Source organism: Glycine max, chromosome 11 (genome assembly GCF_000004515.6).
Source record: "Glycine max cultivar Williams 82 chromosome 11, Glycine_max_v4.0, whole genome shotgun sequence".
Classification (NCBI taxonomy): domain Eukaryota; kingdom Viridiplantae; phylum Streptophyta; class Magnoliopsida; order Fabales; family Fabaceae; genus Glycine; species Glycine max.
In genome coordinates, this window is record NC_038247.2 from 4,110,682 (window position 1) to 4,226,240 (window position 115,559).

General features: G+C 31.9%; 11 protein-coding genes and 2 pseudogenes across 14 annotated transcripts in view; 7 read left to right on the forward strand and 6 right to left on the reverse strand.

The window, feature by feature from the left end:
* The window catches only part of LOC100793754 (transcription factor SPATULA), a 3,903-nt gene extending 2,999 nt beyond the window's left edge, over positions 1-904 (forward strand). For both annotated transcript variants that reach the window (XM_006590591.4, XM_003539307.5), the window contains 3 exons: positions 1-61; positions 148-229; positions 325-904. The exon at positions 1-61 is cut by the window's left edge and continues 260 nt beyond it. In XM_006590591.4, coding sequence (XP_006590654.1) covers positions 1-61; positions 148-229; positions 325-485 — 304 coding nt within the window. In that variant the 3' untranslated portion in view covers positions 486-904. The remainder of the gene's footprint in view (positions 62-147; positions 230-324) is intronic.
* A 2,699-nt stretch (positions 905-3,603) lies between these two features.
* On the forward strand, positions 3,604-7,941 carry LOC100811442 (nicotinate phosphoribosyltransferase 2-like; annotated as a pseudogene).
* Positions 7,942-10,440: 2,499 nt separating this feature from the next.
* On the forward strand, positions 10,441-13,420 carry LOC100797440 (probable serine/threonine-protein kinase At1g01540). Its single transcript, XM_003539309.5, has 7 exons — positions 10,441-11,291; positions 11,369-11,473; positions 11,592-11,714; positions 11,818-11,988; positions 12,093-12,222; positions 12,307-12,516; positions 12,960-13,420. Exons 1-7 carry the CDS (start codon positions 10,693-10,695, stop codon positions 13,119-13,121), a joined length of 1,500 nt encoding a protein of 499 aa, XP_003539357.1. The 5' UTR covers positions 10,441-10,692; the 3' UTR covers positions 13,122-13,420.
* Positions 13,421-13,946: 526 nt separating this feature from the next.
* Positions 13,947-18,191, reverse strand: LOC100798507 (PI-PLC X domain-containing protein At5g67130). The gene is made up of 9 exons (XM_003539311.5): positions 18,015-18,191; positions 17,775-17,852; positions 17,570-17,692; positions 17,298-17,435; positions 15,758-15,856; positions 15,352-15,655; positions 14,743-14,966; positions 14,531-14,617; positions 13,947-14,365 (listed from the first exon to the last, which is right to left on the reverse strand). The coding sequence occupies exons 1-9, from the start codon at positions 18,024-18,026 to the stop codon at positions 14,171-14,173; spliced, it is 1,260 nt and encodes a 419-aa protein (XP_003539359.1). The 5' UTR covers positions 18,027-18,191; the 3' UTR covers positions 13,947-14,170.
* A 10,588-nt stretch (positions 18,192-28,779) lies between these two features.
* On the reverse strand, positions 28,780-30,901 carry LOC102663171 (putative B3 domain-containing protein At3g24850). The gene is made up of 3 exons (XM_006591474.1): positions 30,663-30,901; positions 30,058-30,567; positions 28,780-28,906 (listed from the first exon to the last, which is right to left on the reverse strand). Exons 1-3 carry the CDS (start codon positions 30,899-30,901, stop codon positions 28,780-28,782), a joined length of 876 nt encoding a protein of 291 aa, XP_006591537.1.
* Positions 30,902-35,630: 4,729 nt separating this feature from the next.
* On the reverse strand, positions 35,631-37,008 carry LOC100799550 (mitogen-activated protein kinase kinase kinase 20). Its single transcript, XM_003539312.5, has one exon. It carries the CDS (start codon positions 36,899-36,901, stop codon positions 35,861-35,863), a length of 1,041 nt encoding a protein of 346 aa, XP_003539360.1. The 5' UTR covers positions 36,902-37,008; the 3' UTR covers positions 35,631-35,860.
* Positions 37,009-45,221: 8,213 nt separating this feature from the next.
* Positions 45,222-46,103, reverse strand: LOC100305899 (protein RALF-like 34). Its single transcript, XM_003539315.5, has one exon. It carries the CDS (start codon positions 45,886-45,888, stop codon positions 45,523-45,525), a length of 366 nt encoding a protein of 121 aa, XP_003539363.1. The 5' UTR covers positions 45,889-46,103; the 3' UTR covers positions 45,222-45,522.
* Positions 46,104-52,278: 6,175 nt separating this feature from the next.
* Positions 52,279-53,417, forward strand: LOC100805427 (transcription factor HEC1-like). The gene has a single exon (NM_001317467.2). It carries the CDS (start codon positions 52,519-52,521, stop codon positions 53,245-53,247), a length of 729 nt encoding a protein of 242 aa, NP_001304396.2. The 5' UTR covers positions 52,279-52,518; the 3' UTR covers positions 53,248-53,417.
* A 12,523-nt stretch (positions 53,418-65,940) lies between these two features.
* Positions 65,941-72,333, forward strand: LOC100807023 (triacylglycerol lipase OBL1-like; annotated as a pseudogene).
* A 4,099-nt stretch (positions 72,334-76,432) lies between these two features.
* LOC100808084 (heterogeneous nuclear ribonucleoprotein 1) lies at positions 76,433-81,835 on the forward strand. Of its 3 annotated transcripts, none has more exons than XM_041006626.1 (14): positions 76,433-76,706; positions 77,586-77,817; positions 77,949-78,038; positions 78,738-78,803; positions 78,899-78,964; positions 79,070-79,155; positions 79,301-79,346; positions 79,514-79,568; positions 79,823-79,899; positions 80,117-80,276; positions 80,359-80,483; positions 80,554-80,658; positions 81,156-81,296; positions 81,563-81,835. In XM_041006626.1, the coding sequence occupies exons 2-14, from the start codon at positions 77,797-77,799 to the stop codon at positions 81,620-81,622; spliced, it is 1,098 nt and encodes a 365-aa protein (XP_040862560.1). In that variant the 5' UTR covers positions 76,433-76,706; positions 77,586-77,796; the 3' UTR covers positions 81,623-81,835. The 3 variants fall into 3 exon arrangements, with proteins under 3 accessions (XP_040862560.1, XP_006590658.1, XP_014619332.1); XM_006590595.4 differs by lacking the exon at positions 76,433-76,706 and adding an exon at positions 77,132-77,405 and having other exon boundaries at positions 77,568-77,817; XM_014763846.3 differs by lacking the exon at positions 76,433-76,706 and adding an exon at positions 77,132-77,405.
* A 463-nt stretch (positions 81,836-82,298) lies between these two features.
* LOC100816437 (uncharacterized) lies at positions 82,299-85,039 on the reverse strand. Its single transcript, XM_003537255.5, has 4 exons — positions 84,016-85,039; positions 83,272-83,587; positions 82,970-83,051; positions 82,299-82,746 (listed from the first exon to the last, which is right to left on the reverse strand). Exons 1-4 carry the CDS (start codon positions 84,629-84,631, stop codon positions 82,534-82,536), a joined length of 1,227 nt encoding a protein of 408 aa, XP_003537303.1. The 5' UTR covers positions 84,632-85,039; the 3' UTR covers positions 82,299-82,533.
* A 4,999-nt stretch (positions 85,040-90,038) lies between these two features.
* LOC100820171 (zeaxanthin epoxidase, chloroplastic-like) lies at positions 90,039-97,613 on the forward strand. Its single transcript, NM_001254419.1, has 16 exons — positions 90,039-90,517; positions 91,284-91,446; positions 91,609-91,683; positions 91,997-92,097; positions 92,213-92,328; positions 92,826-93,037; positions 93,503-93,594; positions 93,904-94,018; positions 94,107-94,210; positions 94,378-94,423; positions 94,549-94,613; positions 94,715-94,801; positions 95,724-95,778; positions 95,865-95,953; positions 96,042-96,126; positions 97,533-97,613. The coding sequence occupies exons 1-16, from the start codon at positions 90,039-90,041 to the stop codon at positions 97,611-97,613; spliced, it is 1,965 nt and encodes a 654-aa protein (NP_001241348.1).
* A 5,764-nt stretch (positions 97,614-103,377) lies between these two features.
* Positions 103,378-105,117, reverse strand: LOC100776346 (uncharacterized). Its single transcript, XM_003537262.5, has one exon. It carries the CDS (start codon positions 104,825-104,827, stop codon positions 103,589-103,591), a length of 1,239 nt encoding a protein of 412 aa, XP_003537310.1. The 5' UTR covers positions 104,828-105,117; the 3' UTR covers positions 103,378-103,588.
* Positions 105,118-115,559: the final 10,442 nt, after the last annotated feature.

A 115,559-nucleotide genomic window follows, 5' to 3' on the forward strand; every position in this document is an offset into this window, starting at 1 on the left:
TCTGGAACCCCGAATCCAAACGGATATGAAACCTCTTCAACACAAAGGAGGATCTTCTGAGGTACGCTCATCAACCTTGTAGTATATCATAATCATATCACAAAAGGTCTTTGTTACATTACATGTTTCCCTTGTTGAATTGTAAAGCCAATACGAGGGGAAGACATTTTGCAGCACCAGCAATCAAGTGGTATCCATTCAGATGCCAATACATTAGGTGGTTCTCAAGGTACACGTACAATTCAATGTGATTATAAACTAATCTATATTTCCATTACTACTATACAATAATCTCATGCTCCAATCTTTTCTTCCAAACCCCAGTTGTCAAAGAATTCGAATCAGGCACGAGACTATCATTCCCTTTTGACACGCAAGCATGTGAACCCAAAGACAACAGCAACTCTTCGCAACCATGCATTGGCGGAAGAGATCATTCAGGAGTGATCATAAGAAATAGTGAGACCAACATTGTTGGTAGGTAGGTATATGATGCTTATGTGAATGATATGTAGCTAGGTTCGTGCATGCAATGCAACATGTCTTGAAAAGCTTTTCACCAGAGACTGCAGAAGGGAGAAAGTGGTCAGTGGCAACTCGAAGACCGAAAAGTCAGATTTTTGAAGTTTACTGCCAGTAATGCCTTCTGAATTTTGGTTTCGTAAAAGCAGGAATCTCAATATTATCCCTTGAGCATTTTGTAATGTTCTCAAAAAGCCTCTGGCCTACGTGACATGAGAGCAGATTTTTTTTTTTTTCTCTTTCTAGCTTCTCGAGTTGATAAAATTATGTATGTATAATGTATGCAGAGAATATAACTACCCATTGTTATGCGGATTATATAACCACTGTAGAATATCCTATGGTGGTTTTATTTCAGTTCACGATAAAAACAAATTGCCTATTTTTGTGCGTCATTTTCTTAACCGCACACAACGTAGCGAAGGTCGCCATTGGAGACTTCTATTTGTCCCATACGTAATTACAAAAGTGAGGTGAATTGGCTGATTATAAATTCTAAAATAATTTTAAAATGTTATGTAATTTGATTCATTCAAATGTTATATGCAACCGGAATAACTTCATAAAAGATGCAAATTTTGTGCATGATGCAATGAATAACTAGAAATAGAAAATAATAAATGTTGGTCTAATGAATAATAGTGAATGCTAAGCAGCGAATGAACAAAACAAGTGTAGAGAAACTAGAAAATCAAACTCCAAAAGTTATCCTAGTTTGATAATTAACTACTTTTGACTTACCTCCAATTTTAGCCACATATATGACTTTTCTTGCACTGATTGGGTTACCTTACCCTTTTTCAATCTTGAGAAACCTCATCTTTCACTTTTCCAAGGTAGACTTTACCATTTTCATTCGAGAAATGCCTCACCCTCTTCTCTAATCTTTCAAGAAACACTTTGTCCTTACAATTTGAGTGATGTTTCACCTTCACTCAAATCAAGAAAATATAGGAGAATCTCTCAAAAGAGCAAATAAAAAGAACACTTGAAGACTGATAAAAAAACACTTGAAGTGAGTTAATCAGTTAAGAAAAAAAAAACTTAAATAGACCAATTCTATCTGCATAAATAATAAAAAAAAAAGCTCGAGATGAAGTGATTAGGTAAAGCCCACTAATCGATTAGCTAATATCTGCCAACAAATTTTGTGTTACAACAAAATGTACTAATTGATCAGTTGCTTTTTGCTAATTGATTACTTCAATTTTGAAAACCAATTTTCATTTTGATGCACACGGTTATTTTTGCATGAAACCAAAATAGTTGTAGATTTTTCTTAAATTATTAGTTCATAAAAAGAAATATGACCTTATATTTAGAAGTTCTTTTTAATTTGAGAGAAATTACATTTCTAAGCTTGTTATTATGCTCTTGTAAAAAAAGGAGAAGTTTGTTATTATGTTTGCTAAGTTTGTCAGGTGAATTGGCGTTTGATTAACTTTGCCTCTACGCTGGTCATGGGCTTCTTGGGTGGCGACAGGATGGACCAATCCATTGTCGTCTCTAAAAACTCTAATATTGGGTATGGCCGTCAGTTCTTGAATTCGATGTTAACAAGAGTAGATGACGTTGGACATAATTTTAGGGTATGTTTGATTTGTATAAAAGGAATACAAATATAATTGTTCTACATTTAACTTTAAAAAATATTGAAAAATACAAATTAATTGAAAATGTACAAGCCAAAAATTCATTTATTTTTTATTCAATACCTACAAGATAGCTTTTATATATATATATATATATATATATATATATATATATATATATATTATTGTTTTGTTTACTCAATAACGATGAGCCATAAAGCTTGAGAAAAGGCTCTTTCACTGCTGGGACTTTGAAGAGGGGGAAAAATGGTGGAAACTCAATAAATATTGAAACCCATCTTACTTAAAAACTAGTTAAATGAAAATAACATGCGAAATGATTTGAATTCTATACGGTTATAAAAGCATACAAATCCACTACTATGAATATTCGTCTTTGAAGGAGAGTATTTGTTTCAGTTATTTTTAAATGAGAATATTTTCAAGAGTTTTTTAAAATGAAGAAAGTTTTTGGAATTATTTTTTAAATAAGTGCGTTTTAAGAATTATCATCACTGTATGGATTTTTTTTAAATGCAAAGAAATTATATTAAGTAATGACACCAGAGATGCCGCATCACTTACAAATTTAATCACTTGGTCACAAGGTATTTAATACATAAGAATCAGTAAATACCCAATAATCAAGCTCATCTAACAATACACTGTCACTATTCACTAACCAAAAGTATTATCACTGTATCGTTAAGCCACATATTATATCCTAACACGTATATTGAAATTTATTTATTGTTTACTCCTTTTAAACATTTTTAATTTTAAGTTCAAATTTAATTTAACTTGGCAACTAACTCAAGTAAATTCTTTCTCAATTATAAATATTTATAAAAAAAATAAAAAGAAGGAGCGAGCATTATTGGATGCAAGAAGTGTATGCTTGAACTGCGGTGGACTGTAACTACTTCCATATCCCGCGGCGTTGAGTCAATACATCCATTTTTTCTTTGCTTGATTTCGAAACTCTTGAGGCAAAATATTTCTCTGTTTAAAGACATCAAAACTTTACTCTGAAAATGCATGCATCATGCATGACCGATGAATCACACAACTATTCGTTATGATGAACGAACGTGATTAATTCCATTTCTGCAAGTAAATGATAATGACATTCGTATCATGCTCCGGAGCTTGTCATAAAAATGACCAGCACCAAAAATTATCGAAAACGATTATCAATGCAAAACTCTTGTTGAACACAATGTCGATCGATAAAATGCAAAGCCATAACCGAAGTGGAACGTAGAGAAGCTGCCACGTGGTGTGAAAAATAAGCAAAGATCATTGCCTAACCTTACCTGATTTTGTGTTGTTCAACGTAGAGAAGTGGAACCGTAACCATTTTGTATTTGTTTTTGGGACGTACGTCGTGTTTTCAGTTCTCTCCAACTCAACAAACATTCAAATCTCACGTTTCTTCTTCATTCAAACGCTCGCTCTTCACTCACACTGGAGAGTTTTGATTCTTATATATAGGATATTAAAGCTTAATTAGTTAATTTGTAGAACACAACGGCAACAATGGCAGCGAATATGTCCAAGAAGAAAAAAATCGGGTCAGGGCATACGCGGGCCCACGAACCCGATGGTGACTCCTATGCTGGCGGATCAATATCAATTCATCATGGCTTATGCATACTGGAAAGCTGGCAAACATCAAGAACAAGCTGTGTCAGTAATTTAGTTCTATTGAATCCTCATCATGCATGCATGCATGACTTTTTTTTTTTTTTTTTTGGGTTTGGTTGTGGTTGTGTGTGTAATTAAACTTGTTTCAGGTTTGATTTGTATTTTCGGAAGAACCCCTTTGGAGGAATGCGTGAGGTTCGTTACTAATTACAAGCTCACCAAGGAAGACATTGATTATATCAAAAATAATTTGTCTGTTTCATGTGAGGTACATTGTGTTCTCATTTTCATATCATGGTGTGCGCTAGTTTTACTCCAAAATTTCTTCAATAACAAGATATATATAAGATCATCGTAGTAGTTGAATAGTAGATTGAATGGAAAAAAAATAGCAACAGATAGATTACAATTGTCTGGAATGTGCTACCTTGATAAGATAGATAGGTCTGCTAAACAAAATTGCATTTCTTTTTGGAAATGTTAGCAACACTTTCTCTAAGACTTTTCGTTTGACACATTCTGTTTTATTGAGTGAAGCCACTAAATAGTAAATTAGTCTCATTCCACATTTATTGGATACAGAGAATCGAGGAACTGTGTTATTGGACAATTTTATTAGCTGTTTCTTTTATAAATAGCATGGAGCCAAGTTTAAGGCTAAAATAATATAGTTCACGATCTAGTTTACATGCTCTGGCGCAAAGTTTGATGCTGCTGGCTTTTTTCTAGTAGATTCTCTCTTCACAACAAAGTTTCAATTTTGATAATGATTGATTAAATCATAGGATGGCTTTCTGGACTATCTTAGAGGAATTGACTGTTCTGATGTTGAGTTCTATGCTATTCCCAAAGGATCAGTTGTTTTTCTTAAGGTGCCCCTATTGAGAATTGAAGGTCCAATTGCCGTGAGTACTTGCTACCATTAAATACTCTTTTTCAGTTTATGTCGCTTTTGAATCTTGTTTCTTCCAAGGACTATCAACTTCTTGCATTAAATTGAATTTTCTATTGTTCAGGTTGTTCAATTGCTGGAAACACCTTTTGTCTATCTAATTAATTTTGCATCATTAGTTTCTACTAATGCTGCAAGGCATCGTTTTGTTGCTGGAAAACCAAAAACTCTACTTGAGTTTGGACTACGAAGGGCTCAGGTTATAAGTCATACTGGAAAAATAATAGACGAAAAAAATTAGGAATACTTTCCTTTCTCAATGATTCATCAAAAGAATGCTACTTATTTTGAATGTAGGGGCCTGATGGTGGAGTGGGTGCATCAAAGTACAGTTACATTGGGGGATTTGATGCAACAAGGTATTATCGATTTAACAACTTTCATTCTGGTTATGTTTGGTACTATAGTAGGGAGGAAAAGTTCATTGAATTATGTGTATATCTAACAGTTATCATGCCTGGGATTTTTTTGGAGACTAAGTTTTTTCACAATGCCAATATAGTACAGTGTTAGTATTTACTCTGACTATTAATTAAATATATTTCTAACTGAGATTTGTTTTTTTCTTTTTTGGTAGAACTGAGATTTGTTAATAACTGCAAAAAATAAAAGATACTTCATAACTTTAAATTTAAGATGGCAAGCCACGGTTTTGGCAGCATGGCATGTAAACTCTGCTTTTTGTATTATTAGTGGTTCGTGGTTACCCTATGAGTTTGTACATTGTAATTGAGAAAGGGCAAAGTGCCTGGTATATCCTGGTTGTGGTTCCAAAAATTCTGGTAAATCATTGTACTTAGGCAAAGTGTATATCTGTCCTGGAATTGTGGTTCAAAAATTCTGGGAAACCCATGACAGGATAGAACTAAAATCCTTTGAAACAGTTAATATCTCCCACCACGTCCCATTTTCAGCCATATGAATTAATTCATCATGCTGCAAGAAATAACTAAAATCTGGTTTCAACATACTCCTTGATTGTCAAGCGTTGATTGTCAACTTTTCTTGATTATAATATCAGCATTTATATCGTGGCATGATTATCATGTTAACTTGACATTCCTTTTTTGCCGATTTGTTTAGGTTCGTTGCTTTTTTAATACCTTAGGTTGCTATTGTATAACTTCACTTTTTCATATGGCACACCAATAGCAACGTTGCAGCAGGAATGTTATTTGGGATTCCCCTTCGTGACACTCATTCCCATGCATTCGTTAGCTCATTTATGGTATGTGACCATTTCATTGAAATTATTGACATATATATTCAGATGATGCTTGAGAATGAATATAACTCCAATTCATTCTACTTGTAATTTCGTCTGTAATACATAATAACCCTATATAGTGACAAAACAGGGACAAAAATTCTGTTTAATCTATTCTTGCATAATGCTTAAAGGGACAAAACTGTATTTGATTATTTCCAATTACTGTCTGTGAAAAAGAGAGTTACATCTTTATACTGGAAGAAAAAGTTCAGTAACAACTAACAAGTGATGAGGCACTACTGTTTGCTAGGAATATAGGAAAACCTGTTAATAACTAGGGATGCTATCTTTTTCTATAAAAAAATTGTCATATTCTGCAGTTCATGAAAAACAATGCAGTGCAATTAGTTCACACATTTATGAACCTCTTTGGATATTGTAATGGCAAAATTTACAACTGGCAAAGAGCAAATTTCTTATAGGATCAAGATTGGAGAGTGACAAATGCAGTAATAGAATTGAGAGGTAACAAGTAAGCTTACAGAGAGAGTGATATCATAAAATCATAGAACAAAGGAAATCTTGAAATGATGAGGTAGATCCTCTTGTAATTTTTTTAAACCTTTCGTATCCTTATATTAGTTATATATTTCAGTTATCAGTATTGTTATGCTTTCTTATGACTTGAGCCATTTTCTGATATAATTCCTTTGCTTACTTTTCTACATACCTTGACTGTCCTGTGATATGTAGAACCTTGACGAGATTAAAGACAAATCGATTCGTAAAAAAGATGGTTCAAGCACATGTAAAGATTTTGTTAGTTTAGTTCAAAGCTGGCTGAGAAAATTTCAGATCTCATGATTTAAAGCCTTTATATCCTTATTATTTTTTTTATTTTTGGTTTTTAGCTAAATTGTTTTGGGGAAGGGGGATTTGGTTTGGTCAATTCTTGTCATAAATGATTACCGTCTAATCATGGAACATGGAATATATGGGGATATAAAAAATGGATACTAGGATTATTAGGTGTATCAGTGTATGGAATGCTGTGTTAGAAATTTATTCTGATTTTGGAATTCTTAGTATATGGGCCTATTAAAATGTTTTTAATAAATTTATTGTTGTAGCATATATTTATGTTTTTGCTCTTTTACAACAATAATCTGAACTGAGTTATTTATCACTATGCAGCGATCGAATTCACTACGTGGCAATTTTGCTGAGACCAATCAAAGTGAGCTGGCCGCATTCACATATGCATTGGCATTTCCTGATAACTTTCTAGCCCTAGTAGACGCTGATGATGTAAGTGTATAATGTTTTCTTTGGAACTATATTTCTTGCTATTACTATTAGGCATGTATAATCTAAGCACCATTTTGACCAGCAATGTCCAGTGGTTTGGGTAAAAATCTTGTTTATCCTACCCTTATTTTATGCCTTTTTGTAAACTAGTTCTAGTTTAGTTTAACTATTTATGCATATAGTCACATTTGCTTATGTTAACAGGTCATGAGAAGTGGAATCCCTAACTTTTGTGTAGTTGCATTAGCTCTCAGTGATTTAGGGTACGTCAAGAAGTTTTCCATGCATGTTTATCATAATCACTTTATTCTTTTACAAAGAATCATGAAATTGTTATTCATTGCTGAGTTTAGATGATGTCCTGAGCAGATACAAAGCAATTGGCATTAGACTGGATTCTGGTGACCTTGGATATTTGTCTTGTGAGATCAGGAAGTTGTTTTGCTCCATTGAGAAGGAATTTGGATTGCCCGGTTTCGGGAAGATGAATATCACAACTAGTAATGACCTTAATGAGGAAAAATTAGATGCTTTAAACAAACAGGTCAATTCTTTTGGAAATTGTAGCTATTTTGCTGTCAATTCAAGTAATTCAAAATGCAAGAATCACTAGGGACATGAAAATATGAATGCTAGTGGCCAAAATGAATCACTAGGGACACTCGCATTTACTTTTTCTTTTCAACAATGAACAAGGGGTATTTGTTTCACTACTCTCTTATTTGTATCCAACATCTCTTATTTTGAAAAGTTAATTCTAAAATACAAAATTTACATTTTAAAATGAAAATTTCGAAAGGAGATGCAAAATACATATAAGAGAATGTAAGATCCAGATGTTATTAACAAGTGATTGTTTTTTTTTGTTGTTGAAACAAGTTAGTCATTGGTCTTTTGTGATACTCTTTCATTTTTTTTTTAAAAGATTGATTCTTTTCTTCTTTGGTTTTTTGAAGTATTTTGCAGAATAATGATTGTATTACAAATCTACAATGCATATTTTTTAGTGTGAGAATAAATAAGCACTCAAATAACATGTGAACGTATTGCAATTAATTAAAATTAAGTCCTATAAATTTATAAAATTTGAGCATGATTTTTTACTTATTTATTACTCTTAATGAAATCAATCCTAACCAATTGTTAACATAAAATATATATAGTGTCCTTCTCTTCTATTTAGAAACTATCGTGAATATTCTCTCGTAAAATTTATTGTAAGATGATGTAAAAAAATGTAAATGGTCTTTGATATTAAGTCCAAGAAGAATCCATTACAAATTTTAGATTAAGTAAATTTACTGTAGTTGAGTTCTTTATTAATTTTTTTGGATGATAGGATAAGAGGATAAAGTGGACAAAACATATAATTAAGACGGAATTAGGAGTAAAGCTACTAAAGTTTAACTTTAAATTTTATGCCGATTTTTTTTATTTATTAATTTTATGTTGTGAACCACATATTTACCTCTGCAATTAATATAATTTAATTGAAATTGAATTAGAGAGAAAATTATTTGTCTACAGTTGAGTGTCCTTAAAAGTGCACTCTCTTGGATGATACTATATCACACATACCAAAGGCTCAAAAAGCACAGGGGCACCAAATAGGTAATTTTTTTAAGACTCAGATTTAAATTAAAATATTTAAAATACTGAAATTAAGAACCCATATTCTTTATAAAAAAAAAAAAAAAGGCCGTATTTAATAGCACCAAAAGATTATTTAATTGTAGTTTTTTTTCGAGGGAATTATTTATTACTTGTGCACATTTTAGCCTGTTACCTGCACTAAATATATGTAAGTTGAGGACAGGTTATAAGAACTTGTTTAAGGTAGGATAGTCTCACACTCTCACCAAACTCGTATAGCCCATACGTGTGTTTTCTTCATTGTCATTTTTATACCAGGCTTGAATTGTAGCCATCCTAAGCATCCATATATACAAGGCAAACTAATTAATGTCGGTGGGTACGATTAAGAATTATGTCCAACCAACAACGAAGAACTTACCTAATTCAATTATAATTCCCTGATGCATATTAAATGCGTGAACTAATATATACTTTTATTGTTTTTTTTAAACATTTGAACTAATATTTTTTAAGAGAAAAGAACGCCAATTACTTCAAATTAAATATTTTGAAATTAGCAAAAAAATACCAACAGATCATTTGATTTTCTTAAACAAGATATCAGATCAACTAATCATTTAATTGATTCTTATAATTACAAAAAAAAAATATTTTAATTCTCTTAAAAAAAATTCTATCTTAACCTCTTTTAGTTGGTAGGACTCATACTAAAAGAGATTTAAAATAATATATGAAGGGATTAAAAGAAGTTTTTAAGTATAGGAATTAAAAAATTGTAATTATAAAACCATCTTAATAACTAAACTTATTAAAACAACAACGCAGTCAGCATATTTCAAATCAAGGTTGGCTTAGTTAAAAATATTTGTTTAAACTCATTTATTAAAAATATATTTTTAATAAAATAAGTAATTTTTTGTATGTTTAAATTATTTATTTGAAAGTAAACTGTTTTTCTTAAACAAAATATTTTTTAAATTTTTTTAAGAAACAAATCATATATACTTCTTAAAAACCCACCATTCAAAAAATACTAGTTTAAAAAGTATTTTTTAATTTTAAACAAATCGCCCTTAAATTGACCAGGTTCAACTTGGTTGATGGATTAATGAATTAAACACTGTATGAACACTTTGCTATAAATAATTAGTAGTATATTTTTTTGACTAGCAATACATTTGATAAAGAATCAGATTTTTGACTAGCAATCATTATTTGCACCGTTGAAATTAAAGTGCATCTATGTCTATGTGTGTTCCTAAAAAGTTAAAGCGCAGAATTAAAAGCCCCTTTCCTATTGAGTATAGAGTCCACAGACACAAAAATATTCGTTGGTACCCCAAAATGATGAATAGTGCAAATGCAATACGCGTCGCGAGGCAGGTTAGTGTAACCAAACAGAGTCCAAATTTTTCTTTAGAATACAAAAAAAAATTTAACTACTTATTCAATTGTTTAAAAAACAGTAATAGTATCGTATACTCCTATAAAAATTTCCTTTTGAACAATCTGAAAAAATCAGCAAAATAATTTGCAAGAACTAAAATTGGGTGCATAATGGTGAGAATGGAAAAAGCATATAATAGAAATTTGAAATTATTGTAACATGCTACTGGTATTAGTAATTGGTTAAGTTGAGTGAGAGAGAATTCAGAAGTTGAGAGACAAAAACGTAGCATTCTGAGAATAAAGAGCGTAGTTCCCACACAGCACACAAGAGACAGAACAGAGTGACAACACTACAATTGATTGCATCCATACTGCGTTCTCCCCGGGTCCCACCATGCCAGCTGCCACTGCTTCTTCTTCTTCTTCTTCTTGTACATTTTCTCACTCTTCTCTTTTTGTCTTCTGAAGTGGGTGGAATGAATAGCAATACCACCGGCGCTGCAGCAATGAACGACCAGCTCTCCAACACCACCTCCATCTTCGGCCTCCGCCTATGGGTGGTTCTCGGGGTGTGCGTGGGCGCCGCCATCGTCCTCATCCTCTTCCTCATCTCTGTCTGGCTCGCCTTCAAGCGCTCTTCCAAAACCAACCCTGTTTCCATCCCCGACGTCTCCAAAGAGATCCAAGAAATCAGGCTCGACACCAACCCCACTCTCCAACCCGAACCTTACCCCGAACCTGACCCCGTTCCTCCCACCGAAGAGGAAACCAACTCCCTCGGCTACCACAGAATCCAGTTCGAGATTGGGAAGAACCACCGAATCTCGTACCCGGAGCGTGCCTTGCTTCGCTCCAGCTCCAATGACCCCAGCAGCGGCGAGGTTCAGCTTCCCACCGTCATTCCCGAAGTTTCTCACTTGGGTTGGGGCCACTGGTACACTCTAAGAGACTTGGAAGACGCCACTAACGGCTTCGCACCTGAGAATGTTATCGGCGAAGGTGGATACGGAATTGTTTATCACGGTATCTTGAACGACAATACGAATGTTGCTATTAAAAATTTGCTCAATAATAGGTCTCTCACTTACTTCTCTATTTTCTTTCTTCAATATCAACCATGTTTTACCTAATAATAATAATTCATAACGCTAGGGGCCAAGCTGAGAAGGAGTTCAAGGTTGAAGTGGAAGCTATAGGACGTGTTCGCCACAAGAATTTAGTCAGGTTGCTTGGTTATTGTGCTGAAGGAGCTCATAGGTATTCTTACTTTCTTCTTTAATTATCCAAAATTGCTTCTTTTTTTTTTTTTTGTAGTATAGATATGAACTTTTGAACTGATGAGGTTTTTTTTTAATTATTATTATTCACGCTGCAGAATGCTTGTTTATGAGTACGTGGACAATGGTAATTTAGAGCAGTGGCTGCATGGGGATGTTGGGCCTTGCAGTCCTCTAACTTGGGAAATTCGAATGAACATTATTCTGGGAACGGCTAAAGGGTAAACACTTCAACACTAAACAACCAATTAATATAGTTTTTTTATTGTTCCGTTGGGAAATATGCTTTTTTTGGGGTTGTAACTGTTGTTTGCTTTTCAACAGATTAACTTATCTTCACGAGGGGTTAGAACCAAAAGTTGTTCACCGTGATATTAAATCAAGCAACATTTTGCTCAGTAAGAAGTGGAATGCGAAGGTTTCAGACTTTGGCCTCGCAAAACTCCTTGGCTCTGACAGCAGCTATATCACAACCCGTGTCATGGGTACATTTGGGTTTGTATTATCTTCCTTGTCTATTGTTGCTCCATTGCTTGCTCAAAGCATTATTGGTCATGACGGGTTTCCATCAATTCCCTTAATTGTTCTTCTTTTGGCAGATATGTTGCTCCTGAATACGCGAGTACTGGCATGTTGAATGAACGGAGTGATGTTTATAGTTTTGGAATTCTTATTATGGAACTAATTACAGGAAGGAATCCGGTTGATTATAGTCGGCCTCCAGAAGAGGTTAGTTTGATCTATTTCGGTGTTGTGAAACTCCTTTTCATTGCAATTTTTCACTTGTAACTGAAAACTCAACAAAATTTTCAGGTGAATTTGGTAGACTGGCTCAAGAAGATGGTTAGCAACAGAAATCCAGAGGGGGTGCTTGATCCCAAGCTTCCTGAGAAACCAACTTCAAGAGCACTAAAACGAGCTCTTCTTGTAGCTTTACGCTGCACTGATCCTAATGCACAAAAGCGGCCTAAAATGGGGCATGTGATACACATGCTTGAAGCTGAAGATTCCCCTTACAAAGAGGTAACAATAATTTCTGCTGAAGTTAATTTCAACCTCAGAGTAGGGCTAATTAATGCATAGTGAGGTATGCATATCATGTGTTTGTTCTTTAATTAACTGGGAGTATAAATTAAGATGTGAAGTTAAAAGGAAACATATTTAAAGTTCAATAAAGACTAAATAAAAAGCCATCCCTTATTCTTCACTTTAAATTACCATATTATGAAATTTCTATTTGCGGCCTAAAATGGAGTTCTGCATCAAATTTAGTTTCTACTTGTGTATCATAGTTTATATGTGAACTCTTCGTATGAATGCATATTTAAACAAGAACATCATGTTTATAAATATTTTGATTGTGTTGAAGGTATTTATATTCATTTATGCTATAGTAACCTCTGTGTTTGATCTATACCTCAACCGTAGATGTTCTCACTATGGAGCTGCTTGATTTTTACTTACAGGATCGCAGAGCTAAAAGGGATGCAGGACATTCACCTAATGATAGAGTAGGGGATGGGTTGAAAGAGGAGGTAACTGTGTCTGTGTCAGTTGATGATGGTAAGCTTGAAAATGGGATGTGTGCCAATGAGACAAGATCGAACCCTCAAATAGAAAAGCAATAAATTTGGATAGCTGTCTCTTTAATGGCCAAAAAAATTGTGGCTCCCTTTACAACCTGTCATTTCTGAAGGCCAAACAATTTGCATCCATCGGACATAACATACTTGATACTTTGCTCTGCATTGTTTGCGCCTTCTATACATGAGTCTATACTCTCATAAACCCACACATCGAGATTTCCCGTATTCTGTCTGTCCCGTCTAATAAGGGATGATTGCAGCCACAGGTTGCTCATGTAAATTTTAGCCATATTGTTCGATTCACCCAATAAAAGATTATAATGCATCATCGTTGGATATCATGTTTTTATCTGCTTGAACACTGTTTGATCAAAACATACTGCACTGTCAACGTTGCAACGACATGCACCTAGAAAGTGGAGTTGAGGAGTACATCATATTAAAATGCTAATACCACATGCTAGTTTTTGGTTTGGTTTTGTATGGCCATAATACTGCATGCTGCTAGTTAGACACAGTACAAGTAGTTGGCATTAGATTAGATGACAAATAATTTCCCCTTCAACGTACTGGTCCTCCAGTCCCATTTTTTTGTCAAGTGGGGAACTCATGTTGCGATTTGGAGAGGCTCGGATAGTTCCATTAATGTATTCATGCTCTAGGTGGCTGGCCACTATAATTGGACTTTGTCTTGTGTAAAAGAGGAAGCCCCACCATTGCGTATTTTGGATCTCCCAAATCTTCAAACGATCTCAACTTTTATGAATTCAGGCATGAATTGCTCCCCAAATTTGAAAGTTCATTTACTGACTCGAGCAATAATGGAACTGCATTTTTTTAAGAAACAAAGTGCACAACCAACAGCTGTTATAGAAAGGAGTTCTTTCACGAGACAAGAGTTTGATAAGTTCTTTCAATCATTAAACAAACCAATTCACAATACAGCCATAAAGTGCGCCGTGTGATGAAAAATGACTCGGATTCCATACAATACACGGAATCAAATTGGCCCAACCATCTAAACTCTATGTTTACAACATACATGCATACATATTTTCAATGATTATAAACTCCCCCAAACTAATGACACTCTATAACCATGCCAAGAAAGTCGTCGTAGCCAAAATTCCAACAACCGATTGCATCAACTTGGCCGTTCTACCAATATAAGCATTGTTTGTGTGATTGTTATTTTGGGTCTGCTGGTTTCCGGTGGAGGGGGTTTCTGTAGCAGGTGGAGGTGGAGAAATGGGAGGGACATCACATGTGCCAGACTTAGCGTTTTCCTGTATGTACATTGCCACAATTTATTCATTCTACATTTCGTAATATAAGTTCAAATTCTTTACCTTACAGTGGTAAAAACGCAGTAGTAAGTAGTAATCATGGTATTTCTACTCAAAAGAAAAAAGAAAAAGTAGTTACAATGCATAAGGTGGGAGAAACCAAACCTTGCAATAGGCAATGTTGTCACACCCGCAAGTGAGATGACCATTTGCTTCATCAACGGCTAGTGGTGCTCCTCCGCCATCACTCCTCTATAAAACATCATTAATATCATCAATAGTTATAGATTATGAACTTTTTTTTTGGCTAAGTTGAGAGTAATGAATAATTAACACAATGAACGAGTGGTTTGATAAAAGTTTAGACAAGTAACTACCTGGTAATAATCAACAGCAATGAAATTGGCCCAACGGTTGCCGGCTGCTTCGTGACAAGTCTTCATCATGTCAAGTAGTGGAGCCGAATTGTCAGCGCAGGCCTGAGATCGATTTGGAGCAGAATGAAAGTAGTTGACCAGAACCAATGATCTAGACTTTGTGTTCATTGCGGGTGATTCTGCACGGCTTGGACAAGAACCAGCTTTCATGCCATCATCTCCATCTGAAATTACCACTCACAATCATGATTAGTTATCACCATTCTAAAATATAATACTACCATTTGCTCTTCTTTTTTTTTTTGGAAAAAAAAAAAAGAGAGAAAGGTTGTATCACTTTTTCCCCTAAAAAATTCTTTATAACAAAGAAATCATAAAAAATACTTTTTGATAAGCTAATTTTAAGATATTGATGATTTGCACAAAATCTTAACTTTAAACCTTATTGTCATCATTATTGTTCAACTAAATCTTAAACCCAACAAAACAGTAACATTAAGAAACAGTTTTTAACTTCAAATAATAATAAAAAGGAAAAGAAATTATAGAAATATTCAAAAAGTTTGAACTCAAATACAAGTAAAACATTTTTCCAAGGAGGGAACTGACATTGGTTTTCTACTACGTATGTCCACTGATAAGCAATGCCCTCAGAAGCTTCCTTGGCTGATTTGGAAGTGAAGACGACTAGGCGCTGATTCTTCTGAACCATGTCATCGACGGTTGGCCAATCTTCACCATTCTTGGGCATGCGAGACACTGGGAACATGTACTTGCTCAGCCCTGAATCTCTCAAGACCTTTGTTAGGCCCTGAGGAGCTGTGACATAGTCCTCAATGAAGATCGTGATAATTTCTGATGGATTTCCATCTAGAAATGTCCGCATGTCTTTAAGCACGTTTATGGCAGGTTGCTGCAAAATGATATAGACATTTGAAAGTTACACCACAACAAAATATTTGGACCAATTTGTGTCGCATTCAAGAAACTAGAAAGCAGGGCCACACGCACTTACAAATGCAGTGAAGTTGAAACATTTGCTTTGGAAGGAGTGGCACAACCAGATGTCGTTTTGAAAATCATACATATCCAACATAAATCCTCTAACTCCGTTCTGTAATACAAAATAAAGCGTAAAGGGGTCGATCTCAATACACTGAATAAAATTAAAGCACTCATAATCGTATATTAATACTGTCTTTGATCCTATTTATAAGAATACTTCTTATAAATAAAACCGAAATATATATGAATAATATTGTATTACAATTTTATAATTTATAATATAAGGACTTCATTTTTTTAATAATACACCCCCCATTTTAATTTCTTAAAGAAACATGACTAGAGTCAGATTTTGCGAATGACCACCCGGGTGCAAAATTGGGATTCACAGATTGTTTTCTTTAAATCATCAAGATGTTTATCCTTCAAATTAAATGAGTGAATTATTTAAATGGATTATATTATGTTTAAATGTGATTAATTCATTCATCACATCAGCAACTCAACTTAAAATGTAGTAATTGTTTGGTTTAAAAATTGCCAATAAATATTATGCCAAACTTCGCAATAAAAATCCCCCCCACCCCCCCCAAACAAGACTTTTTCTTTATTTAAAAAAAAAGTCAAAAGACAGCTACTTCATGCTTGAATTATTAGGCAGTTAGTATATGATTCACACTGACCATCGATGTTTTCCTAAAGAAAAGGGGAACTTGTTCAAAAGTTATAAAAGTAATTCTCTGACTCTGTTTCTGATGAAAAAAAATATATACGATTTAATAAAATATAACCTATAAAAAATAAAAAAATATACAATTAAGATTAATATAAATACACATTTCAATCACATTTAAAATTTAGTTGCACGCATCTCAACGTCGTTAGAATCTCAATTGAGTGACAGTGATGTAGTAGTATTTCCTAAATGGGGAAACCAAGTTTGACAAGACCAATTCCCAAATAAGCTCTATGTATTAGTAATGGTTATTCCGGTGCAATGCGTGGCTGTAAAACTAGTACTACCTTGTAATTGAATCATCTTTGCAAATTGCAACAACCCCTTTTGAAACCAATTTTGTTTGTTTGATCTTTAAAGGAAGGAAGAAAAAAAAAACAATAGAAAAGTTACAAGTTTTTTTAAAAAAATAGAATCTCTAAAAATGAATTAAAAATATTTTTTGCATGAAACGTCCTACAATTAACTTTTTATAAAAAAATTATTAATATAATTTATTGCTTTTTTAGCAGTGTTTTTAAATAAATATTTTAAATTATTTTCTTAATTAGAATAATTGAATTCGTTTCTTAATCAGTATTGTTAATTTACTATCGATGCCCTTTGAAATTTGCGAGCATAATCTTAGTTGTCCTTGCGATATATTCCTAGTTCCTAATTTACTAGTAATAAATCAATATCAGTTCAGTTCCAACCTTTATGAATTCTTTCTAGCAAACAGCAAATCTCTATTTCCTGTTTCTTTTAATTTAATCCATGGTTAAACATTATTATACCCTATGATAAAAAAAATAAAAAGGGAAGAGAATCTTACTTTGAGTTGTTCATCAACTTTGTCTTCTTGGTTCATAGGGGCCACAATGACAGACCCGGTGGCCGATCTCGCCCCCGCCAGAGCATAAGAGTTATGAGTCGTCAGCCATGAATACCGGTTAAACGCTAAGCCTTTCACCTGATCAACAAAATCCCAAAATCCAAAACAATTCAACATTAATTCGAAATACTAGTATATTTAGACAGAGAAATTCAAGTGATTAATTTATTTTATAAGAAAAAATGAATAAGAAATTGGGATAAGGAACAAACCTTGGAGGTGGGGCTCAAAGGTTGTGTCCGCGAACATCTTGGTCGGGTATTTCCATTGGCAGGACATGTTTGGCAGCTGAGTCCAGCGTCGCATTTGTTGTCTGACCCACAATTTTCTCCGATCTGCTACCTCGGACTCAGTCAGAATTATTTTTTTTTAGAAATTCTAATATTCAAAACTAAAAAAAAATTATTAGAAAATGACCTTGGAAGCGGACGAAGAGGTGAACAGACAAACAGCGATTAGCAGCAGGTGCGTTGGTAAGTTACGGATGCGAATGCTCTGCAGAAAATGAAACATCGATCATATGGATTTTCAAGATGTATAAAAATAAAATTAAAAAAAAAAAAAAGGATTCAGAAAGGCGTGACATGAAGAACAACATTTAATGCGGATATAAATGTAACATAGCTGACTAGCTGGCAAGGAATGGAACTTTGTTACCTTGGGCTTCATTTGCGGTTCCGGTTTGAGAGGGTCTGGTTCTCAGATTCTGTTCTGTATGTGTTTTTGCAGATAAGGGGAAAGTTCTTTCTAACAATAAAAGGACAACAAATTTGGTGAGGATTGGGAACTACACTGACATCACATAACAACTGATTAGGTATCGTACTACTTCTTGTCTTACTATTTCTGTTCTGTGCTACCTTTATGCATTTTTTTTTTAATTTTTTCTTTTACTGTTTTTGGAGATTATTAAAAGTTGAATATTATTTTTCAAAAATTAGATTTGAAAGTTGAAACACGCTTATAAACAATTTCTTTGCTAAATTAAGAGATGTTGAAAATAATAATCAAGACGGTGATCTGACTGTAGTTGTTTTGAAAGATTAATTAGAGAAGGGGTCAACAATTGATTAGCAAATTAGCAAAATTTTAAAAGACTAAGAGTATGTTTGGTTTGACTAATATCAATTTTATAATTTTATTTTCTGTTCTTAAGATCATAGTAACTTCGAAGTAGGTAAGAGAAGTTTTTAATTCAACATAAATTAATTTAAAAATCATAAAATATTATTATTTATATGTTTCTTTATAATACCCTTATATTTTATATGACAGATTATATTATATTTGTTGAACATTCATATTTTTTTAAGATTTCATTTATTTCGGTAGCTAAAAATTTATTTCTTAAGACTTCCTTATTTGTACTTTTTAATTTAGATATATTTGTGTATTTATATTAATTTTAATTTTTTACAATAAATACGAGTTTATATATTTATTTAATTTTAATTTATTTATATGTATATCAAAAAATAATAAATTATAATAACAAATAAGTATTCAAAGACTTAAAGGTCTATTTTAATAATTTTACTTTCAAAATCAATTATGACTAAAAGTATCTAAATATCATTCTTTTTAAAAATTAATTTTTTAATATATATTATCCAAACAAAAATCATCTTATTTCAAAATCAATTATATAAAATCACGTTAATCTAAAATTACTTTAATTTAAAATTAATTTTATGAAGACTCGTCCACGCACTAAACTTTTACAATATTAGGTAGTCTAAATAATTTGATTTCTACATCTAAAATTTTACGAAAAACTACTCAGATCCATTCATAGTAACCAAGTCTTATTCGTACCTTTGATTATCAAATACCATGGGTGACTTATTACATTCTTAATAAAATAATCTCCTACTAACAAAATTGATGATAAGATTAATTCCGCCACATGGTATTTAAAATAGGATTTAATTCTTGTAAAAAAAGAGGATTTAATTTAAATACATTGGCAACAAAAAAAAATTACCCTAGTCATCCAGTTATTAATGTTTGTGTTCGATAAGATTGTTTATTGTTGCAATATTTATTTTAAAAATCATACTTAAAAATAAATTCTAATTGGTTGGTAATGTGATAAATTATACACTAATCATGCATTAAAAAAATCCTTAAATTTTCCCTTCCCCGTCTTTAAAAAAAAAATTTCATCATTATCAAAAAAATAAATCAATAATTTGAATTTTATGAATGGCACATTGATATAATAGTATTTTAGCATGTGTATTGTATTAGATAAACATTTTTTATATAAATTTTTATAATTAAAAATTTAATAAATAAATACCTTTAAGTATATCAATTATGTTTTACATTTATGATATAAAAAATAAATTGAAATATATAATCAATTTTAATTATTGATAACTTCTTAAAAGGCTATTGAGATTCATTTTCAAAAATAGTAATAAAAGAAGTAGATTGAACACAATAGATTATTAAGAAAATCAAATATATAAATAGAGATAAAAAAATGTAGTTTGAGATAATAGGAAGAGAGAGATATAAATTGATATAAAAAATATTAGCATAAAAAGTCAATAATGATTTTATAGGTGAAACTCTGATTTTAATTTGGAGAACAACACAAAATGTTAACATTTAAAAAACTACATCTAAATTTTGTCTGAAAGTATTTTAGACTTAATTAAATCTTTAAATCTTTTAATTTGGATTATGTGATTTTAGTTCTCATATTTTTTTAAAATTAATTAAGTTTTTTTTAAGTTAATCAAGTTTGATCCCCTTTAAACTCTCTTTTAATCAAAATCCTTAAATTTATCCCTTCTACTTAAAATAAATTAAATCAATAATTTTGTTTAAATTCTCGATAAAAAAAAATAAATTTTATTTAAAATAAAAATATTAGATTTTTATTTTCAAATCCTAGTATTACATGTGTAAAATCCTTTAAATATTACCTAAATTTTACAAAATTTCCAATTTTTATTTTTTAAGTAACTTCATATGTTAAATTAATCACAAAATCCAAAATATATAAATAAAAAAATATTTTAAAAGTTTTGAATAAAAATAAGAACGTATCTATTAAACTTACTTGATTTTAAAAATAAATAAATTTAATTGGTTTTAAAAATATTAAGAGAAGAAAATTACACAAGATTAAAACTAAAGAAACTAAAAGTAAATTTAAATAGTTATTTTGCTAGTAATTATTTAAGAAAATAATATCAAATACATTTTATTTTGAGATATTAAATACGGTTAATTATTAATTACTTAATGATTTGATTTTTAATTCATTAATTATTAACGTCAAACTTCAAAGCCACACGTTAACAAAAAAACAAATCTAGTGAATAGGAAGTGTAGTTTGATATAAAATGCATTAACAATTGCGTGTCTCACGGATGAGAGGTCTCTAGAGTTCAACAACTAAATGCACGGACACGGAGTTCCCCATCTCATCGTGTGTTTTTATTTTTTTATTAACAAAACAACCATAGTCACATTTAAGTCTATCATCTTTTTCTAAAAGTCTATTAAAGATCAAATATAAATTCTTTCTCACAAACTGTTATCAATTGAATTATATTTATTAATTTCATGTATTTTTATTTGATTTGATTACATTTATAACTTTTTTTTTATTTTACTGCATAAATAAACATTTTTCAAAGTGAAAGGGCATGATATGTCGATATCTAAAGCAAAGGATAGACAAATAGATATATTATTATTACTATTAAATTGGAAGGGATGTCTCCGTTCAATTTAGGCCACTTCATTTGCTTAATGGAAACGAAAAGGTTATAATTTCAAACTTTGCTCTCGCTATTGTTCAATATTCAAATTTCTGAATAGGCATGTGACTTCATCATCAAGGAGGCAATGGAGAATATTTTAACACTTTTAAGTGAAGCGATAATAGTTCAAAGCATGCTTATCTCATAATGCCTTCCCTTTCAAGTTAATAAAAATAACTAAAAAGAAAGAAAGGATAGAATATGCCTTCAGCTCTAGCCTTTAATTTCAATTTATCAAATACTTTCGACTTTGACACATGTTTGATCAAGTGAATGCCAAAGGTTCTGATAAATTGAATTAGATTACTGGAATTTATATAATACCACGAGTCCAATTATGAAAAAAAGGATGCAAAATTGTTATGAAACAATAATTAATGTTAACATTCGAAGATACTAGGAAGTTCTAATCTCTAATTTATCATGCTACCACTATTAAACAAGTTAAAATACATAGCGTCACAAACATAAAAATCCATTTAAGATAAGTTCTGATACCAAATAAGTGGATTTAAACTTTAAGTCAATCTTATAAAATTGATCTGTAAGGTGAGGATTACTTCCCAATTATATAATTTATTTTGGTATTATCTTTATATCTTTATTTAATATAGGACTTTAACATGATATATTTTTTCTCATAATTATCGGTCATGTGAGATCTGGGTGTGATCACATTTTTATTAAAAAAAAAAATTACAATTCTCTTAGATCAAATATTGGACTATAAATTATCACATTCCGGCGAATTTTGGATTGGAAATGTATTTCATGGCATATCCATCCCTGCCTTGTTAATTTCCGGTGATTTTGGTACGAGATTGGTTGTAAATCTAAAAAAGTCATTAAAAATAAAATAGTATGAAAAATAATGTTATATTTGTATCGATGGTGTTTTTAGTCATTTGATACTCTTGCGTGGGTCTGCCATTTTGTTTGTAGTGACATTGAGGGAATGTCATCGTCACCACCAAAAATTGTAAGTCCTATTTCTATATGATAATACAGTAGAAAGTTAAGAAGAGAAATGGTACAAGAAATGATAAAAAGAATGGTTCAGGTTGAAAATAAATTGGCAAACAAACGAACCTTTCAACAAGAAAGATGATTAACAAAGAATAGTTAAGCTGACAAAAAGTCGATAAAACAATAAACAAAATAGACTGATAAGAAATAACAATTAAATTAAGGGAGCGTTTTCTATTTTTAAATGTTTGTACAGGAAACCAGATTTCTTTTTTCTCCACTTTTTTAAACAAATATTTGAAAACAAAAAATAAATTAAAAATAAGGTCACACTTTTATAATTAAAAAATAAAACATAACATGAAAACAATAAACATAAGTACAAATAAACCCCTGAAAGTGCAAGAATGAAAATTGACAAAGAAGATTAACAAGAAAGTAAAAAATTTGTTAGTAAATTAAGTTTCTTGAAAGATAAATTGTAAGAATTAAATGGACTTCCATTTCTGTCAAAAAAAAAAAGCTGTCAAAAAATGAATTAAATGAACTTTAAAAGAGAAAGAGAAAGAAATTAAATGTGCAAGCAAAGTGAAATCATATAAATATAAGGTTAAAGTTAAACTACACGTAAATCTCAAAACTCAATTTTTAATTCTTAAACTTTTTTTCTATTAAACTTGTATTTATTTTTTAATTTGCCCGCTCGGTTTAGTTGCAGTTATAATAAAGCAATTATCTATAAACACTTAACTAGTTAAAGAGCTAATGCATTTGGAATGTGTTATAAGCATAGTTGTCATAAAACTGGTTTAACCAGAAATTGATGTCATGTCCGATCGGTTTAAACTATCAAAGTTGATGTTCAGAATGGGGCATGAAGCAACAAAACCGCTAAAAACTGGTGGTTTGGCGGTTGGACAAAAATCATATTCTTTAACTTTCTTTTGTTATATGTCATGACTTATATCACTTTTAAGAGAAAGTTTAATTTTTAACATTATAAATTTGTGTATATTATGTTATTTTTAATTTAATTTTTTTAATATATTGTATAATTTTTTTAAAAATATTTTATTAAAATCAATTTGATTTCAGTTGAACCGTTAAATCTTGAATAAATATCTTTACTGGTTTAGTCACTAATTCAATTTTTTTTTGTTAAGAGATAGATTCAGTTATAATAACATTGGTTATAAACATAAATGAGGTAATTATGAGAGTTTTTTTTCAAGGTTACTAATGGGTTAAGTGTGGAAAGACTTATGAAATAATATTTGGATTGAATTGATATCCACATGTTAAAATCTTACAAAAGAATTCTCATAAGTGAGTAAGTTGTACTTACAACACTTTAAAAACACCAATCCCTTAACTACAAAATTAAAGAGCGGGAGTGATACAAGTGTAATAAATGTAATTGAATTTAAATTTAAATTGCATTAAACATAAAAAATAAATTATGGCAAATATAAAAAGCGATAGATGGCGAATTTCAAGTGGGTAGCCTCTTTTAATAAGTGTAATATTTTGAATGGTTTTCTGAGGTGCCCAAAATCACATTGGCCCCTTCTTCTGGTACACCTTTTTTCTATACGTTTAAATTGTGATAAATACCTTGTAAATACATTACTAAACTACGAACCTTGTTTTCTCTGGAAGAAAATACAAGTTCCACTTCTATCCTAAAAATACATTGCAAAAGAAAAAAAAAATGAATAAGGCAAGGAAAGGTTTCCTTACTCACCCTAATAATTATGAAAAAAAGCAGGGAAAAGGACAATTTCCTAAACGGAGGGAAGGGCGAGTGCCTGGCTGCAATGTCTTCGTTCCATCTTCAGCCTTGAGTTATTTCTCTTCCTACTGCGTTTTAGAATTAGGGTATTTTGGGAATAATAATTATAAAGGGGAGTGTATAAGTAATGCAGGGAAGTGTAAATAGTAACTTCCTTGAATTTTTTAAACAAAGCCCGTTAGCCCAGTAAGAGTCCCGTCCCTCACACAATTTTCATTTTGACTTTTTTTTTAATATAAATTTTCATTTTGCTTTAGAACAGATTAAAGTCTCAAAAATAAAAGAAGCAAACCATATTTTAAATATTTTCCCGCATAGATGTTCTTCACTTCTGCGTAATATAAATTTATATTCCCTATCATAATACCATTATATGCAGGCATATTGTTATGTTAAATTAATTTCGCGCATTAAATTTTAAGAGTGGATGATACTTGCTATTTTATTTTTAAATAAATTTACGTGATACAAAATAGTCTTTCTATATACACAACAGTGAAAACTAAAGATATTAACATATATTTAAACAGTTTATATGTTCAAATATATTATGTTCTTCTAGTTTATATAAACATGACTTAATAAAAAAAGATCTATCTCATCCCTTGTGACGGGGATACCTTCTCAATACAGTATAACCAATTAAGTTACATGCTGCTAATTATTAATCTTGATTCTTGTATTTAAGTTTCTCTGCAAAGGGCTAAACATATCTAATGTTGTTGTGGCTGGTGGTATGGAAATCATGTCTAATGTACCCAAGTACCTGGCTGAAGCAAGTTTAATATTGCCTTTAATTTGACACTCTTCTTAAGATTGGTTCTTGTGTTAAAATAAACTAATTCAATACTACAAGTATCAAGTTTAATATTTCCTTTAATTTGACACTCTTCTTAAGATTAGTTATTGTGTTAAAATAAACTAATTCAATACTACAAGTATGTATGAAATTGTTGACTTTCTTTTTCTAATGAATCTGACTTGAAGCATTGAAGTTATGTCTTTGGTTGAACTCTTGGCTACTAGCCTACTACGGAATCCTTGGTATTTTAAAGAATGGTTCTCAGGATGATTTTGTTATGAGCAAAAGATAATGGGTCTTGAATTTGAGGTCAAGGTAACCTTCATAAACTATTAAATTCTATTGATAAGGAAATTTGCAGAGGATAATACTTGCTCATTTTATTGATCCTTCATGTATTTATAGGCTACTACGCCAGTGCAAAGGTAGAAAGGATAATCCTTAGTCACTCACAAAATAACAAAAGCAGGTAAAAAACATAATAGAAATGATAATCCACTAGTAACAGAATTTCACTAATAGTTTCTCTAATAGATTTTGTAGAGCAAGCAGCACTAAGACCTTCAAGCATAATCCTCAAGGTATGTAGGCCTCCTAATTGCCCTCTTGGGCCTGCTGTAGCTTCTTCCTATCATTATTTGGCCCATGAAAACACCTTGTCCTCAAGGTGTTCGGTGCAGTAAAACAAGACCTAGATCCCAAATTAAAGTGGGTGTAGAAATGAGTGAGCGAATATTGTTGCGGGGATAGAGCCATTTGGCAGGGACGAGAATCGTAAAGATGGTGAAGAGGAAGGGGTGGTTGAGCCCTGTGTCCTTGACCACGACGACGTCACTTATCAAACATTCAGTGAAAGTGAAGTAAGACAACGTGGTTCTATTACACTAGTTAGTGGCGATGATTTCGGCACAATGGTGTTGCCACACCCCGACACAGAAGTAGGAGGTACCAGAATCAATTTTGATAGCGGGACCGTCTCCTTTTCTAGCCATGGGCAGCAAATTCAACAAGGGGAGGTTGGTTGCGGTGTTATGTGGCTCCATCGTTAAGCGCTCCACCGGTGGTGACGAATTTGTTTTGGGTTCGGGATGGTGGGAAATTGCCATTGGAAGTAAGGCCAGCATAGAAGCGTCTGTTGGTGGGGACTACGCAAAGGAGGAATATGAGGAGTGTTGGTTGGGTATCATGGTATTCAGTTTCAGGAGGATGACATCGAGCTTGGAGTCCATGGAAGCTTTGGTCGCGGCGAAGCAAAGTTAAGTGGCAACGAGTTTGGTCATGGCGGCCTCGAGGCAATCCAAGCCAGTGGAGGAAGGTTCAACTTTCACCGTTGGAGGACAATAGGTCAAACCAATTGTTATGAGTGAAGGATGATGGGCTTTGAATTCAAGGTCAAGGTAACCTCCATAAACTATTAAATTCTACTAAAAAGTTTTATTTTATATCTTTGTTGCCACTTAAGTAATGACATAACTGCTAAATATTTCAAAAGATGATTTGTGAAGGTTTAAAAAACTGTCAGTATTTATCTAAAGAGTTAAATTACAATGTATAAGGGTTTAAAAACCATCAAAATTAAAGCAATTAAAAAGGCACATGCAAAAGAGGTCACCTTTCCTTGTTGACATGGGGAGCTTTTATTAGACCATTTTGTGTCTTTGGGATTCGTATCAACAACCAACCCATCTCTCTCTTAGGAACCAGCCTCTGAAATTAAAAAAAATATTTTTTAGTCTCAAAAATTTAAAAATACTTTTTTTAGTCCTTAAATTTTGACAAACTATTTTTGTTAGTCCCTAACATAATAAATTGACATTTTATGTCTATTTCTAGCATTTTGTGACACTTTTAAAATGTAAATTCAAAATATATTAGCATTATGATATAATTAGGAAAATCAATCAATTTTTTTGCCAAACCGGTATCAACAATGTATAAAAAAAATGTATAAAAATTGATATTTTGTATCAAAACTAGTTTTAAATAAGACTTAATTATTATTTTAATCTTTAAATTTTGAGTGTATGCTTGTTTTAGTTCCTAAAATTTAATTTTTTTTGTTCTTGGATTTTGATAAATTGTTTTTTTTAGTCTTTAGCTGTCATAAATAAATTTCTATTTTTAATCACTTGAATTTGCATTTTAAAACTGTTATAAAGTGCTAAAAACCATCATGAAGTCCTGAAAATTGGTATAAAATGTCAAGGATTAAAAAATTATTGTCAAAATTAGGAACTAAAAAACATTTTTAAATTTTAGAGACTAAAAAATCATACTTTATAAATTTATGGGCTAAAACACTAATTAAGCCCAAATATATATGTGAGGGATAAATTAAATATAAATATCTAATTTAGTTGGATAAAAAATATATTAATTATTATAAATTTTATGTGTCAAGACGAGTTAAAATTGAAAGACTCAACTTGACTTATTATAAGTTCAAACCAAATTGAGTTAAAAATAAATAATTTCAACAATGCTAGCCCAATTTCAATCATACTCACTCAAATAAGTTAATACAAATAAACTAATACAACTTAACATAAAAAAAGTAAAGAAACATTATTGAATATGAAACTATTCACTAAAGACACAACATCTTTATTCACATCATTTTTGCATAATGAAATGTGAACTATTCACAAAAGAAAAATGTGAGTTTCTCTTAAAAATATATTATTAATTATATATATTTTTATTTTTAAAAATTTAATGAGTCAATGCAGCCCACTTAATCCATCAATTTTTAGTGAAAATTGAATTCTTGATTCACTCGAGTTGGATTGACCCATTTGATCGAAGTTTCCACTTGTGGAGAACCAACCCAATCAATCTCATTGATTCACTTTAACAACTCTAATAAACTCCAGTTTCAATCGGAAAAAAAAAAGTGAACTAAACTAAGAAAGAAAGAAAAATAGTGAATGATGAATTAAATCAAACATATATTTTACAGTTTGATTTATATAACACACTCATTTTCGTTATCGTTCACTGATTTCAAGTTTTCAACGACCTAAACTATGGCGCTCTCCTGGTACCTTTCTTCTTCGCAATCTCGAAGTCGGCGATCTTAATTTTGCCGTTGCCGGAAACAAAAATGTCCAGAGGCTTCACGTTGCAGTGAACGAAGCCGGTGATTAGTGAATGTGATATTAATAATAATAATAATAATTCGATTACTGAAGAAAGCGTTGGCGGTACTAAAATTGGCGGGAAGGGATGAATGCTTGTTATTTCCGGCAACGGTGGATTTCCTCATGATTGCGTTAATTTAGCATACGACTGTCCTCGTCGTTTTTTCGCCATTTTCATCGGAGTTTAATGCGTAAACACAAAAGGCGAGAGATATATAAATGTACAAAATTGACTTATCAATCAATTCAATGCTCTTTCTAAACCAACCAATCCTATTAAAAAAAAACTTATTTCGCGCCAAATCATCAAAAAAAAAATCCTATTCCTACTGAATCAACATATTATAACATGAACCAACGCATGCTTAAATTACTCTGCTTGCATTTTTATTAACGAGAAAACTAAATAAATATATTTTTGAGTTTACAATAACAACAACTGTGTTTGAATCTAAGACTTCCGTACAAACCCTATGAATTGTAGATATGTTAAAGGAAAACTAAAAAAAGAAACAATTTTAATGAAATTCCCTCAACATTCAATAACATAGTCTAACCTTCACAGTTTGTTTAATAGAAGATATAGCTTGTTATCAACCTGAAAGACCAAATTTGGAGTTCTTGGTCTTCAAACTTATTAACAGATACAATACTATTCCAATTTGTTACGAGGTTGTAGGTGTCAGTCCTTTGCATGCTCCACTTCTTCAATGGTAAAGTAAATTCTCTCAGGCATGGGTCCAACACAGTCGTCTCCACACCAACAAGTCGTCCTTTACCATTAGGACCATCTCTTACATCCATTTTAGTAATCTCAGCTTCGGTGAGAAATTCACAATTAATTTCATTTATGGGCATTGACATACGGTTGCTATTCGACTTCACGTCTGAGTAGAAGAGTCTCTTGTGCATGAGAAATTTAAGATCATAACCACTCAACTCAGACTCGATTCTTGAATTCTGCAGGCAAATCTGGTGATGGTCCGTTCTGTACCAAGATTATCCTTCTTGGTTTTTTAATCATTGCTGACGTGACTCTTTCCTCTTTAGGCATCTCATCAATTTGTCTGCAAGTACATATACACAAGAGTCATATATTTAATACATATAGAATAACATTTAAACCACATAAATAGATTGAATTACAATTTAATAAGCAGCTTTTTTCCGGTCACCCTCTGATAATGTAGTTTGCTGAAATTATTTAATTGAATCAATCACAAATTGTGATTTTTTAGGACTATTAAGGATTTAACAAAAAAATATCCATCTTGATTATTTAGGATTTAACAGAAAATATCAATCACAAATTTGACAAAAAAATATTTAGTATTATTTAGGATTCAAATAATTATTTCAACTTGATTGTGATTTTTTAAAACTTTTAATAATATTGATCTCTTAATTTGTAGCGTGGAGGTCTTCTCCCGCGTATGAGTACGGGTGAAACCTTGAAAAAAAATCATTTATCTTTTATTATCTTATTTATTTACGTAAAATCCAATTTAAATCTTTTTATATTTTTAAGCAATTTAAATCCTTTTCTAATAAATACTTAGATAAGATTGAAATTTTAATATATCTTATAATTAATGAATATCAATCCATCATATCTTATGCATGTTGAGATCTAATGGACTATTTAATTAACACTTTATGAATAAAGTATTAAATAAAAGAATAATTCTATTTAATGTTGTGAAAACTTGAACAATATTTAATACTTTACTAATCTAACTAGTAGGACTAATCTAACTTTTTTAATGTTTTTTTTGTTTGTTGAATAACTTCTCTGATGTTTGATATTTCCCGCGACGGCAGGTTTCCTCATGATATTGCACTATTTTAGCGGACACCTGTTCGCGGCCGTTTTCATCGGAGTTTGATCGTAAACACATAATTCAGAGATAATCCTAACTGACTTAATTACACCAATTGATTCACGGCTTAAATTATTAGGAATTCGTTCGCAGCAAATCATTAACGCGTTTAATCAATATATGCTATTCCTATACTAAATTCACATATTGTAATATGAACCAACACATGCTTAAATTAAGCAGCTTGCCTTTTTATAAACCAGAAAACTAAAGATATATATTCTTTTTTTGTGAGTTTACAGTAACCGCAGTTGCGATTGAATCTAAGGCTTCCTACAAACCCTAAACAATGTAAAGGAAAACTAATTAAAAATGGAAAGAAATATAACGAAATTCACAGTTTGTTTAGTAGAAGATAAAGCTTGCTCCCAACCCTAAAAGACCAAATTTGGAGTTCTTGGTCTTCTTCAAACTTATTAGTAGATACGATGCTATTCCAATTTGTTACGAGGTTGTAGGTGTCAGTCCTTTGCATGCTCCACTTCTTCAATAGTAAAGTAAATTCTCTCAAGCATGGGTCCAACACAGTCACCTCCACACCAACAAGTCGTCCTTTACCATTCGGACCATCTCTTTCATCCAATTTAGTAATTTCAGCTTCGGTGAGAAATTCACACTTAATTTCATTTATGGGCATTGACATACGGTTGCTATTCGACTTCACATCTGAGCAGAAGAGTCTCTTGTGCATGAGAAATTTAAGATCATGGCCACTCAACTCAGAGACTCGATCCTTGAATTCTGCAGGCAAATCTGGTGATGGTCCGTTCTGTACCAAGATTATCCTTCTTGGTTTTTTAATCATTGCTGGTGTGACTCTTTCCTCTTTAGGCATCTCTTCAATTTGTCTGCAAGTACATACACAAGAGTCATACATTTAAACTTTAAAACATATAGAATAGCGTATAAAATAAACTAGATAAATTGGACTACAATTACACACCTTTTTCTGGTCATCCTCTGACCAGTATTGTTAGTCTTTGGCTTCGATTCAACACTTGAAAGTAGTTTGCTGAAATTCTTTAATTGAATCAACTCTTCTTCGCGATATAACTGGGGCGCATCTTTTGATATTGCCAAATGCAAAATGGAAGGCTTAAAGGGTTTGCAAGACATCTTCTCAAGCGACTTCCAATCTGTAATGCTTGCCACCAATTCCTTTAAAGTTTTCAAGTCCTTCATGGTGATGAAAGGAATAAAGCTTAAGAGTTGAAAACACGAGTCAAAGAGAAAATAGTAGTGAGACGATTGAACAGATTTTTTACGGTAAAAGTATGGGAGAGTAGTGGGTTTTGAAGAGAAGAAAAATTTACCGGTAAAAATTAAACATAAGAAAAGATGATGATAAATTAATTTCAAGAATAATTTGATTTTCGTATCAGAGATAAATCTCCTATCAAAAAATTTATTATAAAAAGATAAAGCTGTTTCAAAATACCAATCATATATTTGACTTGACAATAATTCATTTTCCGATAGTTTTGGATTCTAATAATTGCTTCAACCTAATTGTGATGCCTTTTTTGAACTTAAAAAAAGGAATTGATCTCTTTATTTGTAATTTGTACGTCGTGTAGAGAGTGGCAAAACTGAAACGGTGAAAAAATTCATTTATCTTGTTTATTTACGTAAAATCCAATTTAAATCTTCTTTTATTAGATAAGCTTGAATTGATCTTATAACTAATCAATAACAATTCAAATCTAATGGACTATTTAATTAACACTTTATTAATAAAAAATAATATGCAATCTTTACTTTTCATAAAAAAATTAAAAATTATTTTTTAAGATAATATTTTTTTAAAAATTATAAAAAGTTATAGAATATATAGTTTCTTAAAGATTAATTTTATGACTTATATTCTAACATTTAATTAATTTATCACACACTAATAAGGGTTGCAGGTTTACAAGGATCGAGGTCTGAGCAGATAAAAAAAATGTTTACAAGAATGTTTCGTTATTTCACCAATTTGCTCAATAGCATTATTCTTAAAGGGTTATTTATAAAATTCGTTGTAGAAGTATAACTAAATTCAATAAAATTATTTTTATAGAATACAGAAAAGTATAATTTAATTTGCAAATATTAGTTGATAATTGTTAATTCTTTAGCAGATGAATCAAATTTGGGACTTTTTTTTATTTTTTTCTTCTTTTATCATCCATCAATCTTAAAATATCATTACATCAATAAAGATATTTTATTTCAGTTTAAAAGTATATGTGGAAAAAAAAATGAAAACAGCACATTATAAAAAGTTATTTAAGATAGAGTAATTAAGTTATAATTAATATACAAAGTATTACAGAGTATAGCTTATTAACTCAATGAATATTGGAACTCAATTGAAAATACACATTAAATTTATAGGAAAAGACTTAAGTTAAATTCTTATAAAATATATCTTCAAGATCCCACCAAAAAATTAAAGATCATAATCACAATAATTAAAAAAATTATAAATTATCGATGGTACATTATAATATTATAATTCTTTAACCAACAAATTATAGAATTATTTATTTAGTAATAATAAATATATGTGTTGATGTTGAAGTGTGGGGGCATGAGTCTAAATCCTTCCTTAAATACTTTATCAAATTCTCCTTCATTTTTTGTGTAAGATATGGTTGTATAATAGAATAAAATTATTTTATTATTTTGTCTACTATTTGACTATCAGAAAATGATAAGACAAGATATAAATTATTATTAAATAACAAATTTTTATTTTATAAAAAATACATTTAATTTTATAAAACAGTAACTTTAAATTTTACAAATTATGAAAATTTACAATTTTAACTAAAATTAAATTATATTTATTTAGTTGCCTTTCCTAAAATTATGAAGAAAAAAATTATTATTCAAAAATTTTCTTTAACAATGTCGTCATGCGGGTGGTGACGCAATGCGGCGGTAAAGGAAGAATTGTGCATTGGAGTGGAGGAGGTACAACGCTGGAGGGGTGCAGCAGTAGTATGCGACTCTGGGTGACACAGTGTTTGCCGTTTGGGACCTAAAATATGTGAATTAGATTTCTCAGGCTTTAAAAAATATGACGAGAGAAAATATTAATTCATTTATTTTTAAAAATATGATATATTGTTAAAGAGAAGATATTAATCCATGTATTTTTTAAAATTTGAGGATGACATATTGATATAAAAATATAGGTACATTGGTCGCATAAATATATATTGAGTAAAAACACGTGTTCGTCTTGTTAATGATTCTAAAAAAATCAAAATACTTCTTGTAATTATGCTATAAAATCATGGATTGAAAAATACATACACATCAACTGTTAATGAAATTAGAGTAAGATAAAAATATTAGATTGTTTAGGTGATTAAGAAAGAAGATAATGAAAGAAAGGTCACGTTCAATTTGTACTGCTAATAATAATTAAATAATTAATAATTAATAAAAAAAATAAAATGAGAGTAAGACAAATATATATAAAGTTACTCTATATTTAAATATTTCTTCATTATACTTTACAGAACTTAACTCATTAAGATGAGTATCTAGTTAACACTATTCACCTCTGACAAAGTTATCTAGAATTTAATCCTTGATAATTGAATTGAGAGAAAATAAACTTACAGTCAAGCAAATGATAAATACTACTTAAGAACAAAAACCAGCTCTTGCCAAATTAATCAGAAATATTTTATGCGGATTAATTCTCTTATTTATTTTTTAGCTTAATTAAGATTTTAGTATTTTAAATTTTTTTGTTTTAGTAACTGAATAAATATTTGACTTTTCAAAGTTCGTAAAAGTTGTAATAAAAGGAAACTTTAGAAACTTTGATCAGTAAAATATTTATTCAAGAATTAAAATCCTGAAATTTAAAAAAGTTTAAGAAGTAAAAACTTAATTAATTTTTTTTTTAGGAATGCGGGCCAAGTTCTCTTGAAAAAAAAGTTTTTTATCCTGTGTTTGAGGTAGAATAAAATTATAGAGAAATTATAACCCTCAAAATTACCCTCCATATTTTGCGCAAATAAGGAATGAAGCCATTAATAATGGTGTTCACACTCTCGAAACTCAGTAGTTGATACTTGACCGGTAAAGAAAGAACTCAAAGAAGTGCGTGTTTAACTTTTTATTAGGAAAATTAATTTATAAAATTAATTGTATTTAAAATTGTTTTTTGAAAATAATTAATTTATGTTTGAATATCCTTCTTTTTTTTACCAATATTAGTAATTTATTGATTTTTTTATTGGTGTTCATGGTCCAGTTTGGATTAGTTTTTGTCAAATTCAATACTCAATCCAATCAAACTTCATCGATTTGGTTTGGTTTGATTTGTTTTTTATTTTAAATTTATTTTTTAAAAATTATTATTTTATATCATGATTTATCCAATACAATCAATACAATATTATTAAATGTTTGAAAGTAGTAAAATTAATTCATTTAATATCATCAATGTAATGTTCTAAAATAGATTCATAGATACAAATTATAACAAAATCATTCTTCAACAATGCTTATTGTAATAGTGTGAATCACAAATATTTTCTAAAAACCAATTTCTTGCAATAAGTTTTATTACAACTAGATTTATTGGAGCAAATGAACAAAATAAGTTTTATTAATATTACAAAAGGACATAACAAATAATTATAAAAACAAGTAAAACAAAAATAACAATGTATCTTAGAGTGTGTTTGAATAGATAAATTTAAACTTCTGAGGAATTTTAAATTATAAGAATTTCAAATACTTTAATTGAAATTCTTTTATTTTCAAAATTTTGTGTTTGGATAAAAAAAAATTAAGAGGATGAAAAAAATGAATAAAAAAAAAAGAGAAAATATGATTGGTGTGCTAGTTATACGTGTTCGTGCTCACACCCGATCGATATTTTAGGAGCTGAAAAGGTGTTTCTTGGAGAAGACTAGAATAAAAGAATTTCAATTTCTCACCTTTTATAAGAAAATTGAAATTCTAGATTTTTAGTTGTTTAAAATTCTGTTTTAAAATTCCAAGATTTTAAATTCTTCATAAAAAACATTCAAACAATGAATTCTAAATTACAAAAATTCAAATTCTCTGATAAATTACTTTCTTCAGTTAAAATTTTTTATCCAAACTCACTCCTAAAGTAATACCTTGAGAAGTTTCAACACTAATAATTCCGACATTTGTAGATCCAACATTTGGACTCTCAATATCAACAACATTTTAAGTCAAACCAAACAACTCTAAATTTTTTGTCGATTCAATTCAGTTTTGATTATATCTATAAATATAAATTTGTGACTCAATCCATATATAAAAGGTTTTGATCGAGTTTGACTCAAATACATAAATAATTCAATCCAAATTATTCATCGGGTTGGACCAATTCATATCCGGTGACATACACTTAAACACCCCTAAATTCGTTAATAATTAATTTCTATGTATAATTATTAAAATTAATTATTAAGATTATATTATATATATTCCTTATAAAATTTGATCATGTAGTCATTATGAAATTTGTTCTTCTCTAAAAGATTGAGATTATTATCTATTTAATTATTATCGTGCTTTGTGAGAAAAAACAATCTTTCAAATTTTGAAATAAATCAAATAATTATTGTCTATTTTCTTTTATAGTCCATTGGATTTTGAAATAAATTATATAATTATTGTTTAGTTTCTTTTATTATCTATTGGACATGTTCGTGACAAACAACTTATTAATTTTAATGTTTTATTAAAAGAAGTTAGTAGTAAAATTTAACATAAAATATAAAACATATTATCTTAAATTAATTTTTAAAAATGACTTAAAATTAATTCTAAATTTAGAATTACTTTTTCAATTAAAACTAAATATATAAAAAAATTATCTAATATTTTTAAAAAATTTCAACATAAAGTGAGGTAAAACCAAATACAGATGAAACCAGTTTCTTGCAAGGGAATAACAACTAAAGAATTAAAGAAACAAAATTGTGATATTAACCAAATGAATCTCTGTACACTTGGCCAAAGGTGGCGGCTAGCAATCCTCCTATCTCTACTTAATTCAGAACTAATGAAATACAAAGAATCAACGAACGTGATCGAATGTGAGCCGTAAGATCTGATGACCATGGAACAATCAACGCTGCACTTCCAAGTACTTCACCTAACGCTTGTCCAGCCATCCGATTCTGACCAATTCGCCGGCGTCTGAACGGTTACAAGCCGCCGGAGTCTATTCTCCGGCGAACACGACGACCCGGATTCCCACATACGCCACTCATCAGAATCCGGGGAAGACGGAAGCAACGCCGTTACGGTGGAAGCCCAGTGAGTTAAATCAAAGTGTGTCCTCGGTGACGGCGACGGTAACGGCAACGGCTCATTAACTTTCTGAAACGAAACGGTTTCACCGTTGACGAAAGGGTGATTCAAAAGCATCTCAGCGCTCCACCTCTTCATTGGATCCTTAACGAAACACTTCAAAAGAAAATCTTTTCCCTCTTCTGATAACTCTTCTGGAATCTTGGGCAATTCTTCTCCCGCTCCAATTCGAATCAACAACGACCAGATATTCGACCCGCGAACATCCCATGCGGGTTTTCCAGTCAGCATCTCCACGACGGCGCAGCCAAGGGCCCATATATCCGCCGGCGATTCATACTCATTGTCGTTCACCGATTCCGGAGACATAAACAGCGGTGTTCCCCGGCACTCCAATTTCCCCTGTTTTTCCCCTTTCTCCTTTGCAAGCCCAAAATCCGCGATTTTAACATCCCCATTCTGGAAAACGAGAATGTTTTGAAGCTTCACATCGCAGTGAACATAACCGTTGTCGTGAATATGTTTTAGACCTTCGACGAGCGACCTCGTACAACGCCGAACGTAAGACTCCGGGAGCCTCCCTCCGTGTTTTTTTACCTGATCAGCGAGAGAACCACCTGCGGCGTATTCAAGGAAAATGTTGTAATACTCTTCTCCGTTTTCAACCGTGTGATCGTCGCCGAAACAGTTAATGACATAAGGGGAAGCTCCAAGGCAATCGAGTATTTCCTTCTCGTTTTTCAGCATAGACGAGGTGTGAACATAGGAGGATTTGACGGCGGTGGAAGAAAGAAACTGAGTGGAAGTGTTTGTCGGTATGGCTATGTTGACGGTGGCGAAACTGCCACTGCCGAGAGGCTCTCCGCGAACCCAATTCATGGTTGTGAACAGTGGTATGTATGTAAGATGATGTGCGTGTTTCTCTGTTTTGGACGAAAAAGAAAACGAGAGTGGTGTCCCCTTATAAAGAAGGAAAGTGTGTGTGTACTCGTGTGCGGTGTTGGTAGATAATTCAATTCAATTCAAGTACCAGCAATAAGCGTGGGCGCGCGACTGAATTTGGCGGCAAGGAATATTTGAAACATGTGATAATTAAGGATATTTTCTGCGAAGGATCGGCGTTTACTCTTTGCGCTGTTTTATAGTACCCCAGTGCCTCAACGTGTTTATTACTTTGTTTTGTTACAGGGATAGGAAAGTTCTCATCTCAGATACAATTCTTTTCGCCTTTTTCAATGGGATTTTATCGTATATGCAACATTTATTAGAGATATATGATCGTAACTAACTTATCAATTTGACCGCGCTTTGAAAAGTCATACCAATCATGTTTAAATTAAGATCATATTTGTTTTTGATTGAATATTCGTTTTTCTTCTTCATGACTATACAATTATGTTCTTAATTTAAACAGGATTGGTATCACAATTTATTAGAGATCAGCATAAAATACTAAATTTCGTTTTTCTTCTTCATGAAGTCTTCTTGTGTTTGAATATTAATTACAACATTATATAATATTTTCTGCAATGTTCTTTTTAATTTTTTTTTATCTTTTTAATCATCTTTAAAATATTGTACTTATCTTTTATCTTAATATGTTTAGAATAATAAGTAGGATTAATTATTTGATAAAATTATCAAATATTAGATAAGATAGACAGTTTTATATGATTTTTTTTACCTGTAAAAAATATGATTCTTTTTTATTTATATATTATTTCTTTATCTTTTTCAATGATTAATTTAAAACATTGTACCTATTTTTTATCTTAAGTTTTTTTCTTAAGAATAATAAGCAGGATTAATAATTCGGTAGTCTTAGCAAATATTAGATAAGAGAGAAAAAAATCCATTTTATAACTGCTTAAAGTTTTGAAAGAATATAGGACTCCCCCGCTCTCCCCCAACAATATAATTATGGGTTGCCTAGATAGGCACTTCCACGAAGAAGAAAAAATACTTTAAACTTATACTTGAATATCGTTAATTTCCTTTAACTTTACAAAAGTTGAGTGTTAGATTTGTTGATAATAGACCTTAAAATTAAAAATAAAGCATATGTTATATTACATGTATTTATCAAAATCTAAAATTGGTCGAGGTCAGGGTGGATGGGGTCAAGGTGAGCTATATTATTTTACACGAAAGATGAATATCTTTTGTTAGGAATACAAGACATGACATGTAAAATAAATACACCAAATTTAATACAAGTAGTAAAATACTCTAAAGTTCTAATGTCGACAAGTATTTTGTTTTTAATTAGATTGATGCAAACTCAATTTACAAGAAAGAAATAAGCAATTTAAGATAATAGATAAAGAAATATATGAGATAAGATAAATATTTAAAAGAAAATATAAAAGATTTAAAGATAAAAATAAAAGATAGAAAAGACAAAAGATTTGAATTAAAAGATGATAAAGATAAAAAAAAAAACAAGATAAGAAAAATAAAAGATTAAGATGAAGATAAAAAAAAAAAGATGATTCAGAATAGGATAATGTTAGGACCTAACTCGTCTTATTGCTTAAGATGTATTATTTTAGATTTTTCTCTATTAATTTGATGAATTTTTTTTCAACCCACATCATCTATTAGAATAATTGCCCCTAACGTCTCAGGATGACAAGTCTAGCAATGGTTTTATTAAGATACCCCTTTATTTTAGTTTTATTATAAATTTCATTTTAGTTCTATTATAAATTATCCTCTGTCGAGCGACTAATCCCTACAACTAATGCATGTAAGAACTTCTTTGTATTTCTATTTAGAAAAGAAAATACATATTTGCATTGATAAATATGAAGCATACAATACATTTTTTGACTTTTTCGGTTTGTCAGACCTTAAATAAGGGTTTAGTCTATCGTAGACATGAGAAAGCTTACACTTGAAAAGGGGTATAGAAATCAATTGTGGAGAAGGGATGGAAAAAAGACATAAAAAAAAGGAATTTTCCCTACTAGAGATACATAGGCTTAGATGTATTCATTAGAGAGCTCTTAGTCTAAGGAGTGATGTTTTTCCTCCTTAGCTTGACTTATTTTTTATAGTTGTTAGAGTGGATTTGAGTCTGATGCCAAAAATCTTCCTTATTCATATTTTTGATATTTTATTGATCTTTTTTATTTTTAATTCCTTCTTTTCATATCTGCAAGCCATAAATAAGAAAATATCAATTCCTAATATTTAAGTCAAAAATAAATACTAAATAAATATTTTTAAAAATATTTTTATTATAAAAAAAATTCATATTTAACGATTATCAATACTAAAAAATGAAAAAGATGAAATAAAATGTGATACTTATAAAATAAAGAAAGAGTTGTGGGTTCTTATTTGTAAGAGTTATTACAAATAATTAATAACTTTTAGATAATAAGTGGTAAATAATTATAATTTATAGATAATGTGTATCATTTATTCTCTAAACCCTGCATAGTACATTACATTTTGCCTCGAGTTTGAATGGGTCAACTAATTTGTTTTAATAATTAAACGGGGGCACAAAACTCAAGAAAACAAAAAAAAAAACTAAAAATCATACTGGCCATGGGCTAGTCATTCCTTAGAGAAGAAAAAACGAACTGATGAGGTGTTACAAATTAATGAAATAACTTTGATGACTCAAGTTTGTTAAGTGGAAGTTGATGGTACCCAATCTATTACTTGTACTCTTCTGCTTATCAAAAAAGTTACTTGTACTCTTATATGGCATGGACAAAATCAGCACAGTGGAGGAAACTTCTTGGAGCAAGCATTCACTTTCAGTTGAAATGCTACCTAAGAATTTGGCGAAGCAAATTTTTACTACGTTTAAAATATACCTTTTTCCATTCTAACAAAAAAATTACTTTTTCTCTTTTCATATTTCATTTTTTCATTTATTTATTTTTTCTCCTCACTCAGACGAAAACTATATAAATTATATGTTTGTTGTAAAATTGTTTTAACATAAAAGTATATTCGGAGTTATTCCATCCAAAATTTTATATTTTACTTATATAATCCTATGACTTAACTAAATGTTGAAATAAATAAACTAAAATAATACTGATATTTTTCAAAATATTTATTATGCGCTCCTTTTTTATCTTTATTACTGGAGAATGTATTGTGAAGTTAAAAATAATTTTAATATAAACATAGATATTAATCACAGTTCTTTTCTTCTAAAAGAAATCATACTTCTTAATATGCTGCAACTATTACATTATAAAATAGGCAGAAAAAGGAACCTAAGTCATATAATTTATAATTAAAAAACCTCAATTGTTATTATAAAAATATTTTTCTTTACTAATATCTCAAAAAATTTAACCCCCCCCCCCCACCCCACCTCACAGGCATGAAAATGGAGGGAAGGAGATCTAAATTTTTTAAAACTAAAGTTTGGATTTTCTTTAAATTAGTTTTGATATTTTTAGGTTATTTATTCTTTATTTTATTCATTTGAATAAATGACTGTTTTATTTAATAATACAGCATTTGTTTTTGTTCTTATTTCTTAATTCCGAAAAAAGAGAGTGCAAAGACAAGTGAAAGGAGACAGAAAAAGAAGTGTTTTCTGCGTGCCGCAACAGCAATGTGCAATCCACACGAAGAACACATTCATTTGGAGTGGGAATTAGGAGGCGGTCAATTCGGTGACATGACAAACCCACTTTTCGGCACCCTATGCTGAACAAATTTGTTTTCGAGCAAATGCTACAGAGTACTTGACACTTGACAGTATACTAAAGAATGATTTTGTCTTTACATTGTGATTTTTTTTTTCTTCATAATCCTCCTATTTAAGGGTGCGTTTGACATTATTGAAGAGAAATGAGAATAAATATTTAAATTAAAATACAGAAAATGAAACATGAGATTTGTATACAATTTTAAATATATTTTTTTTTTCACAATCAATCATACAATAAGGGAAATCAATCATTGATTAATTTAAAATTTGATTAGGTGGTATGAGTAAAATTTGACAAAAAAAATATTATTATCAATGATCAAATTCAAATAGTAATCAACCATTTAATCTTCATTTTAGAAGCAAATTCATCACTTAATTACATATACATTTATGATTGATTAAACAAAGTATAAATTATTATTTTCATTATTTATTTGAGAAAAAAATAAGGAGGAAATAATTTTTATAAAAATACATGTTCCGATCACCACAAAGTCTTACATAACTTAAGAATCAAGATTATGAGTCATTTATAAGTATTATCTTCTTTCGATCCAGTAAAGCATCTTTTACCAGGATAAAACTCTGATGATCATCAAGTACCGAATATCGAAGTGGATAATATTTCAAATTCAAAAATCCTAATGATACCCGCAGATTTGAGGTTGAAACAAAACCTTTTCCACAAAGAGGAATGATTTCTCTCGTCATTTTTCAATAAATTAAAACTTTTTATAACAATTTTTAAAAAATAACACATAATATTATATTAAGAAAAACAATAAACTAAATAACATTCTTGCATTTGTGTTAGTTTTGTGAAAAACATGTCATAAAAAATTATTCTTATATGCATATTTTGAACATTATTCCCGCCAATTTATTCGCATTCGAGAAGTGAATTTTAATTTATTCGAAAGAAATCACCAAGTCTTAAGAAACAAGCAGGGATGTTTATAATGAGTTGTAAGAGAATTTCTTTTTTAAATATATTTATCCTACAATTACATGTTTCTACTAATAAATCTTGAATGATACAAAATACCAAACATATACATAATGTATTTAAAAAAATTGAAAGAGTCTAAATCAATTAATTAGGTACAATATAAGTTGTTGTAAATTTCATGCAATGACAATGAGTGGCATTTACTTCACACTTGTGAGATATTTTTTTTTTTTTTATTGGTAGGAATTTAAGATGACACCAAATAATTTATAATACTCATGTATTGTTGTTCAACTAATTGAATTAGACCCTTTTGATACAATCAATGAAATAATCTATTCTCTTTTTCATTTTTTATTTCACTTTTTTTTAAATTATATTAAGAAAAAATATTAAAATGTACATTTTTAAATAATATAAAAATTATTATATAATTTATCTATTTAGTGTAAATTTTTTTACATATATATACATTATAAGTTTGTTAGCTTTTAAAATAATTATTAAAATAATTTAAATAATAATTTAAGTGCATAGAAATCAAACTTTTTTTTAATTATCTAAATAACTAGAGAGATTTTCTTATACCTTTTTTCTACCCATCTGCGTCCATATAAGCAATATAGTTTCCTGCTTTATTTATCCTTTATTTCTATTCTCCGTATTTTTTTTATTGCACTCTTAATTCAAACAAAAGATTAGTTATGTGTACGTATTTTTTTGGTTCTTAAAATAGTTTGACTTGTTATACATAGTCAAAATGGCAATCAATTCCATAAATAGCTTAGATATACATTATTACAACTATAGTTGGTAAATTATGCTGATTTATGTGATCATGGCTCACGACTAATAGAAGTAAGGGTATATTCTAGATCCAGATGAGTCATTATTATGCACGATGGGGTGAGTAGTTGAGTTCAAATTCAAACACAAATTTAAGTGCATGCACGAGGGAGGTAGGAAAAATCTTGGTTAGTGTCAGAAAGGTCGTTGTTCCATATTCACACTTGAATAATAGATTGGGAAAATCTGGTATTTGATTATTTGAAGAAGAGAAGACTGAATGGCACGTGAGGTGAGGTCGGTCAGATACAGAGAACTGCACAACTATAAATCTACGATATTTAAGTTTGGAGCCGACGGTGTACGACCAGGACCTAGCTTAATATTCAACTTTCGCTTTGACGTCAATTATTACTACTTTTCTTTTAAGGATTTAAAAATTATTAGTCACATGTGAAAAATATATATTTGTACAAAACATCCAGCAAAAATATAAACGTATACATTATTTAGAAATATATTAAAATAAAAGGAGGAGAGAGTTAATAAAAAAGAAAAGAAAACGAAATAAAGTAATAGATGTAATAAATAATGTGAAAAAACAAAAAAATAAAATAATAGGAAGATAATATAAAAGAAAACTATGTGCATGTTTATAAGACTTATAAATTCTATTATATACGCGTCTGTGAACAAGAGAAGATGAAATGAAAGTTGTTATTCTCATTTTATATTTTTATAATATATTTTTACAGTAATGAGAAAAAAAGATAAAAACTATAAAATATGTTATATGATAAAATATAAAATTAAAATATCATTATTCCTGGAAAAAAATATAAATAAGACTACTGAGTTGACATAAGGCTCAAAATGAACGGTTTTTTATATATTACAAATTAAGACATTAAATTTAGAGAATAAAAGCTTCATTTTTCTCATTTTTTTAGAGGACATTAAAAACAAGGCTTATACATTTGTTATAAAGATATTATTGTTCAATTAATATTTGATAACAAACCGAAATGTCACTCATTAGGATGCTAAAGCTCTAAAAAAAACAGCAATTTTCATTCAGTTTGCTTTCGGGTGCAGAATCTCGTATTTTTCAAACTTGATGGGCCAGATAGATTGCTGATTGGGCCCCAGTTCAATGTGTTTAGCGTTTTAGCCCAAGTCCATTGAATTTTGCATCGACACTCCACCGCTTTTTTCACGCTATTTAAACACAATTTAAACACAATTTAATAATATGGAAAACTAGTCAAGTTATAAAACTATATTCGACCTTTTTTAAAATTATTTCAATAATGATTTTTTAAAAATCATTGAAAAGAGGAGTGATATAATTTGTGAGTGTTTCTACATTTGTGTTCTTACTATACTTTCGTTTTTGTTATATTAAAGAAAACTATATCTCTTTTGACTTAAGAATACTCTACCTACGATTTTTTTAAAGCAAAACAAAGTAAAGATAGAATTTTAATTTTCAATTATGATGTTTATATACTATTTATGAAAATAAATAAGATGTTATTTTTCAATATAATTTATTATTATTTTTAAGTTTCTTAAAATATATAATATATTTTTCAAATAAAGGAAATCATCCCAATTGTCTTTTCACTTGTGTGCAACCTGTGCTGTACATGGATCCTTTTTGTCTTTGTTTTTAAAATGTAGAAAATAGTTAAGATGATAATAAATGAAATTAGGTCTCAAATGATCAATTTTTGAACTTATTGTCTCATGGTACGCCATTTTATGAATATGTAGAAAGAGAATATTAAGCAATGTAACTGATATGTGAGTAGAAAAAATGGTGACATATGTTGCTTCGATTATTTGTTTTCGATTAAGGAGGAAATGAAGTAATTAAGTAAAGCTGGTTTTGTGAATACTGAATAAAATGATTTTCCTTATTTTTATATACTTATTTGTTTATTAAGAATATTATATTATCTTGTTCAGATTTGACATAATTGAAAAGAAAGTTATCATATTTTCTTACCAAACAATTTATAAAATTATCTCATTTTCTATATATTTCTCGAGTGAAACATACAATTGGGTGAGATGTTAAATGGAGGGAAAGATGTGGCATTGATGAGACTGGCGGTGTCATAAACCATTTCGGTGAATTTGATAAATGTTGAGAAAGTTGTTGGTGAAATATTTAAAATTCTTGGTCCCGTAACAACAATTATAAAAAAATTAAACGATGCGAGCTTGCTGTTGGATAGAATTGAGTCATCCTATTCATTAGACTCTTTTATTGCTAGAAAAAAACTTTTTTTTTTCTGTATTTTTTATTTTCCTTTTCAACATTTTTCTTTTTATTTCTTGACCAGTCCAGAAGAGCCATTGTTTAATGAACACAAGCACGCAATGGAAAATTTATCCACCATCAATTTATTCCTAAAAATGAAAATACGCACTTGCAATTAGCTCCTCCTTAGAAAAATGGTAGAGTAGGTACATGTCATCTCTAAATAATAATACTATTTCGTTTAATTTATTTTTCGCAATATATCTTCACAGTTAATCAATTAAAAAGTACCCTAAATGATTTGAAATATAATATTTAAAATAATTAATATTACAAAATATTATTGTAAATTATGATTAAATTACTATATTAGTAGTACAGTATTATGTTTTTAGTCTCTCTGATTTTAAAAAACGATTCGTTAAAAAACTAAAATACAACAATATTTTTAAAATTAAATAGAAGATAAAACCAGAAACTGAAAGTGCTCTGAACACCAAGAAAAAGAAACCGTTGGGTTTATACAAACGAATAAATGACGAAGTAACACAAAAAGCAAGCAGATTCATTTGCGCAGCGCAACGAGTCGATGCAAGTGAAGAATCCCCAAAAACCGTTAACTCAAACACGACACTTTCACTTGACTTGACTTGCTTAGCACAACTAACGACGCCTTAAATCCACAATATAAATCTAGTACACCAATAAAACAAAACAAAACAAAACCACCATAAACGGTACTCGGTTTTTTTATTTCCATCTCCGATCTGAAGCGTGTGATCAGATCGGAACTCACATCAAACTCATCTCCGGCAGCGCGTGATGGCAGAGCATCCTCTGGAGTAAGGGTGAACGGGGCCTCGTGCCCTGTAGCAGTTGTGGGTGTAGTAAGATCTACCAGAACGAGGCGGGCAAGGAATTCGGTTAGCAGAAAGAGCACCGTAGGAGATGTAGTACTTCATCCGCCGCCAGAACAACGATCTCCGACTGTAAGCGTTCTCGACATCCTCTTGGGCGTCGTCTTCGTCGTAGAGCGACATTGTGGTGGGCCACTCCAAGGCGTCCGACATGAGGTTGAAGGCCGTGTCCTCCATGTGCGCCTGCACGGCAACGTGGGAGGTAAAGGCAATGCAGAAGAGTAACAGAGCGAGGGTGAGAAGAGAAGCCATGGGAATAGAGTAGAGAGAGTGAGTATGAGTTTTATTTGTTGTTGGGTGTTGGGGGCAGGGGACAGAGGACAGAGGCTCACATGCGCCAAAGCTGGTTTACAGCTGTGTGTCATCAATGCCTCAATCTACGCGTGGCCATTATTCCTGTGTTCCGCTGCTCCCGTGCTTTCAATTATTCTCTTCGATCCAGTGTGTTGGATGTCATCGCACGGTTTTAATCAATCTCAATATAGCCACCGCTCACTTTAAATTACTCAAATGACAAATTAGGGGTGTTTGGTTTGACTATTTTGTATTTATGTTTTCAGTGAAAACAGAGAATGATGATAAAAAGGTGTTTAGTTAGATTTTTGAAAATATTTTCAATAAAAATGAAATTAGGAAACAACCATGAAAATAATAAAATTTCGCTCTCAGTTTCAGTAAAATGGAAATACGATGATAAGAAATGTAATTTTAAGTAAATTTAAAAATATAAAAAAGATAAAAAGTTAATATATCATAAATTTTTAGTATTTTTATTTTTTGAAAATAGAAAATAAGAAATCAAATCAAATATGTTTCCAGAATTCTAATCTTTTGAAAATGAAAACAGAAAATAAAAATAAAAAATAAAAATGTAAACCAAACACACCCTTTAACTATTAAAAAAAACCCATTTTCTTTGGTCACGAAGGTGTGGCGGAATCACGATTTTCTACAATTCTTTATTTGAATCTTCCATCTACGTAATAACCATTTAATAATCTTAATTTACATTTTGGAATACTAGTGGATGTGTAGAAAACAAATGCCTCCTCATCTATGCCCTAGTGTACACATATACTGATCCATAGTAAACTGGGCCCCTCATATCCGAGTACAGCCTATTTCAGCTAGGAGAAAAAAATTGTTTTAAGAAACAGAAAAAATACACTATCTTTTGAGATGTATACATTTTGAGAGAGAACATATAGAAATACGAAAGAAAGAGAATTTTGTACAAGATGACAAAAAAAAAGAAAAAAAAAAGAGGGGATGAGTTTAGAATTTAAAATGTGAATAAATCATGATTAATTTCTTACTGTACATACAAATTTAAGGTAAATCATTTAAGAAAAAGATTTGTTACTCTATAAGTTTTTCCGTTGTGTTTTTGCTGTTCCTTAAATTGGAATGTCTTGGGCCGTATATGATATTAAGACATGTTGTAGAACATGAAAGCAATTGTCAAAGATGGATATGGAAACTTTTGGTCAATAAGTGGATCACTTATTGAAAATGCAGAAATGGCACTTCTAAAGCCCAATAGTAACCCATCATATAACATGGCCACCCGAGTAGTAAATTCGCTTAGCCCTTTTTGTTCCTCGCATCGCCAAACAAGTTTTTTGTAATTTTTTTTTTCTTAAATACAATTTTGATTTTTTTTATTTTCTTAAATCTATAATTTTAGTCTTTTCATTTTAAAATAGAGGCATTTTATTTCTTATTATAAAAAATCTATAATTTTGGTCAAATTAAACCTTAAACCTAACTAATTTAAGATACCATTATGAAATAATTTAATTAATTAAAATATAATAAACAAAAGAAATAAATATATATAAAATATTAATAAGTCATTGATTCAAGTGGTACTAGATTTAATCCTCTTAAACAAAATTTCAAGTTTCAATCTTGTGGATGAATAAAATATAATTGGGAGGGAAAATTCCACTAAAAATGACCTATCAGATTATGAATTGTTTAAAATAAAAGACTAAATTTATATTTAAATCTTTTTTTTTAAAAAAAATAACATTCACATAAATAAGTTTTCACTATGTATCTCAGATCAAATACACAGTGCAAACTAACTTTTGTTGTGTATCTAATACAAAAGATATGACAAATTGTTATTTTAAACTAGTTTTTTTAAAAGAGTATTTTCATAACGAACAATTTTTTTTAACAGCAACTAAAAAACAAACTTTGGGTGTTGTGCAGGGAACAAATACATATTTTAGCCAAAAATAAAAACAACATTTGCAGTCAATGCAAAGAACAAAAAGAAGGTGCGAATAGAAACCCCCAAAGGGTAATTCTATAGTACGTTACTGCGTGGAAAAGAGGCCCATGATATTTGTATTGTTTTTGTTTCTCGGATCATTCATTAAAAACGTTGAACTGCATGCACAATAAAACATTAAAACTGTACACGACGTATAAACAACAGTAAATCAGGTATGCATGCTCAAAAGTAAACAAACTAGTAATCTTATTCAGGTTTCCTCTCAGAACATCTTCGCATGGTATGTACGATGATTGCTTATGCTTTTATTGTATGATTTTATAAGAGTTTGATTGTGATTAATTCATTGTCTTTTTTATTTTTAATTTAAGCATCATCCTTTACAAATAATGTAATTTTTAAGTTTATTAAATAGATCTTATAAATTACCTTACACATCTTTATATATCTCGTCAATATTAATAACTACTTTAACTTAAATAGTTGTTAGGCCCACTTTTTTTTTTTTTTGTCTTTCTCTCTCTATAAAATGTATAGAGATTAAACTTCATTTCCACTTAAAAAAATAGCACCAAAATACTTATTAAATTACGTGTAATTTTTTCTCATTAAAAAATGCCTCCGTGCCCTCGGGTGATGCTTTCCTTTCAATTTTTTTGTAGCAGAAATTCATTAATGGTTGCTTTAGCAGCAATAGTCACATGAAAACAAAATCCACTGTTTTATGTAATATAATATGCGTGAGAGTCACGTTTAATCCTATATTTTTTTTTATCATTTTCTTAATCAATTATTATGGTTATTAAATTTAAAATTATTTAAATAGATTGGCGGATGTTATTTGTTACACAATCACAATTTTCTTACGTCATTTTCTGTTTGTATCTATATGTTAAAACAAGAAGAAAAAAATGCAAACTCTTTTTCTTATTTTATTGTGTTAAAGCATATATAAGTATTATATTAAAAAAATACATGCAAGTAAGATGAATATATTTATAAAGAAACAAAAATCGGGACCACTTTTTCTGGAATATAGTTAAGCAGCTTATCTTCTTATCAGCTTTTTTTTATTATATATATAATGCAATGATCAATTTTTGCGTGCTTCTCTCCGTGAGAGTTGAGTTTCCAAATTTCCCCTTAGGTTCTCGCCTGGCTTCAAACATAGCAATATATATCTCCCACTCTCAAATGGGTCCCTGCAACAGAGAAGCTAAGATTATAGGTTATTTAGAGAGTATTATTAGATATGCGAATCTTATAAAAGCTAGAGGTGCAGTAACTGTGGTTGGGCTGGCATCATATTGGTTACTAAGAGATATTTAAGTATAATAAATAAATCAAGCACACATTGTTTGAATAATGCATGTGTTTAACCACACAGCAGAATCCGGGAGACATATGATGCATTCCATATATTGCATTTTAACCGACATGATTTTATAAGAACTGTATCAGGGGAATATTTGATTAGAATTTCAAATGATTTTAAAAAAATTATAAAAAATCTTGTAATACTTAATTAAAATTTTAAATATTTTTTTTAAAAAAAAAAAAAAATCTGGTGGTATTTAATCGGAATTTTTTATAACTTCAAAAAAGTTTTTGATATTTAAAAATGTACAAATTTAAGTGATTTTTGTTTTTTACGATAATTTTGATAAATTTTTTAAGATTTTTAATATAAAATATTTATCAAATAATTTCACTCAAACCTTTGAGATTTTATTAACCTTTTATTTTCTTTTTTTATTGATTATTAGATTTTCTTTTTTCTCATACATATTTTTTTTATTTTTAATATTCTTTCAGATGAGTGTGCTATATATATATTTTTTATTATTTTGGAATAGAAAATGTTAAATATACTCATTCACTCCATACTTTTTCTTTTATTTTCTAAATTAAAATAATATTTGTATTATGTGATGAAATTGATCATGTTTTTTTATATTGACTAATTTATCACCTGTTCAACACAATGTTTTTTGTGACTGTCACCCTTAATTCTGTCATCTACATAACTTAGTAATCCAGCTATGATTTTTTTTATCCTTACTACTCTCTTTTAATATATGTTTATTTTTGCATCCCATTTAGATTTATTTATCATGAAATAATTGTAGTAATTAAAAAACCAGAAGATCAATGTATACTTTTAAATATATTGTTCAAATTCAAAAGTGAGAATGAGAAGATGTTATTACAAGAAAGATTAATATAGGAAGACATAAAGTTAGAATTAATATAACTATTAAAAAAATTAAAAAAAATATATTGATTTTACTTCTTTTTTTTATCCAAAGTTCATCATTTTTATTATATTTTTATTAACTAATAATTTTGAATATACTTTTAAAAATTCACAGAATTCTTTCAAATCTTATAAATTTATAAAGTTTTTTTAAATTCTTTAAATTCTTATAATACAAATCTAGTAAAATTTAAACTATCATAAAAATATGATAAATCATAATATTCTTACATAATTTTTAAAATTCACATAATTTTTATGCTAAAACAGTCTTTTAAAATTATAATCCAATACACCCTCTTAATTTAGGAATAATTAATGTATTATACAAAAATATTTTTAATTATTAAAAAGTAGTATTATATTGAGAGAGCAAAAGGTGGGCATATGAGCTTGGGTCTCAGTTTAACTCGCAAATTAAACAAGTTTGGTTTGTGGATTAATTAATGAACCAACTTAGGGACCAGTTACTATTTTAAATAGTATTTTTTTATATTTTTATTTATATATGTTTGGATAATTACTACTCAGTATTTGATTAATATATGCCGACCTTCTTTCTAGTACATTTGAATATATTTATAATTGTTTGTATAAGAAATTAGAGATATTGAATTTGTATACTGTCTTTCATGTTTGATTATGCAGATTGAGTTTTCTTTTAGATTTTTTTTATTTTTCGTTGATTTTATATTATATATTTTTCAGGTTTTTCATCAATTTTTTTTTAATAATTTCATAATTTTTTGTTTTCAAAGTTTGATATTTTTTACTATTAGGCGGCTTGCAGACTGGCTTTTCCATTAAACTACAGGCTAAGTAGATTGAGTGCAGAACCAAACAAAAGTGTGATTCATTTAACAAAACGGATTAGCCAGTCTAACTCATTTAAATGAATGATTACGGTTTGTCAGTGTACGAATTTATACGGGATAATTTAAAATCACTTATTCAAATACCCGTTAAAGTAATTTTGGGGTTCTATTTACATGTTTAGTCTCATATTATGAAACACATTAGGAATTCAAAATTAATTTTTTTATTAAAACAACTTTAACTAGTTTTTGGCTTAATTAGACACAAAATTTTATAATCGACTATTTTACTAACATATTTTTAAACAAAATTTAATATGACAATTTTGCATACCTCCGGCAACCAGCACATGAATTGAAATGACAGCAAAAATTATAAACACTATGCAACACTGCTAGCTTCAGACTTCAGTGGACTTGCCCTAAGTGCGGTGATAAGTCGATAGAGGGCAACACTTTGATTGTTTCGCATTCATTTCCATTAATTCTTTCCGCCAAGCAATAAGCATATATATAGTTGGGACCACTGTCTCCACGCTCTTATCTCCTTCATCATCTCTGCCTTCGCTGCACCTTTCTCAGTGACGGAGGTAATTAATTAACCCTAGCTTGTAGTAATGAATTTTATCTCCCAATGTTGTTCTGACCAATGTCATGTGACAGGGGGGCTACCCAGCTGTTCCTTTATTATCTCACAAATTAACTGTTAAAATAATTTTATTTTTATTGTTATGAATTTAAAATATTCATCAATTTTGCGAGTTATTAATTTTTACCGATCGAGAAACTCTCCCGTGATTATATTTAATGAAATATAGTTTCTTGATTATATTTTTTTCATTAAAAAGTTTAAACTTAACATTTTGTTTAAGATATTTGAAGTTATTTTCATTCATACAAACGACATATTTGTTAACCGGTAAAATAAAATATTCAAGGGAAAGAAATCGAATAGTTTTGAGTAAAAAGGATGCCATATTGGAAGGAAAGGAATGGAAGCTGGTTCATGCACCTTGCACCAGCATTCAAGCATTATATCCTTGCACCCAAACCCTACCTCAATGCTTGTGGTCCCTTAGCTTCTCATTTTCAACCATTGATCTTAAATGCTTCCAGCTTTGACGGTTCACAAAGATAAACATCAACGGTGGAAAGGAAATCAACCCTCATTCCTAAAGGCAACCCCACACGTCATGGGCGGTCTCAATTAATAAAAATGGCAAGTCCATCATAGATTTTCTTTCCCTTTCCATATATAGATAAAATTATAAAAAATACATTGCTTTCGAATTGCTATAAAAAGGCCTTCCATTACCTGCTGCATTGGTCGGTTACAGAGATAATAATCCTGCAGCACTTTCAGACTTTCTGCAATCTGTGCACTGTTTAATTCCATATTATCCTTTATCTATCTCTTTATCTCTCTTCTGCAAAGTGCAAACCCTACTTACTACTTTCACAGCTCCTACCTCCTATTCCTCTCCCTTCCCATACTCTCTGCTCCTAACTTTTTCTCTCTTCTCCCCTTTCTTCCATTCCTCCTTGTCTCTCGCAACGCGAAATTCATGGACGTGGACATACTGAAAACTTCCACGAGTGACAACATCAGCATGGACATGATGATGACGATGATGCAAATGGAAAAGTTCCCTGAATTTTGTGAACCTTTTTATAACAACAACAACAACACTAGTACTGCTCCTCTCTACCCAGAAAACGAGCTCTTAATAAACTCCACCACCACTCTACCCGTGTTCTCCAACGTTATTAACAACCCAAACGTTATAACTCCACCACCATCTTCCTCTAATTTTATTCAACAACAACCCATGACACCCCATCTTGAACCCAACTTGGAGAAGAGGAATTCTGTGGCGGCTATGAGGGAGATGATTTTCCGCGTAGCAGTGATGCAACCTATTCATATAGACCCTGAATCCATCAAGCCACCGAAGAGAAGGAACGTGAAGATTTCAAAAGATCCGCAGAGTGTGGCGGCGAGGCACAGAAGAGAAAGGATAAGCGAGAGAATAAGGATACTTCAGAGATTAGTTCCTGGTGGGACCAAAATGGACACGGCTTCTATGTTGGATGAAGCCATTCACTACGTGAAGTTCTTGAAGAAGCAAGTGCAGACGCTGGAACAAGCAGGGGCAAGTAGACCCTTGAATGTTGTTGGCTTCCCTACTACTGCGTCCAACGCCAATAATAATAATAGTTATTCTGGTTTTGTGAAGAGTTGTCAGCCTTATCCAATGCTGGGTTCTGCAGCTTCTAAACAATTGCTTAGTTGAGAAGTGTTTGTTTGATACATGCATGAAAAATGAAAATCAATGAATTATATATGTGGTTTTTATTTTATTTTTTATCTTCATAGTATTGTGATCGATCGTGCATGGATTATAAAGACAGTGTTTGTCAGTGTAATTGTCATTGTTTCGAGAATTTCTTTTTCTCTCTTCCAACCTTGCTAAACGGGGAAACCAATTCAATGAACTACTAATTTGAATGAATATATATTATTTTCTTCATTTTTTTTTGTTTGTAATTTTATAATCAGTCTTCACTGATAACGTCCTAAGTCCTTAATTTCACTTCTATCTAATCAGAATGAATGTCAGAAAATATGTTTGAATAATAACAAACAGGCAAATGATCTAGACTCTTACAATCACCGCGATATATATATATATATATATATATATATAAAACAAAAGTTTGACCGATGTAGTGATGTTTTGGTATTCTAAATGCGCAACTCTAATGGGCCAGTTTTAAGTTTTCTGGACATCTGTATCTTTATGAGGGGTCACATGCAAATGGCTTATAGCGGTTTATTTTAAGCATGCTGATCGACGACATTAAGTACACCGCGCAAGCGGTCTGCAGCCTGCATCATGTATGCATATATGCATAATTATTTTGACATATTCGTCACAGTAATAATAAAATTTTATAATGTTATCTTTTTATATCTCTTTATTATTATATCACTAGTCATATTTCATATTTTTCTTTGTTTCTTTTTTTATAAAAAAAATATGATACAAATTTTCATTAAAAAATAATGATATTGGTTGACGAGAAGAAATCAATTTATTTCAAAAATAAAAAGTTATTTTTTACCTTTATCATTCATTTTTTTAAAATTTAATAATTTAAGATTAATTACTTAGGATAACTATTGCATAAGAAAAAAAAATTCTAAAAGAGTTAGTAACTTTTAATCCCTCTTCTTGCTTGATACGTGGATACATGGAAAACTAAAACTACGTGAAAAGCTATTGCAATGAAAGCAAAAAAGAAAAACCAAGGGACCAAATTAAGAAAAGAGATATTATTTTATTTATTTATGTAATACATTTTATATATGTAACAACTGTTTACATATGCAAAAGTAAGGCTAGGTACAATTACTATCCCCATGTTTTTGCATGGCAAAGAATCTTTTGACGTCGGGATGCATTAGTCTTTTATGCATTACATTTTATAATATATATATATATATATATATTTATCTTCATCACATTAACTAGTCTCCTATTTTATATTTCTTTCTTTGTTTACATTTTATTGTATAAAGATAATTTCTCCAAAGGAAACAATGTAAACATTTTGATGTGTTTCCGAAGACATTAATACATGGCTTACCACAAGATATTGTTTGTTTCGACTTGAATGAACCTCACAATTTAGTCATTTAAGGTCGGGATATTGAAACTATAAAATAAACCATAAGTCATACACGTTCCACTAATCCCTTAATTAACCTTGATTGGTAGCAACTGCTTCATTATTGTAACAAAAGATATTTTTTATAAGATATTTTATCCAAAAGAAACATATATAAATATGAGATAATTAAGATGATTGATTCATCAAGAAAGTTTGAAAGAAAATGTAATATTGTAGGTACATTTTACGAATAATAAAAATGCTTTAGACATTTTCTACTATTCAATGAAACTTTGTAATTAATCAAATTTGTAACTTTAATGTATCTATATATTGTTGTTCCATTTATACATTCTATATTCGCATAAGTCAAATAGTATGAATGTTTAGACATCAGCATGGATGCTCAAAATGAAAAACGTTGACCTTTGATCGATGTTGAGTACTGAAATCTGAATACATTATTTATTAAGATTCATTATATATTTTCTATTATTGTTTTACATCCACATTTATATGTGTTGAAAAAGAGTTTTAATTATTAAAATTTATACCCTAAAATTTTATATCTAATTCCCATGTATTTGTGTGAAATAGAAAAAATATGTTTTTTTATCCCCACATAAAAACGTAATTGTGGGCATCGGTATAAGGTTTTTGGGTTATGAAAAAAAGTCTATTGTTCTTTCTAGATCGGCCTTTTAATTCCCTTATATGTAATATTTTAACATTTTACGCAAGAATTTAAGAAGCTTAAAAAAATAACGTGAGACAAATATTCCTTTATATATAATATTATGTATTGTTTCTTATGTCTATTAATTCACTAACCCAGACACGATAAATTATTAGATAGTTACCATGTGTCTATAATTCTGCATTTTCTTTGACACGTACTTAAAATTTCCTGTTTTAAAAAATAACAATATTTGATTATATATATAGTATAGGAATTATTATAAATCATAATGACTCTGAACCAGCTAATAATTTATCTCCACGTAGTCATTTATATATTTATTCTAGAGAAGAAAATAGCCCATGAGGTTAAACGAAGTAGGTTGCCTCCCGCGGCAAGGTCTAATGATTTGGTTGTTCGTGTCTCAAGGATCATGCCTCACAAATGTCACATTTTTATTTTATTTTCCTTACACTATAAGGGGATCAAAGTCTACATTAGAAAAAAAAGAAGGTGAGAAAAATATGCAGAAGTCACTAGCGAATGTGGCCCATGTGAAAATAGTCTACTAGGGTCCCATGCACCCAAAGAGATAGGATATTTAATTATTATCTGATAGTGAATAAAAACTAAAGCACCACGGGGCACCTTGCTATCAGCATATGCATTATCTCTGCACCTTGCCACCTTCTGTATAGTGCATTGTATCCTCCTCTGACACATTCCTTATCGTATTCCCATCTTTCCGTTTTACTTTGCCTTTCTATTTTTTTGCATACATCATTCTTCATATTTTATTTTAATATTATATATGAGATCCACTTACTCATTCATCCTCATTTATAATAAATAATTAATCTTAACAGTTAAACTTTAAAAAATAAATAATTTAAAAGAGAAATAACTCTAAAAAAACTTATATATATATATATGTGTGTGTGTGTGTCGGTGTACGTTCCTCGAGGAGCAATATTAGAGCTTATCCCATTCCATCTAGCTAGGACAATATATCTGCAGGTGAATTACAGGTACAGGTAGAGTCTTCTTAGTTATATATATATATATATATATATAATATTGGTACCAGTAGTATGTATTCATAAAATGAGTTAACATTTACATATCGATACATCCTTCAATTGTATCCGTAGGTCAGAAAAAGACATAAGTAGGAGAAAAAAAAGCCAGTGAGAATTCATTCAATTTTTTTAGCCATCTATCGTGAAAATGCAAGAAAAATTCAGACACTATAGCTTTAGCATTTAATATTTCCTTATCTATAGTTATTATAATATTGTTATATTCTCTATTACAATGGGCGCAGTTGTAGAACTTCATATATGGCACGCTGTGGTATAAAAGAATCTCAACTTTATAATTTCCTAATTAATAATTATATCAATTTGCTTGAATAATTAAGTAATTAAGGCCAGGGCATCAAATTTTATAAAATTATTTTAATAATATTTATCAATTGATTGAATTTATTTAAAAAACAATGCGTTCTGTTCAAGTCACATGCTTCTTCTTTATCAAGTTACAAGGATGATTTTGGTACCTGTATTTGCTTTTATCAGGGTCTCATACTTTTCAAATCAAAGAAATCTGGTGCAAGTATTAATACTATGTCCAATTTTTAACAATTGGGTTAATAGATTATATTATGCGATATGTGATAACGGATTCAAATGACTTGACATGCCACAATATTAATATCGATGCTTTTAAAATCAATTAAACTGGTTATGAAATCGATCAAAGCATTGATACAAGCTAGGTTCAATTGTTCAATTGTGGTTGGATTAATATTGAATGAGTATTAATATAATAAAAAAAAAAACTTTATCATACTAAAAAATAAAAATAAAACATAATTTTAAAAGTTTTTAACATTTAAACCAAATACAAAAGATCAAATCGAATATATTGTAATACTTAAAGTCAAAGTTTTCACAATACACGCCAACAATTATTAATTTTTTAGAAGCGTCAACAATTATTAATAATAACAAGTTTACATTTAGAATAAATCTAATACGACAAATATAGGAATAAAAATACAATTAAGCGTATATAATATCTTTTCATTTGTGAATAATATACTTGTTTAGGGGATATTTAGATAAAAACTAATCCATGTTAATTGGTTTGGGTTGATTTTTTTTTAAATGGCAATTTGAACCAGAACTGATTTTTTTATCCATGAAAATCAAATACAATTCTAAGAGATTTACAATAACTCAAGTATATTGTTCGACTAAGTGAACTAGGCCTCATTGACACCATACCTTGATTTAGGTAAAGTCATCGGGCCTCCTAATAAAAATATATAAAACATGAAAAATATGGGAAAAACTATAAAATTGTAATAAAAGAAAACAAATTAATAATATAAAAAATAGAATTATAAAACACGCAGATAAAAAAAATAGAAGCACGTAACATAAAAATTATAAGATTACAAAATTACACAATATAAAAAAAAATAAAACTTGCAACAATAATATAGGTTTGAATCGGTTGGAGTGCCCCAAAAGTCAAATCCAATACTTGAACCAAGAGGAAAAAAGGAAATATAGCCCTTTTGTAAGTGTTTAACGGGCTGCTTTAGCCAGCTGGGTCCATGAACTAAGAAGTAATAAAAAAAACACTGGGCCTTGTTTCTAAAATACGTATACTATTCAAAGATTATATTATTATATCAGTTTGATGCTTTTTTATTTTCTCACTTTTTTTGGTGATTTTTACTGACTATGTATATTATATTTTCAGCCAAAAGTTTCACAGGCTATACATAAAAAAAGGTTTTTATAGAATAATGTTTTTTGTCTTTTTTTTCGTCTTGGCCTTTTATTTTTTCATTGGATGGGCTCAAAGTGGGGACCAGACCGGAATAGCCCCTAATGATTCAAGTTAGAAATAGTGAATGGGCTGTAGCAGAATGAGATGGCCCAGTCATTTCTAGAAATGACTTCTTAGTTCTCATCCCGTTTTTCCCATAAGTTTGAGCCATTGTCTATATTTTTTCTTTTCCCTGAGGGCTTCTTGTTTACGTTATCTATCTTTTCTTATAATTTTAATATAATTAATTTTATACCAAATAATATAATAAAATGTTTAAAATTACGGTAATAATAAATTATTTCTAATTTAGAAATGATATCTTAAAGAATAATTATTTTTTTCTAAATGGTAAAGTTATTTTTGAAGTGTAAAGATTAGTATGTTTGTGAACCTTTGAGAAATAAGTTGTCAATGAAAATTTTGAAAAGTTTTGCTTTTCCTAAAATTACTTATCCTCATTTTACAAAATTAATCTTAAAATTTTCACAAGTTAACCGAATGAAATAACAATGTACAAATGGCTTTTTCAGTTGGGACATTGATCATATCCAAACACATTATTAATCTTCTCATTAGAATTTTTATTATTACATGTGTATTTTTAATGGATTTTGTATAAAAAGTGTTCTTTCTTGCGGAATTTTGTTCTCGAGTTTATGGATAATTGGTTCCTGGATAGTTTCTCTGCAAGGAATATGACATGTTTTGCAAGTTGCGACAACATTTTCCGTTACAAATGTAAAAACAAAAAACATTTTACAATAAATTTTGTAGGTAAATCAGCAGCAAAGAGCTGGTTCTGCAAAAAAAAAAAAAAAAGGGTACATAACAGGTTCTGTACATAAAACTGCACGAGATTTTTTTAGTTTTTTAACAAAGTAGAAAAAAATTGTAAGTAAATTTTCTGAAATGTTTTACAAAATAATATTTTTTAGTCACAAAATTTCAACATAATTTTATTTTGTAAATAAGATATGATTTTAAAATCTTTTAATATTAATAATTTTTTGTTATTATAGTAAACTAATTTATTTAGTTCTATTTTTGTTGTATGAGATACCCGCATTTAAAACTTGACAATATTTTGGATAGGATTTTTTTTTTAAATGCGGGAAACAAAAAACATTACTTTTAATTGTAAAAAAATTATACAAATCACATGTAGAAATTAAAATTTATTATTTAAGAAATATTTTAAATTGTTTAATAAATAATAAATTATATTCTTATCGAATTTGGAATTATTTTTTCTTCTCCCAAATAAAATATACATATCTAACATGTGGTGCTTCTGAACATGTGACTTGGTGATTGTGAACATGTTGACTTGCTGGAAAGAATATTAAAGAACGAAGCACGAGGTGCTGCTTCGTGGTTGTTGACTTGTTTTTATTGAAAATTGTCGTTACCACACACATCGTTGTAATAACTTTAAACATGAATTAATTTTTTTTGTTTTATTCTTTGTGCTGACTGGACTTTGGAAATTGCCCAATGCCCCAACACTCCAATAGCTCAATACGGTTTTTTAATACATATTATATATTATCCGTACATTTTTTACACTGTATAATACAGTAATATCATAAATCCACGCGACAGCAGCAAAATACTTTTTTTTTTTTTAAGGAATCATATTTTCGTTAATGGAAATATATTTAAAGATTAAGTTTTTGTTAAGTTAAATTGATCTATACGTCTCTTTAGCATTATTAAATATTTATTTAAGTACCTGATTTAAAAATTAATTAAAGCACTGTATCAAAAAAATCTTCAAAATGCAACCAAAAATAAATAAAAAATTTCAAAAACACCATCATTGAGTTCCTGATAAATATATTTAATGTGTCGCTCTAAATTAATGAAAAATGTTAGGTATCATAGGCTGATAGCGATTTATTATAATCATTACGCGGCATTTGATGAAGGACCAACAAGAGCATGTGTAATTATTTTTTTACCAAAAAAGAACGTGCACAATTAATACAATTATCTATTCCTTCAAAAAAATTAATACAATTATACTAATTTTTGTTTCTTTAACTCAATTTGAGATAACACGTACCAAATGCACTAGCATGATGATGATAGTAATTCTCATTGCTGTGGAGCACCACCAGAGGGCTAGAAAATCTTCTGCATCCATATCAACCTGCAGTATCTTACTCTGATTTCTTGCACTTATAAAGTAGATTGTTTCCTTTCTTTACAGTTCACTATATAAACTTTGTCATATGTTCCCATTGCACTCTGTTGTTTTGTAACTTAATTATCATTTACTCATCACAATTAAAAATAATAATAATTAGGATTTAGGGTTTTGAGTTAGGGATATATGTTGTTGGTACGCAATGAACTTCAAGAATTTGAAGTATTAAACATAAATAGATTTGGAACAGAATTTTCTTTTTGTACTAATAAAAGAAAAGTGCAAAAATTGAGGGAAAAAATAATAAGTTATTTCATTAAAAGTAACATGTCATTAGTATTTAGCTTTTGCAAATATTTAATGATATTGATTTCCAATAATTCAAATTAGATGAAGAAGGAGTAAGATCGACGTCCCATCAAATTTCTATAATTATAATTGATAAAGAGTATTTTTTTAGTTCTTTTAACACATATAATAATTTATACAACAATTATATTGTATTTTATTTTTTTATTCTAATTTATGTCAACCATTCTATCATTTATTATATTTTAAATTTAAATTTCTCTCTTTTTTTTAGAAGCTCTCTTTTTTTCTGTTAGTTGTACATTTTATTTTATAATTTGTTATATAAATATCATTTCTCTCTAAATAATAATCAAATTTCTTTAATTAAAATGATGGTTTTCTTCTATTGTATGAACATATATTAGCTTTTGCAACTAGGAAAAGCAAGAGTTTATTTTCTGAGCTAGGATATATTTTTGGAAGTAACATATATTCAAAAAATTCCTTAGAAAATCCACAAATAATACTTTTTATTAGTAAAAAAACATAAAAAAAACACTAATTACAATGCACAAATAAGGTTTTAATAACATCCTTTAAAAATAGATTATTCATGCCATTAGGACATAAGATGCCAAAACATAACGTTACTTCAGTAGAGGCTATAGCTTTTTTAACCCAATTAGCAAAATGATTTCTAATAGCAACAACACAACTCGAGCTAGCAGGCTCAAAAGACCCACCAACAGACCAATTTACTTCAACGATTATGTGTAAAAGGAATGATGATAGAATTATTAATTCAGTTGAAGAAGATTCCTCACTACCTTGACCATAATTTTATTACAGTCACCTAAAAACATATTACAAAATTTGTTATTACAATTCTCTTCAACAAATTATCCTTTGTAATTCACTGTAAATACTGCAAGAATGAATAAAACAAGGAGGGAAGTTTATCAAATAATTTTTAGTTCCTTTTAGTATATTAGTGTCCCAACAATTTGGTCTGACCATTCCTTTTTCTGCTCCCTCTGTTCTCACCATGCCCAACCACTACACCTGCTAAACCACCTCAGACCGCCTGGAAGAAGCCATAAACTGCCTCACGTAGGACCAACATATCCTCACTCAGAACCATGCTTCCCTCTCCTAGGCCCATAAAACTCTCAATAGCAAAATTAATTCCATATTGGAACAACTTGCTGCAATTACAATCACCCTTACCTCGCTCAAATCCCCTCCGTCTTGTCCCTACCCTTGCGTCGATATGAGACTTGAGGTTCCTCGGTTTTATGGCCAGGATCCTCTAGGTTGGATTTTCAAGATTACACAAATTTTTAATTATCAAGGTGTACCTGATGCAGAGCATCTCACTATCATCTCCTTCTACATTGAAGGTCCAGCCCTCTGCTAGTATGAATGGATGTCTCGCAATGGCTTCCTCACGACATGGTTAGCCATGCTTCACGCTTTGGAGTCGCATTTCTCCCCATCCTTTTACGACGATCCTCACAATGCTCATTTCAAACTCCAACAACACGAGTTCATGAATGATTGTCTCACGGAGTTTGAGCGGCTTGCCAATAGAATCATGGGCCTCGTACCATTATTTCTCTTCAGCTACTTCATTTTTGGACTAAACCTCGAGTTGCACCGTGAAGTCCAGGCCCTACAACCCATGTCCCTTTCGCAGGCCATCTCCTTGGCCAAATTATAGGAAGACAAACTTTATGACCATCGCCACGATGCTCGATTTTATTCCCCTCCCACGGCCTCCCCAATGCCACTTACCACCGCAACTCACCATTGATGAGTTACTTGAAGAATTAGGTTGCGCATCGTGGTTCTTGAAACTCGACCTGAGCCAGGGATTTCATCAAATTTGTATAGCTGCAGAAGACATCCTTTCGAACTCACCAGGGCCATTGAGTTCAAGGTAATGCCATTCGGCCTCTGCAGCGGACCCTCTACATTTCAAGCAGCTATGAATGAGCTGTTGAAATTGTTCCTCCATAAATTTGTCGTTGTTTTTTTTATGACATTTTGGTCTACAACCCTTGCTTATCTTCCCACCTGTGCCATTTGGAAGTAGTGCTCACCACCCTTTCCCAAGGTGAATTTTACTTACGTCGCTCAAAGTGTCTATTTGCTAGGAACCAACTCCATTATCTTGGTCATATCGTTTTAGATCAAGGTGTTGCTCCTAAACCTAATATGATTCAAGCTATGCTTGGTTGGCTGCGCCCTTCCTCTCCCATAAAACTACACGAATTTTTGGTTTTAGCTGGCTTTTATAAAAAATTCATCAGGGGATATGTGTCCATTGTTGGCCCGTTCATTGCTCTGCCTTTCAAGGACCAATTTCTTTGGAACTCAAGATGTTGAGTTAGCCTTTACACAACTCAAGCAACTCATGACTGAGGCACCAGTGCATGCTACCCCGAACTTTTCTATTCTGTTCATTCTAGAAACCGATGCCTTTGGTTCTACCATGCGAGTTGTCCTTATTTAGAACTCGCACCTAATCGCCTTTTATAGCAAGTTCCCCCCCCCCGCCTCCAACGGGCTTCCACATATGTCCGTGAATTACACGCCATAACATCAGCAGTTCGCAAATAGTGCCATTACTTGCTTAGCCACCCCTTCACCATACTCACTAATAACAAGAGTTTGAAGGAACTCATGTCGCATGTTATCCAAACTCTTGAACAACAAATTTATTTATCCAAGTTACTTGGTTATGACTACACCATCCAATACAAGTCAAGTGTTAGTAATGTTGTGGCAGATGCTTTGTCTCGTGTCGTCCCACCATTGGATGGTTAGCTTTTCATTCTGTCGATGCCCAATTTCGACTTCTTGGAGTAGTTACGCCAATCACTTCATTCTTCCATCATTTATTTGGATTTGTTGGAGAATATCAGACAACGGCCTAAGCAGCATTCTGGTTTCAAGGTCGACCGTAAGCTTATCTTTTTTCAGGAAAGGATATGGATTCCTTCGGACAATCATTTAAATTCTCCTGCTATAGTTTCACGCCACCCCTATGGGCGATCACATAGGGGTTGCCAAAACCCTCCATAACCTTCAAGACAACTTCTTCTGACCGCATATGCATTGTGATGTTCGTCACTATGTGTCTGAATGTCTCATCTATCAACAGACAAAGTACGAGACTAGGAAACCAGCAAGGTTGCTTCAGCCCCTACCTATTCCAGCTTCTTCATGGGAGGACCTTTCTTTAGATTTTATTATTGGGTTACTGCAATCACACGGGCACATAATTATTTTGGTGATTGCTGATCGTTTTCCAAGGGCATTCACTTGGGAGCCCTTCCTTCAAGATATACTGCTCATACAGACGCTTTACTTTTTCTGGATTTGGTTTGCAAGCTTTGCGACTTTCCATAGAGCTTGGTGTCAGATAGGGACCTGCTGTTCATTAGCAATTTCTGATGTAAATTATTTCGCTTGAGTCACACCAAGTTATGGATGAGTACCTCTTATCACCTAGGAACCAACGGGCAGACTGAGGTTCTCAATTGAACCTTGGAAAAATATATTTGTTCCTTTGTCCATGACAGGCCAACCCTCTGGTTCAAGTTCCTGGCTTTGGCAAAATGGTCGTATAATACTTCAGTCCATTCCGACACCGGTCTATCACTATTTTGTAGTGACTTATGGCAAACCTCCTCCGTCAATTTCTAATTACTTGTAGGGCTCTTCCTCGATAGAAGTTGTTAATTCATTAATGATGACTCACACTGCTATTCGCTCCACTCTACACCATTGTCTCCTTAAGGCTTAAACTACTATGAAGCATTCCGCTGATGCTCATTGCAATGGCGATTCTTATAATGCTGGTGACTGGGTGTATGTTCATCTCCGCCTTTACCACCAAACGTCTCTTTCTCCAACATATGCCAAATTGTCCAAACGCTATTTTGGATCCTTTCCAAAATTCATTGTTTTTCATGTTTCTTTATTGAAATTGCACCAGGGAACACCGTCGGATTCTCTTGAACCCCTGCCCTCCCTTTCGTCAAACAATAATCTAATGGTCGAACCCATTACTATCCTGGATTGGAAATGAGACTCCACTACATCACCTCCCTCCAAATTGGTGCTTGTTTAGTGGCTAGGCTTGGCCCTGAGGACTCTACTTACGAAAATTGGGATGATATGCAACAAGCCTATAACCTTGAGGACAAGGTTATTCTTCCAGCTGGGGGTGTTGATAGCAACAACACCACTCGAGCTAACAGGCCCAGAAAACCACCAACAACTCACTTCAATGATTATGTGTAAAACGGGTGATTATAAAATTACTAATTACGTTGAAGAAGATTCCCCACTACCTTGACCACACTTGTGTTATAACCACCTAGAAGCATATTACAAAATTTGTTAATACAACTCTCGTGCAACAAATTATCCTTTGTAACTCACTATAAATACCACAAGAATGAATAAAACAAAGAAAGAAATTTATCAGATGATTTTTAGTTCCTTTTAACATATTAGTGTCCTAATAATTTTCCTTTCCAAGGGTGTGACGGGTTGAGGTGCCAATCCACCAAGATATTTATGCAATAATGAATACTCCAATCAAACCATTTTGTTTCTATCAATTTTTTTTAAGAAAATACTTTCAAATTCTTCTCTTTTAAAAACTTATTTAAACATCTTAAAAATATTTAAAAAGTAATTATTCAAAAAATCATTTTTCACAACAAAACAATGTTAAACTTAAAAACAAACAATATGTAATTCTTTTTTGTGTTTTTAGTCATAAAAAATGAGAATAAATCACGTGGTTCTGGCCGGGATCGGAATAAATGATCTGTTTCACTGTTTTTTTATTTTTGTCCTTCCATCACGCCATTGGGCCGTCCAATTTTAAGACATTGCAGTAATAGTTAAACCACAACATTACACCATCTGCAATAAAAATATATCAATTAACACTTAAGAATCACATGTTAAAAATACATTGAGAGTTAAACACTTAAACGTGTAATATAATTTCTACCCAATAAAAATATTAATCCATTAACATAAATATTATGAATTTACGTATGATATATGAATGATATAATTGATAATCTATACTATTAAATAAATATAAAATTATTTTAAATTAATTTTATTGATATAAAAAATTGAGTTTGCGGTCAACAAATCTTGAAGCGTATACTTTCGAGTAAGATTGAGAGTATCTGTACTATGAAATTTGACTACACAAAGAAAAAACTATACACAAGAAAAAATATTAATATTTTATAATTAATGCATAACTAACCAATAACCATGGGAAAAAGAATTGCATCGCAACTATATATATATATAATCACTAAAGGTGCAGGAAGCCTTATCATTTTTGTCCCTTGCTCTTGTTCTCTAATTGGCCGAGCCAGAAGCCAATTTATTGGAGCTTGTTGGGAATGGCGTCGAAGCCGAATGACAAATGCAACAAAGGGTTCGCTGACAGCTATATGCTGTTGAGCCCTGAAGACGCTCATTTCTTCGATCTTCTTCGTGTGCTGTATTCCCGTAACTTGGGACACCGAAAATTCGTGGACAGCAATGCTGAGGGTTCTTATGAGGGAAGCTTCCGCAACAGATGGCTTATCTTCGTTTCTTTGGTGCTCCAGAAGCTTCTGTTGTTCATCGCTAAGCCACTTTCGTTCTTCGGCTCTTGCGTTGAGTTCTTCATCAACCTCCTTGTCCTCAACGGTGGCTTCATCATGATCGTCATTAACTTCCTCTCAGGTTTTTAGCTCGACTTCCAATTGCATAGATCTGAAGTTTTTTTTTTTTTTTTTTTTTTTTTTTTTTTTATAATTAATTTTACAATTGCTTGAAGTTAGTCCATCTGCTTCATGCTCATCAACTGTTTTATGCAAAGCAAAACTTACTAATCTTGCTCTTCCTTTCTTTGTGGGTGAAAAGTTTGTGGAAATCTGCGTGCACCCTTCTATATATCATTTTTCTTTATGCCAAAAAATTTCAAAAGAAGAAAAAGGAAAGTAAATAAACCCTAGTGTTTTTTACAAGAGTCGTACCTCAATTATTCAGATTCTCCATACACCAAGTTCAAATCTCATCCATGGTCCTTTTCTTAGTGATGTTCATGACTCATTTTATCCCATATTTTTGGGTAAATACTCGTTATATCGCATTGATTTGTCTTGGTCTTAAATTAATTTTGATCTGTTTCTTAAGAGAACATTTCGATGTGTTGGAGTTTCGAAATTAAACTTAATGTATTTTTAAGTTTGAGTCATATCATAGATCATTAGACGTTTTAACCTAATTTAATATCCAATATTATTTTAAAAAATATAACTCTTTTAAAGAATTATATATTAACGACATATTTTTGTTACTTAATAAATAATGTTGTATATAACAATATAAAATGATATTATATAAAAAAAATAAGTCATCCATTGACCATGTACAATCAATCATAACTCAAAATGCATAATTAAGTTTTTTAATTTTTAGGATCATTATTTTAAAAGTTATATAAAACAATGATTTTTTTTAATAATTGATAATATAAAATTATTTTATATGATTAATGTGATCATTAAACTCATATTATATTTATATATTTTTTTATTTGATAGTATTTATTGGAATATAATCCTTAATTGTAATCTTATGTTATTTCTAATTCTATAATTTAATTGTGTATAATATTAAAGTTGATATACTATGCTATAAACTAAGGTGATTTAATCCTATCCCGTATGTTTTAGATCTTGATAAGGTTAAATCCCAATTGGAATTCAAATTCCCCGACCTTTGGATTTCATAATGGCCACATATCTCTTTCGAACCCAATTGTTCAACTCCAACCTCCAACCTCCAACCTCCAACCTCCAACCCCCAACCTCCAACCTCCAACCTCCGTCGAGTTCACGCGCACGAGTATGACGCAGGTCCATGAGTTTTATTTTTTAGTGATATGAAGCATAATTTCTTTTTTTTAGTTCATTTAATGTACGATTTTTTTTATCGCTTTATTCAAATCTAATAATTAAAATAAAGTTCTTATTTTGTATCCTTAATTTTTTTTTTTTAAATTTTTGACTGAAATATTGAGGATTTATAGCTAATGCTTTATACTTTGAAATGATATTTAGACACTTTTTATTTTATTTTAAACATTTCATCAACATAATTTATTTTTCTCTAACTTTTTTCGTCATTTAACTCTTTTTTTTTATCACATTATATTATATTATCTATCATGCTTATTTTTTTCCTCTCATTAAATGGTAAATAACATTTGGAGAGTTGAAATATATTTTCTTTTATACTTTACAGTATAAATCGAGAAAATGAAGTGATTTACTTGAAAAGTTATCGGTGGTATTTTTTTAAATTTTTTTGAAAAGTATAGTTGGAAGTGAGTTTTGATTTTGAAGAAGTGAATTTTTTTTAAAGTGAAGTATAATGTTTCTGAAATAGTTTGTTGCGTGAAATGATTTTAAGTTAGCATATAACTTAAAAATTATAATACAGGAATTTAATTAGTTGGTTGAACGGAATGTATAAAAATAAAGATTAATAATATATTTTTTTATACTCTCTTTTTTGAATATTCTTTTTATTATTAGTTAAAATGGATTAAAAATTACTAATTTTGATAGAATTTATTTCTCAATTAATATTTATCTCTCTTGATTATATTTATGATGGCCGTTGTGGGCGGGGATAGGGTTATACATGGAAGGTCTTGGATAATGATTGATTATTATTTATTAATGTAACTTCATGCAAGGCGTAACCTATTCATTAGCTAAATAAAAAAAAAAAATTTATTAAAATTAATAATTTTCAATAAATTTTAATTAATCATAAAGAAAGTATAGTTAATATTCATGTGTAAGTATCCAGTCTACATATCAAATAACTTAAAAATTGTAATATTCATTAAAATTTGAATCTCCTACTTCTATCCATTCATAGATTGAACCAATGATCGAGGATTCCAGTGAATCAAATTTAATAACGCTTAGTAAAATTTTAACAACAAAATTAACTTTCTTAGTAACTATGTATTTTTTTTTTGAAAGGTAGTAACTATGTGTTTTTTGGACGGAAAGGTAGTAACTATGTATTAAGTAAATTGAAAATATATTATTATTATTATTATTATTATTCACATCACCAAATCCACCAATTGTGTCTCACTAATCAGTATCATTTATTAGGGGTGGGTAAGTGAGCCGGTTCGTCTTGTATAAGGTTTATTCGCATAAGTTTGTATTGACAATGGATCGTCTCGCATTTTTTTTACACGGATCAAATAAATTGGTTCGTCCCTGTCCCATGGACCCTTGGATCAAATGGGCCGGTCAGTGGACCTAATTTTAAAAGAATTTCAATTTCAATAAAAATACAACACAATCAAATTAAGTTCAATATAAATGTAAATAAAATTTTAACAATTAGTCAATTATATCAATAAAATAAATAATATCTTAACAAAAAAAAAATTCAAGCAATAAATCTAAGATATAAAACTTAAACATCTCCAACAACAAATGATTTCATATTTGAAACAATAAAATTCTAATGCGAGCAACTCACGGATCCCAGAGGCCAAACTCGCATAGTTTGCCGATTAAACGGGACATATCCAAAAATAATATAATCATGAACCGTCTAAAAAAATTGATCTGTTACCCACGTAGACCACGATGACTCATTGCATGTGGAGCATGGAGCATAACACAGACCCGGGAGAGTCGATCTCCGACATTAAATTTCATTTTTTTTTTCCTTTTTATTTTTAGAATAGATAGGCTTGCCCTGCTTGCTTGTTTAGGGCCAGTTTGACATTATAAATTCATACTCGATAGACTCATAAATAATAAATAATACACTCCTAAAAGCTAATTATTGATATGCTATGACGTAATTAAAAAAAGTAAAAATTATAAGTAAAATAAAGAAAATAATTCTTTTTAGTTTTTATTTTTATTAAATTGTTTTATTATTTATTGATTTTTAAATTACCCACTACAATAATCATTCTTTTTTAAGTTTTCATATTAAATTAATTAGATTAAATTATTAATAAAACAAATGATGATGAACTGTTTTAACTTTGCATTTTTACGCGGTTCAATCAAAATGTTCATTCAAAATCATAGCTGCGCGAAACATTCCAATCAAACATAAGTATGAATAATCTATTTAAAGAGAATTCCTTTCACATCTAATCTAATCTAATCTAATTAATTATTGTAAACAAAACAGGTCACCTGGTCATCCCCGATCGTAATGCACCAATTATGTGTCTTGCATCGGAAATTTGGACACGCGAGTAAAGTTGGATGCCATCACGCGGGATGACTGCAGGTACTATGTTGCATTAGCTATGATGGCTTCAAAGGCATCCTATGAGAATGCAGCTTACCTTAAATCTCTAATAAAATATCACTGGAAGGTAATTAATTAACTTATTTTGTTTTGACATTTTCTATCTTCTCCTCAGTTTAATCAATTTCTTAAAATACATCCCTAATTAATTTTGTTTTGAGCTCTGTGTCCTTACAGATGGAATTCGTGGGATTTTTTGACTGCTGGAACGGTAAGAACTAAGAACTAAAAATAAGCAAATCTCATCTGCATGCATGTGTACATGTAACTTATAGTTAGTTTCAGTGAATAGTTGAGTGTTAAAAATGCTAGAAGATGTTCTTAGCAGTCTTTAAAAAGCTTCTGTGGAAGAATAATCATGAAGGAAAAATGTGCTTTAAGCCTCTCAATTTTCGGTCAAAATTAATTTTAGTTTCTATATTTTTATTTTTTATTTTTGTAATTAGTAAAATTCGTGTCTAAGAAATTCCGGATATATGAGGAAGAGCTAGAGACAGAATTACCATTATAGTTGTAAAAAATAAGAGAGTAAAAATTGTTGTTTTAAAATTATAGAAACTAAGATCAAATTTGGATGAAAATCTAGAAATCTAAAACACATTTTACCCTTACCTGAATGATGATTAATTTTCGTTTTCAACCTTTCCTTGCACATGCCAGATTTTCAAGAAAAGCCCACAACCCAAGTCTTGGTTGTTTTGGACAAGCATGAGGACCGCGATACTTACGTGGTGGCTTTCCGAGGAACGGAACCCTTTGATGCAGATGCATGGTGCACTGACCTTGACATCTCATGGTACGGGATTCCCGGCATTGGAAAAATGCATGGTGGCTTCATGAAAGCCTTAGGGCTACAGAAAAATGTGGGGTGGCCTAAGGAGATTCAAAGGGATGAAAATCTTCCCCCCTTTGCCTACTATGTTATTAGGGACATTCTAAGAAAAGGTTTAAGTGAAAATCCTAATGCAAAGTTGATTATTACGGGTCATAGTTTGGGTGGGGCACTCGCAATTCTCTACCCTACGATCGTGTTCTTGCATGATGAGAAGTTGCTGATGGAGAGGTTGGAAGGGATCTACACTTTTGGGCAACCAAGAGTTGGAGATGAAGCATATGCACAGTACATGAGACAAAAATTAAGGGAAAATTCTATCAGGTATTGCAGATTTGTTTATTGCAATGATATAGTTCCGAGGTTGCCCTATGATAACGACTTGCTCTTCAAGCACTTTGGGATCTGCCTTTTCTTTAACAGGCGCTATGAACTCAGGGTACGTATGTTTTTCCATTTTGAATTAATCTTTATTTGATTTAAGTGTTGATCTGCATTTGAATATTTTAAGTACTAGTGGACAAGATGTTGCTTTATAAGTATTTTTCAATAAAACAGAACAAATATTTACAAGTTGATCAATGAAAATATAACACATGCAGTATTTGTCACATGTACATTGTGTATAAGAGTGGAAATATAGGTCAGGACAAACAAGACTTAGTCGGAACTTGTTTAAAAAAATTCAAGGCTTAAATTAGGTTGGTTGCCGGTTTATCAATGGAAGTGGCATGTGCTTTTTTCTCACAATCATGATGCAGTCTGACTCTGATAACATAATAAACTCTAATGTCTTGGTTGTTATTTCTCTATATTTTACTTTTTTTTATTCGTAGAAATTAAAATAATTAAAAAAATTATAACAATTCATACATCTTCTTAAATCAACTAAGTTAAACTCCTTGATTTTTTCTATATTTTGCTAACTTCAGTATTCTCTATCTTTTTCTTAAATAATGAATTAAATCCTTTTTTCTACACACAAGAATAGATATTTTTATTAAACATGTATTTCATATAGCAAGTTGGCCCTATATATGAAGTGAACAATTCATTGTTTAATTTTATTGCAGATTCTCGAAGAAGAGCCTAATAAGAATTATTTCTCGCCATGGTGTGTGATACCCATGATGTTCAATGCTGTTTTGGAACTAATAAGGAGCTTTACCATTGCGTTCAAGAATGGACCTCACTATAGAGAAGGATGGTTTCTTTTTGGCTTCAGGTTGTTTGGTTTGCTGATTCCTGGCTTACCTGCTCATGGTCCACAAGATTATATTAATTCCACTCTTCTGGGATCAATTGAAAAACATTTTAAAGCAGATTGATGTGTCCGTGTACTGTACATGATCATTCCGTACCACTCCATGTGTATGGTCATGCAAACTAAAATTTACGTGATATATAATCAAGTTTTTCAATTTAAATAATAATAATAACACTTGATTATGTATGTGAAGAATAGTTAATATCATTAATGAGATCAATGTGCAGTTTGTTTATTTCACTACAGGAAATGGTTGACCAAAAAATTGCTAACCAGCATTTGCTTGTGACATTCAGTTTATTATTGTCAATTTCCTTTATATATTTTCACCCTACCTGAATTAAAGATCTTTTACCTGTCAATAACAGTCATTGGTTGATTCTATGCTATCGAGGCAATGGAGCCACCACTTTAAAGCAAGAGTAGGGTTCTCCGGAAAGTAAATAAATGAAAAAAAAAAGAAGAAAAAAGATGTAATCTGAACTCCTTTCTCTTTAGCTGCTAAACCCATTTATGGAAAATTTGATACAGTAATTTCAAAATCACGTCATTTTAATGCAAACATATTTCTAACACAAACACTCTTATTGACCATATTTTTTTACACAAGAACAAGTTACGTAAAATTTGGTACACCCCTTAAATCACAACATCAACAAAAATCACTTCTTCTTTGAGCAACTTCCAAAACTAAGTATTATGAAGGTAACCTACAAAATGTGAAGAAGATGATAATGGTTGGCCTAGACCGGCAACCTTGTACTCTGTGTCCTGTTACCATCAATCAATTGCTTGATTGTATCTGAAATTGCACGCACAACCAATGCATAGAGCACTTGATAACAGTAGTAAGCAGACAAAGCAAAAATGCCAACCCCATGACATGACCCTAAGCCAAGCAAGGAGTGGAGATATAATGGTCATAACCAAAACTGAAGAAACACTTGCAATCACCATCATGATGCAGACTAAGATTATTATGAGGAAGGTCCCACTACGCTGAGGAAGCATTGTTCCCAGCAGCCACAGTGAGAAGTACAAGAAAATCATCAAAACCATAGCCATCATGACATTGGGGTGTGCTATGTATAAAGCTTCTCTCATTGGTGTGGTCTTGAAGGCAATGACACCAAACAACCACTGGAAGAGTTTGTCAAATATATCTGGTGACTCCCTGAACCAATTCACCTCTTTATCCCTAAAGCATCAAAGCAAAATGCATGTTAGAATAGAACACAGGAATTTGAAATAGTGATTAATAACTAATTACCTCGTCGGAATTGAATTTCTGGGACTATAATTCATAGCATTCGTTTGTGACATCCTTTCTCTACTCCTCTAAAGAAGAAAATGTGAAAGAGCTGGATTGCAGTTGCACAGAGCGAGGAGATTATATTTATACTTGGGAGAATGGTAGGTGTATTGTGATAACGGGGATTTTCTTATGCTTTAATTTGTTTACTTTGATACGAGGAAGTGTTGATATTAATATTTATATAAGAATATAATTTATGAAACAGAGTCAAAGAGAAGCTCTTAAAAAGTTTGAAATAGCATGCAAAATCTTCAGCTACTGCACCATTAAGGGAACGTACTAAACGTATAGTACGTATTTAATTAAGATGCCATTTGGTAACAAAAATGCCAAGTTTTTCCACCCTCAAACCGTTATCTGGAGAGATCAATAGTCTGAAAATTGATGATGTTTGGTGTACTGATGAGGATGTTCTAAAAAGGGAGGCCATTAATTTTTTCAGGAAACTTTTTCAAGATCAGAGTCACTGTAATCCCAATGGAATTGAGTTTGATAATTTCAAGATCAGGTCGATCTCTCTTTGAATCTCTTATCATATCTGTAACTATAAAAGAGGTCAAAGATGTAATTTTCTCTGAGTCATTACAAAGTCCGACCAATATTTTTTCAAACATACTGAGATCATATTGGTAGGGATGTGTGGGATATAGTGACTCACTCCTTTTCCAATGGATGATTAATCCAGCTTTAGCAAAAACTCATTGTTCCTATCCCGAAGGTTGACAACCCTACTAGTCTCAATGATTTCCGTCCCATCCGCTTGTGCAACATACTTCTCAAAGTCATCTCCAAAATTATTGTGTCGAGAATCCGACCTTTCCAGAGCAGTTTTATTCCCGACAGAGGCACTGGTGATAATGCTTTGATAGCACAGGAGATTGTTCACAATATGCATAAGAAAAAAGGTAAGTTCGGCTATCTTATGCTTAAAATTGACTTCGAGAAAACATATGATAAAGTGGATTGGGAATTTCTTCGGGTAACTTTATGTGAATTTGGCTTCCCTTATACTATTATTGCCTTGGTCCTGAATTGTATTACGTCTACATTGCTGGCTTTGAGGTGGAATAATGAGATTATAGAAGGTTTCAATCTAAGCAGTGGGCTTTGTCACAGAGATCCCTTATCTCCTTATCTTTTTGTTCTATGCATGGAGAAGTTGGCCCTTCTTATCCAACAGGAAGTTGAGAATAACTCTTGGAGTCCAGTGAGAATGACCCTTCTTACAAAGAATGGCCCTAGCATATTGCATTTATTTTTGTCGATGACTCGCAGATTTATTTGTGGTATATCTTGGAGTTCCACAACTATAGTCATTGGAGCCCACATGCTTATTTATTTGAGTTTTATCCTAACTTATATGATGCTCAATTTTTTTATTTTTGTCTGATGTAGGACTTCAATTCATACTTATAATCCAACATCAGACACCTTATTTGTGAATCTGATTCAACTTGTGATTTGACACTTATAAAAACTGGCACAATTAGTTCTCATGTGCATTATCCTTTGGTGAATAAGATTAGGAGTTTCCTGGATCTTGATTGGCGCATCCACTTCTAGCATACATACAGGGAGGGGAATAACATTGCAGACTATCTTGCAAAGACAGGAGCTGGTCAAGTCTCGCAGCTTGTAATCTTGGAATCCTGTCCTGCTGTTCTTAAGCCTAAGTTATTAGCAGATGCTTTAGGCACTTACTTTGTTAGTTAGACACAGCTAGTTTTTTTTTTTAGCTCTTTTTCTGCTTTTTGTCCTTTTCGCTATCTGCTGCATAAAAAAAATTAAGGTGCCATACTGGGGTCCACTTTATCTGTTAAATAGAAAAAACAAATAATAAGAATGTGCAGAAAGAAAAGTATGAGAAATAGAAATATAGTAGCACAATATTTTGTTTTGAAGGTCGTTTGAAATGAACGTGTGATTACCCGAATTATACTTGAAAGTATAAAACGCGCGTCAAATATAACAACATTGTGTTAATGGTCCAACGGACACTTGTGTTTGCGACCTGCAAATTTCGTTCTTGTGTGACAGTGACTTTTTATACTTGCAAGTATAGAACGTGCATGAAACAACATTGAGCAATTGAATTGGACACGTACGTCCAAATAGAAACGTCACAAGATTTGTAGTCATTTTCAATGGTGAGACAGAAAACTATTACACCAGACAAATAAGACCTTTATAGTTTGGTAATCTTATAATAAAACATTTATTTATATTTTTAAAAAAGTTTATTATATGTCAAAATGAATTAATAACATATTAAATCAATTTAAAATTTTCTAAAATTTGTAGACTTGATATACTAAATAAGAATTTTTAATTTAATGGTTAGATGGATAAAACTTAGATATTAAACCACCTGTATATGTAATTTTTAATAGATTACTAAACTATGCATAACAGACACACACACACAAAGACCTAATAAAGGCAATTTTTTTATATTATAGTCCTTGAGATTATGACCGGTCTACAAAACCGTTTTTAATATTCTTTTTGTTACATATTATATTATACGTTATTTAAAATATTTAATTACCTTAAAAAAATATAAATTATGTTTTTCAATAATACTCTTATTTATTAATATTTTATTTTTTAAAATAAGAGTTATTTTTTAATATTATTTTAAAGGGAAAGGAAATATTTAGAGCAAAATTATAGCAACACCTCGAGTGAGTTTGCTCTAAAAGGAAATATTTAGAGCAAAATTATAGCAACACCCCGAGTGAGTTTGCTCTAATTATACATGCACCTCGTCCAATTGAGACCATTACTCTGACACCCCTCCTTTTAACAGTGTTACCGTTTGTTAAGTTTTTAAAGAAACTTACATTTATATCCTGTTCTTTTTTATGGAAACCCAAAATTATCCTTCTTCTTTTACTCGTGACAACATTTATATCCTGTTCTTTTACCCCCCTGATATCCTCCTCTTTGACAGCACCGGCCTTGGTGAGGAAATCCTCGAGGGTCATCGCAGGAGCCTCGCTTCCGTTGGCATTGACGACGTTGGTGGAGACGACATTGTTGATGGGGTCTTGCGGCGACGATCTTGCGATAGCAACAATGGTGTGGGATGGAGGGGAAGATGATGCGGTGGTGGTGTCGGAGGGGATGAAGAAATCATCTGGTATACATGTTGTCGTGATTTAAAGTGGTAGTTTTGTTTGCTTCCATGTTTGTGCTGCTTATTTTAGTTTGAGGTTTGGGAGTGGGTTTGTCGATCTGTAGCTTGGACTTGGAACGACGCCGCAGTGGCCACCGGAGGTGGAAAAGCTAAGAAGGTTCTTGTTTAGCAGTTTTACACACTTGTTTCTTTGGCTCCTTATCTGTTGCAACGTGGCAATCCTAGTTGAAATCTGGGCACATGTTTAGATTTTGTATATTACTTGTTGTCATGTACTAGGTTGGTTTTTTTTTCTATTGGAAATTCGTGTGTTCTTTATTGTTTTTGAGTATTTTGTGTAGATTTGTTCCTCATATACTTGTTTGACGCTTGTAATATTGCTAACAAGTTTTGGGATGGGGTTGTTTTTGGGTTAAAAAAATTATTAAAACGCATGTGCCTATCATGTGATCACAAATGTAGACGGAGTTAACGCCGTTAAGGGAGGAGGGGATGCAACTGTAATGGAAACTGAAGAAGTTAGAAGGTTTTTTTAGTGTTAAAATAAAGAGGGAATGCATCTGCAATTAGTGTAAACCTAAGGAGGAGTTGCTGTAACTTGCTCATCCTATTTGGTTAATTAGTCGGTTCAAGGCGAAACCCGGTAACGGGTCTGGTCCGGCCCAGCCCAACTGCTAGATGCGAATATGCAATTTTGCGAAGTGGGCATGTTATAGATGGCCCAATAAATGAGAAAGAGAAAACAAGGAGCGAAAAAGCGTCACGAGCGAGAGAGGAAGGAAGAGAAGAGAGATAGGGAGAGCGAGCGTGAGAGGAAGATCTTCGATTTAGGGTTTTCAATTTCGTATTCAGCAAGGTCAGTGAGCGCCTAATTCACCGAATTTCTTTCAATTCCTAACAATTTTTTTTTTTTGTTTTCTGTTACCGTAGAACTCCAACCCCCAAAAGCTGATTTTCATCTGGTAGTAGTATATGATGATGATGATGACAATGACGATTTTTGTGTGTGAGAAAGAAGTGTGCTTGTTGTGTGCAGGCGGCGAGTGTGAGATTTTTAGAGAGAGAGAGGTGAGAACGCTGAGTGCTCTGCTGAGAGATTCCATTGCCCCAAGAGAAGGAAGAGGAGGAGAAGGTGGATATATATATATATATTTTTCTTTCTGTTTATTTATCCTCAGAGTGGTGGATAGGGATTTTTCCCTCTGCAGCGTTCCGTTCCTTTCCACTGTGATTTGTTGACGTTTCTGATGGAGCAGCGAAAGCTTGTGGTCAGTCCTGCACGTCCAATTTGTTAATATATATATATATATATATATATACTTGTCGATTGCATTAATCGAAATTTCGACATCGTTTTTTTTTTTTTTTTGCAATTCGTGTTCGTATAATTGCGCATTAGGTTTTGGGGATTCCGTGGGATGTCGATACTGAGGGATTAAGGGAATATATGAGCAAGTTTGGTGAGCTGGAAGATTGCATTGTCATGAAGGTTAGCCGTTGCTTTCCATTTATCTGTTAAGTGTCGTTATTTTTCATGTGCTATTTATGCTTGTCTACCATGTCGATAATAAATTATTTATTATTTATATCTATTCTGTATATTTCAATTATCCGTTTGTTTGTAATATAACTCAATCCCATCTATACTCCTATTTGTATTGAATTTAATAAAAACTACTTGCTGCTTGCAACTTTTCAAGAAGAGAAAAGGCCAAGTGGGTGAGTTTCTTTTGATGCCCTTGAAGATGTTTATGTTCATCCAGCTGACATGTACCTCAAAGTTTCATTAATATGAATCCATTTAAAGTAAACATCCATTTTGGTATTTAAAGATACAATTAGTTTAGTTTTCTAATAATACTAAATATTAAATACATCAAAATGGTTCCTCATTGTCAAAATTTGATGTCAAAGGGTTGTGGTCACTTTTTTCTTCTCCTTCTGCTTATTACTGATTATGAAGGAAATGCCTTGTACAATCTTTATAGTTCATTATTCATGGCTTATTTATCACAAGTTTGGGTGCTACAAGCGCACAGAGAAATCAAGAGAAGAAATATCAAGCTGGTTATGCTTTATTACTTCTGTTGAATGTGAAATATAATTGTCTTGTACAGGATCATGCTAGATTGCCCCTACACTATTAAGTTTTCTGGAGGCACATTTTAATCCGCTTTATTTATTTTAGGAGCGGTCAACTGGACGGTCTCGTGGTTTTGGATATGTTACATTTGCTTCAGTGGATGATGCTAAGGTAATTAGTTCCTCTCATCTTTCAAGTGCTCATTTGATACACCCTATATCATGTCTACATGATATATCATGATTTTGATGACTTTCTTTCTGCAGGAAGTACTATCAAGTGAACATATTATTGGTAATAGGACGCTGGAAGTCAAAGTGGCAACACCAAAGGTTATAACCAAATTTTTGTTTGAAACTCTAAATCTGGTCTGCTTCGTGGCTGGTTGACTTTTTATATAACTGTACTGCTTATTCTGCAATGCTTTCATATTAAAGGAGGAAATGAGGGCACCAGTCAAAAAAGTTACTAGAATATTTGTTGCCAGGATTCCACAATCAGTAACAGAAGCTACTTTCCGAAGGTATACGAGTATGTAGTATCTTCATTACAATAATCCACACTAGTGTTTTTTTCCTTTAGTAATATTTTCTTATGTTGAATGTATACGATGAAGTTTGTATGATAGTCTCACAACCTTTCTTATATTTCTTTTCTTTTTCTTGCAGTCATTTTGAGAAATATGGTGAAATAACAGATTTGTACATGCCAAAGGTACTTTCCTTCCTGTGATTGTTATTGATGCAGAATTCAAATGCAGTTTGCATGTAATTTTTTTTTTTGTATGTATGCAAGCTGTTGAATTCACATTTAGCTGTACAAATAAATTGCAAACTATAAACTTTTCTTAATTATCGATAATTTACCATTTTTCCCAACAGGATCAAGGCTCCAAAATGCATCGTGGAATTGGTTTCATCACTTTTGCAAGTGCAGGTTGGCCATCTAATGTAGCCTGTGTGTTCTAATCTTAAGTTTCCGTGTGTTTTAAAGTGTATGGAAGTTATATTTTAATTTCCCTTTAATTTATCTATGTAGTCATGTGGGATCTTGGTTATCAATTGGAAAAGTGAAATTTTGACTGTACCTGCTACTTGCATTATTTTGATTTACTTTTTTGGTTCTCGGACTACTGAAATATTGTGGAGAGGATGTCTCAATCACTATAAAGAAGATGTTTTGTCTTGCAGATTCTGTGGAGAATTTGATGTCAGAAACCCATGAACTGGGAGGTTCTGCTGTGGTGGTTGATCGAGCTACTCCTAAGGCAAGAGTTTCTTTAGCTTGTCATTTTACTGTAGAATATTTTCTGGATATTGCAGAGTAATGTGTCATGTGTAACCAAGACTTGTTTTAATCAAATTAATTAAATCTTACTAGTGGATTTCATTTCCCTAAACACGTGCATTGTTTAATGATTAAAGAATATCTTAATATTTATATTTGTCCTTATCCTTTTAGTTATCGTATGTTCCTTTTTTCAGGATGATGACTTTAAGCCAATGGGCAGAATGCCGCCGCCGCCACCGCCACCGCCACAAGGAGGAGGATATGGTGCATACAATGCTTATATCTCAGCAGCCACTAGATATGCAGCACTTGGTGCTCCTACTTTGTATGACCATCCTGGCCCAATTTATGGAAGTAAGCATCAAGCACCAGTGTTCAATTAAAATGACTCATGTTGCTTCATACTGACTAGTGACTACCCTATTTTGTGAATTAGGGGGAGATGCTCGGAGAACTAGTAAAAAAATTTTTGTCGGCCGTCTTCCCCCAGAAGCAACTTCTGATGATCTTCGCCAATATTTTGGAAGATTTGGTCGTATATTAGATGTTTATGTTCCAAGGGTAAGATATACAAAAAATGCATATATGAGTGTTGGGAAAGCTGAATAACTTGATTTTGTTTTTTGGGTAGGATCCTAAGAGAGCAGGTCATAGAGGTTTTGGATTTGTTACTTTTGCTGAAGATGGTGCAGCAGATCGCGTCTCTCGAAGGTCTCATGAGATTTGTGGACATCCGGTACTTTGATTTAAATTTGCTGCCAACTGTTTTTACTACCCTACTTTCATCTATTATAAGTTTCTGTTTGTCCATTTTTCTGTAATTGAAATTTAAATGTATAGATGTGGTGGAAGGGGATCTTTGTGGGTATGAGGTGGAGATTATTAACTCCCCCTTCTTTAAAATGCCCATTCCTGTTTAGAGCATTGTTATTATTCAAATAGCCTCACTAGATTTTTAGAAGCTTAACTAGTTGGTTCCTTCAAATCATGAGAGAACGAGTCTTTAGAAGTGTGGATTTGTAATTCTGTTGTTACTTACAGAGATCTATGACATTACATCACCGTCTACAGTAATTACATACCTGTACAGTAGACCTATATAGTTCATGTGAAGGGTGAATTTCTTATGACATGTCATCATGCTGGAATGTCAAGATGATTTGATTAGACTTTTTGGTTTATTTCTGTTTTGGTTTAAATATGATTTGATTAATTAACAGCTTGCACCTGCAGGTGGCAATAGATTCGGCTACTCCTGTTGATGATGCAGGGCCCAGTGGGAATTTTATGATGAATAGTATGGAATCTTTTGGGGGATATGGTGGTCCTGTGCGATCTTATGGGAGGATGTATGGTAGCTTGGACTTTGATGATGTGAGTTTATACATACTGGTGATTTTATGGCCAATAATATATAAGGGAAATGGAATTTGGAGTTTTGGACAATTTGTCTAGAATTTGACCTGCTTAGCAAGTACATTATCTTAATATGAAATATTTTAGTTTTCTCAGTGTAAAAACAACGTTAATCAGTGGTTGTATTGATGTTCCTAGCATGTAATCACATGCACTGAAACATTGAAGTATTGAATCTAGTTTCATGTTTTCACCTTTTGAGTATTTATTATTTTCTTTTGCAGTGGGGTTATGGAATTGGGAGACCATCAAGAGCAGCAGATTGGAGGTATAGACCATACTAGTAGGACACAACTTATCGGTGCCAGCGAACTGTGGTGTTGTTATTTAACTATGATTTTTAAAGCTGTGTAAGAACTATGGATTTTATTTTATCCATCGTAAACAAGAAATACTTTTTTCTTTTAACATATTGTTATCTTGTATCCGTTTGTAATAGTGCAGATGATGGAAATATGATATATTCTAGAATGACGATGTTACATTTCCAGAATAAATTAGTCATTTATGCCCTTTTATATTTTCGAACGAACGAACCTGGTTACACTTTTCAGTCATCTTTTTGTGGTCAAAGTCTGTATTAGTCACACTATAAGTACGTAGGGGAAAATGTGAAAATATAAAAGGACGGACGTTGAAAAGATGTTTCTAAATATATACGTATGTTCCAACTGATTCTATTTTATTACTCGTCGAAAACTCGTGTCTAACTGATGTATCCGCACCAATTTTAAATGATCTTGGCCACTGAGATGAATACTCGTTGTCGAGTTTGCCCATGTGATATAAATTGAAAATTAAAGAGGCATGCGTTTCCTTTTGAAAGAAGTGAAATATTTTGAATATTATTTACAATGCAAATTTGCTGATGGTGGTCATGGAAAACGCTCCAATTCTTGAACTACTTGTGCTCCTCCAACGATGCTCTTAGTAATAAAGAGGGGAGAAGAAAATAAACGGTAAAAAGAAAGGCAAGCATCCAGAAATAATCCCGATTAGGTCTCGTACATAATGCCAAACATATCAAATGGCTCTAAGACACTGTAGTAGTAATTCACTATTAACATTGTTGGGAAGTACAAAAGGCAAAAATAAAAAATAAAAATGACCTATGACTTGAAATATGATTATCGATGCGTTTATCGGGACTAAACCTTAGTGATTTCAGATATGGGATTAAATATTAAATAATGAATTAATCATGGAGAGCATGAGTGCCGAAGCAGCTCCTTGGAAACCATATCTGGGCATATTTGTGGAATGAAAATACTTTTCGAGTCTTGGAAACCTGCTGACCCTCCTCTTCTACAGTTATTTGGTTTCTCATCTTTTCAGCCTCCATCTGCGCCCTTCTCAGTTTGCTTTGAATCTTATCCATTGATGACGATTTCTTCTTTTCTAATTTCATCTGTGTCAAACACTTCCATGATCAGAAAATACAAGTAGAAAGGCTATTTTATACACTGTGTATAATGAGTTTCATTATGCAGCATGACATGACACCAATTTTACTGATTAGGAATGGAACCTCCCTTGCTTAATATAATATCTTGCCTACGAATTTAAGTTGGAATTGGGACACACATCATATGAGAAAGTTCAATATATAAGTTAACATGAGTTAAGAAAACCTCTAGTTTTCGTATTTCAGCTTCAGCCTTGGCTTTCTGCAAACTCTCCCATGCAACGATTTTGGCTTCCTCCCTCTGAATCCTGCACCAAAATAAAACAAAATGACATTATATCTCTTTTGCTCACGGAATGAATGTTGGAGAGATTCAAATATCTTGATAACTATGATCTTGGGCAGTGAGAGGCATGCATGGCAGTAGAATTTAGAATTCTTTAACTTAGTTGCATCTTCCAAATTAATTTTAGAACTCAAATAGGGGAATACTAACTAAAATCAGCTTTGAGTATCTAAAGGACATACTTGGATGAGTCCAACGTCGACTCTGCATTATCCAAACCTGAAGCTTTGGTTTCCGTTCTACTAATTTTTCTTGAGTGTTTACCAGGTAGCAAGCTCAGCTTGGGTACATGGCTCTTAGACCACCTAATAATACTAGCCTCGCTGTCTATCTCTACATCTCTGACCTCTAACTTTGCAGAAAGGTTATTTTGTTGATCCATTGTCGAAGTGGGTGCATCATTCTCAGGCTCAGGAGGGCTCATTTGAGTGCCTTTGTCACATTTTGAGAGAGGAGATGTCACGGTGTCCTCATTCTTAATTTCGTTTCGTTTCTCGTCTGTAAAGCATTTTAAATGCGTAAATGCTCACATATCAATACATAGTTGTATGATCATACTGCCAATTTGAATGACTTCTTATCTTGTTGGGCTTTGAATATTGGTGTTATGAATACATACATTTAGAGTTTAATATTCCCTGAAACATACATTGGGCTATAAACTAGCCTTAACAAAACTTAGATACAGTTCCTTAGCTTCTGGTGGTGTTTTTTTCAATTAGAATTGAAATTTTATTTTGTTAATTCGTATAATTAAAGGATTACACAAATTATGGAAGTAAAACTCCAATTCTGATTAGATAATAGTACCAACAGTACTGTAAGTTTGGTCCAGCCATTTGATACACATGAGATCATCTTAAGTGGAATATGCAATGTAAAAACTTAGAAAGGCTACCTCTGAAGAAGAATTCCATTATGCGTACCTTGAGAATTAGGCGAAGGGTCACATAGCAGTTCTGACCACATGGGTGCACTAGACACTGATGGGAGAGCTACACTATTTTCATTGAGGAATGGACTGAAGCATTGCATACTATTGTCAAAGTCATAACGGGTACCAAAAACAGCCTCATGTGCATAATAATGGTGAAGAGAGATAGCATCCGGTGCCAACACCCCAGTTGAAAAGGGAGAACCACCCATCATGAAGTTCTTCACTACCAAACCTTGGCTCAGTGGAATTGTGGGTGAGTAATTGGAGTAGTAGCCTGTTCCTGGAGGCATAATTGGACCACTTTTCGATTTTGGTCGCCGCTGCTGAAGTTGTGTATAGGAATTGGTTTTGTTGTTGGCATAGCCTGAAACGGGGCTACAAATCCACCTCTCAGCATCATCCCATTTTGAAGGTATTGTTCTTCCACTGTTGAAGGGTGTCAAGTTAGCCACACTAGCATTCCTTATGCTGTTTGATGATGGCTGCAGCAACACCCTCTCTGAGCTCCACCCCTTTTGGCTCCCAATGCTTTTCTCTCTATAGTTTGGTGCCCCTGGACTTAGAAATGAACCAAGTTTCTGGGAGGTACCAGAACTTTTCTTCATCACACACTTTATCACTTTTTGATCTACTTTAAGTTGCCACAAGCCTCTTGGGGTAGCACCGTGGCACTTCAAATATGGAAATATCCTGTTTCTACTTGTGTAGCTTGGTAAATGTGTTGTTGGAAATTATTGGAGGTGATGATTCCCAAAAAAAGAAGAAATAGCAAAGAAAAAGCGCAAGTCTTCAGAAGGGTAAATATGCTTTAGGTTGATATAGTATCCTAAAAAGAACTTAAAGTAGATTTTGACCACTCATTACTCAATCACTAGGTATGGTTCAATCCATGTCACACCAAAGCAGCAATAAGGGCTTTGAAGGGGACGAGTTATGATGTTGTATGTGAAACTATGACAGCAAATGTTGAAATTAGACACTTGAGTGTTGTTAGGCTATTATTACTGACTTATTAGTTAAGCGTGACATGCTGTCATCAATCTTTGTCGAGTGGCAATGATGGACTGGTTTAAGTAACATTTTCTGCTTCTATCGATATTGGAAGGATATGTACAACACATATGTGTGGACAATTATAGGTTGAGACTTAACGAGTAAGTCCAATACCAATGAATCAAGCCATTCATTCCCTTGAGATAAGAAGCGGTGGAAAAGTGAGTAGGATGGGTGTGGTCTTGCGAAGGAGAATAGGACGAGGACATGAGCTGTGAGACATTGTGCAGTGTTGCATAAAACATATCCTAGCATTTGTCATGTGGTTTCCGTAAACATGTTCTAAAAAAAAAAAACTAATCATACACTTTTATTTTCATTTCACTTCTACTCTATTTTTTTTTTTAATCTCTTTTATGTTATTACCGAGTTCTCTACCCGTTCGATCTGTCAACGGTTACCTTCTCTTTAGTCTGAGCTTCGTCTCCGATGTGAGATAGAGTACCTAAAAGGGAATTTCAATGGTAAAGTCAATGCTTGTCTTAGACATATCTATTGTGAGATGAATGTAACTTACCTTCTTCTTCTACCAACGTCTACTTATAGCGGTGAAGGTTACCGAGTTGGTAATTGTCTCCACGTACTCTACTACGAGAACGAGTGTGTAATGGTAGTGGGTTGGCTAAAACCAACTACCTGTGGGTCCTGTTTAGTACACTTCATTTCTTGTTACATTACATCTATCAATTTCTTTCTATTTTTTTATTTTTCTTTATCTCTCTTCCATTCATACATTCAAAAATAAGATGCAAGAGTATTATTACTTAATTGTTTAATCATCAACAATCAAGACACATGTTGTGGGCCGCAGAAGCCAAGACAATATAAAGTGATAAATGATAATTACAAATGTCAAAGAATGTCTTAAGAACACAAGACATTAATGCTTTTTATTAAAGGTACTAAAAGATATTATTAATGTGTTCTCATGATTTTTAATACATTTTCAGTATGATTTTCAATAAAGAGAATTATTTGTTAGCTACTTAACTGTTAACATGATAAAAATATTTCTATGCTATGTGTGTTATTACAGGAAAAACACAAGACACTATTCAAGTTGAAACAAAAAAGAAGCCAAAATAACTACCATGTATATCACTGTCTGTTGTTCATTCATCAAATCTTGTAGTTATCAGAAATATCTTCCTTTCTATAGATATTATAAATCCAAAGCATTAGAATCAGTTTTTCTTTTTGACTTTGTCACTGCAAATTAAAAGCCTTATAAATTATGGTGAGGAGTGAGGTAGCATAGCAACACGTGCAAAAATTAATATGAAGAGAACCATTCCTAGATTGTGCGAGATTATAGACTTTGGTTGTTAACTTGTTATCCAGAGCAAAGACAGTGATCCGCAAACACTTCAAAAAGAACATGTAACTAAGCAAAACACGAATTTTGAGGCTGCAAGCAACCCCTTCATTCCTTGATTGCGCTTTGTAAGGAATATGATAGTAATTACTAATTCTGGCTATAAGAAACAGGACCAACAGTTCAACAGTGTTGCAGTTTGTGGAGTTGTGACAGGTCTTGAATGAAACTTGTCTTGTAGTTGGTTCCCACTGTGCAATTGACCCTATTGCTACAGAAGGTTAACCCTCTGTGCCGGATCCAGTGAATGAAAATATCACCAGACCTGCTGCACATCAAGTCAAACATTATCTGTCCTGTAATAAGAGGGGAAAAAAATGTAATTGCACTCCTCTAAAGTGAAATGAGCGAAACAACATATAGTACTTTTGACATGGTTGTGCAGCTCTTCGTGGGTAACCTTGGCAAATATGATAGCATGGTCTCCATAAGGTAAAGAGAGACTGTAGATCTATTCAATATAATTATTTTATGCTAAACTCACACAACTTATTTGATCCCTGTTTGGTTTGACTTTGAAAAATTAATTCGGGATCTGAAATTGATTTTAGATATATTTTTATATATTTGATTTCACATTGTAGAAAAATTAAAAATTATTTGCGTTGAATCCAAAATTTATAATAAATTTTATTTTTCACTTGATTTTATAATAAAATATCCAAACACAAACTTCAAAATCAATTTTGTTAACATCTATCATAATGCACACTCAGTAGTTATTTTTGGTAATAATTGTTAGGCTCAATTAACAAATAAATACAAAGTCCTTGTTGTTGTTTATTAATTGCATCACATGGTAATTGTATTAACAATTTCATAATGAGACATGCTAGGTGCACTAAGTAACATTGCTGGTGCACGCAACAATTAGGTGAATGGGCAAAATTGTCCTTGCATTAAAAAAAAATAATTTCTTCTTTCGGAAGAACAATTTGTGTTCTACCGGAGGAACCTTCTTCTGGAAGCTTTCCGGAAGAATCTTCTTCCAGAAAAACAATTTGTGTTCTAACGGAAGAATCTTCTTCCGGGAAGAAGGTTCTTCCGGTATAATAAATTGTTCATCCGGAAGAATCTTCTTCCAGAGAAGTTATCGGAAGAAGTTTTTCCGGTAGCTTCTCCAAAAGAAGGTTCTTTTGATAGAATAAATTGTTCTACTGAAAGAACCTTCTTCTGGAATAAGAAATTATTTTTTAACATAAGGACAATTTTGCCCATTCACTTAATTGCTGGGTGCACCAACAATGTTGCTGGGTGCACCTAGCATGTCCCTTTCATAATGGTGACTCCAACCACTTCAGGGATCAGGCCCACCTTCTGTTTGTTAATATGCGAGGAGTCAAGGAACCCAGACCCACATTTTCAAGAACTTCATGCTTCACGGGACATATTTCCATAATGAAAAGGCCAGTGTTATTTGGGCAGTTACTGCTGTTTGCACTCCCTGATTTATTTATTTTTTCTTTTAAAGAAAACGCTACTTTTAAAATATTTAGCATAATTAATATAATTATATAATTTTATAAATAAATGTATAAATTTTTGGCAACAAATTTAAAAAAAGGTTTAAATACAATTTTCAGTCATTGCAATTTAGTATTTTTTTTTTGTTTTTTGTCCTTACAAAATTATTTTATTTTTGTTTTTAGTCATTGTTAATTATGTTTGTTTTGATTTTTTTTCTTAAAGTGCTTTAAATAACGTTTTCAACAGTGAATAAAACGCTATCTAAAGTGCTATATAACAAAAAATAAAATAAACATAATTTTGAAAGGACTAAACACAAAAAATATTTTTGCAAAGACAAAATGTTAAATTACAAGGACTAGCAAAGTATTTAAGCCTTAAAAAAGGCTTAAATATCTTTTTGGTTTCTATAAATTTGTTATTTTAGATATTGTAAAATGTATTTGTTTTATTTTTCATCCTTAAAGTGTTTTAGATAACATTTTTTTATTATTTAGATTACTTTTTTACAATTCAAAGTGATATCTAAAGCTTTTTAAGGATAAAAAATAAAACAAAAATATTTTGTAATGACTAGAATGAAGAAAAGAATTATAAGAACAAAAATGAATAAAACGCTAAATTGCATGAAACATATATTTAAATCTAAAAATAATAATTTTTAGCAACATTTAATAAAAAAATTAATTGTATACATTAATTACATGTAATAAATTTATTATTTTATTTATAAATTGTATTAATTAATATTCAAATGCTTTAAATTCAAATATAATCGTATATTCAATTATACAATCTATTTATTTTTAATTATCTTTTATGGTATATAATTGATCATTAAATTAATTAGTTCAATTATACAATTTCAAAAAATCTAATTATTTCTGTTTAAAATATTTATTGTTAACATAATTAAAATATATATTGGTTATAATTATTTTAAATTACTCAAATCGCACTATATATATATATATATATATATATCAATCTTAATTACCATATCTAATATAATCATGCATTTTTATAAAAAAAAATCCTGTACTTAAAAAAGTTAAAACTAGAGAGACAATATTTACACTTTTTTTTTTGTTCATAAAACTTTTTTTGCTAAATAGACAACATTGAAACATTTGATTATAAGGAAAATCCAAAAAAAAAAAATAAGAAGGAAAATATTTAAATATGTTAAATGAATTTTGTACCTTTTTTAATTGATAAAGTTAATGCAAAATCAAATACATTTATTATGGCGACAAAATATTAATTATTTCTCAACAGTTTCCTCAATGTACATATTATTAAATTACCGCAGATCAAATTAAATCCTTGAATCATTATTAATTTCACTATAAACTATACTCCTTTCTTTTTATAATAAGTGTTATCCCAACAAATTATTTCTAAGTGTTATATTTAAATTTTTAATATAACATTAATTATTATTTTTCAGTAATATTTATAATAAATATCATTTTAGTTTTTGAATTTAATCTTAATACAATTCTTTTTTATCTATTTTATAAAATTATTATTGTCTTATGTCTATTCATTAATTCTTATTAATACGTGTAAAACAACATATACCACTTCTTTTGCGACGGGAGTAGTTGTTATTAATCAAAATGTTATGTGACAATTGACAAATAACTTGAATTATTTTAATCTGGCGGTGGGTATCGATCTATCAGATGATTGTTATGTGGGTGAGCTTATAGGATAGAGCCACCTGTACCACAATTCTGGTTCCAAAATCCAAAATCTCTGTCAAGTCATTTGAACCCAGCCAATACCAAATTGCCACTGAGTTATCCCACAAAGTGCCACATGGCTTTGCGTTTTCCATCTTTGGTGAATGCCAAACATTTTCTGTTCTGTCTCTAACCCCAAAAACGCTGCAACAAATCACCACCTTTCCCTTCCTTTTTCCCCCCCTTATTAGTGCCTGCTTCTCTTCTTTTTTATATTCATGCATATCATACGCCTTCACTTCCTCAACTTCAAGCAATGATCTAATCTTTCACTTTTTGCATTCCTTCCCTTCTCTTGTTGACTTTCTGTTGTTAGCTTTTCATCACTCAATGGCTCCTACCTTGACATGCAACTCTTTCAATCACTCAATGGCAGTTTTCTCAAAAACCCATTTCTCAATTCCCATGTTGAAAGAGCTTTCACTGGATACTTCACCTTGTGTCAGTCATGGAAGCAGAACAACAAAGCAAAGGAACACACTGATGCCAATCAAAGCATCAGTGGCAGAGGTTCCCCCTGCTGTTAGGAAAACTGTGGATGAAAATGAAGGAGGAGGGGATGGTGCCTCTCAGAAGAAGAAGCTCAGGGTACTTGTGGCTGGTGGAGGGATTGGTGGCTTGGTGTTTGCTTTGGCTGCAAAGAGGAAAGGGTTTGAAGTGGTGGTGTTTGAGAAGGATATGAGTGCTATAAGAGGGGAGGGGCAGTATAGGGGTCCAATTCAGATACAAAGCAATGCTTTGGCTGCTTTGGAAGCTATAGATTTGGAGGTTGCTGAAGAAGTTTTGAGAGTTGGTTGTATCACGGGTGATAGGATCAATGGGCTTGTGGATGGGATTTCTGGTTCTTGGTAAGTTTTAATTTGAAACTTGTACGGTTTCTTCTAATTGTTAATGTTTTGGCATGGGATACCTGACTGGTTTTAGTTTATGATTTATAGATTTGGGTACTAATAGACCATAAAAAACCAAATTATTTAGCTTCAACTTACTACTGTGTTGTGTGTTCATCCAAGCGTCTTGTTTGGTGACAATGTTGTGGTAAAACAGAAACTTTAAAATTTGACTGCATCAAATGAATGGTTGGCTTATTCAGAGGTGCCACTGCAGCACAAATTGGGATAATTATGCTATTGTTTCTAGTAAAAAACTAATACTAACATGTTTTCCAGTGGGATTGATTAAAATATTTAGTCTTTATACATTGCATGAGTCTGGTTAACATGTATTTTCTGTTTCATTTGCCACAAACTACACTTGAAAAATTTGTTCAATACTCTTTGAGATAATTCAGGGGTTTGGTGTAGTTGTGACAACCTATTAGAAGTGCTAGATAGTAAGTTCCACGCAAGAACTGAAGTAATTGCAGGCAGAATGATAAAGAAACCTCACCCGATGAGTATATTCATTTAGCGTCTTAAAAATAGGATAAAGCAGGTTGCACAATATATATGCACAGGGTTGTTCTTTTAGTGTAAAGCAGTACTATTTCTTTCTCAAATAGGAATCTTGCTTCCTAAATATTTTATATAGTTGAAGACATTTTTTAAGGTTTACTTTATGAAATTTTTAGCATGTACTATGCCTACCATGAATTGATACATAGTTTGGTATTAGGTACATCAAGTTTGATACATTCACTCCTGCAGCAGAGCGTGGGCTTCCAGTCACTAGAGTTATTAGTCGAATGGCTTTACAAGAAATTCTTGCTCATGCAGTTGGGGAAGATGTCATTATGAATGACAGTAATGTTGTTGATTTTGTTGATCATGGAGACAAGGTAATTAATTAAAGAAAGCTTTTAAGTTGAAGATTCTCCCTGTATTGCTATCATATGTATTTTTTGAAGACTTTCTTTCTTCAAGAACCTGCAATGGCAGACTAACGTGACTAAACATTGTTTGGTTTATCACTTGTGTCATCCTGCATTTCTCAATTGCAGGTAACAGTGGAGCTGGAGAATGGTCAGAAATATGATGGAGATCTATTGGTTGGAGCAGATGGGATATGGTCCAAGGTCATTTTAAATTCTCTTGGATTCCAAGCTTTTTGTTTAGCAAATTATCTTTCCCTTGAAGAAATGAATATTTACTTAACGGAGTGCATCCGTGTAATTTATAAAGTTTCTTATGGTAGAATTATCCTTCTAAAAAAAGTTGGCCATATTACATTTGATGTGTGTGTGTGCATGTGATGATGTGAATTTGTTTTTCAGCTTTGTTCTTCAAATGCTGAACTCTTTGTCATTTGGTTTGTTGAGAGCCTTTATGGTCACAAGTCATAAGTACTGTTTGTTAACATAATCTTAAATGGTATCATTCTGTGAATAGGTGAGGAAAAAGTTATTTGGCCAAACAGAAGCTACTTACTCTGGCTATACTTGTTACACTGGTATTGCAGATTTTGTGCCTGCGGACATTGAATCTGTTGGGTAAGTTGGCTGTGTTCATGTCTTGTATGCCTATTTATCCATATTTACTGGCCTTTTTTTTGTTACTACTACCTTTATCATGTTGAGAAGCTTACTTAAATTTCCCTACTGGAAGGTACCGAGTATTCTTAGGACATAAACAATACTTTGTATCTTCGGATGTTGGTGCTGGAAAGATGCAATGGTATGGATTTCACCAAGAACCTGCTGGTGGTGCTGATATCCCCAATGGTAAGTGATCTTATTGTGTTTGAGATTTGATATCTGTCAGAGCACAGCCTCTACGGATGTTAAGTATTCTTGGTGCTCCTCTTATAAACAAGGCATAATATTTGAATGAAAAAGGCTAACAACATACTCTTTAAAATATTCTTGAGACTAGAGAGTATTATTGTAAGTTCACACTGGTAATTGAACTTACAATAAAGAGTATTATTAAGAATAACTGTAAGGTATTCTTAGGAACATACAATAAAGAATACTCTCTAAAATATCTAAAATTATTAGGAATAATTTTAAGGTATTGTAAGTTCTTAGGACTCCACACTCGTAATTGAACTAATAAAGGTACTGATAAAAGTTTGATGGTCCAACTTTGGTTGAATACAGTAATTGTGGCACTGGACATATAGAAATTTGATGAGAAAAAAAGAAGAAATATATCTTTATTTTTTTCATGATTGCCTATCTTTATCATATCTAACTCTTGAATTCTTTCTACATGGCAGGAAAAAAGGAAAGATTGCTTAAGATATTCAAGGGTTGGTGTGATAACGTAATTGATTTGATACATGCCACAGAAGAAGAGGCAATTCTTCGACGAGACATATATGACAGGACGCCAACATTTACATGGGGAAAGGGCCATGTCACCTTGCTTGGTGATTCTATCCATGCCATGCAGCCAAATATGGGCCAAGGAGGATGCATGGCTATTGAGGTATAATTGATATGTTCTTACATATTTGTTGTAAAATTAGCATTTCATAAATTCTTGACAACTTACCTTGTACCATACCCAACAACTTACCCTAAAACTTCATGAGGTCTATATATTCCTTTTCATCATTTTTTTCCTGTCTATTCTTCCCCTACTCAGTGAAATATGAATTTATTTTTGTTCTAACTTCAGCAGTTTCATACATATCCAAACCTAATAAAGTTGTCCAAGTTTTCTGGGCTTAGGTATTTTAGAATTCAGACTTTTTCTTTTTCTTTATAATTGTTTAAACAACTTTTTTTTTACCACTGAAAGACATATGCAGAACTAACCCAAAAAAATGCATAAAAATGAAAATATTCCTTACTTGTGGATGAAATGGACGTCAACAAAGTTAAACTATCTATGAGACTCTCAAATGATGTGGTGAAGAGCCTTTCTAACTAACTTCTTTTTTCATTACAGGACAGTTATCAACTTGCATTAGAGTTGGACAATGCATGGCAACAAAGTATCAAATCAGGCTCTCCAATTGACATTGATTCTTCCTTAAAGAGGTAACCAAACATTCAGCTCTCAAACATGCTAATGAATGCTGAATTCGAATCTAAAGCTACCTACTTTATAACAAGTACCAAAATTTTGGAACTCATGAGAGGTAGGCAAAACACTAAGAAATGTTCATATCAAATAATATAAAAATTAATGAAGTTGGGGACTTGATATGAACAGAGAGATGCTTGCATATCTCAGCCAATAGTACAGTAGTAAATCTGACATCATTAGCAAATTGGTTATTTGATTATAAATCTTTTTTGATGACTCATATTACCTGTATCTTGCTCCCTTTCCATTGTTGCTTTAAGCTATGAGAGAGAAAGAAGATTAAGAGTTGCCATTGTTCATGGAATGGCTAGAATGGCAGCTATGATGGCTTCCACCTACAAGGCATATCTTGGTGTTGGTCTTGGGCCATTAGAGGTAGGGACTTTAGTTTTAAAAATGAGATACTGAAGAATATAGTGAAGGTGACACCTGTCCACAAATTCATGGTTGCTTTCATTTGCAGTTTTTGACCAAGTTTCGGATACCACATCCTGGAAGAGTTGGAGGAAGGTTTTTTATTGACAAGATGATGCCTTTGATGTTGAACTGGGTATTAGGTGGCAATAGGTAATGATGAAAACCCACATTTAAGATGCATGCTTTATAACTTTCATTATGAATTACTGAAGTTGTTATACCTGGCAGTATTCTTACTCCACTCATTTAAGATGCATGTTAGAAATTTGTGCAATTTTACTTCCATCATTTACATGAAAATCGGTGCTACTTTGCAGCTCCAAACTTGAAGGCAGACCAGTATGTTGCAGGCTCTCAGACAAAGTATGTTGCTCAAAATACAGTTACTTTTGCACTTTGTTACTAAGAAATGGTAACTGGTCTTTTATTGGTCATGTCTGTTAGATTTTGTTGTGATCTAGATATATTTGGTTTGATTTTTTATGAAGGCAAACGACCAGTTACACAGATGGTTTGAAGACAATGATGCACTTGAGCGTGCCATTAATGGAGAGTATGTCTATGGCCCAATATGAATGAATATCATCCTTAGGATGTTGCAATCCGTATCTATGAATCACATAACTGTTGTGTCCATCCATCTGTAATTTATAGGTGGATTTTATTACCATGTGGAGATGAAGCAGGTCCTACAAAACCTATATGTCTAACTCAAGATGAGATGAAACCCTGCATAATCGGGTACGCCTTCAGTTGCTCCCACTTACAATGTAGTTACATAATCACATATTCTGATATTGTATCTATTATGCAACACAGTAAATTCTCAAAAGTTATATGTATCACCACACAAGTTCTTCAAAAACTTTGGTCACCAACTTCGTCTTTCGAAAATCCTTTTTGTAACCATCTTAGTTCTTAAAATTTATGTTATCAAATTAGTCTATGAATTATTTAATTTAATTTTTCATCACATTAGTCTCTCGGTTTTTTTCCCCCACCACTTTAGTTCTGTATTTTTTTTTATCATTGAGGGATTAATTTGTCACAAATTAAATCTTTAAGAAACTTATATGGCAACACTTTAAATCTTCGAAAAACTAATATGCTGACTAAATTTTTTGAAGTACTCATGTGGCAACACATGTGATGTTGAAGGATTAAATTGAGGATTCGTTCTATGAAATGAATTTTAACTTAAAGAGAAAGTGTTGAGAAATCATTTGAATTTTTTTTATATTCAATTTAATGAAAATCTTAAGCACCTGTCAGATTTTGGATGTATCTTTAAAAGACAACAGAGTTCTTCTCGCTCACCAGTTATTGTTCACTGTGTTCATTCTCAATTATCACAAAATCTTTTTTTTTTGGAATAATACATAAATAAGTCCTTGAAATTACAAAATTGTCATTTTAGTGCCTGAAATTACTACATGACGGTCATTTTGGTTCCCAACATTACAAAGACGGTCATTTGAGTTCCTAAAATCGTAAATATAAGGAATAATGATTAATGTTTGTTAATTTTAGGGGAGTAGAACAAAATGTTTGTAATTTCAGAGATTAAATTAACCAGTGCTCATAATTGTAGGGACTAATTTAGTGTGTTATCCTTCTTCTTTCGCTCTCAATCCATGCTTTTGACACATTATCGTGATTGCAGGAGCATGCAGCAAAAAGATCATCCAGGCAGTTCAATTATAATACCTTTACCCCAGGTAACGAAATTTATCATGAGCTGAACTTTACTTGGTTTAACACATAATGGTCTTCAACATCATGCAACAAAGTTTCTATTTTAAAGGTTTCTCAAATGCATGCAAGAATTAACTATAAGGATGGCGCCTTCTTCTTGACTGATTTGAGGAGTCTACATGGCACCTGGATCACAGAGTAAGTAAAAGAAATGTCAGGCTAATATTTATTCTAAGTTTAAATTCTTGAAAATGTATATTTAATTTCTCTTTCATCATATTTTCAGCAATGAAGGAAGACGGTACAGGGTGCCTCCAAATTATCCTGCTCGCGTCCGTCCATCTGATGTGGTTGAGTTTGGTTCTGATAAGGTAATAGACTATCCCTATAGAAAAAATACTTTCAATATACACATATAGGACATTTTGAGAATTAAAGCTTATAAATTATAATAGGTGCCTGCTTATAAGAGGAAAGGGTAACGAAACCTTTGACTGCACTAAATACAACAAAGTTTTATACTTAGCGAAAGCTTAATCATGGTTAATTCAGGTGCCGTAGTCCTGAAAACAGCATAACATGTAAATAATTGAACGTTCTTAGGCCTCTACAAATCGATTACTGGTACAGGTTAGGTACACTTGGTTGGAAAAAAAAAATTGTATGTGGCTTGAATACGACTCAAGTAAGACTACGTGTGACTTGGGCTATACCTAGTATATGCCTTAGGGTGGCTTGACAGTTACGTATGCCTTGGGGTATAGCTAGTATTTCCTTATTCTCCCCTTTCTTTCCTCATAATCAAACACAGTGTTAATGATGGTAAATTCAGATGTAATAGTACTGGAAACAGCATGACATGTAAATAATTGAACATTCTTGTAACCTACAAACATTTAGGTTAGGCCACTACATATTAAGTACTGGTACACGTTAGGTACACTTGGGTACTTACCAGGATGATTTAAAAATAAAAAATAAAAAATTCTACTTCGCTGGGATCCTGTTTGTTAGTAAGAGTACCGAGTAATTGGAGGGTCATTGTCCTTGTATAGAGTTGAACAATGGGCTACTCACATTCTGACATGCCTAACTAAGGGTCAAAGGATCACAAGACCTTGAAACAATCTGGGGAACTATGTCTTGGGTCAGGTTCCGTGATGGTCAGGCCCATGGTTTTGGACTTTTGGGGCCTGGACTTGCCCAAGTCTGGAGGGAGATTCTGAGGTGGCCTATTGGGCCTGGATTCATATTCTGGGTCCAGATCCAGAACATTAATTTTTCTTTTTTGATCTTAAGTTTATATATTAATAATCTGAGTGGGTTGGAGAGTCAGTTTATGTGACTGCAAAAGCATACTTTAATCAAAATATATACTAAAAGAATCAGTCGGTACCTGCAAAAACAGTGTTACTGATGCATTCTTAGCTTGTGCAGAAATGTTTTACTTCCATTTGTAATTTGTTTGTTTTCCTATCACCAAGTTTCATTATCATTTGATAAGTGTTACGCATACACACCTTTTATCACTCACGATTATTTATAATAAAAGTAAATTGAATTCTTTAATCAGTGCACAAATTTCAGTAGTTAAATACTTTAACTAAAATAATTTTATGAGGCGAGTATAAAAAAAGTGTGTAAAGTAACATTTTCCTTCTCTTTATCCAACATATAAAAAGTACTACTTTCATGTTCTTGCTTGTAAATATGCGAGTTTGCTTCAAATGGTGTATTTTTACGGTGTCTAAGTATCCAAGTTATTTTCACTTTGCAGGCTTCATACCGTGTTAAGGTGACAAGATCTGCTTCAAGTGAGTCTGAAAAGGAAGGAACAAAACTTTATCAGAAAGTATGATTACGATTCTGTTCAGTCACAATTTGTCTTATAAGTTACAGAAAAGTTGTACAGCATAAAAGTCGGAGCCGTAGAGCCAACACCTCCATTCCTTTAGTGCAGGGTATAATACACTGCCAATCATTTAGGATCTGAACATTTTATACAAACTTTTGATTGTGATTAAGAGAATGGAATTACACCTACTGCTGGTTCAATAAAAGAAAATTGATTTCATGTCTCCAATCTCTTTGTATCTTTCCTTGATTTGAATCCAAGTCTTTTTACTTGAATGGCTTAGCCAAGTTCATGACAGATGTTTATAGCATGGATGGTGCTCTTATGTTGCAATCTAATTCTGTTGGCAATGTTCTCTTTTTTATCAAGAGTTGACATGAGCAAGCGTTGTATATGATTCCCATTTCCTACATCTATACTTGACAGACAAAAGGCAGACACTAGCATTTTATCATGAATGAGATGTCATTGTTTCTAGGATACTTTATTGGATAAGGAATTTCATTGTATAATGCTTTCATTTCATTGTCACACGTATGCACTATATTTCCTGTGCCAGAATAGGATCATACTGCAAAATTTGAATCAACTGGTAGGTCTATATTATTTCGAAGAGGCTGTTGAGGGAAATTATTCAGCAAACAAGGTCCAAGTTTTGTCTCTGCAGCGTGTGGCCGTATCAAGTAACGATATTCCTTTCGCAGATTCACATTCACATATTTGGGACATAATGTGAACAAATAACGTTTTTTATTGCGCTTGAATTCTAATAATGGTCAAAGGTTTTTTGTATTTTCCATGAATCATGATGCTTTCGGCTCTGTAATAGACATTCTCAGCTGGTTTCGGCTTTGTAACCAAACAAAATTTGGGTATGTCAGGTGTTGAGCCTGCGATCCGTACTCACCTCTTTAGGCCTTCCTAATCCATGGGATAGACTGAAGCTAGAAACATTTGTCCTCATCTTCGTATGTGTTATTTCACAATTCTCCTTAGACAATTATTTTTTACAATGACACATCGAGTTTTAAATTTAAGACTTTATGCAAATTATCCAAATTTTGTGTCATTAGTTTTGAATTTCTCCCAAGAGGAATAGGAACATATAAATTAGATTGGAAATAATTAGCGGCGATCAATTTTTTTTAGGTAAAGATGCGGTGTAGGTCTAGGAAAAAAAAGAAGCAAATCAAACATCACCTATGTTTGTAAACCTAAGACCTGTATAATTTGTAGCATGTGAAATTGGCGGAAAGGAGGCCTTCTGTTTAACGTTTTTAGAATGATAAATAAATTAATTTTTTTGAAATAATAATTATTGTAATGCAGAAAAAGTAATGAATTGAATAGGCCCCTCGATGGTTACACATCAAAAGTACACATTTATGTGTTGATGATTTAATAATGGTCTGAGATTGGTTTTGTGTGTTTTCAGAGCATGATGACATTGACAAAGCACAAACCCAAACGCGAAGTAAGAGCTGGGAGGACGATTGGTGCATGGGCCTGGCCTGGTCCTACAATTAATAATGCAATGCACACTACACAAACACAGGTCTAAGAAATTAGACATGGCATGGCATGGTAAAAACACGAACCATATACCAAAGGACAATGTTAGACGATTAGACAAGGTTGCCTTAATGTCAACTATAGTCACCATCCCTCAATTCTCCACGTTGTCTCCCTTTGCATGAACAAAATCGAAGTGAAAGATCAAAGTTCAAACTTAGGAATATGAGAGGGGGTGAAGTGGTGGCCACTACCATCACCCTCTCTCTCTCTCTCTCTCTGCCAGACAATATAACTTCACCACCACCACCGTCCACGGTCACCTCTCCATCACATCACTCCTTTTCTTTTTTAGTCTTCAATTTCAAATAAGTATTCATAAGCATGGCTAGGATTAAATGAGAAGAAGGTACGTGGAGCCTACATAGGATCGCATGTGTGGGGTTTGTTCAAAGTGCCTCAGACACAAAAACGACGGAAGGGCTATGACCATACACATTTATGAGAATCGAAGGGACATGGGGCCACCTCAATAAGATTAATAAGATAAACTATTTTTTATATGTTCATTGATTAATTGAAAGAGAAGAGTATATACCAACAAAGTTCTGTCATGTTAATAGGAGTTCGATTTTCAATCGTATGTATATATATATAAAAAAAAAACTTTGGTTGAGAAACAGAATCTACTTAAAAAATCTTTACGTATTAAATTAATTTCATAACTTTGAAGTATAAAAAATAAGAGACAGGAGTGTATAAGAAGATACTACTAGTACATAGCAATTTTAGTTCCGAATATTTAGCATTGTCACGAGGGAGGTACGTGGATGGAAGAAATGATCAAGTAAGTGTCTTGGCACGTCACATGAATGATGGGAGAGAGAAAGACAAGTGACAAGTGATCAACGGTCGGGTTCAGAAATCACAGTGCGTACAGGCAAAGAAGGTCCAATTTGCGCTGACTGCAGTAACCGTTGGTGGATGCATTTATTGCTTCATTGCATTATTTTCCATATCGACAAATATTTGTGCTGCTGCAGCACTGTATTATTACTATTATAAATGTTTTCATTCATTCATGTTATCTAAAAATTGGAGTGTGAGCGTTATGGCACTGTAGTTGCATTTTTGTCTTTTCTATTTCTCATTTGTTACTATGTATGTATGTATCAGTCTTTGACTATCAGGCAGAAAACACTCGACTCAGTCATGATCTTTCATTGCTACCAGTACTATTTTTCGTTATTGTTTCGAATGTTGGACTCGCTTTGATTCCTTTCCCATAATTATGCTTTGTCAGCGCTTAATTATTGTTGCTTTTCAATCATTTTTTCCTCTAATTTCCATGAGTGCATTTCATATGACATATCAGCAATTTTTGGGCAGGAACCGGCAATTTTTCATTTTAAGTTAGTCATATAAAAAAAAAAAAAAAAATATATATATATATATATATATATATATATATATATATATATATATATATGTATGTATGAACCCAAGACTAACTTAATTTTTACACATGTTTTTTTATAAAATACAAAAACCACGTATTGTTTTCACTTCAAAGGATATAATCATGTATAAGAGTAAGAGTTAGTTAAAAGAAATGAAATTAAGTTTAATAATCTTTACACTTCAAAAGAACAGTCGGAAGCTAACTTCTTTTTTGAAATATAAAGATTGTCAAACTAAATTTAATGTAAATCATTAGAAATGCTCTTATTGTTTTCTCTCGTTTCTTATTTATTTAATTAAATAATAAACTCTTCTAAATGATAACATTGTTCTCTTTAATTATCATATTTTTGCTAATTAAATTGCTTTATTCAATTAAAGAAATAAGTAAAAAGACGTCTGGGTTGATCCTCCGGAACTTATCTTCACCTCTACCCTTGTAACAGGGAGTTGTGGTTCCTGTATCTCACTTTCAAAATCAAATATTTTGTGAAGGGACCAGTTGTAGGTTCTATTATTAATTTATGAGGATGAGAGAGACAAAGCGTAGTTCATCATGTTTTGGATTAATTCAAATTTCATGACAGATATTACAAATAATTTGTCGATATATAAACGTTTGAATAATATAGTAAAGTCCAAAAACAATTTGAATTGAAAAGTAGAAAATGGCAATCAAATAGAAATGCATCCTTGTGTTTTCCCGTACCTCTCCACATGAGGACCTGCTCTTGTGTCTAGTATAGATGAGATGCTCCCCGAAATGTTTACAAAACAAGCAAATTAAGACAAACTCCTAAACAAAAAAATACAAAATATCCGCTTCATTTCTCATCACCCAACAAAGTAGACTAACGTGTTTCAGTGTTTGAATGTTGAACGGAAGCTGGTGCGAAGCTTACAAGTAAACAACAGTGAAGTGAGTTAACGCGGAACCCTCTCTTCTTTCATGCACCTTCATTCTAGTCCTGTGTCGTACGGACACCCTTTTGGGTTGGGACATGAGAGGCCCCAATCACGTGGCCCCTCTTTCATCCCTAATCTCTCATTTTTATCCCAAATTTCCCCCCCTTTTTTCAAGACAAAATGTACTCCAAAAACATTATATCATCTGTAAACTAACACCATAAACTTTACAACTACGATAACCTTGTATTAATTGATTGATTCACGTACTCGCTGATTTTAATTGTGTGATTGAATAACATTTCAAATTGAGTCAAATGTCATTGTGTTTCTTGTTTTGTTCCCCAACTTACACTGGATAATGGGCATACTTTGTCCTCACTCTGTCATCCTTGCATTAAACTCTGAAACTCCAAAGCGAAAAACCGCAACCACCATCTTGAGTACCATTCCTCCATGCCTAAATCAAAGATGTTGAGGGAGAACGAATCATAGCAATTAACGTTAGGGTGTGCTAGCTAGAAGAAAATGCAGAGACGAAAACTATTTTGGATAAGTTGGAGTTGATGACAATAATGTTGAGTTGGTGATTCTAGAGCATTGAAGGAGGGAGTGTGAAGGGCAATCAAGGTTGAAAAAATGCAGAGAAAATCATTTTGGGCCGGGGGAGATTGAGACATTGAGTTGGTGCCCAAGTGTCGATAATTTAGGGGGATCGGTCATGAATCATGATTCTCAAACATTAGGACGGGAAAGAAAGACACAAAAATAATAAATTTATGAAAATTACTTTCCTATTCTTTTCATAATATAACATTTCATTAACATTAGAGAATCTGAATCCAATGTTAGGCCACGTCGATTGAAGAGGAAACCGGATGATTATACATATATATGTTAAAATACATTTTTTATCCTCCTATTTTCTCTCAAATCTATGATGTTAATCATCCAGTTTTTAATCGAGAGATTTAATCATTCAGTTTTAAAAAATAATTATTTAATCTCATTTTTAATTGAAAATAGTCAGAGCACCGCATAAACAAATTCATGTCTCAGGTTCAATTTGCAGTGCTAGACCGAATATTTATCACAAATAAATTTACGGTTGGTTACTCAATGGAAGTAAGATGAAAGGGTTTATTAAAATATTAGTTGAAATGTACGGAGACAATTTTAAATTTTACAGTGACACTTTGCCATAAAACCTGGGGTTTAAAATGATTGAATAGTAAATTTCCTTCTCCACTAAATAACATTTTGTCGTGCCTCAGCTTATTGCCAACTCTTTTCCCATTCATCCCAAATCTAAATGACGGTGTATATAACCCATAATTTTCTCTCTTTCTCGCCCGAACAAAACAGTGTACCTCGTTCTTGTGTTTTTAATTATTGTTGTTTATATGTCAGTTTTTTTCTGCCTGCAAGCCCATACATACATTGCATGCATATCCTTTTCCAAATTCCAAGGAAATTGAGCTTCAGTAAAAAGAAGCCAAACGACACTGAAATTCAAATTATACTGAAAAGATGAGACCTTTGGGCTTTCTCGCACACACACACACTCAGTGCTCCTAAATAGTAGTAATCCTATCATACATACATACATACGTGAGACTTTCATTTTCATTCCTTTCCTACCCTAGTTACGCACGCTGTGCTAAATAAAACGACACCGCCTCAAGCAATGAGAGTAAAACGACGCCACCAGCCTTTGCTTTCCTGGCATTGGATGGCTACGATGCCATGCTGCACTGTCTCACACCTCTCAATTAAAACTATTCAAAACACGTACAAGTGAGTGAGGTCACACGTGCACCCGTGGTGGCCATTTAGAACCATGAGCCATAACATAACATAACCAGCTAGCTTAGTAAAGAAAAGAAAATCATAAATGCAACCTTTGGCTGGCTGGGATATTATTCATTTTACTGTACACGACTTCTTAACGGTTCATCATTTTATTATCATCAACATGAAGTAATTTTAAACCTCTTTGATCTATTTTGTGCACTTTGTTTCCCCAATTCCTCATCGTTTAAAACCCAAAAGAGGGAAAAGCAAGACCTTCAAAATAAATTAAGTGTAGGTAAATTCTTTCATTCATTCATCCAGTTTCCTTTTCCCAAGTTATCATGTCTTGACCGGGAAACCGACTGAGCCAGTTTCTCGATTCTCTCGGCGAGTTGAGGTGACAGCTTCTTAGCCGGTTTCCGTTCCTTCTCGGGTCGAAAATCAAACCCCAAAGCTTCGGATACCTCTTCGGAGCTCCACCCAGCTTTTCTGAGCGAATCTGAAAACTTATCCGCTTTCAAAAGCAGAGCATCCAACAGCGCTTGATTATCCAACACCACCATCTCTCCCTCGAAGAATCCAGAAGCTGAAACCTCAACCATTTCGTTTATATCCGATTCGCCCCACCCACCCGCTTTCAAAACCGACCCTATTTTCCCTATGTATTCTTCCACCCAGCCAGGGACCTTACTCCGCGGCATCTCGAAAAACCTCTCCGGCGACGACGACGCCGACAACGACGACGACGACGACGATGAGGAGTTCCTCCTCCGCTTATCCGTGGCGGCGTCGGACCAGAACTCCACCCACCGCGGCGTCCTCTCGCCGGAGTCGAGGCTCCGCCGCGAGAACGCGGCGGAGACGGAAACGCCGGCGGTTTTCTCGCTGACGGATCGCTGCTTCTTGAGAAGTATAGGATCGGCTTCGGAACTACGGAAGAGCGACTCGCGGTCGAAGAAATCGGAGAGATCTAAGCCGCAGCAGAAGATTCTGCTCTCGTCGACGAAGAAGATAGGGTTTCCAGCGAGTGAGGGATTGGAAGGAATGTAGCAATGGTTGAAGATTGGAATCAGCAGCGGCGCTCTCTTCAGCGCGTTCCGCGCCACTCGCAGCGCCTTCTCCGGCTCGCACGGTCGCGGACCCCACGACTTCGACCACACCGCGTTCCGCGCGATCTGGAACGAAATCGCCGCGATCGGAAGGTCCAGCGACGCGCGCAGGTGCAGCCGCGCGCCGCCGGAGCGCCAGTCAGGGAATCCCGGACCGACGGGAAGACCGGCGGCGAGGACGGCGCGGAGGTCCGGCGGGAACACGAACCCGAACTCAGCCTCGGCACGTGCGAACTCCGCGTCGGAGAGACCATGCTGCACGTGTATGCCTGAGTCGCGAAGGTGGTTTATGACCTTGTCTGCTAAGGAAGCGAATGAGACGACGCCGTTACGGACCGGGACGGACGGAGCTGCTGCTGCTCGGGCCGATAAACGGCGTAAACCGGCTATGTGGGCCGGGTTTAGACCGGTCATCCTCCGGTCCACGTCTACCATTGCGGTTTTATTGATAGAAGAGTAGTGATAACTGATAGTGTCTTTGTTTTTTTCTCTTTCTCTCACAGAAGACTTCAACTTCCGCAGAAGCCTCTTTAATTTATAGCACCAAAACGGTGGACCCCACTTGGATTTCTTTTTTTTTTTTCCTTCATGTTTTGTCGTAAATGGTAAATAGGAAATTCCAAATTACAAGACGTGACAATGATAATATAATAGCTGTTGAGCAACGGTTCTTTCAGGAAACACCTGTGAGTGTAAATTATTTTTATTTTTATCTTTATTAATGGTTGGTTATGAGGATTATGACATTGTGTTCCTTTATCAACGGGAATGCGATTTTTTGGCCACTAATCTTTTTATAGTATTAGTATTTTATTGATTTATTTGTTCTAGTGATGGTGAGTTAAGAAGTTGTGCTTTGCTTTTCGAGTGAGCATAAAGAGATTTGGTATTATTGTTTTTACTATTGGCTTGGTTAACTTGTCCTTTTAGATTATTATTATTGTTAGTAAGTATGCATGACTAATCTTTGGCCCACGAGCTATCATGGGTATTGGCGGGGGATCTAAAAGCAAAGCACACAATCATCATGTCACATTGGTGTGTTGTACTCTAACGTTAATCTCTTCTTCTCTTTCTTTATTTTTCACTTTCATTTCTTTGTTGCAATCTTTATTTCTTTCCGCCATTGTTTCAAGAAACATGAAGAAAAAAGTTATATCCAACTAATCATTAGTGATTAACAATTAGCTTAACGAGGATGTGTTCCTCCAACAGAGGGCATGATTAATTCTGCAATTAATTGGCCTCCCATCCCAAGTACCATTATCTATCTTTACACATGATGAAACTACTAACAAGTTTGGCGTTGTTAACTCCCATATAGTACTGGTACTGTTATTTTTCTGTTCGAATATTGTCATGTTTTTGCCTGGCGCCAATTTCATGATTTGCATTCTTAATCAACACAGTATTACATGGATATTTTTACCCTTTAAACAAGAACAACTATTAAGAATCGAAACATCAATCCCTTAAATATATTTTAGTGTCTCAAATAATTAATCCTTGATTACCAACCGAAAGATATCCCAAATTAAAATAAAGCATTCCTTAAGAGAAAGATAAATTATACTTAATTTCTTGTCTTTTAACTTAAAAATACTTTAGTTATGCAACAGAGTTTGAAAATTTAAATCCTTAGTGATTCATTTAAAAATTATGATATTGGATTGGATAAATTTTTTTGTTTCACTTTTCATTTGAAAAATGATTAGAAAACAATACAAATTAAGCTGATAATAACATAATAAAATATCTAATTTTTGTTATTAAAAACACAATGGGACAATTTTTTTTCTCGGATACAAAGTATTAAAAAGACATATTTATCTTCACTTTTATCTATTTAATAATAAAAAAATAGTAATTAACTTACATTATCATTTTAAAAATAAAATACTAGATTTTTTTATTCAAAACTCTTTCTTACTTTTATTTTAGTAAACACATTAAATTTAATATAAATTATATTAAGATAAAATATTAAAAAGATTATTTTAATAAATTTTATATTATTTTATTCGTATTATTCATTATTCATCAGACAATATACAAGATAAAAACAAATATTATATAACCTGTGTCTTTGTCTAATAATATTCTTCTTGTCCTATTTAGTACCATGACTTTAACGAATCAAATGTACTCTTATATAGAAAGTTTAAAATATAATTGTCCCTTTAGAATATTTTTTCATTCTATTTTTTAATAGTCAAATACATTTAAAATAGTAAAACTATCATCCATCTCTTCATTATTTAGTTTAAAACTATTTTTAATAACATTTTAAAAAATTATCTAATGAGTTATTCACAAAAATACTTCATACACTTATAAATAATATAAATTTTTATACATATCAAGAATGCTTAGAAATATTTTTATATTGCTTACTTTTACTAAATATAAATCATAACATTGTATTTAACAAAATTGCAATCAAGTAATGAAAAAAAATTATACCCGAAATTAGGATGAGTATACATTTTAAAAATACTAATTTAATAATATAAAAGATAAACCAGTTTGTCAAATTATAAAAGTGTGTTTGAAGAGTTAATATAATTTTAATTTTTTTAATGAATTTGTATATTTTAATTATAAATTTTTTAAAAAAAATAAATGAAAAATTAATTTTTTTTCAAAATAATTTAATATATAAATTTGAATAAACATTAACCTAAAAATATATGAAAAATTTAATTTTGTTAATTGTTTGCAATATATGATATATTTTTAATTATGCATAATTTTGTTAAGAAAACAACTCATGTTTAAAATTAATATATAAAATAGTAATTTTGAAGTAAACAATAACACAACAAATAGTAACTTTATTATCTGTCTATAAAGTATATTTATCTTTAAAAATGAATGAAAAATGAATTAAGGTGATAATGTGATAGTAAAAGAAAGTATAAAATAGTAAAATACCACAAGAAAATAAAGCATTTTTTTAATCAAATCACATGAGGTTACAATATAATTGAAGAAATTACACTTTTTTCTTTGAGAGAGTTTTTCAAATTATACTTCCATCTTTGTATCCTCAAAATTTATATTTTTTTATCAAGATAAAAGAATAAAAAAATTATCGATTTACCATGTCAATAATTGATTGTCTTCACTCAAATCGGTTTTTTTGTTAAAACAGTTGATTTCCAAACTTGATAAAAAAAAATTAACAGCCAAAGAAAATATATTACCAGAAAAGATAAGGTACGAGAGGTATCGAGAACAACATAGAAGCTCCCAAAGTGAACGAGCTGAAACCAAACAGGATTACATGAAAACTACCTAGAGTATCACAAACGAGAAATGTGTTAAATGTTGAAAATATCTCATGAGAGAGAAATTAAAATAAGGTGAAACTCATTTTTTTTTCATCTGTTCATTTTTCGTGGTTCAAAAGTCCAAACAATTGATTTTTTTTTTTTTATCTCCTCCTTTCATTTCTCTGTTGTACCAAACACAGGTAAGTTTCATATTGCACACGAAACTAATAGTGTTGTTGGTATCTTCGCAGTGTAGAGCTCTCGTAACCATTTGATATCACAAGGTTGGATTATATCAATCACTCGAATAGTACTGTTTGGAAATCTTACTGTGTGACACACTATGTTCCTTAATTTTTGTTTTTGCCTTACTTTTCACAGCGTACTAAAAACACATTAAAATAGTTTGTCTTTCAGAACATTAAAATAGATTTAAATATAACATATATTGATGACATTGATGTTTTAAGAAAGGAAAGTATATATTTAAGAGAAAAAAGAAAAAAATATAATTTACACGTATTTTAAGATAGAAAAAATGCAATTTCCTCAATATAATCTACCACAAAAGAAATAAAGGGTTAGTTAAGTTCACAAGCTAGCTGCCTCTGGTACTGTTTCCCAGAACTTCACCGATTTAAAAGCATCGGTGAGAAGTTACCATCACGCACCCCTCGTTATTAATGTGATGGTTCACCCTAAAAGGTGACAATGTATTTGGATTTGGAGGTTAGGGAGTATAGTAACCTCAACCATAAAATAACTATCACAGAGTCACACACTCTAGAGGATGGGGTTGGTGCAGTCACGTGGACCAACTTTTTTTTATCTCCAAAGTTTCCACAAGCTAATAAATGATCCCCCTTACGAAAAATAAAACTTACATTAACTACTTTAAGCATTTTTTGAATTATTTTTAATTAAAAATATAGTTTTGTTTCAATTATCTTCACAATAAATCAAAACAAAAGTAAAATTTTAATTTTAATTAAGGAACAATATAAAAATGCTTAAACTATTATTGAGGCTTAGGGTACGTTTGTTTGAAGAGAAAAATGATAAAAAAAATATAGAACTCACAATTTTACATTTTCCTTTAATTTAAAAAAATTATCTCAATTCACTTTTTTATTTATTTCTTTTCTCTCTAACAAACCAATTCTTAATCTGTGGACTTTAGCAGTACTACACTATCAAGCATACAAAGAATTGACCGCGTAACTGGTAGGTTTGTCGAAGTAGTACCCAAAAAGTTAGGAGAATCCTAGAAATTGCTTTAAAAATAGAAATGAGATTGTTATTATTTATTTAGCCACCGCCAATGCTAAGAAAAAGCCGGCACTTGATATTTTCCTTTTGTTATTTTTCTTAACATCTGTTTGTAGCATTGGATGCATGCACATGATAGCATCTTACAAGCACTTGTGAAAATTTTGATGATGACCGTCCCAAATGTTTTTTGCCCACCACTGTTGAGTTTATACTAAATCAAATATAAAAGAATGCTTGTACTTAATTGTTCTATTTAAGGGAGCAGCATCAACCGTTGATTCGACATAAAAAGTGATAATCAACAACGAGAGAGACCCTTTGGTCAAACATAGCTACGTGTCAAGAAATGAAGAAAGATGCATTGATTAAGGCATATTGCAAATTTTTTGAGCTAAGAAAGAGAGAAGAACCGAAATGGAGCTTAATAAATCCTTTGCACATGCATCCTGTTATTTTTCCTTTGGTTTTATTTTGGCCTCAAAACCTCAACTACGAAAGCCCTTGATTGGTGAGTATAATTCGGATAAAGTTATCCCTTTCTTATTTCTTATTATGTGCGTGCAGTGAGTTAAATAATTAAATTTTATATAGAGAATTATATTCATAGTTATTGTGATTAAAATAAGGTGTCAAATTGCATATTAACGGTCACTTTCTGACCCTGAGCACGTGACCCACACACTGATATTCCCCCAAAGTGCAATATACTAATACTATAGCTATAAACCACCAAAGATATTGGCGCAAAGAGAGGAAATTAAGTAGGGTGATACAAAACAACTGTCATGTGGAGTTGGCCTATAGAACTTGGACCATTTCCATGAAAGAAATTAAACTGGGTTTAATATCTGACATGATCATTGGTTGGTAAAGATAAAATAGGGTCAACGACTTTGTGTTAATATTAAATATTGATAACAAGCAGATTACTGTGTGAAACCGTTTTTTACCTGTTTGGACGGAGGATAAATATTATAACTGATTCAAAGATAATTTTAATTTGTAGAGATATTGAAGTCTGGTTTTGGGACTGGTTCGGTTATGGTGAGATCATAACCATGCAAATATAACTATGTAGTACAAGCTTAAGGTACACTTTGTACCTAATTAATATATTTATGCTGACCGGTAAAAAATTATTGAGAATTGATTGATTCGAGAGTTAAATGTCCTAATTATGATAATTAAAAAAATTAATTATAAATAAGAAATGTATCTTTGAAAACAGTTAAAACTATAAACGTGGATCATTAGATCTTAGGTAAATAGTCAAGATTAAAATAATACACATGATGTTTTAAAATAATCATGTAAACACTAAATAATTTTTAATCTGAAGAGTCGAGATTTAAAATTCTTACATTCTTAAAAGTAAAATTATTTTCACTTTGATACAGGCTTCTTGTATAACTCATGTATTTGACAATGGGAAAAATAGATAAAAAAAAAGTGTAAATACAATAAATAATGTGATATAACAAGATAAAAAAAAAATAAGAAAATAGAATGTGAAAGGTGTTTATGGATTTTCTTTTTGTACAGCCAAAGGTGTTTATGTATAAAAATGGGATCTCCATATCATTTAGATTTACAATCATACATAAAATAATGCCCACAGTAATAAGCAAAACCCGAATCCCCACCACACAACTCATTTACTTGATTAAGAAAACGATCCACTTGAAACCGTCTTAGTTTGGAAGCAACTTCAACGCCACTCATTCCCCTCATATCCTATGCGAAGAATCTAACTTTGTTGGCCTTTTGGGGTGTTTACATGGCCCATTTTTCACACTTGCTTTCAAAAGAAAAGCCCCCTCCTTTGGGAACCACCGTTCTGTTTTTGTTTTCTCAATTGTACTTTTCTTGAGAGGGAGACTTTCTTAGGCTTTAGCATAAAAATTATGCATAAATAATCTTAATTTGTGGATGAGAATCCATGTGCAACTTTCAAATAATAATATTAAATCAGCAAGGTTCTTTAAATGAGAGAGGGTGATATTTTTGTTCTTGGCCAACAACGTTGCATGGTCCTTTAATTTGAACATATTGTGCCGTAGGCACAAAGGTTAGGATTAGATCGGTTCGGGAAGACTTTTGAGGAAGGCATGGACCAATTAGCATGGTCACTGACCTTATCGTAAGCTACAAAAGAAGAAAATGTAGAAGGAAAGGTCAGCAACAATTTGTGGTTGAGTGAGTGAGGAACCATTTGGAGATTCTCCACACTTGTCGTGAGATAGATGAAATCTTCTCATGTACGTGGATTTAGCAGACAATGTATTGTAGGGGTCCATCTACCAAATGGAGGGTGGGGGTTGTGGGCTACATTGCTTCTTTGTCTTTCTCAAATTAACCTACAACTTGCAACCATTTTTCTTCTTAATCAATGATTTTCTCAACAAACGAAAACGAATTTGTCAATAAAATTCCAAAATGTGTGTTCCGCTCTCGTTTTCTACCTAGTATAGTATGGGGTACATAGTGTTCACCCCAGATTTGGTCACGTCTAATGAACAGAACCGTGACATCTAAGTCTAACCACGATCCTAGGTCGGGAGAATTTAGAACCATTAACTACCGTGACAATCATTAAGGGTTTTGATATATACCACTAATCTTTCTTTCTATGTGCATGCATTTTTGTTTAGCATTAAACAGGTGATATTGTATTATCAACAAAAAAAGAAAGAAAAAACAAAGTGGTATTGTATTATCAAAAAGAAAAAAAAAAAGTGGTAATAATATGGAGACAATAAAGTGGGACATAGACGCTTGTCGGGTTGTGATCCGAACGGTGGATCTACACTTTGGACGTGTATTGAGAAATGATCTGATGAGGAGGTCTTCATGGTAATGCAATGCACAAGTACGTACGTCACAATCACAAAGCTTACCAACAAAGGCACAAAGCTAGTAGTACTCCTGAGCAAAGGGGTTCTACTTTCTGTGGCAGAATTTGGTATATTTGCAAAATTTCTCAATTTCTATTTACTAAAATAAGATATTTATATAGTTGATGTCACAATTTAAATTATTTGTTGAAAAATCTAAAATATAATTTATATATTTAAAGTCATTTATTCTTATAGATTTTAACTATAATATGATTTATATATTAAATATATTTATTTAAATAGGGTGAAGAACAAGAAAAAAATGGTGGAAAAAAGAAAGGTGATTGTATTTCATAGAGGGAAAATAAGAGATGAACAAAATTTAAAGACGTGAGACTCACTAATTGTTTACATTCAATTTCGATCTCCTTTTTTTCGTGCTTGTCATTCTTTCTTTTCATATTTTTTACACTATTTCTCACTTATGTTTATTCACCTATTAATTTTTTATTTTTACTTTATTTCTATTTATCTTTCCTATTTTCATTCACCTTAGTTATTCTTTTTCTTCCTACCAAAGGCATCTTAAAGAAACTATTTCGGTGGTTAAAGTGAATATTTAATGTATGATGAAGAGTAAGTCAAAGACAACCATTTCCAAAATATTTATTTGTAATTCTGCCAATTTCTTCCTAGAAAAGGATGGGCCTGCGGCTTGTCTAATTAGGATAGTCAAAAGAGCAGTTTAAAATTAAAAAAAGAAGAAAGACCCTAATCTGATGCTGTTTAAAAGTGTAGAGTGTAGAGAAGAGAAGCCGGCAGTCAAGGTAGAAGTTATATGAGTTCCATTCCATGGACGGTTTTGCTCGTTGACTTTTCTCTGAAAATTATACCTAAAGTCAAGACTAGCAGGTGCGTGCATATTGAAATGGAAAAATGATGAAGATGAACTAGGTTTTGCTTACAGCAATTATTTAATCAAGCAGGAATCTCATTATAGGCTTCTAATCTCACCTCTTGAATCATACCCATGCCACAATCAAAACAAATGTGACGCCAGGATGATGTAATAGAAGTAAGGGGGAGGTAATTTGAAACAAGGGTAAAAATATAAATAGACCAAATAATTTAGATATGCCTCGATCAAAAGTACTCTCTCTTTCTAAAAACAGATAGAGAATGGAAAATGTAGTTTGTAATGGTTATATACTTATACAATGTAATATATTTATTAGTTTTAGAGTACAAGCATGTGATGATAGGAGATTCATCAGATGTGAATGCATGCCTAAAAGAGAATATAATGTGTAGGGTAAGAACCTTTACCTACTTTTTAGTATTATTGAACAGTATATCTGATTATACATATATTAATTGGGACATGAAAAATACATTAATTAAGCTGTCCAAGAAAAGATACGTCACGCCATGTGCTTCACTTATATAAATCTGAACCTATTTTATTTTAATTAAGTGGGTAAAGCTAGTTAAAGGGTCTGCAAGAATATAAATACAAGTTTAAAAGTCTTTCAAACATATAATTAGTGGATTGTGATTAGTTGCTTCAAGTGTATATATATATATTAAATGCAACCCACAAAAAGGCTTAATCATTTATGGTGGGTTATAGTGGGGGAAAGTAAAATAAATAAATAAAAGTGCCTAAAGATGCAATCCCTCTAATATATATAGGTTGTTTTTTTAGTTAAGACTTTCTCCTTGTCCAAGAGAAATGTTAGCTAGCTAGTTGGAGATAGGGGAGAATAGGGAATTAGATGTTGCCTTGGACATATATTGATGGTACCCCAGATAGCAGCTACGTCATGTCTATAACCATAGTTGCTAGAGTAGATTAGATTGGAGTTTTAAATAAGGCTAAGATTAGTGACCCCTCGTGTGAGAGTAAAGATATTGTTAGATATTCCAAAGTGTTGTTTGTGAAAATAAAGTAAGGAAGGAAGGGTATCAAGTAAAGGTGGGAATAGAAGGTTAAAGGCTATACGGAGAGATCAATGAGCATCGATCACTTTCAGAAAGGAAGACGCGTGGGGTGTGAAAAGGACGGAATAAAGTGAAGTTTTAGACGTGAGCTTGATGGCATAGCTTTAAGATCAGATACTAGGAAAATCCCGTGTGGTTCAAGAAATGCTAAAGAGATGCGAAGGACAAGGAAAAGGAAAGAGTGTCACGAAAAGAAACAATTGTAGCCATAGCAATTGCAAATTGCTATCTAATATAATTATACATAGCAATAGCTTTCGGTAACTCATTAGTATTTCCATATATAAAGAAATATCTTAGAGTTCCTTTTCCTTGGCCTACAACTATTCACGGTAGAGGTAGAATAGAATCAATTTACTCAATGGCATGTCCACTTGCCTTTTTTATGCCAACAAATGTGATAACTTCAAAAATGGAGGCCACTGGTCCACACACACAACATAGGGGGGGACGGGTTGGAAAAATAAAAAGGTTGCCTCAAATTTTTAGAATAAATAATTATATATACATTTTACATTGTCATGTATTATAATTAAGTTTATGGAGTTTCAAAAATTATTTCTAATTAGTCGTGGTACTACTGGTACCTATTTAAACTCAAGTAATGATTATGATATTGCCAATTTCAAACGATTGCAACTGCACTACTTTTGGTTTTGTGACTTTGATATACATCCCTATCCTAGGTACATTCTCTTTGGTCTACTTCAATTTCTTGTACAGTTTTCTTTTGTTTTCTTTTCTTTCACCCGCGGTCAATTCCAATCCTTATCGAAGGTTATTTGGTCAAAACCAAATTACATGACCTTGTCTTTGGATAGCACAATGAAGTGATGAGCATCCACAATTCAACAGAGAAATTGAGAAATACGAACTCTCGGCTTATCTTGGACAGTGGACACTGACATAAAGTAGCCACTTATTTAATGTGCAATTGGTTTTCATCAGATACTATTAACTGCCATCATCAATATCAAACCATCAACTTACTATATGATCCAAAACGAGGTGGGAAAAACAAAAGCAATTTCCTTTTTATTTTGTGAAGAACATTTCTTAATCTAACCAAAGGGCTACTAAATAATTAATGATTTCAATCATTATTCTGTTCAAGACAGCTAGATAGTATAAACTAAAACATTCGAAAAACTGAATAATGATTGAAAAAAACAAAATACTTAAAGAAAAACCATCTATTAAACTAATAAAAATAGTTAGTTATTTTTCAAGTAAAAACTCACAATATGTTAGATGGAAGCATTTCTAATAGTAACGGATAACTATTGACAATACTGACCCCCCTCCCCTTTCCCTTGGTTTGATGGCAGTGGCACCGAAAAAGATAAGTCATGGAAACCTAATGACTTCGATTCGGTGGTTCCTGTGTTTTCCTTTTGAGGAGTGACCACAATTACACAATCGGGAATGAATTGTTAGGTAAATTTTTCAACATGCCCTGGTTCATTGAAAACTTTATATGCATTTCTCCCTCCACAACTATTAAAAACGTTTGATTCGACCTACTAATAATTTAAAGTCCATGAAGAAACAAATTAATGCCTAATATTCACATGATATTTTCATGTGAAATTTCATTTTACTAAGTAAAAAAATGTCACCAACAAAGTTCAGTTGATAAGTAATATATATTTATATTCTATAAAATCCTGAGTTTAATTGTAATATCTCTATAAGCACTTTTTAAATTTTGAGGTCTGTTATTTCCTGATGAAGATTATCTAAACTTTTTATGATAAAAAAAAGTAGATGTCATGTACAAAA

Excerpts from the sequence above, each read along its gene's own strand:
- LOC102663171 (XM_006591474.1), bottom strand. The coding sequence starts at position 30,901 with ATGAAGGACTTGAAAACTTTAAAGGAATTGGTGGCAAGCATTACAGAT. Across the intron at positions 30,568-30,662 it reads CAGAGGATGACCAGAAAAAG|ACAAATTGAAGAGATGCCTA; the intron begins GTGTGTAATTGT and ends ATGTACTTGCAG. Across the intron at positions 28,907-30,057 it reads TATCTTCTACTAAACAAACT|ACAAATTGATGAGATGCCTA; the intron begins GTGAATTTCGTT and ends ATGTACTTGCAG.
- LOC100808084 (XM_041006626.1), top strand. The coding sequence starts at position 77,797 with ATGGAGCAGCGAAAGCTTGTG. Across the intron at positions 77,818-77,948 it reads TGGAGCAGCGAAAGCTTGTG|GTTTTGGGGATTCCGTGGGA; the intron begins GTCAGTCCTGCA and ends ATTGCGCATTAG. Across the intron at positions 79,347-79,513 it reads CAGATTTGTACATGCCAAAG|GATCAAGGCTCCAAAATGCA; the intron begins GTACTTTCCTTC and ends TTTTCCCAACAG.
- LOC100805427 (NM_001317467.2), top strand. The coding sequence starts at position 52,519 with ATGGACGTGGACATACTGAAAACTTCCACGAGTGACAACATCAGCATG.
- LOC100305899 (XM_003539315.5), bottom strand. The coding sequence starts at position 45,888 with ATGGCTTCTCTTCTCACCCTCGCTCTGTTACTCTTCTGCATTGCCTTT.
- LOC100820171 (NM_001254419.1), top strand. The coding sequence starts at position 90,039 with ATGGCAGTTTTCTCAAAAACCCATTTCTCAATTCCCATGTTGAAAGAG. Across the intron at positions 92,098-92,212 it reads GCGGACATTGAATCTGTTGG|GTACCGAGTATTCTTAGGAC; the intron begins GTAAGTTGGCTG and ends CCCTACTGGAAG. Across the intron at positions 93,595-93,903 it reads ATTGATTCTTCCTTAAAGAG|CTATGAGAGAGAAAGAAGAT; the intron begins GTAACCAAACAT and ends TGTTGCTTTAAG.
- LOC100816437 (XM_003537255.5), bottom strand. The coding sequence starts at position 84,631 with ATGAAGAAAAGTTCTGGTACCTCCCAGAAACTTGGTTCATTTCTAAGT. Across the intron at positions 83,588-84,015 it reads CCCTTCGCCTAATTCTCAAG|ACGAGAAACGAAACGAAATT; the intron begins GTACGCATAATG and ends AATGCTTTACAG. Across the intron at positions 83,052-83,271 it reads TCGACGTTGGACTCATCCAA|GATTCAGAGGGAGGAAGCCA; the intron begins GTATGTCCTTTA and ends ATTTTGGTGCAG.
- LOC100799550 (XM_003539312.5), bottom strand. The coding sequence starts at position 36,901 with ATGAATTGGGTTCGCGGAGAGCCTCTCGGCAGTGGCAGTTTCGCCACC.
- LOC100797440 (XM_003539309.5), top strand. The coding sequence starts at position 10,693 with ATGAATAGCAATACCACCGGCGCTGCAGCAATGAACGACCAGCTCTCC. Across the intron at positions 11,715-11,817 it reads ATTCTGGGAACGGCTAAAGG|ATTAACTTATCTTCACGAGG; the intron begins GTAAACACTTCA and ends GCTTTTCAACAG. Across the intron at positions 12,517-12,959 it reads AAGATTCCCCTTACAAAGAG|GATCGCAGAGCTAAAAGGGA; the intron begins GTAACAATAATT and ends TTTTACTTACAG.
- LOC100776346 (XM_003537262.5), bottom strand. The coding sequence starts at position 104,827 with ATGGTAGACGTGGACCGGAGGATGACCGGTCTAAACCCGGCCCACATA.
- LOC100798507 (XM_003539311.5), bottom strand. Across the intron at positions 14,967-15,351 it reads ATACGTAGTAGAAAACCAAT|ATGGAGATGATGGCATGAAA; the intron begins GTCAGTTCCCTC and ends TGGTAATTTCAG. Across the intron at positions 14,366-14,530 it reads ACAACATTGCCTATTGCAAG|GAAAACGCTAAGTCTGGCAC; the intron begins GTTTGGTTTCTC and ends ATGTACATACAG.